The sequence below is a fragment of the Sylvia atricapilla genome, chromosome 3, assembly GCF_009819655.1.
Source record: "Sylvia atricapilla isolate bSylAtr1 chromosome 3, bSylAtr1.pri, whole genome shotgun sequence".
Taxonomy (NCBI): domain Eukaryota; kingdom Metazoa; phylum Chordata; class Aves; order Passeriformes; family Sylviidae; genus Sylvia; species Sylvia atricapilla.
The window spans coordinates 111,659,300-111,762,421 of NC_089142.1; the positions used below are offsets into that span (position 1 = coordinate 111,659,300).

The 103,122-nt window shown below is 51.4% G+C and overlaps 8 protein-coding genes across 12 annotated transcripts; 6 read left to right on the top strand and 2 right to left on the bottom strand.

Moving 5' to 3' along the window:
• Nucleotides 1-503: 503 nt before the first annotated feature.
• On the top strand, nucleotides 504-17,355 carry MERTK (MER proto-oncogene, tyrosine kinase). 3 transcript variants are annotated; one of them, XM_066316639.1, is made up of 19 exons: nucleotides 504-616; nucleotides 4,223-4,562; nucleotides 4,664-4,764; nucleotides 4,860-5,033; nucleotides 6,157-6,243; nucleotides 6,815-6,930; nucleotides 9,377-9,560; nucleotides 9,783-9,934; nucleotides 12,109-12,262; nucleotides 12,522-12,675; nucleotides 13,670-13,752; nucleotides 13,845-13,940; nucleotides 14,137-14,217; nucleotides 14,348-14,440; nucleotides 14,534-14,652; nucleotides 14,863-14,972; nucleotides 15,140-15,299; nucleotides 15,593-15,729; nucleotides 16,801-17,355. In XM_066316639.1, exons 1-19 carry the CDS (start codon nucleotides 547-549, stop codon nucleotides 17,297-17,299), a joined length of 2,910 nt encoding a protein of 969 aa, XP_066172736.1. In that variant the 5' UTR covers nucleotides 504-546; the 3' UTR covers nucleotides 17,300-17,355. The 3 variants fall into 3 exon arrangements, with proteins under 3 accessions (XP_066172736.1, XP_066172739.1, XP_066172737.1); XM_066316642.1 differs by having other exon boundaries at nucleotides 12,555-12,675; XM_066316640.1 differs by having other exon boundaries at nucleotides 12,112-12,262.
• A 1,069-nt stretch (nucleotides 17,356-18,424) lies between these two features.
• Nucleotides 18,425-23,819, top strand: FBLN7 (fibulin 7). 2 transcript variants are annotated; one of them, XM_066316644.1, is made up of 7 exons: nucleotides 18,425-18,543; nucleotides 19,745-20,174; nucleotides 20,503-20,628; nucleotides 20,712-20,849; nucleotides 21,303-21,440; nucleotides 22,440-22,578; nucleotides 22,694-23,819. In XM_066316644.1, exons 1-7 carry the CDS (start codon nucleotides 18,448-18,450, stop codon nucleotides 23,064-23,066), a joined length of 1,440 nt encoding a protein of 479 aa, XP_066172741.1. In that variant the 5' UTR covers nucleotides 18,425-18,447; the 3' UTR covers nucleotides 23,067-23,819. The 2 variants fall into 2 exon arrangements, with proteins under 2 accessions (XP_066172741.1, XP_066172740.1); XM_066316643.1 differs by lacking the exon at nucleotides 18,425-18,543 and having other exon boundaries at nucleotides 18,641-20,174.
• Nucleotides 23,820-26,594: 2,775 nt separating this feature from the next.
• Nucleotides 26,595-39,801, top strand: ZC3H6 (zinc finger CCCH-type containing 6). The gene is made up of 12 exons (XM_066316645.1): nucleotides 26,595-26,876; nucleotides 30,569-30,749; nucleotides 31,037-31,162; nucleotides 31,702-31,957; nucleotides 32,175-32,296; nucleotides 32,385-32,501; nucleotides 33,461-33,572; nucleotides 34,097-34,206; nucleotides 34,677-34,930; nucleotides 35,382-35,884; nucleotides 36,276-36,515; nucleotides 37,367-39,801. The coding sequence occupies exons 1-12, from the start codon at nucleotides 26,785-26,787 to the stop codon at nucleotides 38,866-38,868; spliced, it is 3,615 nt and encodes a 1,204-aa protein (XP_066172742.1). The 5' UTR covers nucleotides 26,595-26,784; the 3' UTR covers nucleotides 38,869-39,801.
• A 9,794-nt stretch (nucleotides 39,802-49,595) lies between these two features.
• On the top strand, nucleotides 49,596-57,866 carry NAPB (NSF attachment protein beta). 2 transcript variants are annotated; one of them, XM_066316647.1, is made up of 11 exons: nucleotides 49,596-49,801; nucleotides 51,661-51,740; nucleotides 52,019-52,135; nucleotides 52,876-52,922; nucleotides 53,000-53,077; nucleotides 53,766-53,821; nucleotides 54,026-54,110; nucleotides 54,679-54,783; nucleotides 55,028-55,096; nucleotides 55,308-55,358; nucleotides 56,230-57,866. In XM_066316647.1, the coding sequence occupies exons 1-11, from the start codon at nucleotides 49,704-49,706 to the stop codon at nucleotides 56,332-56,334; spliced, it is 891 nt and encodes a 296-aa protein (XP_066172744.1). In that variant the 5' UTR covers nucleotides 49,596-49,703; the 3' UTR covers nucleotides 56,335-57,866. The 2 variants fall into 2 exon arrangements, with proteins under 2 accessions (XP_066172744.1, XP_066172745.1); XM_066316648.1 differs by lacking the exon at nucleotides 52,876-52,922 and having other exon boundaries at nucleotides 49,771-49,801.
• A 476-nt stretch (nucleotides 57,867-58,342) lies between these two features.
• Nucleotides 58,343-65,526, bottom strand: LOC136359742 (GDNF-inducible zinc finger protein 1-like). Its single transcript, XM_066316646.1, has 6 exons — nucleotides 65,432-65,526; nucleotides 62,937-64,212; nucleotides 61,715-61,809; nucleotides 61,076-61,243; nucleotides 60,361-60,518; nucleotides 58,343-59,901 (listed from the first exon to the last, which is right to left on the bottom strand). The coding sequence occupies exons 2-6, from the start codon at nucleotides 64,199-64,201 to the stop codon at nucleotides 59,590-59,592; spliced, it is 1,998 nt and encodes a 665-aa protein (XP_066172743.1). The 5' UTR covers nucleotides 64,202-64,212; nucleotides 65,432-65,526; the 3' UTR covers nucleotides 58,343-59,589.
• A 159-nt stretch (nucleotides 65,527-65,685) lies between these two features.
• Nucleotides 65,686-73,459, bottom strand: LOC136359744 (GDNF-inducible zinc finger protein 1-like). The gene is made up of 7 exons (XM_066316649.1): nucleotides 73,250-73,459; nucleotides 70,856-71,755; nucleotides 69,424-70,275; nucleotides 68,461-68,555; nucleotides 67,767-67,934; nucleotides 67,050-67,207; nucleotides 65,686-66,240 (listed from the first exon to the last, which is right to left on the bottom strand). The coding sequence occupies exons 2-7, from the start codon at nucleotides 71,752-71,754 to the stop codon at nucleotides 66,001-66,003; spliced, it is 2,412 nt and encodes an 803-aa protein (XP_066172746.1). The 5' UTR covers nucleotide 71,755; nucleotides 73,250-73,459; the 3' UTR covers nucleotides 65,686-66,000.
• A 19,150-nt stretch (nucleotides 73,460-92,609) lies between these two features.
• Nucleotides 92,610-96,468, top strand: CD93 (CD93 molecule). Its single transcript, XM_066316651.1, has one exon. The coding sequence runs from the start codon at nucleotides 92,827-92,829 to the stop codon at nucleotides 94,609-94,611; it is 1,785 nt and encodes a 594-aa protein (XP_066172748.1). The 5' UTR covers nucleotides 92,610-92,826; the 3' UTR covers nucleotides 94,612-96,468.
• Nucleotides 96,469-99,236: 2,768 nt separating this feature from the next.
• Nucleotides 99,237-102,816, top strand: THBD (thrombomodulin). The gene has a single exon (XM_066316652.1). The coding sequence runs from the start codon at nucleotides 99,346-99,348 to the stop codon at nucleotides 100,996-100,998; it is 1,653 nt and encodes a 550-aa protein (XP_066172749.1). The 5' UTR covers nucleotides 99,237-99,345; the 3' UTR covers nucleotides 100,999-102,816.
• Nucleotides 102,817-103,122: the final 306 nt, after the last annotated feature.

Genomic DNA, 103,122 nt, shown 5'->3' on the forward strand with positions numbered 1-103,122 from the left:
TTGGACACTGCTAGGGATGGGGCAGAGGAAGTTGTAGCCAGGTGAGAGAGAGTCAGTCTCTGCTCCCAGGTAACAAGCGACAGGACAAGAGGAATCTGCCCCAAGCTGTGGCAAGAGAAGTTTAGGCTGGCCATTGGGAAAATTCCTTCGCAGACAGGACTGTCCAGCCCTGGCACAGCTGCCCAGGGCAATGGTGAATCCCCATCCCGGAGGGGTGTAAAAGCCCTTGAGGACAGGGCTCAGCGGCGGCCCCTCAGTACCGCGGGAGCGCTGTGGGCACGGTAGCGCTGTCGGCACGGTAGCGCCGGTGCTGCCCGCTCCCTCCCCCGCCGGGAGGCGGGCCGTGCCGTGCCGTGCCGTGCCGGGGCGGGGCGGCGGCGCTGGCGGCCCCCGAGCGCGGCGGAGCGGAGAGCGTCCCGCTGCCGGGGCCGCTGCCGCTGCTGTGCCTGGTGGCGGAGCGGTGCCGCTGTCGGCCGATCCCGGCGGCGGAGCGGTGCCGGTGCCGGCGGCGGAGCGAGGCGGCGGCGCTGGCGGTGCCGGCGGGCGATGGGCGGCAGGCGCTGGGCGCTGCTCTGGGCGCTGCTGGCGGCGCTGCGCCCGCCCCGCGGAGGGGCCGGTGAGTCCGCGGCGGGCACCGGGGGAGCCGGGGACCGCCCCGGGGCAGGGGCCGGCGGGGAGCGGGGAGCGGGGGTTGTTCGGGACGCGGGGAGCTGCTCCCGGGGCCGGGCTGTGGCGTGGGCACCGTGGGCACCGCGCCTCTGCTGAGCGCCCGGCGGGTCCCGAGGAAAAGCTGCGCAGGGATTTCCCGACAGGTTTCTAGCCAGAGCGGGTCTGGCTGTTCTGGTGCGCAGGGTTTAGCTGTCCCGGGACACACGGTCTGGCTGTTCTGGTGCGCAGGGTTTAGCTGTCCCGGGACACACGGTCTGGCTGTGCTGGGACACAGGGTTTGGCTGTGCTGGGACACACGGTCTGGCTGTGCTGGGACACAGGATCTGGCTGTCCAGGGACACGCCATTTGGCTGTCCTCGGATCCACCGTCGGCTGTCCCGGGACACACGGTCTCTCTGTCCTCGAACACATGGTCTGACTGTCCTGTGACACAGGACTTTGTTGTCCTGGGACACTGGGTATGGCCCGTCTGGGACATGATTTGGACGTCCTTAGGGGACACAATTTGGCTGTCCCAGGACAAAGCTCTGCCTCTGCAGCGTGGTCCTGCCCCCAGTATTTCACTGTCTGATGTGCCTCTGCTTGCCGGGGACACAACGACAGTCAGGGACCGCAAACTCTGGCAGATCATTCTCGGATTTATCTCAGTAGCCATGAGCCAGCTACGTAGTGGTGCTGGAAAAAAATCCTCGGGAATCACCGTGCTTTGTGGCGCTTTGCAGTGCAGGCAGTTTGGTGGCTTTTCAACTGCATTTGTAGAAAGAAATGAGGAGATAAAGTCTTTTTTTGACTTTCAAAAATCCTGTGATCAAGGCTGCCCGACCTCTGGGAGCTGCTGAGGGACCTCAGGGGCGCTGGGAAGGGGATGTCTCAGAGTCGCTGTGCCGATGGAATTTAGCAGGGAAGGCAGGAATGTGAGTGTTTGCTTTGGGCAGGGAGGAGTTAAAGTCCTGACTGTCACAGCAGGAGCCTGCAGTGGGGGGAACTCTCTGTGGATGTAACCAGGAATCTTGGGCTGGTTTGTACAAAAGGTGTTTGAATAAGGAAAATCTCCTGGATTCAGGTGTGACCCTGGGCAAAATTATTTTCTTACAATCATAGAATTGTTTGGCTTGGAAAACATCATTGAGCCCAATGTTAATCCGACACTTCCAGGTCTACTTTTCTTCCAGGAAACCCCATGGGCAGGGGCTCCTCATTTCTCCTGCTCAACAGTGCCTGAGCAGAAGCTGTTGTCAGCAGGTGAATTACTCCCAGCAGTGGGAATTGCAGGGCTAGGGATGCAGCCAGCATTTGGGCAGACCTGGATGCATCATGACTGCAGTAAAGACCTTGTTGTTTCAGTCGTGGGGTGTGCAGCTCCCTGCTTGTTGTTCTTCATCCCTAATGAAGTATCCCGCTTGATTTTCCTGCTAAAATTCCTCTCTCCAGGGAGAAAGGCTCACAGGACGTGTGCAGCAAGATCAGCCTCTGTTGGCCCTGGAGTTTTGCTGCAATTCCAGGTGTTTCAGGAGAGCAGCAGTGCCCCTTGCATGTGGTTTGATTTCCACACCAGTTTTTGCCTCAAACCTGGCCTGTGGTTAGGACAGGAGCTGCTCCAGCGCCCACACAGGCACACCAGGCTTGCAGCTCCCTGGCTTTAGCCTGGGATTTTAGAGCCAGCCTATCTGCTCTGGACTGAAGCAAGGGCTGTCCCGCCACACAGGGCGAGTCCCTTCCAAGGTGCCATGAAGATATCCCCGTCCCAAACTTCTGGGGTACCCAAAAGGCAGCGCTGGAGATGAGGAATTCCTGTACTCACATGAGTCAGAGAGGAAAGTATTTCATTCCCGAGCCAGAAAACACCTCTTCCCACTTAATTAGTGTGAAAACAAGGCTGAGGTCCTCCTTGCTCTTTGCCTTTAAGCTTGAAGCAGCCCAGGGAAGCAGAAACCATCCCAGGACACAGCACAGATCCATGTCCCCCTGGGCAGGGGTCCGTGCGGCGGGAGCTGCTCCAGCCAGAGCCAGAACCCTTCAAATGGAGCATGAAAACAGCAGTTAGAGCCTGGATTGTGCCAGGCAGGGAGCTGCTCCAGCCTGGGTGACCTCCGGGAGGAGCAGGGGAGGGAAGGGAATTTGGGGTCGCTGCTTGTTTGCATTTGGCAGATCCTTTGGGAGCTGTGGAGACATGGCTGTGCATCCATGGCTGTCCCTGCAGCTTTGCAGCAGTCACATGGGCTCTGTTTGTGTTGGGATAGGAGGCTTAGGGACACAGGTTGGAAAAGCTGCAGCTCTTTTTTTTTTTTTTCTGAAAGGGAAACCCATTGTGCTTCGGGAGAGGCAGGGAGAACTTCCCCCTTCCCTCTGGACTGAAAAACCTGCTGGCATTCTGTCCTCAGGCAGCATTTCTTGAGGGTTAAAAATAGGGAGAGATTTAGCAAAGGGATATATCCAGCCTCAAAACTGGGCTGTGTTTCTTGGCTCTGGGAAAAACACACTAGGCTCGTGCCCCATTACTCACAACAGTGATGACGTAGCTTTCAAAACTTGTTGTTTGATGTTTGAGGGCTAAAACCTGTCCAAAAACAAACTCAGCTGAACTCAGGTTAAAAAAACCCTGTTCTTTCTTTATCTTTTAAACTGTGCGTGGTTGTTTGGCCTTTCTTTCTTGGAGAAGGGAACGAATTTAGTTGAAATTCCTGTCTGGCACAATGCCTTTGCTTGCTGAAAGAGAGATTTACCACTCGGCTAGGGATTGTTGATGGCTGGGAAAGCCTCAGGAAGCTCAGAAATGGTCCAGGAAAACCAAGCTCCATGTAGTGGATCCCCTAGATCTGATCTTAAAATTACACATACTTTTGGAAGAGAATTGCTTTATGTGGAGCTCCTCTTCATCTCAGTGGGAAGTGCTGGGAGGGAGGGGGAAAATGCCATTTGGTGATTTGGAGGTTGGGGGTATGAAGTCCTCAAAGAGAGCTTTCCCTTGAGAAAAAATGTGGGAGAAGACCCTGGGAGAGCAACACCGAGCAGCAGCTGGCTCCTATACACGGTCCAAAGGCATTTCTTCATCTGTCTGCAGCTCTTTTCCTGGGAAAGGCAGTGGAGTGGAGGCACTTAGCAAAAGTCGTCTCAGAGCATGTCCCGCTCTCACTGTCCTGGGAAGGGACAGAGCCTAAAATCCGCAAAATTCCAGCCGGGAGCTATTCCTCTTCCCCCGCTGAAAATGCTTCAGATGAGGCCCTGCAAGGGGATTGCTGGAGTAAAGTCCCAAATTCCTGCTGCCCAGGGATTCTTTTATATTCCAGTCCCAGGGGTGTAATGCAGCAGGAATAGATCCTGCCTCTCTCCTGCCCAAAGAAACATGGCTGAGTGTTTTCTTTAGCTTGGGCTGCTCCTGTCTGTTTTAAAAAGGACTTCTCTGGAGGTGCTGCCTGTACAGAATCCTGGGACAACATTTTGGGAAATGGAAATGAGCTGCCTTAAATTATTCCTGGAAGCAGTGGGGTTGTTTTGCTGCAAGGTCTCCCAAACTTTCTGGTGGTGGTGACAAACCCTAGGTGTTTCCTTGCAGAGGATGCTGACAGAGAAGAAGGTGTGAGGCTGTACCTGTCAGCACATTCCCGGCATTCCCAGCGGAGCCTGCTCAGCCACTGGAGCACCAGGGAGGAGCCCCCAGACAGCTCTGTGGGACAGCTCAGATTCAACCCCACGGTGCGACACGTGGTCATCAGTGAGCACAAGGACGTCACCTTCAACTGCTCCATCAAAGTGCCTCAGGAGCTGCTCCGGCCCGATGCCCCGGGAATTTCCCTCTGGAAGGACGGGAGGGAGCTGCATGTGCTGGATCGCATCGCCAGCAGCCACTTTGAGATCCCTGATGAGGAGGAGGTGGCCATGACCTCCACCTTCAGGTGAGTGCTGCCGGCCTTTCAGAGCAGGTGGTAATGAGGGCTGGCTCCCAGGGAAGGTGGGAAGCCACCAGCCCTGAGGTGGTGTCCATTCTGCCTGGCAGCATCCTCAGCGCCCAGCGCTCAGATAACGGCTCCTACATCTGCAAGCTCAACATCTCAGGTGTGGAGGTGGTGTCCGATCCCATCCTGGTGCAGCTGGAAGGTGAGCTGGAGCAGCTGTGGAGTTGTGTCCTGGCTGAGTGACCAGGAGCTGGAAGCCAGAGATGGGGAATCCTTTGCTTCCCTGTGTCCGTGCAGGTCTCCCGTACTTCATCCGTCAGCCTGAGCAGCTGAATGTTACCAAGAACAGCCCCTTCAACCTGACATGCCAGGCTGTGGGACCTCCAGAGCCTGTGGAGATCTACTGGTTCCGGAATAACATCAAGGTCAACGAGAAACCCTACATCTCCCCGTCAGTCCTGACTGTGCCAGGTGAGCTGGGAGTATCCCTGCCATGGAGTGTCCCTGCCATGGGACACTGCTGGGAATGTGCCTTTTGCCATCCCAGAGCTGGTTCCCTGCCAGGAGGGGCTGTTCCCATGGCATGCATGGCCATGGGGCCCCTCTGGGGCAGGAAGCCCGATCCGACTCCCTCTGGCTGCTGCCAGAAATCCCTTCCTTGGAAGAGGCAGGATACTCAACCAACTCTTTCCTGAGCCAGCAGCAGATTTTTTTGTCCAGCCTCTGGCTGTGCCAGCAGGGACCTGGCTGCTCTCCTGGGCTGCTGGAATGTTGGTCCCCACGTTGTGTCTGGAAGAGTTTGGGATTGCCCCCCTGTGCTGTGTGTCCATGGTGTGACAGAGGGAGAAGGATCCTTGGTGTCCCATAAACCTCACTCTGATTTTGCTGCAGAGGCAAAAGATGGGGTATTTCTTGCTTTCCTTGTGATGAGGAGCCCGGTGGTTAATTAAGAGCTGGGCTATAATTGCCCGGTCTTGGCATCCAGCAGCAGGCGGCCTTTAAAAGGCACTGAAAGCCGGAAGAAGTGACTCATTCCTTTTGGATGTCCTCGCATTTGCTTGGGACCTGCCAGGTTGGGTCATTGGAGCAGAGTTTCTCCTGGCACTGCTGGGTGAGCCAACACTCCCCAAGTCCACCTTGGCATGGGACAGGGATCCCAAGCCCAGGGTCACCTCACCCAGGCCGGGAGAATCCACCCTTGGGTATTTCCAGTGGTCTTTCTCCGCCATCAGCTGGGGGATTTGAGCAACCCTTGACCAGCAGGAATCATCATCTGACCAGGCCGTAACAGGGCTCTTCTGCTTTCTGCCTTTCCCCTTTTGGAGGGAAAACAACCCCTTCCTCAGGGGCTTGTGCAAGGGCTCTGTAGGGACATCCTGTCCCTGCAGGTCTGGCAGGCATGGCACACGTGCCCCTGGTGTGGGAGTGGGTCAGCTGGACCCTGGGGTCACCCCCGGCCACTGGCAGCACAAGCGTCATGGAGGGAAGTGAAAACAGGCTGAGAAAGGAAACCCTGAGTGTTTGCTGGTGGGGAGCTGGTGGTATTGGGATGGTTTTGGGATATCCAGGGAACAGGGCTGTGTTTTCCCGGCAGGACTCGACAAGGCGGCGCTGTTCAGCTGCGAGGCCCACAACAGCAAAGGCCTGACTGTATCCAGCCTGGGCCTGGTCAACATCAAAGGTCAGCTCCCATTCCCTGTTAAAGCCCTGTGTCCAAGTCTCCACACATCCCTTGACAAGCTGAGGGAGATTCTGGCTTCGATCCTATAATTAAAATCCAGCAGGATCTGGTTGTAACATGGTCATCCCGGTTTGGTCATCCCAGCACTGGGATGAGGGAGGGAGCACCAAGATCTAAATTTGAAAGCAAAACTGTCAGCTTCAAAGTAGGATTCGGAAGGGCTGCATCATGCTTTTCCTTCCTTGATAACCAGGGCGGTGCTCCGTAGGAATTTTCCATAGGAAACAGTGGAAATTGCTGGCATTCCTAGTGGGAGCTGCTCTAGCAACATCAGGAAGGTGTTCCCCAAAAGAAGTCATGGCCTTTAAGCTGCCCAGAGTGGTGTCAAATATAAAACCGGCCAAAATAGTCCTGAAAGTGACATTTTTGTGCTTCCCTATCCAGTGGTCTGGCACATCCACAGAATTCAGATGTGGGGTCACACACCAAGCCCTGGGAGCTCCAGGGAAAAGCCACCACGCCAGGTTTGTGTTTAGGCTTCCAGCCGACTGCCCTTGGCTTCTCCCTGCAGGAATTCCATCGGCTCCCGTCAGCGTGCAGGTCCTCAACAGAACAGCCCATGGAATCAGGATATCCTGGGTGCCAGGCTTTGATGCCTTCTCTGCCTTGAACAGCTGCAGTGTCCAGGTAAGTATCCAGAATTCACATACCCCTGCAACTCCCCCACACGAACGCTCTGAGGCAGGTGGAAGTTTGTGGTGTTCAGCATGAGCTGCACAGATTTCAGGGAATCTTGGAATGGTTTGGGTTGGAAGGACCTTAAAGATCATCCAGTTCCAACTGCCTTCTATCACCTTCCACTATCCCAGGTTGCTCCAACCTGGCCTTGGGGACTTCCAGGGATGGAGCAGCCACAGCCTCTCTGGGCAGCTTGTGCCACGACCTCACAGGGAGCATTTTCTTCCCAATATCCCAACTATCCCTGCCCTCTGGCAGTGGGAAGTCATTCCCCCTTGTCCTGTCAGTCCATGCCCTTGTCCTAAGTCCCTCTCCAGACCTCTTGGAACCCCTTTCTATTGGGCAACACAGTCAGGTTGTCATGTGTTTTAAGGACCAGTCAAACCCTTCTCAATCAAGCAGTATTCTTAAAGTCAGGATTTGGAGGTGCAGGTTTCCCTCAGCTCCCCACTCATGGGAAGGAGCTGAGGGATTGCCTGTGTCCTGGACAACTCAGGGAATGCCACCTCCATGGGCAGAGCCTGCAGGCGTTTTCTACCTGCTGCATGTAGCTGGCTTTCCCAGTCCAATCCCATCTTGCTGTCTCATGGGTATGATTTTTATCCTGGAAAATCTCCAGTCCAGCTAGGATAACACATGGAGAGAGGTGACTTTTGAAGCCAGGTAAAAGTGAAAGGAATTTCAGGGAAGAAAGGTACTACGGCTAATATTAGCACTATGTCCTGCTGCTGCCTTCCAGCCGGAGCTTGGGACTCAGGGTGGAGAGCCAAGGAATTTCCTATGACTTAACATTCATGGTCTGTCCTTAGGAAATGGCCTTTGAAAGTGGAAAACAGGAGAGGGTTTCTGGCAAAAACACAGCTGTGACTCAGCCCTTTTGCTGCTGTCCCCTTGGATAATTCCCGGGCCCACCGAGCCAATGACTCATTCCTCAGGGCTGCAGCTGGCTCACCTGCCAATTTTAACTGTTGCAGTTTGCAGACATCCTGATTTCCTTCCAAAATCTATGGATTTCATGGATTATTCTCAGAAGACAATTGAGGATTGGGCTGGATGCTCAGGATGTCTGGGCCTGGAAGCATTGTGTGTGTTGCTCTGGTCACTGCTCGCCTCCCTCAGAGCATCTTGTGACAACTTGGTGTCACAGTTTAGGACATGAAAGAGACGACACTCACCAGTCAGGTTGTGAAGTGTGCAGCAAAAGAAGCGCAGTTTATTATGATTTGGGGTTTAAATAGGATCTGGGATTTGCTCAAGGATTGGGAGATGAGAGGAACACCTCTCTGACCCCGGTGGTCAATTCAGCAGTCCATCAGAGAGGTATGCGAAAACAATCTACTTTTGTTTATGTTACATTTGTGAGAGACTCCACTAGAAATATGTAAACAAGATGATCAGAAGGCTGAAGAATCAAAGCGACAGCTTGGGGATGCAGGTGGCATTCCCTGACTTTCTCAGCTCCATCCCATTATTTGTGAGGGAAACCTGCCTCTCCAAATCCTGACTTTGGGAATGGTGCTTGGCTGGCAAGTATGTGACCAGGACAAGTGTGTGGCTGCAGCAACCCCAGGCTTGCAGAGTTTTCCAAAGATTTACTTGAAGCATTTCTGGGAATTTCTCCACAAAAATCCTGAGGATGAAGGCTGTTCTTTTATAATTTTGGCTGCAAAACAGATGCTGAGACCATCCTGGGATACCATGGAGGGCTCTTTTTATTGAGCACAAGGATAGGTGTCCAGCTATCCCCAAATCATGGATGGAGGCTTTTCAGAGGAGTGCACAGCCCTGTACACGTTGGTCGGGTTGTCCTTGTTCTTGCTCTTCCCTCTTTCCTCCCACAGCCCCAGTCCAGGTAGTGCTTCCCACAAAATGAGAGGTTTCCTGGAAAGCTGCAGTGGCTCTGTGGGCAGCTCCATGTGGGCTCCACATCCATAAATTTGTCTTTCTGTGAAAAGTAGGACTTGTTTTTGAGATGTTGAATTCATTCATGCTGGTAAATGTGAAAGGACTGGGATTAGTCCCACGACATCCCACAGAGATAGATCCTGTTTTCCAATGATGTGCTGCACAAAAAAAGAGCTTTATTTTATTTATTTGGGACATGCTGCCTGGTTATCTTATTTGGGCCTCCTTTTGCTCCATGCCACAAGAAACAGCAAATCATTGCTCCCTCATTCCCAACATCCCTGGAATGTTCCCAAGTGCTGGAGGGCTCCACACATGCTGGAGCCCTTTCCCTGTGCCCTTTGATTGTCCTGCCATGAGTTTTCCCTGCAGGAACTTTTCTCTGCAGAGTTCAAATGGGAGGCAGGGCTCTGGATCCTGTTTTCCAACATCTCTCTCTGCAGGTTGTTGCTGACTAATGCCTGTTTGTGGACTGATTTTCCAATTAAAGGTCAAGGAAGTTGTTCCAGGAGGCAATGTCTCCCTTCAGCCCTTCCACACCTTGGTGCCTCCCCATGTGTATCACATCCAGCAGCTGGAGCCCATGGAAGAGTACAACATCCGTGTTTCCTGCCGGAATGAAGTTGGCTGGTCGGCATTCAGCCCCTGGATAACAGCCAGCACCACTGAGGGAGGTAGGAAATGGGGAGTGAGGAACTCAGAAGGGATTCCCTGCCTCAGTCCCTCTAGATGAGTGGCAGCTCTGGGAGTCTGGATTGCTCCTGGGGTGGGAAAGGAAACTTCCCTGTTTTCCATGGGCTTTCTGATGGACCTGCAGCTTGTTTTCCATCAGACTTCCGCATCTCTGCACTGATTCTCCCTGCTTCCCTCACCTCCTTTCCCACTGATTCCCACAGCTCCGACCACGCCGCCACTGAATGTCACGGTGTCCTTCAATGAATCCAGCTCCTCGCTGGAGATCCGCTGGGTGAGGCCACCCCTGGAGAGGATCCACGGGGAGCTCCAGGGCTACCACATCTGGTACAGGTGGCACAACTCTGAGGGCATGGTGAGTCACCCGGAAATGAGGAAGAATGTTTAAATCCTGGAAAAATTCCCAGCAGGGCTGTCCGGATGGGTTTTGGTGCTTCCATAGATTCTTTTGGAGCTCATTTCTTTGCTGTCTTGGGCTTTCATGTGTGCTTCAAACCACTCCTAGCCTTGCATTCCCTGGATTTTGAGCTGTTCCTTACTCAAATGGGATTTATCCTTGCCTTAACCTACAGCATAGAATTTCAGAGCTCGAGGAACTCTTTGGCCCAAAGGCCTCTCCGTGAGTGCATGAAAACACCTGGCACACCCTGCTTGCCTTTTCTAGGATTTGGGAAGTAGCTGCAGGAATTTGCTAGGGCAAGGTTGGCCTGGGCTCTGGGCAAAAGATCCCATCCAGAGCCTGTGAATAACAGCAGGAATAGATCCAACTGTGGTTTGGGTTCCTCTGTGCCAGGCTGGCAGAGTGACCCCAGCTGGAAACAGTGACTCATCTCCCTTTTTTTGTTGGATGCTGCACTTTCTGTTCTCCTTTTACTCCTCCGTATAGATCCAGCCTGAATGAAGCTAGGGAAACAAAATCATGGTCTTGTGACTCGCAGAAAAAGTGCTGACAGGAGCTGTCTCTCTCCAGCAAAAGGCCAAATCCAGGCCTTGCCCTTTAAGCCCTGGGAGATTTATTGTTGTTATTGTTGTTTGTTAATTTTTGTCCCTCTGTCCAGCTTATGGAGTGAAATTTTTTCCGGTTCTCAATTTTTCCATGAGTCTGAGGCACGAGACTGGAGTTCTGACTCCTCAAAAAGCTCCTTCTAAGGTTGGACTCGATAATCTCAGAGGTCTTTTCCAACCTAAATGATTCTGTGAGAACGATTCCGTGAACTAAAGTCCTCGAGTTGTGGCCCTGCACAGGCTAAATCTGGACTGCTCCAAAACAACCACCAGTTTTTGCAGGATAAAATCAGGAAGAAGCCAGATTTTGGTGTCACAGGGCCACCTGCAGGCCTCTCTGCAACCAGAAAATTCCCAAAAGTTGGTTGATTTTTCTCCTTAACCAGCAGTCCTTGTTGGAGCCAAGGCTGCCCGAGTTGGGACGGGAAGAAATTCCTCGACTACCACAAAACTCATAAAATCTCATTAAATTTGGCAGGTTAGCTCTGCTTTGCGCTCATGGTCTGGGTTTGTCCTCTGATGACACAACAGAGCCCTTTAGGACAGGGAAAGATCCCAATTTTAGGCTGATGGTAGAGAAAGGATCTCATGTGGATACAAGGAGGAGGAAGGCAGGAATGTGGGAGCAGAGGTGACAACAGGTCCCAGCTCCTGTTGCTGCCAGTAGGTACCAACACATTTCCAGGGTCTGGGTGTTTCACATCTGTTCCCGTGGCTGTTTTGGGACAGGGAACAGAAACTGGTTCCCTCTGAGAAGCTCTGATTCTCTTTCCTTGTCCACTGATCCCCCTCAGCTATTGTTTTTTTTTGTGGGAATGTTCAGGAAGGACCCAGGTGCTGCTGGGTACAGCAGCCTGCCAGATATTTTGGCTGCAGCTGGGCAGCTGTTTTGCAGTTGGAAATCGGCAGGGAGCAGCAGCAGCACTTTTGCAGCTGTAAACAACCAGAAAAGGATGGAATTTGCAAGGAAAGATTCCAGTGTTTTTACCAAGCTGTGCTGCCTCCTGCCATGGGACCAGCCAAGAAAACACATAAAACGTTGGAATATAATTAGCTGGACACAAAAACCACAGAAGGCAGAAAATATCTGCCCTCGGATCTACTTTCAGAGCACTTGGACAAGCCTACCAGGAGCAAACGGGTGCGTGGGTGCTGAGGCTTACAGGGCTCCAGTGGCCAAACTGGTCACAACAAAGGCTGAGGGTCACAATCCATGTCACCAGAGTGTTTCTCTTCCTTGTCAGATCCTTTCCTACCTCTTTTCTGGCTCTAGCTGCTGCTGTTGTGAAGCAGAGAGGGCCAGAAATGCTCAGATTAAATGGGAAGTGCTGCTCAGCTCCATTCCCAATTCCATCCGGCCCTTGCACACAGGGCCATTCTTCTCCCTAAATAGCTGGGTGCTGCACTTCCTCTGGGCTGGGAAAACAAAGCAGCTCCAGAGGTGGCCAAGGGGACAATTCTCAGTAAATCCTCAGGTTTCCCTGCCTTCCCCAGCCCAGGATTTTCTTCCTTTTCTCTCTCCAGCAGATCATCCATGATGAGGCCCGGCTGAACGGCAGCGTGGCTGTGCTGCCTGTGGTGGCCACCAATGCCACCTGCTCCATCCGTGTGGCCGCTGTCACCAAGGGGGGAGTGGGACCTTTCAGCATTCCTGTGGAGATCTTCATCCCTGCCAGTGGTAAGGAGGTGCAGGACTGGATGCTGGGAATAGTGCAGGGTGTGCTTTCCATGAGGCCATTTAGCATCACTCCATCCTCCTTTGGATCTTTTCCCTGTCAGCCAAGGATCCTGATTTGGAAGCAGGAAAGCCTCACTCCTCATTCCCTTTTTTCCCATGTAACCCTTTGGGCTCCGCTGAAAACCCCTGGGAATTCCTGCCCCAAGCCCCGGGTGCTGCAGACTCTTTCACCAGCTCCATTAACAGGATATTTTTGTAGGATTAATAACCTCAGCCCCCTCTTCGACTCCAGCCTCTGGGAATGCCGACTCCTTTGTCATAGCCCTGGGATTTATCTGCGGGATAGTTGCTGTTGGAGTCCTCCTCTGCTTGTCTGTGGTCATCCAGAAACGATGCGTGGAGACAAAATATGGGTAAGGGGATGGGAAACAGGGTGGCCCCCAAGGGGTGGGTGGCCAGCAGACCATGCTGGATTTGGGGACAAGGATTCTGTCCCCAGGACTGATGTTGTTATCACAAATGATGTTTTTTATGCCCATAGTGAGGGACTAAGTGGGTTTTTCCTTCCCTTCCTTAGCTCAGCAGTTCACCTTTTGCTTGCTATTCCTATTTTTAAAGGGAAGTGAACTTGTGCAGTTTGGTGGGGGAGGTGTTTTGGCATGGAAGTGAGAGAGCAGAGGATGTCACTGGTCACCAGAGGGTGACCTGGACCCAAGGGAACGGCTGGAGCTGTATCAGGGGAGGTTAGGCTGGATTTTGGGAAAAGTTCCTTCCCCCAGAGGGAACTGAACAGGTTTCCCAGGGAATGGTCAGGGTGGACTGGATGATCCTTGTGGGTTCCTTTCAACTCCATGATTCTGGTTCCATAATATCCCGTGTCCTGGAGAAACCCTCCTGCCGCATCCCACGCCTGGGTTGAATAGCCCAGCATTGTTTAGGAACACAGACAAAAGGGCTGTTTTCTGCTGCAATAACCCAGCACTCCTCACTTATCCTCGTGACTTCCCAAATAGTCTTTAACTGCCCTGTGCTCCCAGTTTGGAAACTGGTACCGAGTAAGAATCCCTTTCCTAAATGGTTATTGTCACTTTTTCCCTGCTTTCCCAGCTCTGGAGCATCTTTGCCCTGGTTGAAAGCTGGACTTTGCAGGGCTCCAGCAGCATTCCTGCTCCTTGAGTAGGAAATGAGTATCCTATATCCTCCCCAAAAGCTCCGTGACTCACTCCTTGATGGTTCGTGGAGCTGTTGTTTTGCTCAGACGTTGCAGGCAATGATGCTGATCCAGGAAAAAGGAAATGGAACTTGCATTTCCCCTTTTTCTACGGGCCTCCTGGGCTCCTGCCCCTGCCATGCTGATTCCTTCATCCAGCTGAAGCAGCCACAGCAGATGTGTTTGTGTTCCCTCAGGAATGCTTTCAGCAGGAATGAAATGCTGGCAGTGAACTACACAGCCAAGAAGTCCTACTGCCGGAGAGCCGTGGAACTGACCCGTAAGGATACGTTTTTATTCCTCTGGAAGGAGCTGGAGGGGAAAATGGCAGCAGGTAGGAGGTGCCTGAACTCCTGTCCCCCTCTCCTGCAGTGGGAAGCCTGGGTGTCAGCAGGGAGCTCCAGCAGAAGCTGCAGGATGTTGTCATGGACAGAAATGCCTTGAGCCTTGGAAAGGTCCTAGGAGAGGGTGAGTAAAACTGATCTCATTCCAATCTCCTGCCACCAGCAGGGGACCTTCCGTGAGCCCAGTTTGTCCTTCTTGCATCACTGATGAGGAACAAGCCTTTTGGCTCCATCTTGGAGCATTCCAGATCTTAGGGATCTGATGATATCCTGAAAGGTGGTGCTTTGTATAAAGGGATTCCTTCTTTCCTGTGGTGCAGGGGAGTTTGGATCCGTGATGGAGGGACTGCTCAGCCAGCCTGAAGGGCCCCCACAGAAGGTGGCTGTGAAGACCATGAAGTGTAAGTTGTCTCTCTCCCCCACATGACTTGATGTTTGTCCTACTGGATACCAACATTCCCAGCACGTCTCTCAGGAACGGCATCTTGCCGCTGTTCTGGGGTTTTAAAGCTCTTTCTCTCTGCTTCCCAGTGGATAACTTTTCCCAAAGGGAGATCGAAGAGTTCCTCAGCGAAGCAGCGTGCATGAAGGACTTTGACCATCCCAATGTCATCAAGCTCCTCGGTATGGGCTATCCCTTCCCACCCTCCAGCTGAGATTTGGGTGGACCTGGATCCATTTCCCCAAGGCACTGTGTGAGTTGTCCATGTTTCCCAGGGGTGTGCATCGAGCTGAGCTCCCTGCAGGTGCCCAAGCCTATGGTGATCCTGCCGTTCATGAAATATGGAGACTTGCACAGCTTCCTGCTCCGCTCCCGGCTGGAAATGGCTCCCCAGGTAGGAAGCACCAGGAGCAGAGCAGTGGAGTTGGATTGAGGTGGGAAGGGAATCCCTCTCTGCAGCTCCTGCAGGCTCGTGGGTCAATGAATGGCACGGTCTGAGGGATGAGAGTTCATCTGCTGCCGTGGGCTCATCCATTGGGATGGCAGCAATGGACAGAGAATCCTTTCAGATCAACACTGTGTAACCCCCACCTTCCCTCCCCAGTCTGTGCCCCTGCAGACCCTGGTGAAGTTCATGGTGGACATCGCCCTGGGCATGGAATACCTGAGCAGTCGGAACTTCCTCCACAGGGATTTGGCAGCTCGGAACTGCATGTGAGTGTTTTCCTCTGTTCCATCCCATGGGATGAACCTTGTGGATTTACGGCACAACTCTGCTTCTTTCGATAAAATTTCCCTTGGTTTTGAGACACAGAGCTCAGCCTGGGGTTTGCGGCTCAGGATGTGTCCCTGGGGCTGTCCTGATTCCTGTTTGCCCCCAGGCTGCGTGATGACATGACAGTGTGCGTGGCAGACTTCGGGCTCTCCAAGAAGATTTACAGCGGGGACTATTATCGGCAGGGCCGCATCGCCAAGATGCCAGTGAAGTGGATCGCCCTTGAGTCCCTGGCTGACCGTGTCTACACCACCAAGAGTGACGTGGTAGGTCCCTGTGCCTGGAGGGACAGTCCCCTGGGCTCAGCCATGCCGTGCTCCTGTTGGTGTCATTCCCTAGAATGGAACAGACAGAGGCTGTCGGAGCCCTCCTGCTGCTAGTGCAGTTGGTTCCTTGAGTGGGCTGCTCGTGTCCATCCTGGTCATTCCCAATTTTGGGAGCACCACAGCTCTGCCCATTGTCCCTCGGATGCCAGGCAGTGACCTTTCCCCATGATAAGGTTCATTCATTCCTCCTGGAAGCGTCCCTTCAGCCTTGGCCTTTCCCTTTGTGCCGGCAGTGGGCATTCGGCATCACCATGTGGGAGATTGCCACGCGCGGGATGACACCGTACCCAGGGGTGCAGAACCACGAGATCTACGAGTACCTCTTTCATGGGCAGCGCCTGAAGAAGCCCGAGGATTGCCTGGATGAGTTGTGAGTCCTGGGATACCAACTGGGAAAATGGATTTTCCTAGGAACAAACCCCTTAATGTTTGCACAACATGCCTAAGGAAAGCTGGATGCTGAAGCAGAGCATGTGTCAGCATCTGCTGAACTCCAGGCAAAAATCCCAACAAATATCCTGAAGAGAAGCACTGGGTTTGTAGGGGCTGGCAAGGTCACCAGGAACAGTCAGTGATGGGACTTCTTAGTATTTTATTTCTTTATTTTTGGATTTGTTTTGGTCAAAAAGGTCCTGGCTGGTGAGGCTCTTTGTACCACAAAACTCCCTCCAGGGCCCTTCCTTGCCTCAAATCTATAATGTGCCCCCTGGAAAGGGGAAATGCAGAATACACAAACTTCTGGATTTCTGAGCAGCTCAGGAAAGGCCTTTTTCCCAAGCTTCTTTCCTGAGTTTTTCTCCAGTGCCATTAGAGATTAAAATGTTTAAACCCCCATGGCTGAGAGCTTTGAGTCTCAACTGGATAAACAGTGTTAGACATTTCCTGAAAGGCTCCTCTCCACTGCCTGTTCCTGAAGTAAGCAGTGCAGGAACCACTAAGAATCCAGCCTGGTGGAAGGCAGAGAGGCTGGCAGGGACATGCTTCCAGGGGTCCCTGACATCCAGCCTGGAAGCAGGCACCTGCCAAGGGAAGGACTGGGCATCCCACACACAGAGCTGGGATATTCTCAGGGAACAGATCCCAGGGCTGCACTGGAAGAGACTTCTCACGCTTCTAAGAGCACCTTGGGCTGATAAATCCATGCCCTTGGGAAACAGCCTGAGCAGAGGGAGTTGGTTTCACTTTGATTTAATGGGAATTTTAAGGCTTGCCCAGCTTTGGAGGGAAACTGGGAATTAGCCCCATCCCTCCCCTAATCCAGAGAAGTGTGGCTGCTCCATCCCTGGAAGTGTTCAAAGACAGCTTGGAGCAACCTGGGATGGTGGAAGGTGCCCCTGCTGATGGCAGGGTAGGACTGGATGAACTTTAAGGTCCCTTCTAAACCAAACCATTCTGGGATGCTGGGATCCCCTGTTAATCACACTCCTCTCCTGATTTCCAGGTATGAAATAATGTCTGAGTGCTGGAGAGCTGACCCTGTCACCCGCCCCACGTTCTCCCAGCTCAAAGTCCAGCTGGAGAAGCTGCTGGAAAACCTTCTCAGTGCCAAGGCACAGGGGGATGTCATCTACATTAACACTGGCCTTCCCGAGCAGAGCCCGGACTCCACACAGGATTCAGGCTTCCCGCAAGCGGACTCAGATTTGGACGCAGGAGAGGCATCGGAGCCCAGCTCCCCTGGCGCAGAGGCAACACTGGTGGCTGTAGATGTGCATCCCAGCCAGCCGTGGGACGCCAGGTACGTCGTGGAGGAGCCGCCCGGTGACCCTGTGGAGGAGCAGCCCAGTGACCCCGTGGAGGAGCCCTATGTGCCACTGCTTCCCTGCCAGGGCTTGGAACTGGGGAGCCGATGGAGCCAGGCCAGCACTTTGCCGGCGTTGGAGCGGCTGTGTGCTGGGAGCCATGGGGAGGACTCAGAAGTGCCACTGGGAACGGTGTGAGTGGCGCCGTAGCAAGGACACAGAGGGAATATTTTAATAAACAGTTGTCTCTTTTATTATTTATCTCCTGCACAGTTTTCCTGCTGGAGGCTGGTTCTCCCCAGAAGCTCTTTCCTGGACTGAAGTCCCAGGGGTTTGGAATCAATAGCAGAATTATTTTGCTGTAATTATTCATCTTTTCCAGAAGGAGCAGCGCAGGGTGGGGTGGATGGTGCTGAGGGGGCAGCTGCCCTTGCAGGACCTGGTGTTTTCTACCTTTTCCATCACGTGTTGAAGTTTGTGGAATGGGCAGCCCCCTGGATGATGAGGGCTCCAGCTCTACAGCCTGCTGGGGGATTTCACACTGCAAGAGATCCCCCCGGAAAACAGCAATGGGAGCCCCAGTGGGAACAGCGGGTGCTCCCACATTCCCTTCTCCCTGATGGGTTTCCGTTCAGCCCATCTGCGTGCTGAAGAACCATCGCTCCTGCTGCAACAGCAAGGAAACAGGAGCCTGAGGGGGGTCCCGGGAGGGCTGGAGCCCCTCCAGTCATGGCCTGGCCCTTCCCTGCTGCCCTTTCTCCTTTTGGGGGGAATTCTGCTGCTCCCGTAGCTGGGGCTGGTCGGCAGCAACCGGAGCCGGACCCAGCACCTCTTGCCTCTCCTTGGGGGAATGGAGGGACCGGGCTGGGGAGGGGGTGCAGGAGCTGGAGAAGGCATTTTGGGACGGGAAAAGGGATGCAGTGACTGAGATAGGGTGCAGGAGCTCGAAAACGGGATACTGAGCTGGGGAGAGGGTGCAGGGCTGGGGAAGGGTTTCCCTGCCCAGCGCGGGTGGTCCCGGCCGAGCCAGAGCCGGGGGGCGCTGCTAGGGGCTCCTGCACGGTGCCCGCCCGTCCCGAGAGCGCCAGAAACAGCTTTGCGGAAGGGAAAAGCCACCCTCCCGCACCCCAGCCGCTGAGGATGGATGCTCGCAGCGCCCCGCCGGCGTCCCGGGGCATGGATGCGCACGGAGCCCAGCCGGTGTCCCGGGGGATGCGCGGGGCCGGGCCGGCGCCGGGGCGGGGAAGCGCCGCGTCCCCTGCACGGGGCAGCGTGGGGGCGGCGCGGGCGGGGCGGGGAGAGCGCGGGGCAGCCGGTCCCGGAGAGCGGCGGGGCCGCACCGCGCCATGGCGGGGCCGCGGGGGGCGCGGGGCCGCCTCCCGCCGCCGCTGCTGCTGCTGCTGCCGCTGCTGCTGCCGCTCCCGGCCGCGCCGGCCGCCCAGGTAAGCGGGGAGCGGGACCCCCGGGAGGGGCTTTGGGGGGGAGCGTGGGGCTCCTCTCCGCTTCCCGCTCGCTCCCCCTGCGCCCCGACAGCCCCGCAGCTCTGCCCGCGCTCCTGAGCCGGCAAACAGGTGGGCAAAGCCCCAGCCGGCGCCTAAACTGCGCTTGAGACGTGCTTAAAGCGCACCCGGCTTGATTTGGGCTCTTTTCGCCCTTCTTAGCCCACACCTGAAGCTGCCGCCGAGCGCACCGAGGGCAAAGAATCCTCGTTTGGAGCTTTTGAGGGGTATTTTCCAACTTTGCGATGGCTCAGCATCCCGCCGGTGCTCGCGCTGGCTCCCGGAGTTAAACCCAGCCCTAACAAAGAGCTGTTTATTAAAGCCATCGACGCGCCAGCATCTATTTGCTTTTGCCTCCCTTCCTCTGGGCTCGGGGTATCCCAGAGCTGCCGGCACAGCCCGGCTCATCTCCCCTGGCAGCCCGGGAACCCCGAAACTGCTCCTGGGGAAGCAGAGGGCACGGAGCGCATTGCTTGGGCTGCTGTGTTTGTCCTTCCTCAACCCTCAGCAGCTCTTTGGAAACGGGAATCATTCCACAGCGCGGTTATAGAAAGGAGGAAGACATCCCTTCGACCAGGTGGGACAGAGCCCACCAGCTCTGCTCACTTTCCCGGAATTCCATAGCCCCCAGCCCAGTCCCCGTGTGCTCTCTCCTCACTGCGCTACCCGGATTTCTGAGCTCTGGGAATGGCTTTGCTCCTTTTCCCCGGTTTCAAGTCAATTCCACAGGAATTCCATAATAACGGTGCCCGTCTCCGGCATGAGTCAGTCCCGTGGGAGCGATCAGTTTGCAGGCAGGAGTCCCACCAGCGTTCCTGGCCCCGGCAGAGCTCACAAGACAGCTGTTTTCCTCTTCTTTTGTCATGTGGAAGTGGGACAGAGCTGGAGCTCCAGCAGGATGAAACATGAGTTATAGCATCTCTCCCACAAAGCAATCCCAGCCCTGCATGGAGCGCAGGCCTAGGTGGAAAAAACTCCTATGTCTGGGTAAATGCGGGGGGGAAACACAAGTCAGGGCGCTCAGGGAACATTGGATGCTGTGGAGGTCCCGCACCAGCCTCCTCCCACGCCATCAGGCTGGCTCCTGGGAGGAGTGGCACACAGAGACAGGTCCTCATCCCTGTCCCCATCCCTGTTCCCACAGAGCTGCCTCAGCAGGCAGCAGCTCCTGGCTGCCATCCGGCAAATGCAGCAGCTGCTGAAGGGGCAGGAGACGCGGTTCTCCGAGGGGCTGCGTGCTGTGAGGAGCCGCCTCAGCGCCATTCATGCCTCTCTGGCCAAGGCCAGCCCGCAGCTGCCCGCCGGTGAGTCCTTGGGAGAGCATTCCAGGGAAATAGCAGGTAAAGAGTGGCTTGGAAGGATAGGGCCCCCTCCAAACTCATCCCCTTTCCATGGTCTCACAGCCTCCTGTCCCGCCCTCCAAGCTCCTGCGGATGGGAGGAAGTTTGGCACCAAATACTTGGTGGATCATGAGGTACACTTTGCCTGTGATCCAGGATTCCAGCTCCTGGGCTCCAGCACACGGATGTGCCAGGCCAATGGCAGCTGGACAGGGCAGGAGCCCCGCTGTGCAGGTACTGCTCATTCCCTGCCCTGGAATGTCCTTTGGAAAAGTGGATTTATTTAAACATGGGGGGAGGATTATTGGGGTGCTCAAAGTGAGGAGGGATCGCAGCTGCCCCCCAAAGTTCCAGGGATGCTGCAGCTCCCATGGCTTTGGGATTTATCAGTCTTAAGGGAAACTGGGAATTACAGCTGGAGCAGCTCAGGAGGAAAGATGAGGGGAAACAGTATCCTGGCTATGACGTGCTGTAGGGTACCAAAGCATCCTGGTGTGTGCGGCATTCCTGGGGCTCGCTTCCCAAAAGGAGATCACATGGAACGTGTCTGCTTTTTCTACAGAGATCAGTGAGTGCTCGAGCAGCCCCTGCCAGAACGGTGGGACGTGCCTGGAGGGTCTCAACCACTTCAAATGCCACTGCCCCCCGCAGTGGACCGGGACCGCCTGCCAGTACCAGGCTCAGACTGGTGGGTGACCCTTGCTGGGGGATAAATGGGAGTATTTCATCCCCCACCTCATCCCAGCTCCCCATCCCGCCGTTTTCCTGCAGCTCCTCCCGCCTGGAGCGTGATGGATGACCCAGCCTTCAGCCGGCAGCCCCGCTGTGCCCAGATCGCCCAGACCCAGCAGTGCAGCTGCGATCCCGGCTTCCACATGAGCGGCACGGCTTCCAACGGGATCTGCCAGGGTGAGCCGGGATACGGGAGGGATGCAGGGCTGGCTCGGTGCCTGATCCCCTCAGAAAGTCACATAGTTACATTGGAAGGGACCACCGTGGCTCATCCTCACCATCCCAGAGCACACAGCACGGGGTTGTGTCCAGGCGGCTCTGGAATATCTCCAGTGAGGGAGACTCCACACTCTCTCCTGAGGGATCGGCCGCTGCTGCAATTCCTTCAGGAGGCTGCAATCCCTTCATGGAAGCCATGGATGGCCGAGCTCAAACTGGGCCCGGTGTCGCCCTCTGCGGGACACCGCTGGCCACAGCCCTCAAGCAGCCTCTGCTGCTGATCCCATTCCCTGGAATCTGCTATCAGCCCGTTCCCAACACACCTCACTGCCCGCTCCTCCAGCCCGCGCTCGCTCCCTGGGTTTTCCCAGGAGGCTGGAGTGAGATCCCGCTGAATCTCCGTCTCCGCAGACCTCAACGAGTGCGAGGTGTACCAGCAGGAAGGGGGACCCCGGCTCTGTGCCCACGCCTGTGTCAACATTCCCGGCTCCTTCCGCTGCTCCTGCCCCGCCGGATATGTCCTGCTGGGCGACGGCAAGAGCTGCGAAGGTGAGGGGGCTGGAATGCACTTGGCCCCAAGTGCTTTGTCATTTTCCCCAGCTTTTTTCTTCATTTCCGAGAGAGAGGCTGGTATAGAGGGGAGGGGGATGATAGAGCGACGCTTTGTGGGATGGCAGCGGATGGAGGATGTTTGGATTGGCAGGAGCTCCAGCTGGATGCGGAGCTGGGTGGGGAAATGAATCCCAGGGTTATGCTGGGGAAGGGAAAACTCCACCAGAGTGCTTAAAAAGAATCCCTAAAATGAAAATAAAACGCTTTTCTAGAAGCATGGCTGGTCCTCTCCCTCTCTTCCTCTTGCTTTCCCTCTCCCCTCTCCTTTACCTCTCTGGATGATGGAGCGACACTTTGGGCCTACATCTCCTTGAAGATTACCCCGCTGTGGCTGTGGGGATGTTCCCAGAGCAGGGAATTCCGGGGAAGAACCAAAAGCAATGTTAAACCCACAGAATTCCAGGATCAGTTTAGAGGGTGGCAGCATCTCCCCTAGTCCCAAGGGAATTGGGGTGCAGGTGGAAGATAGTGGGTGGTAATGGTGGGAGGCCAAAACTGCTGAAAGCTTCCTGAAAAACAGGGAATTTTTGTGCCCGGAAGTGTTGATTGTTGCAGTTTAGGGTGAGAAAATCCCTAATTCCCCTTTCCTCGCTGATTTTCCTTGTGTTCCATGGCATCTCACTAATGCTCCCAGTAAATCCTTTGCATTCCAGCTCCTGCCAGGTGTCCCGGCGGGTGCTCAGTAAATAAAAAGGGACAGTGTTTCCAAACAATAGAGCAGAAAGTTTGGAAAAGCAGCTGCCTTCCTTCTGGGAGAGGGGTGCTCTTAACCCATGCTGGCACACTGGGGGCAGAGCTTGGGGAGAAGAGGTGGAATTCTGGGATGCTCTCATAGTTTGACCCATTTCAAGGTGGTTTTGCCTGTTTTCTGACAGAAAGGTGAACTCAGGCGGAGGCTTCCAGACCCTGACCCTGCTTCCCACCCCTGTTTTCCAGATATTGATGAGTGTTCCTTATCCCAGGATAACTGCACGAGTGGGAGCACCTGCATCAACACTGGGGGGGGATTCCAGTGCGTCACCCCTCAGTGTCCCCCGGCCGCCGGCAACGTCTCCTACATCAAAACCTCCCCCTTGTAAGTGTGGGGCACAAAATCCACGGCACGGCATCCCTATGGACAGGCTGCCAGTGAGGTGGGGGGCACGGATGCCGCATTCCCCAAAAATCTCCTGTTGCTTTTACTTTTGCAGCCAGTGCGAGCGCAACCCGTGCCCCATGGAGAGCCTCTCGTGCCACCAGGCCCCCAAAACCATCTCCTTCCACTACCTCTCGCTTCCCTCCAAGCTCCGGACTCCGGCGCCGCTGTTCCGCATGGCCACGGCGGCGGCTCCCGGCCGGCCGGGCCCCGACAGCCTCCGCTTTGGCATCGTGGGCGGGAACAACCGCGGGCACTTCGTGGTGCAGCGCTCGGACCGGCACACCGGGGAGCTGCTGCTGGTGCAGAGCCTGCAGGGGCCTCGCACCATCCACGTGGACGTGGACATGGCCGAGTACCTGGAGCGGGTGTTCCAGACCAAGCACCTGTCCAAAATCACCCTCTTTGTCTCGGCCTATGAGTTTTAGGGCTGGCTCCTGCTCCCCACTCAGCATCCCACAGCTCCCCAGTAAAGTCCAGGCTGGAGCTGCTTTGCAGCCAGCCTGCCTCCCCTCTGTCCCATGTGGATTTACACCTGCCTAGGGGGATTTACGCTACCAAATGAGGTGGAAAAGCAGTGAGAAGCCTCATCCTCATCCCAGCTAGAGAGAGATGATGTCCTACAACAGCAGATGGAAACCACAGCTCTGATTTCCTTTGAATTCCCATTTTTTCCTTTAGAAAGGTGTGAAGCCAAGTGTGAGGGAGGAGGAAGGCTCATGGCCTTTCCTCTTCTCCTCCCTTGTTGCACCCACTTCTGGTCCCTAACAACACACTTCCACTTCCCTTTGGATGCTAAGAATCCCCCTGGCAGTCTGTAGGAATTGAGGTTTGGTGCCTCAGTCCCCTGAGACTGATCAGGGCTGGAAAACTCCCTGAACATCCACCTGGGTGCCCTCCTTGGCCAGCGAGGAAAAGGAGGAATTCCAGGGCTATCCCTGCTCCTTAGACCTCCCAAATGGGGATCTCCCATTAATCCTCCTCACAGCAGAGCTTCAGCTGCACGTGGAGGTGGGAATATTCCCTACTCCATCAGTCAGAGCCTCCATCCTGGCATAGGAATGCTGGGAAGAACTGGGATTCAGCTTTTCCCAAGGGGATTCATCCTGCTGCTTGTGCATGTTCTGCATATTCCTTCGTCCCGCTGGATTTAGTACAATTAAAGGATGATGTAAAGGACATCACCGGAGTGAAGCATCTGATGGATGTATGGATGGGGGGAATGCTCATCCAGAGCAGTCCAAGGGGAACTGGTGTCTGGGAAGGCAAGAACCTGTTATCCATGTTTATATTTTCCTGCTTTGTTTTGTTTGGGAGGGGCTGGCTGATAGTAGGGGGTTCATTCCCACTGGAGCATCCTCATCCCTGACCATTCTCAGCCAGGAGCATCCTTTCCCCCAAGGAATCCTCACCCTGGGAATCCTCATCCTTAAGCATCCTTTCCCCTGGGAATCCTCACTCTCTTACATCCTGCTGAGCTGCACCCACTAAAACCATTCCCACTCCTTGTCCCAGGGAAAGAGACTTCCAAGATGGATCTGTCTCCTCTGAGGATCGAGCTCCTGGATTTTTGAAGGGTATGGGAGCTTGGGAAGGAGTTGGATCTCTCCAGCAGAACAAGAAGGGACATTCAGGGCTGCTGTCGGCAGAGGGAGGATGCTTGGATTGGCGAGAGAGCTCTGGCTGGACACGGAGTTGAGCAGGGAAATGTATCCCAGGGTTTTGCTGGGGGAGGGAAAAACTACAGAGTGCTTGAAAAATATCCCTAAAAATCAGGAGACAATGCTTTTCTAGAAGCATGGCTGCTCCTCTCCTTCTCTCCCTCTCCCATTCCCTGCCACCTCCCAGCCTCGATAGACATGCTCCTCCAACAGGCCATGACCTGGGATTTTGGATAACAAAATCTGGGAGCCGAAAAGCAGGAATCTGGAAGAGGACAAGTTCCTGACAGGGCAGAATAGTTTCCATCTGCTGCTTTCTCTGGATAACACAGCTGGAGACGGGCGCCTGGACTGCGCTCTGGAGGCTTTTCCTTGCGGCACGATCCCAAACTGACCACATTTTCCTAACTCCCGAGGCCAGGGTGAGCTGGTTTCTCCCTTCCAGCCCTGGAAAAGTTTAAGTTCGGCTCTTTGCCTTTCTCAACCTCTGGCTGCCATTCCAGTTGACTAAAGGAGATTTTTTTTCCCTTCCCAGAGTGGCTGCTCCAGCATCTTTCAGACTTCCCGAGGTTGGAATTTGCAGAGAGAGACTCTTCTGGTCTTGAAATACAACTTTCTTTAAAAATATTTGTGAGCTGAAAAAAAATAGCAGGAATGCTTCTGCTTCCTTTGGTGGGTGCAGCTAGCCCCAGATGTGCTGTCCCCAAATCACCATTTCTCACCCCAGAAATTTTAACCAAAAAATATAGGACTTTTCCTTCTAGTCCAGATTTAGAATCCTTTTTTTTCCTTGCCTGTGGCCTGGGGAGATGATGCTGAGTCCTGTGGGCATCAGCTCCAGGGCTCCACCTGTGCTGATGGGTCTAATTAGTGCTAAGCAGCCCTAATGATGCTCCCCAGCCACCATCCCTGGAGTGTATTCAGTCTCGGAGCTGTAGGAATGCTGTTTCCCAGCCTTTTCCTTAGGTTTACCTGATTTCCCTGGTTATCTGGACCCTTGGTTCGCCTCGCTCAGGTGTGTGAGGCCCAAGGGAGATAATTCTTCCCGTAAGGACCGGAGGCTCCTCCCGCTGGGAATCCCATGGGAACCCATGCCAGAGTTCCGCCTTGTTTTTATAAAGTTTATTCGGTTGCTAGCGCTGGAAAAAGCTGAGTCCCGTGTTCTGAAAGGCCCCGAGAAGCAGGGAGACAGCCTGGAAAAGGAAAAAAATAATAACTTTTTCCCGGAACGTTTGATCAAAGGTCATTGAGGTGACTCTGACAGACGCGTCTTCCCTTCGCCCACCACATTTTTATTAAATGACTGCCTTTGAATCACTTTATCCCGGTTTTTGTCACGCCTTGACCCCGACAGCGACTCCAGGGACCGCTTTTGTCCCGCCCTGGGGCCACACAGTCTTGCTTTAATTACGAGCGTCAGTAATTAATGACGCACGGGCCGCTTCCCCTCACACACACCCGCCGCAAGGAGGCGCTGCGCACAGGGCGCGAGGGGATGGGGGCGGCGGCCATGACGCAGCGGCGGAATGGGAAGCCTGCTGCCAGCGCCCGTCCCGGTTCTCGCCAGGCGGAAGCCGCCGCCCTTTTCCCCCTTTCCCTCCCTTTTCCCCCCTTTTTCCCCACCATTCCCGGGGGACGCCGCCATCACGTGACGGGCGCGGGGCACGTGACACCGTGCGCCGGGAGGCCCCGCCCCCTTCGCGCGCGCACGGCGGCGGCGGCGGCCGAGGGGAAGCGGGGGAGGGCGGGGCCCTCGCGTGACGTTGCGGCGAGATTGAAGGGCGTGGCGGAAAGCCAATGAACGCGCGCGATGCCGCGGCCGCGGCCAATGGCAGCGCGCGGAGGGCGGGTCCGGGACAGCGACGGAGGAGGAGCGCGGCGGGCGGCGGCGGCGGCGTGAGGGAACGCGGCGACGTCGCGGCCCCGGCGGGCGCGGAAGACGCTGTGGCGGCGGCGGCGCCGTGTGCGGGCCGCGGACGCTGAGCGAGCGTGTGCGTGCGGGCAAAGCGCCGGGGGCCGCTGCTGCCGCTGTTCTTATCCTCCTCCTCCCTCAGCCGCCGCCGCCATTTTGTGCGAGTGCCTCGCGCGGGCGCCATGTTTGTAAGGAAGAATTAGGGCCGCCATCTCCGGCCAGCAGCACCTCCCTCCCCCCGTGTGTGTGTCCTCCCGCTCTCCTGTGCCCCGGGGCTGCCGCTCGAGCCGCCGCCGCCGCCACCGCCTCCCCGCAGCGCCCGCGCGGGGCGGCCGGGCCCGGGCGCTGAGTGCCCGTTAGTGTCTCACTAAGTAACCGTGAGTGCAAACCTTCATCATCTCTCCTCACTGAGGGGCCCGGCCCTCCTCCTCCTCCTCACCGAGCCGCCCCCAGCGCGGCCGTGCGCGCCGCCGCCGCCGCCTCCTCCCGCCGCTCCGCACCGCGGGCAGCGGCGGGGCCCTGCCTTCCTCCACCTCCCTTCTCCTCCTCCTCACCACACCACAGCCAGGCACAATGGCCTTTGAAAGCTTGTTCTCCAAACCCCCAAACCCAGTTCTTGACCCAAACATGCCCGACTCTGACAGGCAACATGCAGGGGACGAAAGGTCGAGTAACATTCTTCTCTCTCTCCGCTTCTCATAATGGTGGTACTTAGTGGGGTGATGCTGGTAATGATGATGATGATGATGCTGATGATGATGATGCTCTGTTAATGTGCCTGAGGGGGTTAACGATGTTTGGGGGGGGCAGGTCACCTTCAGGCTGGAGCAGGGTGGTGGTGGGGAATGCAAGGAGGGGAGGGGGGGTGTCACTGCATTAAAAATGCATTTTTTTTTAGCAAGGTTTTAATTTTTCCTTTTGGAATGCATGCGTTTTTACATCTTCATTGATTTATTCTAGCTGGGAAGGGGGACTGTTTGCCATTCTTTCCATAAATTGCACTTTCCAGGGGGTGTCTGTTGAATGTCACCATTGTTCTCTGTCTCAGGCAGGAAAGGGTGCTCCGAGTTGGGCGGGTTTTTTATTTTTGGCTGTTTTTGTTGATACCACAATCTCTCACTAGAGCCATATTTAACGTCATTTTCTTGCCAGATTCCACCTTACACATTTAACTGGATCTTTTTTATGCAGATTAAGGGCTGACTGACGTTATCTTTGCCACCTCTCAATCCCCATGCGCAGAAAGCCAGAGTCCTGTTCCTGGTGAAAGGACCTCTGTTGCTCCCTCTCTCTTCCCTTCCCTCCTTTTCTCTCGTTCAGCTGCTGGAAATTCAAATCCTTTCTCTAGGCAGTGCTGGTCTTCCTAACTAGTTCTAAAAATACTGTGCCAGGGTGGTAGTTACCGGTCCTGGAGCCTACATCTACCCTGAGCATTTCTGACACAGCTGCAGGAGTTAAAAACACCGGGGGTTTGGGATTCCCAGAGCTTGGCCTTCCCCCACACAGCTCCACAACCCTTTTCGGTACTACAGAGGATCGGAAAACACTGGGAAAAAACCAAACAAACAGCCCAAAAAAAAAAAAAAAAAAAAAGGAAAACAAAAAAAAAAAAAAAAAGAAAAGCTTGTGGGTAAATGCAAAACTGTTTCCTCGCTGGAGAAAAGAGTCACGAGTTCTGTGTTACAAACTGGGAAGTCGTCCCAAAATGCTCCTGTTGTTTAGTGCAAGGGTCAGGGCAGAGCCCAGAGCTGCTGGTTCTTGTTTGCCCCTTTCTGCTTGTCCTTGGGAAATGTTTCTGGGATTTAGTGCAAGGGTCAGGGCCGACCCAGACCTGCTGGTGCTTGTTTTCCACTTCCTGGTTGTCCTTGGGAAGTGATCCCTAGAATGGGCCTGGAGTTTAGTTTAAGGGCAGTTCAAGGCAAAGCCCAGAGCTCCTGGTTCTTGTTTTCACCTTCCTGCTTGTCCTTTACAAGGGTGGAAGTTGTCATGCTCTGTTTCCCAAGCCAAGTGCACACCAGGAATCTGCTGGGATCTCTGGAGCTGGGGCAGAGCTGTGCCATGGAGTTCCTGCAGTCAGGCTGTGGCTTTTCACTGCTTCAGGGATTGAAAATATATGGAGTTCTCAAATCCTTGGGGACAAGTCCGAGCAACTCCGGGTAGTGCTGGGAGCAGAGGTTTTCCAGCTTGGAGTTCTCATCCTCTCACCAGCTATTCCCACCAGTACAACCAGTTGTGACACTGGTAATTGTGAAATAGAGCCAATAAGTGCCACCTAACCACCTAATTAATTTTAATTTACAAGTGTTGCTTTATAATGTTTCAATTTATGAGGTGAAGAGCAATAATACACAGCACCTGGGGATCATAACTTGTATTTTTTCTAAAACTTCAGCTCTGTAAAGTAAGTTCTTTCACTTCAAAAAAGGCCCAGCTCCCAGGTTTTTGTATTACATCAGGTGTGCATATGTAGGACCGGTAAAATCAGTTCACTGCAGGGAACACCTATACTGGGAACCTCACAATTCCCAATCAATTTGTGCAGCAGGAATTCTGTTAGTGATTTGATTTGAGCTGATCTGTTGAATGATAAAGAAATTATTTAGCAAAAAAAACCCAAAAAACAACAACAACAAAAAAACCCAAACAACAACAAAAATCTCTCTGGTCACACTTCAAATATTCCAAGTTGGAAGGTTGTTTTAATGCAGTTTTTTTTTTTCAAGACTGGAATGTTTGTAGTAATTATTGAATTAATTTTAGTTAATTCCTGTTGATGTCATTTTGGTGATGAAGGGTCTGAGCCTTCCAGCACAGGGGTCCTGGAAAGATTTTTCCTGCAAGGATTTTGCAAGGACCTCTTGGTTCTGTGTGGGTAAATCTGTGGCAGGGTAAGGAAGAAGTTTGAGGCAAGTTTGTTTACACATGAATCAATGCCAGATTTCCCAGAAAATGGCTAGGAATTAATTTACTTTCACTTTTTACTGCTCCCAGCCACACTCTGCTTTTATTTGATTTCTCCAGTGAAAATTCTCTGTATTTAGAGTTATTTTCCGTATTCCTAATTTCTTAAGCAGCACCTTAGTATCAAAATTTGGGGAGTTTTATCCCTCAGGGAATTTTAACCTGAAGTTAAATTATTTTTAAATGAAATGGGGAGTGAAAATGTGAAGAGTACAATAATGTTTGAGGATAAAGATTCCCAGAATATTTCAGAAAATGCATCCTCGGTTTGGATCTTGGACTTCAGGAGCTTCTGGAGTAAATCTTCTTTGGGCATAAGGAATTCTATTTTTAAGGATGACCTGAAATAAGGTCGAGGAAGGGGAGCTAAAATCCAGGTTTGAAGGTTAGAAAAGAAGTTAAAATACCAGAATTGGGTTTTTTTTAATTCTCCCTTCACAAAATTTGTGGAACTGCCCAGGGGTTTCATCAGGTTATTTTTCCCTGGAAGATCATTTGGCTTCTGTGCCTTTCTGATCCATTTGGGAGATGCTCTAGGAATCCACTCAGACAGTGGGAATGTTTTCTGGGATTGTTTTCACATATCCATCAAGCTCCCAAGTGTCTGGAGGTTGTGGAAGAGGGAGGGAACTTGTAAAAGGAAGGTTCTGTTCTCCCTTCCTGGTGCACAGGTTCAGATTGGAATTTAAATGAGAATAAAAGCAGCTAAACCAGAAAAGAATTCCTGCCTTGGCACGTCCTTGAGAAAGAACTTATTTTCCTAGAAATGGTGTTTTTCATCATTATCTTTTCAGTCTGTATTTATCTAGTTGTTGGGTTTTTCCTTCTTTTTCCTTTTTTCCCTCCCTTTTTTTACATTCTTGAAGCTCAGTCCTTGGAAAATGCTTGCATGTTGTGGAAAGAATTTAGGGATTAGAGGACTTTCGTAATCTTCCCTCTGCCATGTAATCCAAGGGATTGTATTACTGAGATTGGTTTACCTGGAAAGTTATTCCAGTCCTGAATGTATCCCAGAAGTGGAAATCCATGAGTGTAATTCCTAGAGGAACTGGGACATGGGAACAACTTTGTTCCCAAGAAGCACTTTCAGTAGGTATTTTATGGAAGAGGATATTTTAATTGATCCTTGAGGGAATGAGTTTAACTGATAATGTCAAAACATAATTGGATTTTTGGGATAGCTGCAGGTGTTTCAGGGATATTGCTGTTCCTGTTTCATTTCATTAATGTAATTCCGAGAAATTCCAGGTGATACCGCTGTTGTTTCTTCTCTCTGAGATATCCATTTATCCCAAAAATCACATCTTGGAGTTGCTTCTTAACTGTTTTTTTCCAGTGACAGGTGAGCTGGATAATGACATGGAATTTTATAGTCTTCCTGGTTTCCCTCTTCCAGGGAGGATGGAGAGCTGGAAGATGGGGAAATAGATGATGCAGCCTATGAGGATGTGAAGGAACATGGTTCAAAAGGGGACGATAAACAGAAAAACGAGAAAGGCCACCGGAAATCCCGGAAAAAACGCAAAAAAGAGAAGGAAAAGAAAAAATCCAAAAGGAGAAGACGAGACAAACATAAGGTTAGGGAAAAAACCAACATTTTGGAAATGTTGATTCGATTCATGGGTGTCCAGGGCAAGAATCCAAGAAATTGGCAAAGGAATGAAAATAGTTTTATTACCACTAAGACTTAAACTGGTCTTGAATGTTCAAAGTTAAGCCCAGGTCTTGGAAGCTGAACCAGAGGGATTTGAAAATTTTTAGGATAAGATGCACAATGTAAATTTATCGCTTTTGTGCTTATTGTATTTGTGGAAAGAAGATGATTCCCTCAAAATTCCCAGCTTTTTTTTTTTCTGTTTTCCAGCATAACTCCCCTTCCAGCGATGACAGTTCCGACTATAGCCACGACTCTGATATCGAGCGCACGGAAAGACCCCACAAAAAAAGCAGCAGCTCTTCATACAGGGATTATGATTCCTCCTTCAGTCAGGTAGAAAGTTTGAAACTCATTCCTCAGGTCTTTATTGAGGTGACGTTCCAAAAATACAAATATAAATGATGTGGGTTTGGAAGTTTGACTCCATCCCAGTGCCTGTCCTCCTGGATTTCTGGAAGCTCATCCAGTTCTCATCTCCCTGAGGAGATTCCCAGATGTAAAGCAGGATCTGTGGTAGAAAATAAGCCTGATACCAATTTTTCCTCCATCAGGCAACAGAAACTAAGGAGCCCTTATTATTAAGGAGTATTTTTATTGCCTGCACTGGATTTAGGCTGGATTCAAAGGAAAGAACTCTTGAAAAGTCACTTTGCAATATCTAAAGTTGATTCTGCTTTTCAAAAGCTTGGCTTTTTTCAGCCGGTGAATTAAAATTAATTTTTCCTGAATAACTGATTTTCCCTATATTATTGATGCTTTTTTGGGGCGAATCTGGTAATGATAAAACAGCCCCAGAAATGGATTTTTAGAGCACTTTGGAAGGGTGGGGTTTGGAAATGTGGAATTGCTTCCTAATTTCCCTTTCCTTACAGCATGGACATATGTCAGGGAATTACATGAGTTCCCAGAAAATGCAGCATAAAAAAATTGTCAAAAGTAAGGAATACGACAACTACGGTCATTACAGTGATGAAAACTTTGGCAATTACAATGAGGAGGAGAAGGATGAGGATTTTGCTGACCAGCTCAAACAGTACAGACAAGCTAAAGAGACTTCCAGTGGCGATTTGGGACCTCCATTCCCGAAGGAACCAGTGAAGAAACAGGGCATGAAAGGGATCCAGAAAGGTAACGGAAGTTTTGGTGGCATTTTGGGATGGAGACCTGGATGAGGGAAGCTGCCTGGGATGGTTTTCCTGGGATATTCTGGCTGGTCAGAAATAACATTTCCAACAGCAGAAAGGGAGGGATTTAATTTATTCCATTGATCTCTCTTTGATGCCATGAGAAAACAATTTTCCCTTAACTTCTGTGATTCTCTTAAGAGGTTATCCCTGTTTTCCAGGCATTTCCCAAAGAGGGAACAACTACAACGTTGGAAGAGGACGTGGAATGCAAAAGAAACTGAAGCGCAAAGATCGTGGGAGGGGCAGAGGTAGCAATAAAGGATCCGATGGCTTCCGTGAGGTACCTGCAGTTCCAGTCCTTATCCCCAATATCTGCATCACCAGTGCTCCAAAAAGGAGCTGGTAAAATGTGGACTTTCTTTTTCCAGGATGGCAAACCAGTGAAGAAGTGGGTTAATATGAGCCAGGAGTTCATCAACCAGCACACAGTGGAGCACAAGGGCAAACAGATCTGTAAATATTTCCTTGAAGGGAGGTGCATTAAGGTAAATCTAATTCCTTTTTAAAATAAATTTTTAGCAAACTTGGGTGTTGAAACTCAATATTTTGATTTCTGATGTGCTGAGGATTTCTAGGTGGAATTATTTTTGGAAGAACATCCCCTTCTGTTACACATTTTGAATTAAATTGTAATAAAAAATTATATTTTTATTAATATATTCAATTAAAACATCCTAAACTTACCCCGAGAATGATAATGTATTAATGATATCATATCTCACAAGTCTGAAATCTCTAAATAGACAACAGTTCCTGAATATATTAAATTATTTCATGTCGATTTGGGAGCTTTGAAGGAATTGCTTTGTGGTGCTAAACTTTAAAGAAGTGGGATTGTTAGAAAACATAACCACCGAATGCTTCTCACTTTTATTTGGTTCCTTGGGATTTAGCAGTGGAATTTTCTGTTTCTTACCCAAATGCTAGAAATAAAAGTGGAAATGGTTGGAAATGTTATGTTGCTTGCCGCCTTTAAAGTCATCTGAACCTTTGGCTCAGGTGACTATTTGCTGCCACCTTCAGTTTTAGAAAGGACTGAAAGAGCGCTTGGTGTCTTTTTCAAGAAAATAAATCCTAAAAGACACCCAAACCCCCATCCAGCAAAATAATCCTAAAGAATAACAAAATATATAAAAGCAATTCAGTAAGATACTGTTTCAGTGCCTTTTTAATGCAAATTCCCAGGTGGAGGCAGAGAACAGAGATTGTTTTCTGTCATTATTCCATCTATTCCTTTGAATTCCAATCCAGGAATTTTGTCTATGTTCAGACCCCCCTTATTTACAGTTTTTATTGCTTATAACGGAATTTAATGTTGCTAAAAGTGAAAAAATTTAATTCGGATGAGGAAGATGTTCTTTTTACTATGGAATTCATTTACTCAACATTTCAGTTGGATCATGGTTTTTCCTTGGTTATTTTTTTTTTTTCAATTTATTTATAGGGAGAGCAGTGTAAATTTGATCATGATGCAGAGATTGAAAAGAAAAAGGAAATCTGTAAGTTTTACATCCAGGGTTACTGCACCAAAGGAGAGAACTGCATTTATTTGCACAATATCCTTTAAAAGTACTTCTAAGTTCACTGAAATGTTAATTTCTATTATTTTATTTCTGTTTATTTTGATATAAATTATTTCTAAAGGTGACTGGTTTTTTAAGAGACTCTACCACCTACTGTGTAGATTAATTACAAGATTCCTTTTCTCAAATATTTCAGAGAAAAAAAAAGTATATATAAAGTTACTGATTTGTAACATTTTCAAAAATAAATTTCCGGGAATTTTCGATACATTTATCCACACTTTTAAACCTCTGATCTGTTCCTCTTTGTCATTATTTTGGTGTTTTCTTCTGGAATTGAGGCCTTTCTCTTTTTAATCACAATTGGGAAATTAAATCTGAAGGCCACAGAAATGTAATTTTTAGGAGAATTTTAAATGGAAGTAAGGGGTAAGTTGGTTATTAGCTTCCAAAATTCCTACCATAAAGATGAATTCCTGATGAAGAATTGAGAAATAGCTGGCAGCTGAATTTTACAACCTTCCCAAACTGTTAGGAATCCTTAATTCTTTCCTCACATGAATTCCCCTGCAAGTTCTACCACACAGGAGCAAAGTGTTATCAAGGAGATAAATGCAAATTCTCTCACGCACCCCTGACTGCAGAAACCAAGGAGCTGTTGGATAAGGTGAGCAATCCAGATACCTGGAATATTGGGAGTGCTGCACTCAGAGTGGGGGAGGAATGGAGGAGCCTTTTCCATGTGTGCTGGGAAATCCTGAGCTCTGGTTTATTGGGATACTCCCTCTCCAGTCATTGCCCACCAGGCCTTAAAAAAAAAGGGATGTGAATCCAACAGTAAAAGCATCAATAACTTTGGAAATAACTCCTTCACTCTGGTTTGAAGGAAGTGGCCCTGTGGGAAATTGGTAATTCCTGAAATAGAGAAGTATTTTCTTGGTGTCCTGGAAAACAACTTCCAAAAATGGGTTTTGAATTCCTTTGAGTCTGATGTCAATATCCAGCAGTACTGTAGCAGATAAGAGGAAAGTTGTTTATTTAAATATGGAAATAATATTTCAATAAAAAGGCACAAGACTAAATTGAACTGAAATACTGGAAAACTGACGGAATGCCTGCCATGTGGCTTTGTTCCAGGTTTTGAATAATGAGGAGGAACCCCAAAATGAAGATGAGAAGGAGCTGGAGGAGCTCCGGAAGCGGGGCATTGTTCCTCTTCCCAAACCACCGCCGGGGGTTGGACTCCTGCCAACTCCCCCGGAGCAATATCCCTTCTCTGAGTCTGACATGGAAAACTACCAAGATCCTTCAGGAGATTATAAGAAAATTCCATCTCTTTTTGAAATCGTCGTGAAGCCCACTGTGGATTTGGCACACAAAATTGGGAAGAAGTAGGTGTTGGAATTCTGGGAAGAACTCTCCTGGATATTCATCGTTTAATCTTTAGTCATTGTTCCTGTCAGGATTCTGGGCTAAGTTAAGAATCTGTCAGATACTTGATACCAGGATTATTTCATGTTTTCCATAGAGAGGAACTTAGGCCTGACCTTCCAGAAGTTGACTCTTGGTTTGGCATCTCCATCTTCAGGTGGAGCAGTTATTCCCTGCTCCATTCTTTTTGTAGTTGGCTTTTTCTTGGGCAAAACCGATGGAAATGTGCAAATATTGGAAAAAATGTGGGTTTGGTCAAGTTAAGGAATGGGTTATAGTTGGAAAATAATGCTCCTTTGGGAATTTTATCCTATGTCAGGGAAAATAAAAGTGGGAGGGGGGCAAAGAGAGCGCCAGCTGTTGGTGTTTGTAGGTCCAAAATTTGATTCTTTGATTTTCTCCTGCTTCCAGGCCACCGTCCTTCTACAACAGTGCATCACCCCCACGGCCGCCATTCCAGGGCAATGACCCACATTCCCAGCACATGTACAACCCAGGCTCAAGTCCAGGGCCAGGTCCTGGTATGTCCCAAGGACACAATGGGCCCCCAATGCACCCTGGTTCTCCTGGGCACCATCCCTGTGGAGGCCCCCAAGGGCCGGGAATGCCGCAGAGCCCCCCCATGCAGGGCGTTCCCCCGGGATACATGGGCCCACAGAACCAGACTGGAATGCCCATGCAGGGGCAGCAGGGTGGGCCACCCCTCACCCCACCAGGGATGGGAGGATCCTACAATTCCCCCGGAGTGCAGGGACACATGGTGAACATGCCAAGGGACAATCACTGTCCTCCGGGGCCGCAGTACCAGCAGATGCCCGGGGAGTATGAGCCCTTGCAGAACCCAGCTGACTTCTACGACAACTATTACTCCCACCAAGCTGTACACAACTTCCAGCCTGCCAATAATTCCGGAGGTAAGGACGTCTGCTGGATGAATTTTGGATAGAAACTTCCTGGAATGTCTTCTGTGTTCTGGCTTTCTCAGCTGGTGCTGTTCAGTTGTGTTGTTAAGTCATGTTATGCTTTAGGCTGAAATGGCATACTGGGAAGAAATCCTTCCCTGTGAGGGTGGGGAGGCCCTGGTAGAGTTTTCCCAGAGATGCTGTGGCTGGCCCATCCCTGGAAGTGTTCCAGGCCAGGTTGGGTGTGGCTTGGAACAGCCTGGGATAGGGAAAGGTGTCCCTGCCATGGCATGGAACTGGATGTCCTTTAAGCTCCTTTCCAACCCAGTCCATTCCATGGTTCCATGTTTATAGCTGTCAACATTTTTTTAGGATAACTGCTAACTGGAGTTTTGTCCTGCAGATGGAGCATGGCACGGAGAATTTATGGATCACCAGGCTCACCTCATGGCTTCAGAGTCGCATCCAGGCGGGAGTGAGTCAGACTGCATGGGTGGCCACATGGGCCACAACCAGGGCATCAACGTGCCCGATTTCCTGCCAGCCATGCAGAAGGCCCTGTATGTGAGGCTCAGTCAGAAGCACCATCGGGATGGAGACTCTGCCAGCAGCCAGGGCCAGAGGGCCATGAGCAAAGATGAAGGTGAGCAGGATTTGGTTGGAATTCTCATTGTACTTTAATGGCTGTGGTCAACAAATCGGTTGATGTTGACTCACGTCATGTCACTGTTCAAAGTTCACAGGGAATGTCCAAGCAGCAGCTCAGTATTTTCAGCTCTTCTTCCCAGCATGTTGTAGGATTTTGGTGTAGGTTCAGTCCATCCTAGCTCCAATGAATAATTTTTGGATCTACTCGTACTTTTTAAATATCCTTTTGTTGATAATTACTTTGGAAAATACCTTGTTGGACCAGAGGGGTTGTTTCTTGCTGCCAGGACTTGAAGTGCATCCTTGATCCTTTTTCTTCAGTTGCACCACTTGATCTAGAGCAGCATTTTTCCTTCTCTGATATCCTTTAAAATAAAAGAGTGTGATTTCTTCCCTTCCTGAATCTCAACCTCTCCTACAAACTTTGGCATTTGGATTAAGTAAGGCAGTAAATTCATAATTTACCTGGATTAAAGACCACTGCAAGGGGACATTTTACTTTTCCTTCTCCCATCAAGACTCAAATTTTAAATAAGTTTTTTTACTAGTATTGATAAGGATTGTTTAAAAGCAAGTTATTTTCCCAAATTTATATTGATGGATATATGGGTATGCTCCCAAGCTGTGTTGCATTCTTTCTCCACTATCTTCCAGGGTTTTTTTTTGTTATTTTGTTCAATAGGTTTTGGTCATTTGAGGTTGTGATTTTTATGACACAGAGTGTGATTTAATATCAGATCTTTTCAGTTTGACTTCACTGAGAAGTTTCCCATTAGGGAGTGTTGGATTCTCTAAGGATTTTTGGCTGGAATAATCTAAATCTTGTGGCATTTCTTTGATTTTTAGATGACAATGTCAACTGGTATTCCAGTAGTGAGGAGGAAGAGGGGAGCAGTGTTAAATCAATCCTCAAAACTTTAAAGAAACAAAGTGAAAACTTTAGGAATCGGCAACAACATTCCACGGAGCAGCACATGCTTGGGATACCTGCAGATCCAAGGCTGGCCAAAGATAAAGGTGTGGGACCTCAGGCTGCTGACCCGAGACTCCGGGCCTCTCCGAGGCCCAATCCCAGGAAGCCTTCAGAGTCGGCATCCCTGGATCCCCGGCTGGCCCGCGATCCGCGGATGCACAAGGTCAGCGAGGGTGGCCATCCCGGCTCCTCCCTGGCCGGGGCCAAGCTGGATTTGCACCACGCCCACACCGGAGTGAAGGTCAAGCAGAAAGGGCTGGATGATGACGAGGAGGACTCGGAGAGGGAGCTGAGAGAACGAGCTTTCCTCATTCCCCTGGAACCTCTGCCGGGTGTCACGTTACGGGATCCCCGCTCCCAGCTGCGGCAGTTCAGCCACATTAAGATGGATGTGACCCTGATGAAACCCAACTTTGCCAAGCACATTGTGTGGGCCCCTGAGGACTTGCTCCCAATCCCTCTGCCTAAACCTGACCCCGTCTCTTCCATCAATTTACCTCTCCCTCCACTCATTGCCGACCAGAGACTGAATAAACTGCGGAATTTGAAGAACGATCCGCACCCCAACACAATGCCAGCTGATCCCCGGCTCGCTGCCAAGGCCAAAAACAGCCTCACGGGCCGGGGTGGCTACTTGGATCCATCCACAGATTCCCATGCCAGTAGCTCCAGCAAACTGGGGGATCCTCGCTTGCAAAAGAACGTCGATCCCAGACTCCACAGACTGTCAAGTGCAGATGCTCACCACGGAGTCGGGAAGGATTCCCACCCTCCCAAGTTTGACCCTCGCCTCGCCAGAGCTGCTGCCAGCTCATCCCAGCCCTCGGAAGCTGCGACTCCGAAATCCGACCCCGATGCTCTGCCTCCGTACGCGCCCAAATTATCATCCAGTGGCGGTAGGCTGGGATCTCCCGGCTCCATCCTGAGTGGGATCAGTTTGTATGATCCCAGGGATCACGGCTCATCCTCGGACACAGCTACGGCCAGTTCGGGAGAGAATGGAGAGAACCAGAAAAAAAGTATTTTGAAAAATTCCAGTAAAAATGAGCCAAGTCTTGCAGAAGATGCGTCCCAGCAGAAGGCTGCCTCGAATGCAGAAAAACCCACGGAAGGATCAGCAGAAGCTGCTTCAGACAAGGCAAACAGCACCAGTAAATCTCAGGCTAAACACTCCAGTGCTGCTCCTGCCGTCCATAATCTCCCAATCCAGGCTTTGTCGGGGTTAATCCGGCCGCAGTACAGTGACCCCAGGCAGGTGAGGCAGCCTGGACAGGTAATGCAAGCCCCAGAGAGCGATCCCAATGGGGAGTCGGATGATAAATCCTTAAAAGATGTTTTCAAGACTTTCGATCCAACCGCTTCCCCGTTTTGTTAGCAGATGGCTTTGGAGTCTTTTTACTGTTGTGGGTATTGCAGTTCTCTGCTGTTTTGTACCTGGGTTACCTCTTTTGGCTTTATTTATTTTTAAATTATAATTCCCACCACTTTTCAGCTGCTAATCTCCGAACCACACACAGTTCTCCAGTACGCTCGAGTGTTTGCAAAGCTGTGGTATTTTCTAGAGAATCTTTTTTCTTTCCAGTTTCAGGGAGACTAATAATTGACCTGTAGGAAGGAAACCAATCCCCCCGATCGTGTTAGAGCTGAGAAAAGCACTTTCATTGTAAATAAGTCATGGAAAATTCCTTGAGCTGTATATGTGTGAGCTGCCTTTTTCCCAACCACCACTTAGATTTGATTGCCACATTTGTATAGATCCAAGCAATATTATGTACATGAATTCCCGGGAGAGATGCCGTTCCAGGACTGCCAAACCCCTCAACTGATGGAAAACCCCACGGAAATTAATTCAAAGGAAAGCGTCGCTCCTCCTTTTCCAATGAGTTGATGTAAGACATGGACAGTTTTTATTCCTGCAGTCAATATTAGTGTAAAAGAGACTATATCACATATTGAGGATGAAAAATGTCATATCTTTTAAAAGTATTTTATTCTATGCTGTACATAGAAGAAATTGTGAAGTACATAACTAGCAAAAGTAACTGTTCAAAGTGGAGAAAACTACATTGTCTAATACAAAAAAAAAAAAAAAAAAAAAAAAAAAAGGTTTTTATTTAATTTTTTTCCACGCCTACACAATTGGGATTTAGTGCTCCGAGTTCCATTGTGGTGTTCATGTATTTCAACGTATTTTTGTATTCAGCTGCTTAATTTGTATTGCTTTTTTTGTATGGCTGTAACTGCAGTACTTGTATTCATGGTGTCTCGACGACATTTTTAACAAAACAATTAAAAAGGGTACAGTTAATTCCTGCTGATGACTCCCTGTGCATACAGTGGTAGCTGGGATGAAGGGGACTAAAGCTGGGCTTTTTGGGATGGTTTGTGGAGTTTTAACTTACCCTTGGACCTGATCCCTAGGTCTCATGGAGAGAGTTGCCATTTTCCATCATGGAACATGCTGCGTATCTTGAATTCCTCAGATTTTGCATGAGAGTGCACAACTGTCCTGCAGACCTCTTGTCCTGCCTTTGGGGCTGCTTTTTCTCCAGAGGAAATGCTGTCATTCCTACCAGCTGCCTTTCCAGTAAAAATGTGCTGGCTGCTCAATCAATCATCTATTTCCCACCCCTTTGGAATGTTGCTCTGCTTTAAGTCTCTTCCTTGGTGGACCTTTTCCTCTTGTTTTTCCCTTGGCCAAGTGATGGCCATGGACCTTTTCCTCTTGTTTGTTGGCCAAGTGGTGTTTCCACTGGGACAGCAGAGTGTTTATCCCAAATTCTGAGGTTTTCCCTTGCATGGACGAGCCAAGCCAGAGGAGGCATCTCCAAAGGCAATCATGGTTTCAGTTTGCCTTCCTGATTTGCCAGAGCATGAATTCCACGAATTTTGATTTCTTTTGTGTTGGAAAAGTAGAGAATAGACATGGAACTGGGTTGTTATTTTGGAGTAATCCATTAATCCTTTATGAGTACTCCATTATTTCTTCATCTACTGACTGCTGTGGCTGATCAAGGTTTTCCTCAAAAAATCAAGCCAGCACGGAAATATAGTGTGGAAATAGGACACAGACACAAAGGCCTGCGAGTCCTTACAGCCTGTTATCTCCATGTGTAATTCCTTCCTTCCCTCCTTCCTTCTGTTTTGCTCCTCCATCCACCTCTGCTCCCTGCTTTATCCATTGCAGATAGCTTCCCAGCGTTTCCAGTGTGCCTGCTGCTGCTTTTCCTCTGAATATGGAGGAGATTCCTTGCTACCACACAAGTAATGGAATTCCTGGTCTGGGGAAGGTGGTTGGGCTGGAATGGGCTGCAGCCACCATCATGCCAGTTGTGATTTGCTGTGGTGTTGGATTGTGTATTCCACAGGGCAGGCTCCTGTCCATGTTTCGTGCAGAATTCCAGCATGGAGCAGTATTTCTAAATTGTGATCCTGAGGCTGGGAAGGATGGATGTGGAAAGCCAGGATACAGGAGCAGCAGTGTCACCAGTCTGGGATACTCTGGAAGCTGTGAAGTAGGTGATCTTGGAGATTGAATGTTCCCTCTGGGTAGGAGAGAATCCTGGGGCTGAGTGGGATTTTTGGAGGAAATCTGCAGGCTCAGGGGCAGCAGGTGAGACAAAATGATCCCCACTGCTGTGTTCCTGGATATGTGAAGGAGGAAAGGTTGAAAGCAGAAAACCTGAGCGTCTCTGGATCACAGAATCCTGGAGTCGTGTGGGTGGGAAGGGACCTTAAACTCATCCCATTCCACCCCCTGCCATGGGCGGGTGTTGCATCGTGTGGCAACAGTGTTGTTCATGGTGTCCCGGGAGGTTACAGCCGCCGGCAGGGAAACAGAAGAGACAAGTCTCTTTGTTAAGCACCAGAGTCCGTTTTATTTCACACCCCACCCCGAGCCGGGGAGGGAGGAGAAGGCGAAGAGAGAGAGGGCGAGGGGCGACAGCCAAGAGGGAGAAGCCCACTCCCGTCTCCCCTTGAGTAGAGGGTGTGGGTATGGGGCAAAGGGCAGGTGAGGGCATGGACCTGGAGCCGATGGAGACACACCGAGGGGGAAGGAACCACAACGCCAAGGTCATTGAGGGGGGCAGAACTGACTAAACCACTGTGCACGGAGCACACTGGGAGCGTCCCCTCAGGCAGGAGGGGTAGCCAGGCCCTGGTATTACATCGAGTAATGGCTGAAAACACTCCACAGGCAGGGACAACTCCAATACCTCCCACTGGATCAGAATTCTCCAAAGACCTGTCCATCCCATCCACCTGGGGGTAAAACACTCACCGGAAAATTCCTGGCCTCTCCATGGAGCCTGTTCTGAGATTTTCCTGCCACGATATGAAATGCTCCAGGATGAATCCTTCACACGGCAAATTATTCCTCCTTTGCTTCCAGCGCCATTGGGACAAGGAGCCCCTCTCTGGGCTTACAAGTCTCTGTGCATAACTGTATGTCCTTTCCTAGGACTGGGATGCTTTGGGATATTCCTACTCCAAGGGGGTTGCTCTTGCACCAGAGACATCAGGGTGGGCTCAGCCTTTGCCCCTCGAGTTTTCCGGAGCCCTAATTCATCCCGGTCAGAATTTAAAGCCTCCTTGGCTCTGTGCTGTGTCAGGTCTTTCCTCCACTGCTGGCAGAAAGCAGCAATTTCTTCTTCTTCAGGGTCTGTTGAGGGTTGTCCCAAACCCTGTTGGACAAATGAATTGTTTTAATATATCCCTGTGCATCCTAAATTACGGAAAAGTGTGGATGTGCCAGTGTGTGCTTTATCCACATTGCTATCTCTTAATGCTTCAAGATGCTTCAAAATGCTTCAAAAGCTTCTTACAGGGAGAGGAAAGGAGGGCAGTTTATTGATAAGCAAGGAATTTTCCAAAGGGAAATTTCCAGGTCATAAAGGACTTCAGGATCTAGACGGTCAAAATTAATTAATGAATTAATCCAGGCTGGCATCAGCAAAGTGAAAAATGTGCAAATAGAGGAAGTTTTAAATTTAATTAAGCACAGGAGGAACTTTGTCACCCTTGGGGATGATTGTTCGGCAAATGCGATTCTAAAAAAATCTCTGCTTCCTTCAAAAAGAGATGATGATCCCAGGAAAAGCAGTAGGATTATAGAGGACGATGGGATTCATGTGGAAATGCTGTCTCAGGAAGAGGGTGGTGGTGTCTGGACTTATTTTCCAGTTGTGTTCAGGAAAAATCTGCTCTCACAGACATTACAGTCAGATCAGGTGGCTGTTGATGGCAGCTGCATAGGAAACTCTTGGGAATTTGGCTTTTGGGAATAAAGAGGATAGCATGGACTAATTCCAAATAAAAGGTGATCTACGATCCAAAAATTAAGTGGGGAATGGAGCACGTAAAGGTGACTTGAAGGACGGTCAATGCCTGGGATGATGCAGGGTGGGCTTTGGACATGAGACAGAAAGGCACAGAATAGAAGTATTCCAGGAGGAATATTTGATCCAGCTGGAGTCCCATAGCAGCCAGATCCCAGCTCTCATGGGAAAGACCTGGATGAGAAGCTCCCACAGCATGGAATTGCTGCCATCAGCTTTCACTGTTAGGGAGAAACCCCTCCCTCTGAGGGTGAGGATGCCCTGGTACAGAGAAGCTGTGGCTGCCCCATCCCTGGAACTGCTCCAAGCCAGGCTGAATGGGGCTTGGAACAACCCTTCCCACCCAAATACATCCCAATTTCAGGATTGATTCCATGATGGACTCACTTTGACACAGGCCGCCTCGGCCGCCCTCAGGACATGCTGGACTGCTTGGATGAGGTTCTGCACGTTTCTCAGCAGCAGCTCAGAGGAGGCCTTGCTCTCCCCAGTCACTGCTTTCACCCTTCAAAGACATTCCACAGGATTTTATTAGGAGGACATTAGACATCCCGACAGTGTTGTTATTCCAAACCCAGCTTGTCCCCTGTGCCATCAGAGCAGGGAAACCCATGGAGGAAAGGGAGGCCTCCAAATTGTTCCTTAATTTTGGACAATACCCACCACCCCTAGGACCTCTGGGGACCACCACCCACATTCCTTGGAGAAGGGATCCCTCTTGGACGACCTTGCGAGAGGTGATCCCAGCTGCTGGCAGCTCACCTGGCCACAATGCTGAGCTGGCTGCTGATGGAATGGGTGTGCTCGGCAGCACGGAGCAGCTCTGTGGAGCATCTCTGGTCCAGGCAGTGCTTGGCGAGGATGTTCCCAAACTTAACAACCACCTGCCCATCGGAAACCATTTGCCTGGCACAGGCAACAAACTGCTCCTTGCTCTGGAATGGGATAAAAATCAATGAGACTGAGGAGAGAAGGAAAAAAAAAGCTTTTCCTTCAGGACAGGGAGGGTCCAGGACGACACATCAGATACATCTTGAGGAAAGGACAGGATGCCAAGCTCACATTTAACCAGGAGGAAGGAATTTGGAGTATTTTGCATAAATACAGCTGTTGCCACTCTCTCAAGAGCTGGGTGACACAGGGATCTGAGATGGAGCTGGCATGATCCTAAGGGAAAATGGGAGGGATGAAATGCTGCCTACCGCAATGGGGCCCTTCCTCCGCAGGAACTGAGTCATGTGGAACATCCTTGTGACCATGTCCTGGGTCACCTGGGACACCTTGCTGGGGCCACCCTGCAACTTGTCACAGTTTCCTCTCTCCTGCTTTGCAGGCGAGAGGCTGGAAGGGCCATCACGATGCTGTCTTGGAGCAGATTCCAAGCCTGGAATGTGTGGACGTACCGATGCTGAGTGGTCTCCTCTACCTGGGTGTTTCTGAAAGAGATTTTGGTGAGTAAAACTGGTGGGAGAGTTCCCCACCCCCTGCTGGTCCACTCCACCTTCCCACTAGCCCTTCTCCCTAAATCCAAAGCCCTTGGAGCCATCTCCAAATGGGATTAGGGTGTCCTGCCAGCTGACAGTTTGCAAATGATTCCCAGCACAACTAGAGCTCTAAAGCACTCGGCTGAGGGACCTGGGTCTGTGCCAAAGCCTTTCCCAGCTCCTGACAGCCATGGGAATGGAGCTGCTGATATTCCCAGAGGGAATGTATGGAGTTGAGGGAGAGTGCTGCAGCCCCCCTGCCTCCGAAATGGTGGATTGGGATGGATGTAGGAGAGCCTGGCCGATCGGATATCCAGGAATCCAGGGCTGCCAGCAACCTGAGCTGCCCGAGTGGACCAGGGTCAGCCTGCTGACCTCCAGAGGCCCTGCCAGCATTCCTCACATTCCTGCTCCATGCTGGGAGTGCCAGGAATGATGGGCAGCCCTGACCAACACCCTGCCAGGGAAAAGAGCTCCCGTACCAGCTCACCCACTTCCTGCATGGCTCCACTCACTCCTCTACTCCTGCATGGATGAATTCCTGCTGCCTCAGTGGGCTCTGGGGTCGGGGAGAGTCTGGCTGTGCTGTTGGGTGATCCTGAGAAGTGTTCCCACTGCAGGCATTCCGTGAGGCACCGCAGAATGCCTCCGTCGATTCCATGGATAACCTGGAGCCACGTGACAAGATAGTGTGCCTTGGCCGACCAGTACCACACCAGACTATCCAGGTGGGGATCCCCAGTGTCCTGGTGGCTCCTCAAGTGCTGCCGGGCACTTCCCACCACATCAGCCGTGAGGAGCAGGAGGTGGTCAGCCATGGACAGCAGGCCAGACTGCGATGTAAGCTGAGCACCAGCCTCTAGAGCATCCCAGAGGGTGTTCCTGACCCACTGGATATCAGCCATGAGTCGATTTGCCTTCTCCTCAAAATCTTCTTGGCTACTCTCCCTCTCCTCTTGGGTGAGGTTAGACAGAGCTGGTCCAGCCACATCTTGGATGAGCTGCAGCTGTTCCATGTTGACCCTTTCCATGTGGATCAACAATGCCTTGGCCCTGAGGGCCACGTCCCTCCGCAGGAGCTCGAAGCGGATGGTCAAGCTGGCAGTAGGCAGTGGGGAGAGCAGGAGGGTGTTGGACACATCCAGCAGTGCTTCCATGAGCACCTGGATCTCCTCCCGGAGCACCAGGATTTCTCTGGCACCATGGTCTCCAGGGCAGGATAAGTAGGAGAGCCGGGCAGCTTCCTGCAACCTGAGGGAATTCTCAGCCACAGCAGCCAGGAGGCTCCGTGGGCCAACCTTGCTCCTTACGGCTCTGCTCAGCTCCCTCAGGAACAGGACATCCCTGCCTACAAACTGATCCATGACATCCAGCAGGACACGCATGCCATTGGCCCACTGGACACCATGCAGCTCCAGGATGGCCTTTTCCATCCCGCAGGATTCCCTGAAGGATGCTGCCTTCTCCAGGAAGGCTTTGGTGTTCAGCTGAGCACAGGAAAACTTGGCTTGCAGCTGCAGAAAGCTCCCCTGAACATGGGAGGGATTGGGATTTTCTTTACTGCAGGCTGTGCTTGCAATATCTCCCGCCAACTGCACTGCTCCTGCTAAACCCAGCAGGGTCTCATCCAAAACCTGCTTCCCTCTTGGAGAGTCACCTGACAGGATAAATCCAAGCACTTGCTGGGCCAGACCATTCCAAGAGCCTGCCACATCTGCCAGGCACTCCTGAGTCTCCTGGATCCTTCCCGAGAGCCTGAGTGCCATTTGGAGAAGCCTGCCTGGAACAGGGAGCTGCCTGGGGGCCGTTTCTGTGGCCAGGCTGATGATCTGTGTTGTCAATGCTGTGATATCCCGGTGCTGCTCCAGCACCTGGAGCTGGGGAGGCTCAGCGATGGGCAGCACTTCCTGTGCTGCTTCCACACAGCCATTGGAGAGCTCCAGCAGGACAGAGCAAGCAGCACAGACAGTGTCCATGTCACCAGCTTGGGATGCTCCCAGGAGAGCTGTGATGACAGGGTGTGTATCTCCTTGCCATGGATCCAGGTGGAAGCTAGCTGGCAGTGAAGATGGATGACTTTGGATATCTCCTTGGAATGCTGCCTCATTCATAGTGGTTTGTATCTCAGTGTGGGACAGGCTGAGATCAAGCCCCTTTTCCACCTTGGTGTTCCGCACTTGCTCACGGAGCGGGCTGAGGATCTCCAGGTCATTGGACCCATCCAGCCCAGTTTGGACATGGAGAGCAGAGTCCATCAGGGAGCTCGCTGCCTGGGAAAAGGCATCCTGGCTTTGAAGACAGGAAAATCTTCCTGGAATGAGGGCCGTGACTGCTCTTAGCTCCAGGATAGATTTGGCCAATTGCTCCACCCACACCAGCAAACCATTCCTGAAGATGGGATCTGTGGCCCTGTCCACGTGCCGGGTGGTGGCTCCAACCACCCAGCGTGCCCAGCCTGTGAGGCAAGCAGCGTGCCAAGAGAATCCCTCAGGATCCTGGCATTCCAGTGCCGCTTCGCACCATTCCTTGTGCTTGGCCAGCTCCTGGATGGATAACTCAAGGAATTCTCTCATGCCGATGGTCTCCTCAAAGCAGCGCAGGAGGCTGTCGGTGGCTCTGGCCCAGGCACAGCACAGGGCCTGGAGCTGCTCTGTGATGTCCCCTCTTGTTTCTGTGAGCAGGGAAGGAAGGCTCGCCAGGAGGCTCTGCAGGTGCTCCATGCCCTCCCGGATTTCCCTGGCAGTTTGGGCCTTGGCACACCTGGCCAGGACCAGATCGGCTGCTTGGAGCATCCTCTGGGCCTGAGCGAAGGCGGCGGCAATGAGGGGCTGGAGCTTCTTCAAAATTTCTCCTGGTCCTGCTGGAAAACATCCTGAACGGGCAAGACTAAGGGCACCTTCAACCAGCTGCCTCAAGGGCTCCTTCTCCTCAAAGAATCCATCCAGAATTTGGCATAATGTGGCCCTGAGCACTGCCCAATCCAGGTTTTCCAGCTCCTCCTTCAAGCTGCGACATTCCCGCTCCAGTCCGTGTTCTCCCTGGCTCTGTCCTGGCTGTTCCTCCCTCTGGCTAATGTGGCTGCAGATGCTCCTCCTCAGCTGTTGCAAGACCCAGCAATGTTCCACCAGCTCCAGCTGCAGATCCCGCCTGGATGACTCTGCCAGCAGCATTCCATGGATAATGACTGCTTCCAAGTGTGAGCTGAACGCGCCCTCAGAGAGGCGCAGAGGGTCGGGGTGGGAGAGGAGAGCCTGGAGCCTGCTCAGCTGCTGGGAGAAGATCCCACTCCTGTCCTGTGGCTCCATGAGCAGGGAGAGGAGCTCTCTGATGGTCCTCTCCGTCAGCTGGAAAACAGAATCTTGGGAGAGGTCAGCTTGGCAATCCCTGGGATGTGTCAAGGTGCTGTGCTTGGCTGCGTGGATGAGTGGGACGCACTTGTGGAGCAGTTGCAGGGTCTGGGCCAAGCTCTTCCCTCCAGGACAATATCCAGGTTCCTGGAGACGCTTGGCCGTTAGGCGGCTCAGCAGGAGCACAGCCTCAGAAAAGGCCTGGAATGCAGCCAGCAGCTCTGGAGCATCCCGGGCATCCTGCAGCACGCTCAGGCATTCCAGAAGCCAGCTGGCAGCACCAGTGATCCTCCTTATCCCTGCAGCCTCTTCCAGCTGAAGGATCTAACCAGGAAAAAAGGCAGAAAAGCCGCTCAGGTCAGGAATTCCCATTCCCATTTCATCCCTGGAGTGGGGAGGAGGTGTGGTTTGCTCCATGGATCTGCTGGAGTTTCCCCCCGCTCGTGTCCCTTCCCAGTGTCTCCCTCACCTTTGCTGTCTCCATCAGGGTCCTCTTGGCAGCTGCTGCCAGGTGCTCTTGGTGCCAAGGGCTGTCTGGATGCTTCTGGAGCTGGAATGCTGCGAGCACCATGTCCTGCCCCGCTTGGAGCAGGGATTCACCCATGGGATACGTCTCCATGCTCCCTTCCTTGCCAGAATCCTCAGACAGCCTGGAATGGAAAGACTGGGCTCAGCACTCCTTGTCAATTCCCCACTCCCAGTCCCAACTGTCCAGGAGGATGCACACTTCCCGCCACCTTTTCTATCTCCTCCCAGCCCCCAAATCCACACAGGAGACTCCCGTCCACCTCACCTCCTTGCCGCAGCAGCGAGTTCTTCCATAGCTTTGGCTAATTTTCCCGCCTTTTCCCCCAAATTGGGAAAGGCTGGACAAATCCCATCTCCCTGTTCTAGGGCGAGGAGGAGGTGGCAGAGCTCCACAGCCATGGGGCAGAGAATTCCCTGGATAGCTTTGTTTTCTGTTGGGAGCCCGAGCTCAGAGAGAGAAAAAGGCTTCATGTTGTCCTGCCTGGAAAAGGGAAAAACCCCTAGGGTTAATTGGGATCCAGCGTGGAACAGTTCCCGGTTTTCCCAGCGAGCTTGGATGGGGATTGCTTGAAAAGCGCTCCCGGCTTTAATTTCGCCCAGCCCTGAAAGCAGGTCACTCACCTGGAATTCCTGGGACACCGGAGCCGGGATTTCCTCTCCCGGAGGATCATCACAGCGTGTTCCCGGCACTGCAGAGCCGGCATTCCCTCACAGGGAGGGATCTGGGACAGCGGAGCCGAGGGGAACGCGAAGTCTTTCTTCCCCAGCTCCTGCGGCTCCCGGGACGCCGTGCGGGACGTTCCCATGGGAGCGGCGCCGGGATGCGCCAGCGTCGCCATGGAGATACCGGGCGCGGGGCGGGGCCGTGACGCCGCGCGCCGGCCGCGGGGGACGCCGGGAGTTGTAGTTCAGCGTCGTGGGATTCCCTCCGGCCGGCCGAGCAGGGGAGGGATCAGGCAGGAATATCCCGGTTTTCCCCGTACAGAGCTCACTCCTTCCAGGAGCGTTTTTGAACAACTCAAATGTGCGCTCAGGTCACGGGGGCAGGACACAGGTGACCCTTCTCCTGATTACCCTTAGTGTGGAATATTCCCAAGAACGTGTAGTCTACCTCCCGGGAACCTGAACTTCAGCTGTCCTGCATTACAGGTGAGGTAATTCCCTGGAAACTCGCAGAGTGACACAAATGACCTTCACGATAAGGATTGACGTAAGACAGATCCCACCGCCAGCACTAAGCTGGCATCCCGCTCCCATTCCCTCGGCATCAAGCACAGCCCTCTTTAGAGCTCGCTCCTGAAGGCATCTCCCTTCGGGAATAACCAGAGCGCCGCGGCTGCGCGGGTCCCGCCCGCCGGGAGGAGCCGCTCATCGCCGATCCCGCCGGATCCCGGATCCCGCCGGATCCCGGATCCCGCATCCCGCGCGCGCCCCGCCCCGCGCACGCGCCCGCCGCGCTCCCGGTGCCGCGGCGGAGGAGGAGGAGGAAGGAGAGCAGGAAAAGCGGGAGCGATGGACAGCGCCGGCAAGGAGCGGGAGGCCGTGCAGCTCATGGCGGAGGCGGAGAAGCGGGTCAAGGGCTCGCACTCCTTTCTGCGGGGGCTCTTCGGGTGAGCGGCTCCCGCATCCCCCTTCCCGTGTCCTGCTCCCCCCCTTCCAGTCTCCTGCATCCCTTCCCCGGCTCCTGGATCCCCCTCTCCAGCTCTTGCCTCGCTTCCAGCCCCTTCACACCCCCATTCCCAGATCCCGCTCCCTTTCAGCTCCTGAATCACCCCCCGAGTCCTGGCCCCCCTCCCTTCTCTTACCCCTCTTCCATCCCCGTCTCCTACATCCGCCCCCTTCCCTATTTCCTGCCCCCCTTCCCCATCTTCTCCATCCTCCCCTTCCCTACCTCTTCCCCCTTTTTCACAACTCCTGCCCCGCAGTGGGGGTGAGGGTCTTCTCTATCCCGGCACGGCGTTGGAGGATGGCGGCGGCACACGGAGGCCTCCCATCCCCTCTCCAAACCCCGATCCCCCTGGAGCAGCCCCTCCTGCCCATCCATGGCCACGGGGATGTCACTAGCGCGCTCGGCCTCTGCGGCTCCTGTCCCCTCCCCGCGCCCGGCCCCGCGCTCATCCCGGCCTTATCCCGGGGGGAATCATCTCCCTCCCGGCATCCCCGTGATTCGCCCTGGCAGGGATGAGCTCTCCTGAAATCCCAGGGAACACCCGGCACCCCGGGGCTGCGGCTGGCATTATCCCAGAAAATGGCAGAGCGTCCTTTTGGCTGGGCCTGGCTGCTCCAGCCTCGCCGTTCCCGGGGGTGTGTCTGGAAACAGGATGGTGTGGCCACCTCAGTCCTGCTTTTCCTTAGTTTTTTACGGAAAGAACATTCCCGGAGCGATGCTCAGTGAAGGCCGGGAGGTTTTTATCCATCAGCCCAGAAAAAAACTGGCGGCGGCCGCCCTAAAATCCACAAGTTTTAAATAGAAATTCCTCTCTGGCCTCTGGCAGATTAATCAGTTAGGGCCTGCTCCAGGGGCATAATCCGGGTGGCAAATTCCTGAAAATCCTTGGAGAGAATGGGCAGAGATTTTGAGAAAGGAATTTTTAATTTTCAGGGCTAAAAACAGATGGAGGGGGAAAAAAAAAGAGGATAGAAAGGTTAGGGGGGGTGATTCGGCTCTTGGCACCTTCCCTGAAAAACGGGATGTCCAGGCCTCTCAGTGCCGGCCAAATGACTTCTTCCCACCTGGGCTCTTCCTGGAATTGCTCCATCACCTTGCACAAGAGCTGTTTTTCCTTTAATTTCTAATTTTTTGGGATTAAAAGGCTGGGAACTGCCCGCTTCCAGAGGCCTCTCTAGGTGTAGCATTCCTCGGTGCTGTCTCCATTGGCTTTGGCTCATGCCAGAGGCGCCTTCCAAGGGCAAGGAGGGATCCAAAAATCCTGCCTGCGCTTCCAAACCAACTGTGCTCGGCTGCCAGAGGGAGAGAGTGAGATGAGAAAAGCACCAGAATCCCCAGGGGATGGAAAAGAAAATGGAATAGTCTCTGTTGTGAGGTCGATTTAAGAGCAGTATGAATGTGGCACTTGGGGAATGGATTTTGGGGGAATGTTGAATTTGTATGCTTGAGGGATTTCCCAGCCTTAAGGATTCTGAGATTTCTTTTTTTGCTGTTGGAGCAGAGCTTGATCCCACCTGGCTCCTGTCAGGGAGTTATGAAGACCAAGGAGGTCCCTCCAGAGCCTCTTTTTTCCCAAGGTTTCCATGAAGAATCTGGATTTCCTTACCAAAAATCTGACCTTCGGCATCTCAGAATTCTGGGAGAGCCCCCAAATCCAGCATTCCCCTTTCAGTGTTCTCACATAGGGGGTAGGATCAGCCTCACAGAGCTTGGGGAGGCCAACATTCCCAATCCCAATTTTGGCTCTGGAGCCGTGTTCCCTCCTGGCCCAGCCTCAGGAGCATTCCCGTTGCATTCCAGGGGCAACACCCGGGTGGAGGAGGCGTGTGAGATGTACACCAGGGCTGCCAACATGTTCAAGATCGCCAAAAACTGGAGTGGTGAGTCCGAATTCTGTGATTTGGGGGGGTGTGGGTGATCCCAGAGTGCCCAAATGTTTTCCTGTGAATGAATCCATGGGGAATCATCTCTGTGTCCATGCAATTCCTATTTAAATACTGGGAGAGTGGACAAAGCCGAAGGATCTTGGAGGAATTTTAAAATGCCAGCTGGTGATCCTGCTTGGGATGCCCTTATCCCTGAATCTCCCCAGGTCCCTGAAGCAATGCATTCCCGCTCATTCCCAGGATTCATGGGATCGGTATTCCTTCTTTTCCAGCGGCAGGAAATGCCTTTTGCCAGGCGGCCAAGCTGCACATGCAGCTCCAGAGCAAGCACGACTCAGCCACCAGCTTTGTGGATGCTGGGAATGCCTACAAAAAAGCAGATCCACAAGGTAAGGCAGCGGAAACCAGCAGCGGAATCTGGGATTGTTCCCAGCCAAATGCTCAGTGGTGGCAGAGGTGCATTCCTGCTTTTCCAGAAGGAGCTTTGGGATGATGCAGGAGGTCAGCACTATCCTGGCATCTCCTCTTGGTGTTTGGTGGGATTTGGGATGCTGCAGGGTGTTGGGACTTTTGGCGCCTTCCATCCTGGTTTGGCTTTGGCTTTAGGGAATGGCTTCCTGAGGAATGGCTTCAGGCAGTCACTGGGCTGGATCCCAGTGGGATCCCTGCTGTGTCCCCGAGGCTTTCCCCAGTCCTGGCTTTTGGTAGGGTGAGAATAAAGGATCTGGGATTCTTTCAACCTGGTTGTGATTTTTGGGAAAGTCTCTGATCCATTTTTCCCTAGATAGGTCTGGAACCAAATCCCCAGCCTTCCACCAGCACCATCTCAGGAGACACGGGAACAAACTCAGGGTGGATAACACCCTTTTGGAGTGGTGAAACTCCCAAGTGCCTGGAAAACAACAGTGTTTTAGAGTTAATCCCTTGAAGTTTGCTCTGTTGGGGGATGCAGATGGCAAACTCGGGTTTAGGTCACCCTGGTGTTTGTTCCCTTTGGGAATTGCTAGGAGTGCTGGGGCTGAGGTCATTCCAGAGCCCAGTCTGTGGGTAGATATTCCCTGGAGCAGCTGCTGGGTGGGATTTGGGAATGGGATGTGGCTGACGCTATTGTCTCTCACACACGCTGCAGAGGCCATCAACTGCTTAAACGCAGCCATCGATATCTACACGGACATGGTAAGGCCCCGCTCCCGGGAATGCCGCGCGGCTTCCTGGGAATGCCACAGCTCATCCTGCTTCTCTCCTGTCTCCAGGGCCGTTTCACCATCGCTGCCAAGCACCACATCACCATTGCTGAGATCTATGAGGCCGAGCTGGTGGACATCGAGAAGGTGAGGGGACATCGGTTACATCACTGGTGACATAATCAGTGATGTCATTGGAGGCCCTGGCACAGCTTTCCCAGAAAGCCTGTGATTGCCACACCCCTGGAAGTGTCCAAGGCCAAGCTGGAGCAGCCTGGGATAGTGGAAGGTGTTCCCCCAGTTGAAGTGGATCATCTTTGAGGTCCCTTCCAACCCAAACCGTCCTGGGATTTCCATGCCCTGAGTTCAAGACTTCTCATCTCCCATTCCAGCACCAGAATTCCTAGTGTAGGTGCAATCCAGCCCTGAGTTGGAGTTTTCCCAGACTGGAGGCTTTCATGGAGCAATCCCAAGCCTCTGGTGTACCCCTGTGCCAGCAGCACTGGCTGAATGCTGTGGTGAGAATCCACCTTGGTGTTTCCCATTGGGAAAGGGCTTAGGAAACGTCATGGAACCGTTTCCCGTCACTTTTAGTTCCCACATCAACACTCATTCCCTCATTCCCACTTCCAAGCTCCCTGAGCAGGAATCCCGCTGTGGATCTCCTGCTGGACTTTTGCAGGATAAAACTGGATGGGATTTGGGGGTTATTTTCCAGGCAAGGATTTCCTTCCTTGGCTCCACTCTGTTGGATCCCATCTCTTTCCCTGAATGTTGATGCTGTTGCCTGGGGTGCTTTATCCCAGGATGACTGATCCCACATTTCTGTCCCCAGGCCATCGCACACTACGAGCAGGCTGCGGATTATTACAAGGGAGAGGAATCCAACAGGCAAGTCCTTGGGATCAGGGGGAAAGGCAGGAACAGGGATCCAGCCCAGACACTCCCAGAACTAACTTCTAATTTGGGCTACTCCAAGAGAATTCCTCTAAATCCTAGCTGTTGGTTACCACTTTTCTCTCTGGGAAGGGGTGCTGGGGTGCAGGCTGGTGAATTCCCAGGATTCAGGGCCTGATTTTGAGGATGTGGTTGCAGCTCAGCCAACAAGTGTCTGCTGAAGGTGGCGGCCTACGCGGCGCAGCTGGAGCAGTACCAGAAAGCCATCGAAATCTACGAGCAGGTCAGGAGCCAAATCCCGTGAGAATAGCACCTCTTCCCAAGGGGAAAGGGCTCGGGGGTTGGCAGAACTGCCAGAATCAGGGAATTGTTCAGTTTGGAAAAGCTCTCTGATGTCAGAGTCCCACTGTTCCCCCTGTATGGCCAAGCGTCCCCAAGTGCCACATCCATGGTTTTCATTGTTTCCAGGAAAAGGTTGGGAGAAATTCATAAAAATTCCCCTTTGAATGTATTTACAACTCCTTTTGGCAGAAAATTCCCTCCTGGATTTATGAACTCTGCCTTTTGTTGGATATTTACCTGCAATACCAGCATTGCTGCTTGATGCTTCCAGTGGGTTAATCCAGGAGCAGCTTTTTCCCAAACGGATTTGTTTTTCCATTTCCTCACCAACCAGGGATCAGTCTGGTGGGACCTGACTTCCCGTGGGATGAGTTTAAAACCTCCCAACAGGTTTTTTGTATTTTCCCGTGCTTTTTATTCCCAGCCCTGTGGCTCAGGGTGGAATTTGAATTGGTTTAATCCAGGCATTCCTTTCCTGCACCTTTTTTCCACGGTTTTTGTTTGTCCAGGTGGGAACAAACACGATGGATAACCCTTTGCTCAAGTACAGTGCCAAGGAATATTTCTTCAAAGCTGCCCTGTGCCACTTCATCGTGGATGAGCTGAATGCCAAGGTCAGTTATCCCAGAATTCCCAGTCCCTCTCTACCAGCCTCTGCCAGCTGGGAGAAGCTTGGTGGGCTCACAGCTAGTATCCCAAAATCCCTGATCTCTCATCAGTTGTAGCTGGAATTCTTGATATGCCACTGTCACGTTGGATTCCTGGTGGATGCATTCCCAAGTTTGAGGATGGGAAGTTTAAATCCTGGGAAAAAAAAAAAAAAAAAGAATGATATGTGAAGGGATTTCTCTCTTCCAGCTTGCACTGGAGAAATATGAAGAAATGTTCCCAGCTTTCACAGATTCCCGGGAATGCAAGCTATTGAAAGTGAGTAACCAGGGAGGTTTCCTACTTTTCCAGGGGTTTTCTCCTTTATCTCAGCATTTGAGAGGACATCAGCTTCGCTTCTCCCTGGGTTTGGCCCAGACCCCTGTTTGTGGTGGGTGCCTTCCATGGGTCTCTGTTCCTTGGGATGAGATGCCAGAGAGGGAATATGCAGGAACAGAGCATTCCCTGATTTTTCCTGGTGTTTTCCCAGAAACTGCTGGAAGCTCACGAGGAGCAGAACAGCGAGGCCTACACCGAGGCAGTGAGTACTGATGGGTTCACTTGGGAATGCTGCTTCTTCCTGCTCTTCTTTGGGGTGCCCGTGCCCTGTTCAGTATTTGGGAGTCTGCAGAGAGGGGCCGGGGGCAGAGCTGCTCCAGCACGGTCCCAGCTTCCTCCTTTAACAATCCTGGGGTTTCAGATCCTGCCTGGGTTTGCTCCGGCTCCTTTGGTGTTTGACAGGAGCTTAAAGTGCTTGGGGTGGGTTTGGAGATACTCTTCTCTGGACTGTAGCCCTGTGCCTTTTCCCTTTTTTCCCTTTTTCTCTTCTGCTCTCCTTTATTTCCCCCACTTTTTTTTCCCCCCTCCTCCTTTTCACCCCCTTCTCTTTTTCCCTCTCCCCCTTTTCTTTCTCCTCCTCCTTTCTACCCCCCTTCCCCCCTTTTTTCCTTTCCCTTTTTCCCCTTTTCTTTTTCCTTTTCCTTTGGTTTTCCTTTCTCTTGTTTTTCCCCACATTGCCCTTGTGTTTTTTTCCCCTTTTGTCCTTGGTTTTCCCCCCCCTTGTTCCCTCCTCCTTTTCCCTTGGTTCTTCCCCTTTCCTCTCTTCCTCTTCTTCCCCTTTTCCCTCTCTTAACCCTTTTCCACCCTTCCTTTTTTTCCCCTTCCCCTTGTTTTGCTTTTGCCCTTGCTTCCCCTTTGCCTTTGTTTCCCCTTTTTTCCCCTTGTTTCCCCCCCCCCCGCTTTTTTCTTTATTGTCTTTCTTTGCATTTTCCCCCTCCCTTTTCTCTCCTCTTTCCCTCCCCCTTATTCCCAGGAGGAGCCCATGTCTGCCACTCCTCTCTCCCATCCCCGCCGCATTCCTGCCTCCTTCCCTTTCCTGCCCGCTCCCTGATCTACATTTTTGCTGGTGCCAGGTGAAGGAATTCGACTCCATCTCTCGGCTGGATCAGTGGCTCACCACGATGCTGCTGCGCATCAAGAAAACTATCCAGGGCGAGGGCGATGGCGACCTCAAGTGATGCCCACGGGCCCTTCCTGCCTCCGGCCGAGGACTTTTCGGGAATTCCCGACCCAATCCCGCGCTTTCTTTCATCGCTTCCCACTCCCATGGCTCACTGTGTTTCTTTAGCCCCTGCTCTGTGGTGACGCTCCAGGCGGATGTGAGGCAGGAGAAGCCTTTGGAGCAGAATTCCTTCTCCTCCTCGGGTTTGGTCCCGCTCATCCCAGTGCCTGCACTTGCAGCTCCCAGTTTTCCCGCTATTCTGTTGATTCCAGCATGTAAATATTCCATCCAGGCCAGCACAGTACCAGTAAGCGCTTCCAGCCCGTTGTGTTCCCATTTTTCCGTTTGCAAGTGTTGGATACACTTGGATTTGTGGGTCTGGAAGTGGTGCTAGCCAGAGGCTTTGGGAATTGGGAATATCTCGCACACCCTCACCACGCCAAAGGCATTCCAGGAGTGCCAGGATCAGTGTTAGCCCTAGGTCCTGGTTGGTTTCCATCTTTCTTGGATTGATTTTCCACTTCAGTTTGTGGTGCATCCCATCCCTCCACTTCCCAAATAATTCCACCTGAGGAAGGATCTATTTTTGTACCTTGCCCTCCGCATGTGCTGGACACAATCCCTAAATTCCAGCCCCTTGGCTGCACATGGGTGTTGATCCCACAGGAGCCTTGTTGGAATTTGTGTGGCAGGGGTGCACAGTTTGCTTGGGAGAAGTTGAAAAATTCCTGAAGGAATTGATGGATGTCTGGTTAAGGACAGAGGATTGAGCTGCCTGGTTTTTCAGGGATGTGTCAGTGGTGTCGGGAGCTTGTGCAATTTGTCACTCTTTGGGAAGAGTGAACTCATTAATTAAGGGCTGCTCTGGAGGCTCCAGGCAACCCCAGCCTCTCTTTTCTCTGGAAAAAGTCAGGTTGGAATGTTAGATTTTGGATAGAGCTTGGCTCGTTGGGCTCTAAAATTCTGGAAACCAAAAATCCCGATCCATGCAAATTCTCCTTGGTTTGGTGTTTTCCCGCCCCTCCTGATCTCTTTATTTCCCACAGGTCCTTGTGTTCATCCCAAACATACCAAACAGATGGAAAAGCCCAGGCCTGGGAGGTGGGGGGTGGGAACTTCCAGCTCCAGGCTTGGAAACACACAGATTTCATCCATCCCCACCCTTAGGAATGGCTTTGTCTGGCGTCCAGCACTGTGGGAGCCGGGATGAGGGGAAGCACAGCTTGGGAGGCTTCACTTTTCCTGGCGTTTTTTTTTTTTTGGTTCTGTTGCCGTTCCCTGTGTTGGTGTTGTAGGACAGGAGGAGCAGGAGGGCTGTTACTCCATCCCTACACCTGGTAGTTGTGTGTGAGTAGCTCCAGCATGTCCTCCACTGTATCCATGGTGAATTGTGACAGTCCCCAGGTGACAATTCCGCCACTCCCGCTGTATTCCTGCCCCACTTCCATCACTCTCTACTTGGAAAACTTATTTAAGGAAATGGCCTTAGCAAGAATATCATGTTTGGTGTGACTCTGTACATGAATAAAGTGAAAATCATGGATGGAAGGAGGGAGAAATGGTTCTTCTGGAAAACTCAAAAAGGCTGGTGGGATGATGGAGTCTGGGAGGGGGTGTAATTCCTTCAATTCCTGTTAGGAATCATGGAATGGTTTGGGTGGGAAGGGATTTTAAAGCAAATCCTGTTCCAGGGACACCTTTCACTATCCCAGCTTGCTCCACACCCCTTGAACACTTCCAGGGATGGGGCAGCCACAGCTTCTCTGGGAAAACCCTTCCATGGCCTCCCCACCCTCACAGGGAAGAATTCCTTCCCAACATCCCACCTGAATTCTCCCTCTGTCACTGGGAAGCCATTCCCTCCCTCTTGTCCTGTCACTATAACTCCTGATGAAGAATCCCTGCCACTTTTCCTTATAGGCCCCTTCTGAGGTTTCCAAGGAACCTTCTCGTCTCCAGGTGAACTTTCCAAGCCTGTCAGTATCCCAAAGTGTCCCACTGGATACGACTGAGTCACTGGGAGGTCTCCATATTCCATGGTTTAATAGGAATAGCTCAAACAAGTAACTCACTTCCGTATGTTCCCAGAGCACAAAACATTCCCCAGCCTCAGATCCAACTCAGCCTTTAAATATACCTATAACCCCTTTCCTTCCATTGGGAATAACTGAGCTCCAGCAGGAATAAGTATCTCAAATATAGCCTCTTGGAAATGTCCTCTGGTACAAAAATTCCCTTTTTTTCTAGCTTAGAATTCCATAGGAACGTGTCTGCCATCCCTTTACCCCAAGAAATAGCTCTGTGCTACAGAGTGGGGGGGTGGGGGGGAGGTGTCTTTTATTGCTGGATCTCTCCAGGCTGGATTGTGCTTACCTTTCCCAAAATTCTGCTCACAGCTTCAGCTGAGGAACTGCTGGGGGAATGCTACAGGAACAAGCAAAGAAATGGGAGAAGGAATGGGAAAAGTTGTGGGTTTTTACAGTGGGAAGCCCATCCTGAGGCTTGAAGCATTACACCATAGCAATGAGTTGCTGTTCCAAAAAAACAGGGGTCAGGGCAGCTGGACAACGCTCCAAGGCTCCTTCCCTGCTCAGGGGAAACCCCCGAAATCCTATTCCACTTAAATGGAGCAGGAAAAGCCTCTGAACTGAGCCTCTTCCAGCACAGCTCCTTTTCCCAGACTTTCCCCCAAGTGCCCAGTTCCATGAGAACTGGAGCAACTGGAAGGTGAGAACTGACAGGATCCAAGTGCCAGACTGCTCTGGTTTCCATGGAATTGTAAAACCAACAAAGTAGCATTTGAGTGCCACCTTTTTGCCCCTTTTTGCTGCTCAGGGACTCCAAACTCCTGGAATGCAACTCCAAAGCTGCTCCCACTCTTTGGGATCTTTGGCAAAAGCAGAGAGAAGCCAGCATTTCCTGAAAAGCAAATTTAGCCAGACTTTTCCTGGATGAAATTCCACTAGGGAAAACACAGCGAATGTCATGGAGAAACATCGGTTCTCCTGATTGTCCACGTGGCATTGAATTCACTGGAAAACAAACCTACACCACCAAGGCACCTGATCCACCCCCTGAATTCCCAGGGAATCAACTCCCATGAATTCTCTGGTGTGGTGCCATCCTGCCCGACCATCAGAAGATGGAGCTGAGAAAGGAATTTCCAGAGGAAAGCTGGAAATCCACTCTTTCCCAGCTTCCCACCACCAGCCTCCCTCAGGCCAAGGACTGTACAAGTGGTGCAGCCTAAGGAGCAGGATGCAATCCCAAATTATTCTATGTTCACCAGGGCATGGAGCTGGGGCTGCCCAGAGTCTGTCTGCGTGTGGAGCACGGTAAGTTCTCCCAGCAGGGATTCCTGTGCTCCAGAGGCCTTACAGTCCATGCTGGAATTCCCGCTTCCCGGCCCTGCTGCCAGGCTCTGGTAGGGGCTGTTCTCTGGGAAGGACAGCAGCTTTTCCGGGATTTTGGGGGACACCTCGTATTCCTCGTCAGGAAGCTCTGTTTTGTGCCCCTCATCATTCTTCGTGGCTCCTTCCACGATGACGAGGAAGGACTTCCAGGGGGTGTTTTTATCATGGATCTGCAAAGTAATAACCAGAAGAGAGAAGGTTGTATATGGGATGACAAAAAGTTTGGATCAAGCTTGTATTTGATGTTGGTAGAAAAGGTTTTTGGTTTGGAGTCATGGAATGGTTTGGGTTGGAAGGGACCATAAAGATCCAGTCCGACCCCCTGTCATGGACAGGGGCACCTTCCCCTATCTAAGGTTGCTCCAAGCCCCATCCACCCTGGTTTTGAACAGTTCCAGGAATGCAGCACCCACAAGTTTTCTGGAAAAACTGTGCCAGGGCCTTCCCAACCTCCAAGGGAAGAATTCCTTCCCAACACCCCACGTAACCCCAACTTCCATCAGTTTGAACTGCAAGTCTGCTGCAGTCTTGACCCATCGATCCAGAGAATGCGGCTCCGAGGAGCTGAGCTGCCAAGCCCCCGGAGCGTGGGAATGTGCTCCCGGTGTGCCAAGGCGGCAGGACTGTACCGAGGTGTGCCGGCGCAGCGTGGATTTGTCGGTGAAGGTCCTGCCGCAGGCGTTGCACATGAAGGGCTTCTCGCCGGTGTGGATGCGGTGGTGCCGCTGCAGCGCGTTCAGCTGCGTGAACTGCTTCCCACACTGGTCACAGCAGTACGGCCGCTCCCCTGGGAATGCAGCATGGGAAAGGCTGAGAACGCGGGCAGGGCAGACCTGCTGTGCCTCAGGAGTGCCCAGCAAGCCCTGGCTGGCAGGGAATGGTCAAGGAAAACATCCCGGTGGTGAAAGTGTTGTCACACTGCGACCCATCTGGAGGAAGCAGGTTCCTCCCAGCCCCATAAAGCTGTGCTGCCACTGCATTTTTCCATGGATTTTCCATGGATTTTCCATTAGAGACTCAAGTCCTGCTCAGAATCCAAGTATTCCTCCCCCTTATTCACTCTTCTCTGAGCAAGAACCCCTGAGCTGCTCCTAACCCTGGATCACGATGAACACACCACGGATTCTCTGCTTGGAAACAGATTCCATTTTTCTCCTTCCCCGGATCAATGATCCCGGCAGGTTATTAAGGTATCTCCACAGCCTGCTTTTACTCAAGACTAGTGGGAGAAGGGGAGAACATGACACATCAAGCAGTGCACGTGGGGAAAAACCTGGCTGAGAATTTGTTGCTGGAAGATCGCAGTGGTGAGGGATGTGTATCCAAGAAATGGGCACATCCTACCTGTGTGGACTTTGATGTGCTGGTACAGGGAATTCCGCTGAGCAAAGGTCCGGTAGCAAACCTCACACTTGAAGGGCTTGGATCCTGTGTGGATCCGGTTGTGGTGTTTCAAGTATTCCTTGGATGCAAAGCTCTTCCCACATGTTTCACACATGAAAGGCCTTTCCCCTAAAGAAGGGGGAAAAGGAGGATGAAACCAGCAGAGCTTTGGGAATGCTCTTAAATATCCCACAGAAATTCTGGAGCATGTCTTCACCGTGGGGACCTTTAAAGGTCACCCAGTTCCAAACCATCCCATGGCAGGAACACCTTCCCCTATCTCCGGCTGCCCCAAGCCACTCCCAACCTGGCCTGGAACAATTCCTGCGATCGGGAATCCACAGCTTCTTTGGCAAGAACTGTTCCAGGGCCTCACCACTCTCACGGGGAGGAATTTCTTCCCAAAATCCAGTTTAAATCAACCGCCCCTCAGCTTAAAATCATGGGATATCCTTGGGAGCCTTTCTCAGGCAAATCTCACCTAAGAGACGGCAATATCTCGTTTTATCCATAAAAATACAGATAAAAGGCAGCATTTTCTGAAGGCAACAGTTTCCCTGGAATGTCTGGGATTGGACTGTCCCAGTTTTCCAGCCTCACCTGTATGGCAGCGCCTGTGGTAGATGAGCATGTGGTTCTGGGTGAAGCGAGCCCCACACTCATCACACACAAAGGGCTTCTCCCCCGTGTGGATCCTGCAAGGAAAAAGGAAAGTTTAAACTCCAGGATGATCCTTACTGCTGGATCAATGCCCACATCCAAAACAGTTACAGTAAAACCGAATTTTTCAAGGTGAAACACAGCCAAATTTAGAAAAAACTCTCCAGGTTGTGCTGCCCAATCCTTTGGAATGTGAGGGAAAGCTTCTCAGGGGGTTGGCATGGCTGCTTTTCCTGGAGAGGCACATCCAGGTGGCAAAATATATCCCCAAGGATAAGAAATTCCCACCACCAGCTGCCACCAAACCCAGCGTTGAGTTTCCAGGGTCCAAAATTACTGAAAGAGCTCTGGAAACTAAAAAAAGAGTCAGGTTGAACCCCCAAGAGAGGATTTTTTTTTTTTCCCCATAAAAATGTCTCTGGCCCAAGACAGTTAAAATAACTGATAAAATCAGGTTGAACCTCTCAGAGAAGATTTTTACTCTGATAAAATTGTCTCTTATGAGACATGGTAAAACGACTGATAAAATCAGGTTCAAGCTCCTCAGAGTTGATTTCTGCCCTGATAAAAACACCTTCAGAAAAATAAAACTGATAAAATCAGGCTCAAGACCTCAGAGAGGATTTTTTGCCCTGATCAAAATGTCTGCCCTGAGACACATGAAGTAACTGATAAAATCAGGTTAAAGTCCCTCAGAAGTGATTTTTTCATTATCAAAATGCCTTGAGTAGATAAAATACTAACAAAACCAGGTTAAAACCCCTCAGAGATGATTTTTCCTGCTGATAAAAATGCTCTGGGACAGATAAAACCAAACAGGTGCCAGATCAGCTCCGTGTGGGTGACATCAGTGATGCGGCCACCTCCTCCTGTTCCCAGATCCATTGTTTTTCCTGCTTCGCCCCCAAATCCAGTGTTTTCCCATTGAAAACCCTGCCAAATCCTTCCCAAATACTTCCACGCTTGTCTTTGTATTGAGTCTAAGGATTTGCTGGAGGAATACCACCCGGATTTCTCTGCACCACAGGCCTGGCCCACGTGAGATATGAGGAGTAAACAGGAATTTGGAGGACCCTAGGGCTGAACCCCCACATGAAGAGAAAACGGGGATTTAGCAGGCCCCGAGGGCTGCACCCCGACTCCAGGGGAAAGCTGCTCCTACCTCATGTGGGTTTTCAGCGCCGAAGGCTGGGAGAACTTGGCCTCGCACTCGGGGCAGCCGTAGGGCTTGTGTCCCGTGTGCGTCCTCTCATGGAGCCGCAGGGCCGTCCTGGAGCTGAGCCCCTTGCCGCACTGGTGGCACTGGTGGCGCTCCCCTCCGCCCTCATGCACCTGCAGGACGTGCCTCTTGACGTCCTTCTTCCTCTTGAAGCGCTTGGCGCAGAGCTCGCAGGGGAAGCGGCGCTCGCTGCTGTGCACGTGCCGCTGGTGGCTGCGCAGGTTGCAGCGGTTGGCGAAGGTCTGCGCGCACGTCTCGCAGCGGAACTCCAGCGCCGAGGCGATCCCGTGGCTCTGCTGGATGTGCTTCAGGAAGCTCTTCTCGTACAGGAACTCCTTCTGGCACGTGCCGCACTTGAAGGCGCTGCCACGCTTCTTTTTGTCCTCCTCGCCTTTGGGGAGGCTTTCCGGGGAGGTTCCCTCAGGTTTGCCGGAGTTCTCCACCTGCTCCTGCTCTGTCTCCTCGCCCTCGGGCTGTTTTTCCTCCTCGGCGTTCCACTGCTGCTCCCGCAGCCTCCGGGTGTATTTTTTCTTTGGGATCTCCACAAACACCTTCCTGCCAGCAAGCCGCCCGCTTGCCCTGCGGATCTTGGCGTAAGGAGCCTTCAGCACTTCCTTCTTTTTGTCCATCTTCTCCTTGGATTTGGCAGCCGGCCCCTCAGGAGATGCTCCACGGCCGGGTGCGGCTATGGAAGAATCCAGAGGCTCCCGCTCATCTTCTGCCATGGGCACAGCGCTCGGGCGGGCAGTGTTTTCCTCCTCGGAATTCTGCGATTCTGAGAAGTTCTGCAGCTCCAGCAGCACGGATTCCAGCATCTGCTTCTTCAGCTGGAAGCAGGTCTCGGAGAGATCCAGGCACTTGAGCTTCTCAGCAATCTCCAGCATGCGCTGCACCCTGTCCTCCTCCACCTCCACGCGCGCCGTGTACACGAACTCCAGGAAGGAGGCGAAATCCGCCACCTGCACTTCGTTGAGGAACACGTTGCTCCGGGGGCCATCCACAGGTTTCTCGTTGAGGAAAACCTCCTTGAAGAACTTGCTGGTGGCAGCCAGCACAGCCTTGTGTGCCGGGAACTCGGCACGCACGCCCTGGTACTCCACGCTGACCGTGACGTCGCACAGGTGGCCCAGCAGCCGCAGCTGCTGCATCTCATTCAGCAGGTTGATGGGGGAGGACTTGGATTCCAGCAGAACAGGATTGCTTTCCATCTTTCTTCTCCCTGCTAAATGAGATGCTGTGTCAGCCAGCGGAATTCCACAGGCTTACGGCAGCCCGGGTTCGAGTTCCATGGAATCACTGGGGTTGGAAACAGCTCTGAGATCATTTAATCCAATGTTGGACCAATCTCCAACTCCTCAACAAAACCAAGGAGTGAGTGAATCTGAGCTCAAATCCCAACCCTAATTTTCCATGAAACCCTTTGGGCTGTCAGAAGCTGGGACAGGGATGGAGCAAACAGAGCTGGATCCACGTTAAGGCACCCAGAATTAAGGAATGATTCTTGGCCCCACCAGTCAATAAAAAGAATGCAGGATTAAGGAGAAGATAACTGCAATCCTAAAAGACTGCCTGAAAACACCTTCCACAAAAATTTCCAAGCTCTTCTGTGATGGATAATGGTATTCACACACCGAAAACCCAAAAATGATGGGAATTCCTCAAAATGGACTCACAGCCTGCACATTTTGAAGGCCCATTTCTAACCTTTCATCGGGCCCTATTTCCTGGGAATGTCTGAAGCTGCTCCAAAGTTTGTAGAAGAGCAAAAGTTTTGGGGTGTTCTCCCAAATGTCCGAACCCAGAACAAACCATATATTTCTACAGATTTAAAGGTGCTTTGAGGAATCTGTTGAGTCTAATCCTGTTCCTACTGGAATCTGAGGAATTTCTTTCCAGGTCCTGCAAATTGAGTGATGTCTCACCCAGTGCTTTATAAACAATTGGTGATACCAAAACGCCACTTTTTTACCCCAATAAAATGATTTTTAACTACTTCTTGTGTTATTTCACAGCTACCCTTTTAATTCCCATTTGAGCACTGTCCATTTCCCAGGAATATCGCCCCTTCCAGAGGCAAAACTGGCTGGAAAGAGGCAAAAATCTCCAGCCCAAAGGGGAATGGGGAGAGGATTCCCAGGCGGCTGCTGCTGAAGTCATGGAGACCCCCACCGTGCCCACTTCTAATCCCATTTGCAAAGGACCCTGGATCACATGGAAATGCTGGGGTGGAGGAAAAGACGGGGAGAAAAAAAGGGAGAGGAAAGGTGAGAACCAAGGAGGTGAAGAGGGGAGGGGGGGAAGAAAAGGGAGGGGAAGAGGGGAGGGGGGGAAGAGGAGAGAAAAAAGGTGCAAAAAGAGGAGAGGGGGGGAACAAGGGGGAAAAATGGGAGCAGAAGAAGGGGGACAGGGCCAGCCCGCCATGGCTCCCGCACTCACACGGTTCTCGGCCCGTTCCCAGCCCGTTCCCTGTGTGTTCCCAGCCCGTTCCCGGCCGCCGCTCCCGCTCAGCCCCAGGCGCGGCCGGAAGCGCTGACGCGCCACGACCCCGGCAGGAGCGGCGGCGCGCCGGAAGTGACGTCACAGACACACCAGGCGTTGCTAGGCAACGCGGCGTAGCCCGCCACCGGCGTTCGCATTCCCAAATCCCGGCGTTTTCCCCAGAGAAATCCGGGCGAATGAAGGAAGGCCGGGCTGGACAGCACTGACAGCTTTATTAATGGAGGAATTAGTGGTTTACAGCTGCGGCACCGAGCTGCGTTTGTATGATCACACATGCTGCTCTGCGCATTCACAATGGGATGCTCCCACAGCTTTGGGAAAAATAAACCTCTGGACTGATGCGAACATTTCAGTGGAATAAATACCCTCGTGAGGAATTACCTCTTTAGCACCTGTAATGCAGCTCCCGAGGCAGCTGCAGTGACCCCTGGGAATGATTCCCTTGAATCCAAAGGATAACTCCCACCTTTCTGCATCAAACTACCCATTTTTGGAGCTAAAACTGACTTTATATGTACAAAAGAGAGGCCTCAGTGTCCTCGGTGTCCCCAACCCCAGGTGTCATGTGTGCTGCTGTTTTAGCACTTTCTGGTTTATAAAGTTTCCCGTGGTCAACTGACCAAATTTCCGGCATGGGATCTCCTCCCAGATGCACTTCGGCTAAAGTCTCTATTTTGGACCAATTGTGGTCTTTCTTGTGTGTGAGGTCAATCAAGAAGCTTCTCCAGTGAGCATTCCGGTCATGGATCTGGGGAAAAAAAGGGAGTAGAAGACAGGAAAATAATTAGATTTGATTTTTAACTGCCAAATATTTAACTTTGTCCAGAGCTAAATCCAACAATTTTGGGATAACTCCACGATCCTGCGTTCCAAGTCTCAACTCAAACACAAACAAGGCTCTTTTGCCAACTCTATGCTGAATTTCTGGCTCTGCTGCCATGGAATGCTTCCAAAATCAGTTGGAATTTCAGCACACAGGCAAAATATTGACTTGGAGTTGGAAGGGAACCTCCTGTTCTGTCTCTGCTGTCACTTCCAGGACCTGGAGGTCACTGGGAAGAGCCGAGCTCAGCATTTTCCACTGGAATGCTGGGAATGTGTGAATTCCTATTCATGTGCAGCATGAGGTTGGATAAACCATCATGTTAAACACGGCTGGAATGAGGGTTAAAGCATCAGAGACTCTGCAGTTAATCCATTAAAAAAAATCAGAAAATCCTGAGTCCTTCCTCAAAAGTTTTCATGGAATCTTTTAGGAAAAGATCTTGGAGATGACGACCCTCAGGGTGTGCTGTATCCAGTCACTTCCAGGGATGGTGACATCTCCTAGGACTGGGAGATGACTGGATTGGGCAGCAAGCAGTGGGAGCTGCTGTGCCCTTGGAGGAAAATCCCACAAACTTCAGGAAGAGATTTTAAGATGGCAGCTCACCACCCTGACCTGAAACTCATCCCTAGCACAGCCCCTCCTGAGGGCTGGAAATTCCCGCTGCCAGGGTGACACTGGTGCCCTGCAGGCGGCATTGAGGACCGGGAAGATCCTGTGGGATGCCCTACCGCCACGTGTCGGCGCAGGGTGGACATGTCAGTGAAGGTCCTCTCGCAGGCGCGGCATTTGTAGGGCTTCTCTCCAGTGTGGATGCGCTGGTGCCGCCGCAGAGCTCCCTGCTGCGTGAAGGCCTTCCCACACTGCTCACAGAAATAGGGACGGGTCTCTGGGAATAACAATCCCAGCAAACACAGAGTTAGGAGCACTTAGGAGAGAGCAGCAGGCACTTCAGCCCCTTCCCTGGAAGTGTCCAAGGCTAGATAGGGCTCAGAGCAATCTGGGAGAGTGGAAGGTGTCCATGGCAGGGAGTGGAATGAGGTGATCCCTAAGGTCCCTTCCAATCCCAACCATTCCATGATAAATATTTCCTGATACCTGCCAAGGCTACAGCTGTCCTCTACTCCAAATTCCTGCAGCTGCACATTCCAGGCCTCAGTTTTTTAGGATACCACACAATACTCGGATGAGCCAGGGTCAGGACGAGCCCTGCTACCCAAGAGAATTCCCATTCCTGGAGGTGTCCAAGGAATGCCTGGACGTCGTACTCAGTACTCTGGACAGGTGACAAGGTGGGGACTGGGCACAGCTTGGACTTGATGACCTTGGAGCTCTTTTCCAATCTCAGTGATTCCAGAATCCCCGGATTCAGCAATGGGATGAAATGTCCCCATCCACACTGGGAAGTACCACAAAGCCACCATTCCTTTTCCCAGCCTTGGAATTACCTGCATGGACGTTGCTGTGCTGGGCCAGGGAGGCTCTGAGTCCAAAGGTTTTCCCACAAACCTCACACCTGTAGGGTTTGGCTCCCAGGTGACAACGCTTGTGGCACTTCAGGTACTCGTTGGTGGCAAAGTGCTTCCCACACACATCGCACCGGAAGAGCCGCTCTCCTGAGGGAAGAGAAACTGGACATTGGGAATTCTCCCGGAGGAATTTTGTCCTTCAGAGTTGGTCTGCAAATGACAGAACCCAGGTTGGAAAAGACCTCCAAGATCCTCGAGTCCAGCCTGTGCCCAACCCCCCACATCCAGCTGTCCTCTGAGCACATCCAGGAATGGGGATTCCATGAAGGAATTCTTCCTGATATCCAACCTCAACCTCCTCACCACGAGGACATTCCTATCACTTGCTTCCTTGGGGGCAGAGACGAAATTCCCCCTGGCTCCTGTCAGGGAATTGTGGAAAGCAACGAAGTCCCTCCAGAGCCTCCTTTTCTCCAGGCTAAAAGTCCTCCTATACTTAATGAATTCCTTCCTGGTCCTTGGATACTCTTCCATGAGTCACAAAAAAAAAAAAAAAAAAAAAAAAAAAAAAAAAAAAAAAAAAAAAAAAAAAAAAAAGGAGGGTATTTATTTCCTATCTCAGCAATAAAACAGGAAAGGGATGGGAAAACCACCTGGAATATTTAATTCCCACCTGTGTGTGTCCTTTTGTGGCTGGTGAGTTTTCCTTTGTCAGCAAAGGAAGCACCACAGTCCTCACAAATGTAGGGCTTCTCCCCGGTGTGGGATCTAATGGAGACAAAACACCTATAATTAGCAATTAATCAGGTCTTGAACCTTAAAATATTGGACTTGAACCAATGTTTGGGTTTTAACTGTAGTGAGAAAATGAAATTCTGCTCCCTCAGAAAATGGAATGTTTCCAGGTACAGGTGCTACAGTCCAGGAGTAGAACTCCCATTTAAAATTTAGCATTTAAAACTCACATTTAAAATTTACCTTTTCCTCACTTTCAGGCCCTACAAAATCCACTTTTTCTCTTAGACAGCTAAGATCATGGGAAAGGAAAAAGCAGGGAAAATGACAGAAAATGACAGAGAATAAGAAAAATCTGACCCTAATGTATGGTCTTAACTTATTCCAACCCAAACAGGACAATGTCCAAAGTCATTCCTGATTTTGATCCTTTAGGACAAAGGATTATCATCAGTCTTGCTCTGGAGAAAGATGAGAAATTCCATGGGATGATTCACCCTCTCCTGGAAGAGGACACATCCACACAGACGCCATCAGGAAGCAAGTCATTTCGTCAAGCTCCAACTGAACGGCACGGACTGGGAGTTGCACATTGAGATGAAATCTCATGGCAATTCCTTGCTCCAGGAGCAAGCACAGCTCAAGATCCATTTATGCAGGATCCCTGACTCACTCTTCATCACTGAGGGCCACCATGGGATTTTAGAGCCTGTCCCAAATGACAGACATTCCTTGCAAGTTTGGACAGGATATCCATGTCGAAATCCCAACCGTGGGAAATGCAACATGGAGCCAAAGGCTTTGCGTAAGATAATTAATCACGGATCCCACTGAACCCAGTTTCCTGGTGTTCCTGCTCTAAGGGGCGAGGGGCAAGGAATGGGTATGGCTGGAATCTGACCTGGTGTGGATCTTGAGCTGGGAGGGCTGAGCAAACCTGGAATGACACACGCTGCACTCATAGGGCTTCTCGCCGGTATGCGTCCGCATATGGAACACCAGCGCCGTGTGGGAGCTCAGGATCTTGCCACACACGGAGCACAGTGGCCGCTTGGCCCTGCCCTCGTGCTTCTGCACAGAGTGAGTCCTCACATCCCGCTTCCTCTTGAAGGTGGCCTGGCAGAGGCTGCAGGAGAACCTCCTCTCCTCGCTGTGCACGCAGGTGCGGTGCTCCTTCCAGCTGGTGTAGCTGGCGAAGGCCTTGCTGCACACCTCGCAGCGGTACGCCTTGCCAGGCAGGCTCTGGTGCACATCCCGGCAGTGATCCACGTATTTCTTCCGGGAAACAAACTGCTCCTGACACTTGTCGCAGTGGATCACGTAGATGGACTTCTTGTTGGCCACACTTCTACTGGCCTTCTTTTGTTTAAACCCTGGTCCAGGTTCTTTGCTATCCTTTTCTTTTGAGGCTTCATCCTCCTCCTCAGAACATTCTTCGTTGTCCCTACTTCCTTCAACTTCCGAGTATCCCATGTCATAGTCTCCCTGCTCCTCGCCCTTCACACTCATTCCACCTTCATCTTCATTCCCTCCTTCAGCTTCCTGGGATTCCTCTTGCTCCTTGCTCCTTTCTGCTTCAGCAATGGATGAATTTCTAGGATCTTCCTCACACCCTGAGGTTTCTGGTGTCCTATCCCAAGTCTCTCCATTGGGATCTTTGTCATAGCCTGTGGGGTTTGGGCCATGTGTAGGTGGAACCACCATCCAATAGACAGGCAGGAGTTTCCTCTCTTCCCCAGACTCATGGATTTTCCTGTTAAAAATGGAGCACAACTTCAGTAAGCTTAATTGAAATTCATTAATTGTTTCAATTCAGGCCTTGGGGTAAGAGTCCTTTCCTTTGAATTGTTCCTTGCACCATTTAAGAAATTCCCAGCATGTTTAGAAAACCTGCAAATAGGGAGAGTTTGGGAAGAGTTGGGCTAGATAATTAAAGACAATTAAAATGCCTCAGTTCATTAAGATCTGTATTTTTCACCTGATCTGGAAGGCAGGATGGACTTTTCTTCCCAGGCCATGAAATTATGGATTTGAACCAAAGGAAATAAGATTAAATGCCCAGACAGAGACACAAAATTCCTATTTAAAACCCCAAATCTGAGGATGCCAATGAAATCTGGTTGCACAAGTCCCTCTTAATCCAATGCGACATTCCCTAAATTCCCCGTCTGGGAGACCTCAATCCAATCATCTGCACTGCGTGGCCAAGAGAAAAATCCCGATTTCAATATGCTTTGAGTCAGACCCAAGAAATTCTGGAATTAAGGCAGGGAGGACTCCAGGAATGATTTACCCTGGAATGCTGAGGAAATGCGTTTCCAGGAGTGCCGTACCTGAGGTGGGAGGTGTAGGCAGCCCTGTGGGCGAAGCTGGCAGGGCAGCTCTGGCACTGGTAGGGCCTGTCTCCAGTGTGTGTCTGGATGTGCCCAGCCAGGCCACACTTGGAGCTGATGGCCTTGTAACAGTAGGGAGACACCTGGGATTCCCGCTTCCACTCCTGCCCCCTGTGGAGGGAATGGCCATCCTTGTTTTCCAGGCTGGTAATATTCACACCCAGTCTGGTCAGGGAATGTGTCTTGTTGCACTTGGGCAGCTTTGCTGGTCTGGATTTTGGGGCTGGAGAAGCCGTGGCCTCCTGCTCCAGGCATCCAATGAGCTCATGGCCTGGCAGCAGCTCCTTATGTTTCTGCCTGTCCCAAAGTTTCCTCTGCATGGGAATTGACACGATCTGGGAAGAGCTCCTGGGGTTCTCCTCTTGCTGGATGCGAGGCCACTGTGATCCTCTTTTTTCACCCCTCTGCCCTTTCAGGCAGCGGCTCAAATCCAAGCCCTTCCTGCCCTCTGCCTTCACTTCTTCACAGATGTCAAGCAAATCCTTGCATTCCAGCCTTTCTGCTATTTCCTTCATCCGCTGGAGTTTTCCCACCTCAATCTCCACCTCTGCTGTGTACACAAACTCCAGGAAGGAGGTGAACTCCTCGGTGTAGATGTCTTGCAGAGTCACTGTGCATTTCTGGGTGTCCAGCATCTCCTGGTGCAGGAAGAGCCCCTTGAAGTAGTTGCTGGAAGCCGCCAGGACAGCTTTGTGAGCCAGGAATTCCTCCTGAATTCCCAGGTGTTGGGTGAGGACCTTCACGTCGCAGAGATGCCCGAGTTGGTACAGGGAATGCAGTGCCCTCAGGAGGTTGGAAGCAGCAACCTTGGACTTCATCAGGATTTTCTTCTTCTCCATCCTGCCGGAAGAAACAGAAAAACGCTGGAATGATTTTTCCTGTCTTTCCACTAAAGTATGGCAGGGAAAGCCCAGTAGAATTCCATGCCCTAATTCCTTGTTCACCCTGCACAGGTAGAATTGTAAAATCACTGAGTTTGGAAGAGACCTCCAAGCTTTGATGGATCACCACCATCTGAACTAAACCATCTCCCACCAGGAGCAGGAAGTTGAGGGAATGTGGGCACAAGAGCATTGCCTATATTTTACTGGAAAAAGATTGCTCACATCCAGATTCCTACTGGGAAATTCCCACAGCCAGCAGGGATCTCTGCAACATTCCCAACCCAACACCTGCCAACTATTCCCACGTGGAGACACAACCCCAGCCCACTGGAAGCAATGCAGATCCAGAGATTCAGCACCAAAATCCACAGGAGCTTCCACCCCATCTGCTGCCTTCGTGTTTTCCAGCAGGAAATCCTAGTTTGTGTGCAGTGCTTAGAGAAATCAATGACAGCAGCACGTGATAATTTCCTGCTGCTCCTTTACAAGATTCCAATCTGTGATAAAATCCCAACCTGCGCTCCCACGGGAGCTCCTCTAACATCAGGATCTGAAACAGAGCCAGATGGGAGAGATAAGTTCCAAGATCATCTCCGAGTTCAGCTGCTTCTGGATTGAACCACCCCAATATCTGAAGCATCTTTCCACAAATCCATCAATTCCCACCATCTTTTCCTTCACAAAAAACCCGAGATTTGTATTTTGTATTCCCATTTGGAAGCTGATCTTTAGTTTTCCAAAGTGCTGCCAAATCCTTAAGTCTCCAAAACACTCACTCCAAGGACTTAAACAAAAACCCCATTTCCTCCCCATTTATTTGGTTTGTTTTTAACTTCTTTCTAGCTTTTTCCGTGGCAATTTGGGAATAAATACTTTAAAAATGTGCACATGTGTCCGAGATTTGCAGGAAGCATAATTAATCCAAGAGATTATTTGCAAAGACGCCTTAATTGCATCAGAACTGATGCAAAACTCAAACCATATTTCAATTCAATTGTGGAGTTCCTGATAAGGAATTGGAACCAGTGCAAATGGATTCCAATTGGTACAACCGGAATTGGTATAATTCCTTTAAAAAATAAAGCCCAACAGTGGCCTGAATCTCCGAGAAAATAATTGCATTTGTATGTTTTTAATCTCCACTTACCTGCTGGAAAAAAAATCTATTTTATCCACCTGAAAATCTCCATTTATGCTCTCCAGCGCATCCCTATTCATCGTCCAGAATCAATCTCCATTTACCCACCCAATCTCCATTTATGCTCCAGGAAAATCCCCATTTATGCTCCAGGAAAAATCTTGATTTGTGCTCCAGAAAAATTTCTGTTTATGCTCCAGATAATGCCCATTCTCCCTCCAGCAAACTGCTGGCCAAATTCCTAAAGTGGTGGTTTTTTTTTTTTTTTTTTTTTAAGCACAAAGCACTTGGATTTCTCCCTAACCACGTTACCTTCAGGACACCCCTGGAAAGGCTCCTCCCCCGAGGAATTCAAGGGTGGCAGAGCACCAACGCTCCCCATCCTCTGGGAATGTCGCCGCGCCGTGTTGCTCCTTGTGCCACCGGCACAGCCGGCATCATCTGGCTTTTGCCTGCAGCCACAAGATTCGTATCTCCGCGCAGGTATCTGGGAAGCGCTGCAAGGAAAGCAGAGATAGGGCAATGTTTATCCCAGCCCTCGGCATAAGCGGGAGACTTGAGGGGTGCTCCGCCTGTGCGCTCCCGGAGGCTGCAGCAGCCGGGAATCGCCTCCCGCCAGGGAGAAGCAGCCGAGATCGCTCCCGGGGCTGATTCCCGCCGCTCCCGGGGATGATTCCCGGCGCTGATTCCCGCCGCTCCCGGGGGTGATTCTCGGGGATGATTCCCGCCGCTCCCGGGGATGATTCCCGCCGCTCCCGGGGATCATTCCCGGCGCTCCCGGGGATGATTCCCGCCGCTCCCAGGGATGATGATTCCCGCCGCTCCCAGGGATGATGATTCCCGCCGCTCCAGGGGATGATTCCCGCCGCTCCCGGGGGTGATTCCCGCCGCTCCCGGGGATGATTCCCGCCGCTCCCGCGGGTGATTCCCGCCGCTCCCGGGCTCTATCCCGAGGGGCGCTCCCGGCCCCGGGCCGCCCTTACCCTGCCGCCGGCTCCCGCCCGAAAGCACCATGGAGGCCGCGGCCTCAGCGCCTCAGCGCCGCCGCCATTTTGAGTGCGGGCAGGGCCTTCCCACACGGAGCGGGGAATAAAACCCCAACCTTTAAATCCCCAATCCCCGCCTTTAATCGACTCCGATCCCAGGGGGAAAAAAACCCCAAAAAACTCACAACACTCCCAAAACCACTTGTTTTGGAAATGCCGCCCGGTTTGCTGTGGCAGCTCCTCAGCCTCTCCCGGTGTGGTTACTGGGATATCTACTGTGGATGCTGAGAGATCAGTGCCAGAGTTAAGAGAGGTGTTTATATAAACCAGGATGAAGCTCTGAACTTTAGTGGGGTAAATCTGGGATTGGGAGAAGCCCGGGGACTCCCTGTTGCTTCCCACTTGGGATCCTATATTCCTGTCTTTTATCACATAAAAGATTTTAAAAGTGGTTGGCCAAGCACTGCCAGTCTTTTTTCCAAGATAAATTCCTCCTCTGAAGCATTTTCCCCCCCACTTTAGTGCAGGTTTTAAAGTCTTCACATTCTAGCAGCTTGGAAAAATCTTGGATGACTATAATTCCATGAGGAAATGTAAAATTAATTCCTTCATAAAAAAATAAATCAGGAAAGGCAGACATCTGTGTTACCCACGTTTTCAATCCTGATTATTTTGTTTGTAGCCAGGGAATGTTTCTATCGTCCAGCTACAGCTCTCGGAATGGGAAGAACGAGCAGCAATATGAGTGATCCATGTTGAAAATGTCAGGATAATATTCCTGTACCTTCACACGAGGGAATGGTGTTTGCTTTTCCTTTATCAGAAAACTGGCATGCTCAGCAGCTCTCACCCAGAGGAGCTGGGAAGCTCCTGGCCAATTTAATCTGTATTCCACAAGGATGGAGGGAATTTCTGGATACAGTGCTGGGGTGTGTGTCCATCCCAGGCAGGATTTTCCTGAGGCTGGATTTCAGTCTGCTCTTTGCCACCAGTTTTGTTTCTCAGGAGGTTCACTTGATTCTCCTGATGTTCCGGGTGCTTGCATGCACTTCAGGGGCTCCCTAGAACCCAAAGAATTCTCCATGTCTCTCCTGTGGGGAGAGAGAAGGAAGAGCATCGTGGCTGCTCTTTCCCAATCCTTAATTTCAGAATTTCAACAGGAGGGATGAAACTTGTGGGAGGCAGCTGTGGGAGATGTCAATCCTGAGCGTCCCATGGTGGGTGAAGCATTCCAGGTGCTGGGATGGCGAAATAAAACAACCTGTTAAGCCAAAAAATCCAGGAAAGAATTTGAGCCTGGGAACTCAGATTTTATCTGAGCACTTCCCTTGGTTGGGAGTGGAGAAATACCTTGGGCTTTGATCATGGTGACTAAAACAAGAAAAAGAGGAAACATTGGGAGTCAGCTTTTCCAGTCAGGTTCTGCTCCTGATCCATCTGGCGTTTGTGGCTTGAGGTTAGCCAGGACATCTCCAGCAAAGCAAAGGTTGGAAATGTCCTCAAATCCCAGGTTCCTCCCCACTGGTGTGCAGTGGGAAGCGGCACTGGGGCTATGGCAATTTTGGCTCTTCCCAGCAAAGCTGGGGGACATTTTGGAGCCCCCCAAGGAAACATCCTTGTGTGTTTTCCCTGAATGGATATCCCTTCCTTAGGGCTCCACCAGAGGATGCTGCAGACTTCAGAAAGAGCAGCCTGGACTGTGGCCCTGCTCATCCCTTTAATCCAGAGGAATCTGACCATGGACATCAACCATGGCACTGCAGAGAGAGCTTCCAAAAGCCTTTTCTCAGGAGCCAAGCAAACCTCTGGATCATCCCCGAAACAAGGACAAGGCTTTCAGCACGGGCTAAAAATGCAAATTCCAGAGAAAATCCTAATGGAAAGCACAGGGCAGCCCTTGCTCTGTGTGTCAGCACTGAGCACTGCTTAGCCTCTTGTCCTGTTCTTCATAAGAAACTTTGGCATGGGATCATGCTACAAATTAAACATCCCACGGATTCTCTCCCTCATGTTTAGTCTCAAGGAGCAGGAGTTCTGTATATCCTGGCAGAATGCTTCCTAGATCCTGGTGTCACTTGAAAAACACAGGAATTGATGGAAGTCTGTGTGTGTTTCGTCTGAAAAAGGAGATTTTAGAATCCTAAAAGCCAGCAAAGTTTAATTCCCACAAAGGTTCTGGTGGGAAAAAACCTGGACACCAGAGCAAACCAGGAGGGAATAGGAGGAGATCTTTAAGATCATTGAGTCCAACCATCGAATTCCAAGATCACAAAATGGTTTGTGTTGGAAGCGACCTTAAAGATGATCCAGTCCCACCCTTCATTTGACACCTTCCACTATCCTAGGGTTCTCCAGCCTGGCCTTGGACACTTCCAGGGAGAGAGCAACCACAGCTTCTCTGGGAAACCTGTGCCAGGGCCTCCCCACCCTCACAGAGAAGAATTCCTTCCCAATATCCCATATATCCCTGCTCTCTGGCAGTGGGAAACCACTGCCTCTTGTCCCATCATTGCAGGCCCATGGAAATAATCTCTCTCCATGTTTTTTCTAGCTCCTTCAGGTCCTGGAATGCTGCATTTGGGTCACCCCAAAGCTTCTCTTCTCCAGGCTGAACACTTGGAGCTTGGAAAACCAATGGCTTTTATGGGTCAAGGCAATAAATAAATTAAATAAAAAATAAATAAAAGGCCTTTTCACCCCTCTGTGTTCCCTGGGGTTAGGGAGCAAACATTTCAGATGCCAACTCTGTGTTCCTGATGTGGGGGCACATCCAGGAGTCACTGGAAGGGCTCCCACCAAGGTCGAGACTCCAGTTTTGGGAAGGTTTCTCTGGAATGAGCTCGGAGCCAGCTCAGCACCACCCCAGGCATGAAGGTGCCCAGGATTTTGGCTCTGGGCTGTGAATTCTGGATTTTCTCTCTCATTTTTCCTGTGAGCTCATTCCTGTGTGGCGGTGTTGGTGATAGGATGTATTCCCACAACTTCAGGGGAAGAGGGAGTGGGGCTGCTTTGAGGTTAATTCCTTGCTATCCTGACCCCACACTCCTGACAAGTGATGTGCTAAGGCAATGGAAATCCAAGTTCTGGGAGTGTATCTATCTTGTTTTCCTTTTGGCACAAAATAAATCCTCGGCACAGCTCGTTTGCTTGTTTATCACACATCTTTAAGCTCTAGAAACTTTGCAAACTTCTTTTCCTTCCTCTCCCAAATATTTTAACCCCTGCTAAACCCCATGCATCAAACCCAGAAGTTGCCTCTGGAAGCAAAGGATTTCCATCACCTTCCATGAATATTGAAGGTCTGCTCCGTGTGTTTTTTACTCCTTAACACTCCCAGTCAAGCCCAAATTGAAATGGCTTTAAATGATTTTTAAAATAGCTGAGTTCTGGTTGAGTTTGAAATAGTTGAGTCTGGGGGTTATGGAATATCCCAAAGATCCCATTTCTCCATCCGGGATCTGGAAGACAGGTGGATAATGTTTAGTCTCTGGCTAAAGAACAGGATGTTAATACTTTTCCTGCTTGGAAAGGAGCTGCCTCCTGTTTAGTTACAGTTCAATATAAAACAAAAATTCCATTAGCAAAAGGAGGTGGGGGAAAAATCCTTATTTCCCCCCTCTTCTCCACAGGGTCCCTTCCAACTCAATATTCTCTGATAAAGCCGTATGGAATTCAGAGGATCACAGGGAATAAATTCAGATCAGCACCTTGCTCCCAGCCAGAAGAAATCTAGCAAAACAACCCCCAAAGTTGTTCCTAATGGCAAAAAAAGAGGGAATTCTTGTCAGATTTATGCTTCCAATGTTCCAAAACTCTGATTAAAAGAGGTGCTGATTTCACGGAGGTGATTTCAGACAAATTCCAGCTGATCCCAGCTGTTCACCAGGGAAAATTACAAGGAAAATAAATCTAAATACATCAGATTAAGTGATACTTTACCAACAGCTGGCTGTGTTTTTCCACTGTTCCCCAGAAGGCAGCATTCCCTCCCAAGATCCCAAATTTCTCGTCCTACAGAAGCCTCTTGACTTTTAGCCACTGGAATTATCCCAGTTTTTTTTAATGTAAATATCTGTCTTCCCAGCAATAATATTTTCCCCTCAGTGATTATTTTTCCTTAGTGCTGAGCGCTCACCGTGGTTTGCAAATCCAAATTATTTGGGGAGAACCTATGAATTTCAGATTATATCTGAGTCCCGAACCCAAGTGTTTTCTGGGAGAGCATTCCTGCCTCCAGGTGCTCCTGCAGGGATGAGAAAATGCCATTTTTAGTCCCAGTTTGGGTGTGGAATCTTGGCACAGGAATGACTAAACATGGAAGGAACAGCTGCCTGGAGAAACAAACACCTGGCAAAATATTTTGGGGAATTTCAGGGTGAGTCATCCCGGGCCATGCTGGGGAAGCTCGGCCCCAGCTGCAGCTCAGGAGGTTGCCTTTAGTCTCACAGAATCCCAAGGAATGACTGAGGTTGGAAAAGACCTCTGGAATCATCGAGTTCAACCTGTCACTCAGCCCTGGAGTACCACATCCAGGTATTCCTTGGATACCTCCAGGGGTGGGAATTCCAAACCTTTCTGTGCTATTACAACCCTTAACTCATTCCATGAAGTAATTCCCATCTCCTTCATGTCTTATTCCTTGACACCTCCAGGAATGGGCGTCCAAACCTCCCTGGGAAATTCCAGTGCTAACCCCTCATTCCATGAAGAAATTCTCATCTCTTTCATCTCTCATTCCAGGACACTTCCAGGAATGAGCCTTCAACCTTCCTGGGTAATTCCAAAGCCTGAAAACCCATTCCATTAAGAAATTCCCATTTTCCTTCATCCCATTCTAGGCCTGCTCCAGGGATGGGAACTCCAAACTTCCCTGAGCAATTCCAATGCTAGCACCCCATTCCATGAAGAAATTCCCATCTGCCTTCATCTTATTCCGTCTTTCCTCCTTTTGGCTCTCCTGCTTGAAAAAGGTCTATGCCAAGATCCATCCCCATCCCCACAAAGCCGATGGAACATCGGGAGTTCATCCTAAGCCAAATGTCCAAGCTCATTAAAATCCCAATTAATTCCCTTTGATCCATCACCATTAGTTCCCAGCACGGTCGTTAGGCACGGAAAAGGAGCAGGGAGGGAGGCTCTGTGCTGGAAGTTCCCAAATTGGTTATTTTTGGACTCTTCCCAGAGTTTTGCTTTTCCCTCAAGCCCTCCTTGCCCTTGCTCCCTTTGGAAGGGAAATAATTCATTAATTCCACCATAAAAAGGAAAGGAAACAAAGGGAAACATTGTTGGGAATCCTGGAAAGTGGGAATGGGCGGAGCTGCGCCTTTCTCCAGCTGTGTCCACATCCCACCTCAGCTCCATTGGGATTAATCATGCTCCCAGATATTAATGATGGACAAACCTGGAGCCATCAGAAATTAAAATCTCCCTGGAGTTCCAGGAAAAGCTTAAAACTGCAGAATGAGGCTTAGATGCCCATATGGAGCTCAGGGTCATGCCAGCCTTCAGGACAGGATAAAAGAGCAGATTAGGCATTTCTGAGGGAGGAGGAGGAGCAGGAGAAGGATTTGCTGAGTTTTCCCACAGCTAATTTCCCAGCTTTGTGCTTATCCCTAATAACGATCCCAATAATTATCTCAATCAATTTCAGGAATGGCTTTTGGAACCGTGTCCACCTTCAAATATACAAAGATCCGTCTCCAGAAGTGTTCCCAGACCAGCCACTCACCTTTAGAAGGAATATTTTCCCAACTGGGGTTAAAAATTCATATTCCTAGGGAACAGTGGGGCCGGGAATGGCCAGATAACCTTTGGAAAAGCAGTGGGAATGATTTTGGGTTGGGCCACGAGCTCTTTATTAAAACATCTGCTTTTACTCCAGGATATTCAATGACAGCCAGCAATTCCATGGCTGAAGGAATGCCAAGGTGGATAAAGGCAAAGTATCCCTTTGGATGGAGCTGGAGTTCCAAATCCCAGAATGTCTCACTCTGATTTTCCCCATCTTAATACATTATCCCTTATAAACCATGACTGCAGAGAAATAGGAAAATGTTGCTGCAAGCACAGAGAAGGCTCCAAGCGAGGAGCAATTTTCTGGGATAGCCACAGGCAAGGCAACATCCAGCACCTAAAGGGATGGATCCAACCTCTGGGACCTTCTCCTCAGGTAAAACATATTCCATAGGGAATTATAACAAGCAAAACCCTGGGAGCTGGACATATTGTGCCACCTAATTCCATCTACAGTTCCTTTATTTTTCCATATGGGAATCACACCAGCAGATACTGGGTACCCACCAACATTCCAAAGGCTGGTGATTTCATGGATCTGTTTTTATGGCTCAGAGGGATCCACGGAGTCAGGAGGTTTTCCAGCAGCTGGAGAGTTGGCTCCAGGTTATCCCAAAAATCTGTTGGGAGCACCAGGATGGCTGCAGTGGGGTTGCTAAGCCCAGGCTTGCACTGGAACCTGGAAGAACATCCCAAAATAGGATGCATCTGTGTTTTAAACCCTACCTACTCCCAGGTGTGTGAGGACATGGAACCCCATCCTTACAAAATATAAAAACAGGAAAACAGATCAGAGCCTGAAAGTGTCAGGGAAAAATGCAGGAGAGACAAGGGAAGGAAGCCAAAAGGAAGGGAAAAAGGATCCCAAATTCCTTAAACATCACTTTTAGGTCCATGGATCTGCGTCCAAGGATCCAAGCTCATCCAGGAGATGCTGTGGATGCAATTTCCAACTTCCTAAGGAAACAGGCTGTGAAAAAGTTCAGGAGTGGATCCATGTGACTCCACAAACACTTTTCTCTCCAGAGCAAGAATTTGGGAATGCAGGACAGCACCTGAAGCTGGGATAGGAACAGGGAGCCGTTTATAGGCCCAGAATTCCCAACTGTAATGCCAACATCCGAGCTTTCCTGCCTTTTTCCGGAGCTGGGACAAGGTCACTGTGGGCTGAGCCACAAGGATCATTGTGGGAATTTTGTCCCTCTGGAAAACGGTAGTGGATAGGAAGGAAGTAGAAGCTCAGAATTCCAGAATTCCAAGAACAAGATGCAGGAGCTGCCCTCAGCATGGAGCGGCTGGGAATAGATCACATGAGGATGCCTTGGCACCACTCCCTTCTTCTCAACGTTCCCAATAAAGGTGGAAAAGCCGCTTTGGTTATTTTGCTGGGAAGAGAATGCCAAGAGGATCCCCACACTTTGCTTCTTCCACAGGGGCTGCTCATTCCAAGCCCGGCAGCTCCACATCATCCAGGATAACTCCTCTTTATCTTTCAGGGTGAGTCTTTATCTTTGCAAAACTGAAGTTCATCCCAGCTGGATAGCAGTGCTGGGGAGCTCCCATGTTGACACATTCCATCCTGGGGGTTCCTGTCTGGGACACTCATGGGTTCATCACCTCACCCCTGAGTAATCCCAAACTTGCATCCAGATGGGAATGACGGCACTTCATGCATGCTCTGACAGAGCAAGAGGATCCCTCCTGGGGATCTGTGTTCCCTGGGTTTTTTCCAATCCCTTTAAGCACTTCCCAGTAAAATGTTGGCAGGAGCTGGAGCTTGGTCTGACGGAAAGAGGCTGCTCCCTCTAATCCCCTTTTCTCAGGAAACTGCTCCAGCCATCCCACTGCATTCCAGGCAGGGAATGACCTCCAGATCCCACCTGTCCCACAGCAGAGTCTGGAACAGTTTCTCTATGGAAAAACAGGATGAGAATGTGGAGCTCATGGTGAGGAGCCCTGTTTTTGCTGGGATCCTGATTGGAGCAAATAGGAAAATCGGGAATGACCCCATCGCACTGTGCTGATGGAATTCAAGAGCTCCTTACCATGGCAACAGAGCCGGGACTACAACCTGGGATTTTTCCAGCAGCTCTGGGTACATTCCAGGCTGTTCCCACAGGGGGTTTGGGCTCCCCAGTTTGGCACTGAGACTTCCAGAGGAGGAGGGAATGAAGCAGGAAGGACAATCCCTAAAATCCCACAAAAATGGGAAGAACAGGCAGCTGCTATCCCGGGGAAAGAGCTGGAACACCTGGAGAGCAATTTCAGGGGGGGAAATGGATCCCACCAAAAGAAACCACTCACTTCTCATCCCTGGAGCCATAGCTGTTTGATCCCGGATGGAATCACCCTGGGATAGGGTGGATTCTCCACCTTTAGGGAATGGCTTTTGAAATCCAGGTGTACGTGTTTCAACACCAGTATTCCCATTCAGAGCCAGAAGTGCCAGGGAAATTTATAGCCTGAATTCCACAGGAGATAGTCTGTAATGCTATGGATTTGGAAATAAAGATTGGGAAATCAGGCAGGGAAAAGCTCCAAGGAGAGGTGATGCCAGCATTGCACATTCCTAAAATCATCGGCTAACCCAAAGGATGCCACTTTTCCATCTCCTCCTGTTAAAAATCCTGGAGATGGAAGCCTGGTTCCAATTCTGCCAAGGTGTCATTCAAAGGGAACAATCCTGGTTAACTGCTGGGAATTTCCAGAATATCCAGAATAACACAGTGGAAAGAGGAGCCATGGATGCTGCTGCAATACCAGCAATAAACCAATCAATCCCATTTATTTGGGATTGAATCCATCCCATCTTTTTTCGCTCTGTTTCTTTGCTGGATGGCAATGACATTCCTGTTATTTTCCATGTTGCCACACTTCCAGTTCACGCTTCCCACTTCCCTAGGGGTCATTTTGGCTCTATCCAGCTCCACTTGCCCTGTTGGGGTATCCCAATAACTGTCTGATAAGGCTTTTTCAGCTTTTCCAGGGAATTTTGAGAAAACCACACCAAACCTGGGGTGTTTTACTGGGAAATGAATCAGCTCCCATAGGAGGAATTAATGGGAAACTTGGCCTTAGCACAGCACATCCCTTGGGAAAGATGAATTGGACCCCCAGACCTCTTGGAGCCAAAGGGATCCAGCTTGGATTTCAGCTGGAGCCCTCAGACCATCCCAGGAGGATTTGGGAATGGGCTCAGCCTTTAGGAACAGGCTCCTGTTTTTTTGCCATGGATTTTTCCTTCCATCCTGTGTCTCATTCCCAAAATGAGACACAAGCCAGGGAGGAGGGAATGTTTGCCCAGTGAGGTCAGTGGAAAGCTGCCTCCAGCTGGGATCAGGCCTGCAGGTGGCCGGGACGGACAAGAATCCAAGGATTTTATCCCTTAGGAAACATCAGCCCCTCTCAGAGCATCCCTGGTTCCTCCCCACCTTTCTCCTGCCGCTCCTTTTGGGATAACAATGGCAGGATCCAGATGCTTATCTGCAGGGCTCTTCCCATTTCCATGCTGGCCTTCACCAAATTCCATAGGGAGCTCCGGAAGCAGACACAGATAACCCGGAGAGCTGAGTCGGCTCCCGGGAAAGGTAATACCCTTGGAATGACAGCAGAGCAGGGAGCATCTGGAACATGATCCCTAATTCCTTTCCAACATGGGAATGTGGCCATAATTAACCAGTGAAATCCCATTCCAGGAGCTGGAGAATGGATCCCAATCCATGTTTTTTGTGGCTGTTTCCATTTCCCCAGTGCTGCATCAAAACCCCAGAATTCCCTTTGCTCCTTCCATTCCCTTACCATAGGCAAATCCAGTGCTGGATGCCCATAGCCATGGCATTGAAGAGGATCCTATGGAAACACAAATAAATAATGCTGGAAAATAGGGAAAATTCCTTTTAAACCTCTACGGAAGCATTTTCTTCCCTGTTTTGGGGGTGAAAAAACCCAAAGCCTTGGAGCTGGCTTTGGAATCAAGGGAAGATTTTCCTCCAGCTGTGATTCCCTGCCCCAGCAGCCCAGGGAATTTTCACTTTGCATTCCCTTTTTTACCTTGCTGAGGCAGGGAAATACCAATTGAGGCAATCCCAGCTCCAGCATATACCTTGGCACCAGTACCCGGCTCCTGCGGATCTGTGATAAGAGGGAAAACACAGCCTTGGAGCACGTTCTCTAGACAGAAAACTCTGCCCAGCCTTCCTGGCCCTTATCTTTATTGCCCACATTCCCAACAATCCCAAGTTTTATTTATGGAGCTCTCATCCCCAAGGTCATGAGAAGCTCTGGAGCATCCATGGGCTGGATCCAAGGTGAGGATTAACAGCAGCGCAGTTCCAGCAAAAATCATGGGATTGATCCTCCCTGCTCCGAAAGCAGCTGGGAGCAGGAAAGCAGAGCTTGGAGCCTCTGGAAAAGTGCTGATGTTTTCCTGCCTTGCCGGGTCCCTCCCAGCAGGAAATTGGGCATTGTATTGGGAGCGCCAAGTTTTCCGGACAAATCCCGCCGGGATTCGTATCCCGCTCCACTATGGGCTGGGAGCTCTCACCTTGGCCATGGAGCAACGCCCTGGCTTCCCAAAGAAAACCCTGAGATAGGGTTTAAAGCTGAGTTAAGGGATTTGACCCCTAAACTCTGTTAATCCAGCCTCTGTTATAATGGAGCGAATCCAAAGGGAGCTGCAGGTCCTGCCCCAGCAGTTGGTGACCTCTGGCCAGAATCCAGTCTGGGATTCTGGGAAGATTCGGGGACACTTCCCTGGACCACTGAACCCCGTCCCAACACCAGAGGGACTGAGAGCACATTTGGGATTGAATCCCAGCCATTTCCCAGCTTCTCAGCTCTCTCCCAGCTTGGTGACTCCAAATATCCTGGGGTCAGGGGCAGGGATTGATTCCCACATAAATCACCAGCACGGAGCAAAGGCCATCCCATCCCAGGAAAACCTGAGATCCCGACAATGCTGGAAAAAGGGTGGGATTTACTTCTTCTCTGAGCCCAAGCAAGGAATAAAAACCTTGTTTGACTTTTCCCAGGAACTGTAGAGCTTGTTTTGTTTTCACCCTTTCCCCAACTTCCCAATGCCCTAACACTTGATTTGTCCTGGCTCCCCTTTTGGGATCCCATTTTTCCAAGACCTCCATCAGTTTTCCAGTGGAGTCAATAGGAGATTATTCCTCAATCCCATAAAAAGTAGGGAAGCACCTCCAGATCCCCCCAGCAGCCCCCGGATGAGGAGCCAGCAGCTCCTGCCTTCCTCCCATTGAATTCCCAAGTAGCCCCATTTCCTTGGATAAATAGGAGGGGGAAGAGGGAAAAGAGTTAAACCAGAAAAAAGCAAAGGGAAAAAAATTAAGAGCAACACGGAAAAGGAAAAGCAGCTTGGAATTGCTCTGGAAATCCCACCAGGCTTTGCTCAGGACTGGGACTCATTTCCATGAAAAAAAGGGATTTTGTGTTTTTCCCAATCCAAACCAGGGAACTGATGCACCAACATCTGGGAACAGCAGAGGGCTTTTCTTTCCTCCTGTTTTCCATGGATTTTCAATCCATCTGTTCACACAAATTGTGGGAACCAAGATCAAACCTGCCTGGGCTTGAAGAGGATGAAATGGGAATTCTTTGTGAATTCTGTTATTCCAGCAGCTCCCAGCAGGAGGTGGGACGCTTCTGATCCTGCCACAGGGATTCTCCCATGGGAATTCCAAGCTCATGCATCCTGGTGGGTGCTGAGGTTCAGCCTTGGAGATGAAACAGGGATCCCAGCTTGGAATTTAGGGAAGCACCTTATAGCGATTGGGTTCAAACCACTCAAATTCTTTGTTCCTGGATTCTCCCAAGGATCTGGAAGGGAAGGAACCAGTCTGGGATACCTGTCCCGGGAGCCACATAAGTCCCATCCCAGTTTTTCCTCCAAAATTCCAACTTTGGAATGTGCCAACAGCATTTTTTAGATTTAGTTGCCTTGGTGTTCGAAGGGCAGGGATGGGGCAGTTTTCCAAGGATTTCTCCACATCCAAAGGGGCTGGAATCTCGGGATCTTCAAGGCAAAACCCAAAGTATCAGCAGTTTCAGAGGAGTATTTCCTTCTTTTGGCCCAAGTAGGAACAGGAATTTTATTCCCACTTCAATCCGGTTAAACTGAACACACAGGAAGATGGAAAAGAAGGATCCTGGGATTTTTAGGGATTTGGGAAGTGGATCAGAGTGGGACTTGGCACTGCAGGACAGGGGATCCCCAAGAATTCCTGGCACTGGGGTCTGCATCATCCCACATCCCAAGTGGGCAAACAGCAGCATCCAAGACTTGAATCCCATGGAATGCAAGCTAAAAACAGGGAATGGTATTCCAATCCATGTGCTGAGCTTGGAATGCAACTTTTGGAGTGAAAACAGAGCTTTCCCAGATCCAGGATGTCAGAAATGAAGCCTGGCCGAGTTTTTCCTACTTTAAGTGGGACTTCCAGCTGAACGTTGGGCCTTGTGAAACAAATCCATCAAAAAGTGGGAATGGGCTCCCTCTTCTCTTTTGCTCCTCTTGGCATTGTGTTTATACTTGGATATGGGATGAGGTTTCTATGGAATAATGTTCCCTAAGGGTAATTCCCTGTTGATGCTGGGTTCAGCTGGATTTGAATGGGAATAAAGTTCTGGCAGCACTTCCCAGCTGGCTCCCCGCACATCCTGAGCTCCCTGGGAAAACCTGGAGCAGCTCTGTGCAAAAAGATGGATACATGACCAAATCCCACTTCCCTGCCTGTGGAATTGCTCTCAATCCAAAGCATCTGATTCCTTGTGGAAGCACATCCCAGCAGTAATGAAATCCAAAAAATTCCTTCCCAATTTGCAGAGGAATGGGAAAAAAAGGGGGAAAAAATATAGAACTGAGAATCCCATGCTATTCCTGGTTGGAAAAGATACCCAGAGTCAGCATCCAGTGGGCAAACAAAGCAAGCTGGGATAATCTTTCAATTTAGCAATAAAAATTCCAGTGGGAATATCCCATTTTTCTCAGCTCCCAGCCACACACTCCATCAGCAGAAAGGAAACCAGATGATTTTCCCCTCAGTATTCCCCTCCTATCCCTGGAATCACAGAGTCTGTTCCTCCTCCTCCTCCTCTCCAAGGAGGAAGATTTGCAAGATGGAACTGAAAAACCTGGAAAAGAGCCCAGTATGGGAAGCAGGAATGATGACGCTGCCGGCGGGAGCAATCTGGGGGGCATTGCTGGGATCAGCTCCCGCCGGGAATGACTTCAATGTTTTCACGTGCTTCGAGCCACTTTCCTGCCAATTTTTTTTTTTTTTTTTAAAGGAATATTTGAACTTTCAGCTCCTCTTCCTTCTGAATTTTGAGATCTCCCCTTGGATGGGGAGAGGGGCTGGAGTGGCTACATCCCGACGTGAGGGGCTCTGGATTTCCCAGTGGATGCCAATATTTATAATTCTCCTTTTTTAAATGGAATTAGTTCTGCAACGTGATCCAGCAAAGGGATCCCATGTTCCAAACGGGATCACCTCTGGGGAGGAGATTCTGGGAAGATCAGGAGAACAATAATCCCTGGCTGGATTGAGTTGGGAGTGACTTTAAAATCCATCTCGTTCCAACCCCCTTGGAAAACAAGGAATTCATTATCTTACTTCCACTGCAGGTTGGATTTCCCCCTTTGTGGAGCCACATCCCTGATTTTTTGGGATGTCTTCATTTCTCTCTCTCTCTCTCTGCCATGATCCTGGAAAAGCTGGGTGGAGGAGGAGCCGCTCATCCCTTTGGAGAATCCCACCCTGCTTTTCCTTCCAGTTGTTGCCGCCCTGCCCGGGCAACACCCGGCACTTCCCGAGCTTTGGGAGTATTTCCAGCCCTGCCTTTCCCTTCACATTCCAGAGCCACCTCCTTCCCAAGGTTCTGCACATCAGCAGGAAAAGCGATTCGGCGCAGCTGGGCTGGGGCAGCGTTAAAAAAACGGGAGGAAAATGGGAAAACAGGGAACAATCCAGCTGGGGGTGTTGTAAACTCTGGAATTGTGCCAGGGCTGAGTCATTCCCGACCCTCCCAGCCCCTCCGGCCGGGAATGACATTTGGGAATGGCAGCAAATCCCGATTGGCCCAGCGCAAGGTGGAGCTGGAGCAGCCGGAGAGAGCCCAGATTCCCTCCCTGGTTTTTGCTGCTTGCGGGAATTTGGGAAGGACTTGGAAGTCTGGATTGTGCCACAAATGTGGGAGTTCCAACAGGAGAGGGAGGGAAAACAGGCAGGGAATTCTGTGGGATGAGCAAATCAATATTTGATAACAGAGCCCAGTGCTTCCCTGCCTCTGCTCCAGAGGGGGGAAAAAAAAAAAATGGATCTACGGACACACCTTCCTTGATCCATGTGTGGGATGTTCTAAACATCCCAAAGAAAAATGGGATTCCCTAAGTCCTCCATCCCGGATCCCAGCACCTTTTCCAGACCTGCCTGTCCCCATTCCTAGAATCACAAGGCTGGGTATTAAACTGCTTCCTTTGGGATTCTCCCTCTGGATCCCCTTATTCTGATTTTAGGTGGAAATTGGGAATTCTGTTCCCCACAGCTCCTGTAGGCAAGGAAAACCTATTTTCCATGGGAAAAAAAAGTGTGAGCCACAGGAGGAAATAAAGAAGGGATCAACTCCTCCTTCCTTGCTTCTTTCCTGTGGTAATTCCATGTTTAATCAGGCAGCATCTGCCTCTGGATACACTTTTTTTTTTTAAATTGTTATTATTATTATTATTATTATTATTATTATTATTATTATTATTAGTCCACCAGAAACCCGATCCTGACACCAAACAGGATAAGCTAAAGGTGGGAATGCCCAGCAGAAAATCCTAATTTATGCAAAAAAAGCTCCTAAATATTCTAAAGATGTCCCCTCTTGCCTCCAGCTTCCCACAAGGAACAGGCACACAAATCTCAGCAAAAGCCACACAGGAATTCCCTATCCTTTGGGAAATCTCCATTTACTTTGTATTTTGGGGTGAAAATTTTCCCAGTTTTTCTTTCTTTAGGCAATCCCTACTTGGGGAGGTGAGTTGGAATTCCCTCAGGAACAGAAGGAGCTGCCAAATTCTCTGATGGCTCATTCCTGGATGACCAGGAAATTTGGGAATAAGAGGGAATTTTGCAGAGCTGCAGCATTTCCCCCACTGCAGCTGCTCCGAGCTCCAAACCCCAGCGCAGCCCCTCCAGATGGGTTGGATTGTCTGGAGAAATCCTGGAGTTTGTTTGTGTGTGCACTCTCCAGGTATGCTGGTGGCATTCCAACACTAATATCCCCAACCTCTTGTTGGAATGAAAGGCAGGGAATCTGGGTTGGGATTTAATGCCCGTCCTCTCCTTCACCTTTCCCCCTGCTGTTCCAGAACTCTCTCAGAAATAATCCCTTGGAGAATATCCCAGTGGGAGGAGGGATCCATCCCCATGGAAGCCTCTGATTTAATTCCTGTTTTTCCTAAATCGGCTTCATCTGGAGGAGAGGTTGTTGCTGCCCCACATTCCCACCCTGGATCACCCAGCACAATCCAGTCAGCAATTCCAAGGCTCCAAACACATGGAAAAATTGAAGAATAATAAAAAATCTCTTAGGTAACAAAGGAAGAGGGAAACATCCCTTGGAGTGAGGATTTTATCCAGGATGATTGTCCTGTTCACACTGGGATCTGAGGAGCTTTCCCTTCTTGGATGGAAGGCTTCCAGAGCCATGATTCCAAATTTTCCAGCTGCTATCCAGACTGCAGCTGTGCCTCAGTCCTTTCCTCACTTCCATGAGAAAAGTGTTTGGGAAGAGCTTCCCTCTTCTATCACAAAGCAACTTGGAAGCATGGATCTTCCGGGGACCAGTGGGATTTCTCCTCCGTGAAATCCCTGTGACCATTTCCAAATGGAAATGGAATTCCTGGCTCTAAACCCAAAGTAGGCTGGAAAAACAGGACAAAACTCAGGGATCATGTCCTCACTTGACATCCAGCAAAATCCTTGGAGCTGCTCAAAACACCTGGAGCAGCTCCCTCCCACCTGGCAGAGACCCCATGGAGCTCCTGGAATTTTGCCTTGGATTTTATCTGAAGAGATGCAGAATTCCCGGATTTGCTCCAGTGTTGTTTTGAACATTCCCCCTCCTCCAGCTTTAGCCTGGAAGTTGCTCCAATGTCGGAAAAATGTGGACAAGAAAAGTGGATAAAGGGAGGGAAGGATGGAAAATGCCAGCCTGGAATCTGGACTCCAAGGAACAAATTCCCTGCCTCCATGAAAAGGAGAGAGATGCCTGGAAGGAATGGGATATTTGGGATGGGAACTGCTCTTTCCTAATTTCCATCTAGGTGGGTGTTCAGCCACTCCATGAAAAATATCATGGAATGGTTTCAGTTGAAAGGGATCTTAATGCCTCATCTCATTCCATGGGCAGGGACAACTCCCACTATCCCAGGGTGCTCCAAGTTGGCCTTGGGCACTTCCAGGCAGCCACAGCTTCTCTGGGAATCTGTGCCAGGGCCTCCCCACCCTCCCAGGGAAGGATTTATTACCATGACTCCATCTAAGCCTGCTCCCTGGCAGTGGGAAGCCTTCTCCTGTCACTCCATCCCTTGGGAATAATGTCTCCCTGTTTTCCTCCTTGGCTCCTTCAGCTCCTGGAATGCCACAATTGGATCATCCTGAAGCTTGTCTTTGCCATGCTGAGCAATCCCAGTTCTCCCAGTTCTTCCTCCTAGCAGAGCTGCTCTATCCCTCTGATTATCCTGGTGCCTCCTCTGGATTTGTTCCAACAGCTCCACGTCCTTCCTGTGCTGGGAGCCAGACCTGGATGCAGAATTCCAGGGGGGATCTCCCTGGAGCAGCAGAGAGGGGATGTGAAAATGTAAACAAAGCAATTCCTTTTCCTGGCACTTGGAATTCTGTTCCCATTAATTCCTGCTCCTCTACGTTGCCCAAATTCCCAAAATTTCACGTAACAGGAGCTCCCCCATTCCAAGAGCCTTCCCAGAACTTCCCAACCTCGGCTCCGGGTCCTTGAGATGTCTCCAGAGGGAGCCGAGTTCCTCCAATTCTTTTCCCGCACAGATGTCCCCCTCTCCAGCTCCATTGTCCCTCATCCCAGTCCTGGGATTTGCCGCTGCTAACATGACACATTCCATGTCCTTTTCCTTCTTTAACCTCAGAGCAACATTTTTTTAACCAATTCCTTAATTTTCAGCAATTCCCGATTTTTTTTATTGGCTTTAATGAATCGTATTGGATATTCCCTTCAGCAGAAATTCCTCTCTCCAGGAGATCCCTGGGATTGAATTCCTATGGAAAACGGGGGCTTATGGATGTGTTCAGCTAAGAGGGGTTGGGGAAGGAAATCCTTTTAAAGTTCGGAGCCAGGACTTCGATTTTCAATGGGAACATCCAAGAAAATTTAAGGAGTGTGGAACATTCAATTAAAATCAATGCAGCAATAAAAATTCCCCAAAATATACCTACATAAGCTTGGAACATGGAGATCTTCCTAAAAGTGATGGGAGGCAGCTTTCCTATACATGAAACTTGGAAACAGGGATAGCCCAATATTTTTGTTTGTTTTTCATAAAATAAAGCCACTGGAAAAGGCTTTTAGCTTTATTTTTGCAAGTATTCCATGAAAATTCCATTAATATTTTGAACAAAAAGTTCTTTCCTGGGACAGGATTCCTGATTGAACATCCTGCACATCCTAATAAAGAACATTCTCACCAATTCCTTGATTATCCTAGAGTGACTTTTAATATTTAAATTATATTTAAATATTTGGGGATATTCCCCAGTTTGGGACTATCCAGAGGCGCTGTAGTTAAAAAATCCCAGATTTTGTCCAGGAAAACTTGGTTGGATAAAAAAAAAAACCCAGGTTGGGCTGTGGAAAGAAATTCTTGGTTGGAAAATTGTGAGATCAACTGGGCAAACATTTTTGTCCTACAATGCTCCAGTTTCGGAGCATTGGCTGTGGATCCCTGAACCTTCATTCCGATGGGAGATTCCAGAAGATATCCCAGCAGTCAAGGCTTTCCCAGGAATGCTGTGCAATAATCCATAGTTTTTATTGGGATTTTTTTTGGCAGCTTTTTTTTATTTAGGAGGGAAGTGAAGGAACAGATTCCTGGTTTTCATTTCTCTGTTTGATCACGGCCATTCCCTCAAGAATTCCAAACCCACCTAACCCAAGAAATCCTGGAATGGGCAGTGGATCCATGGCTGTGCCAAGCAGGAAAAGATTCCCAGGGTTAAATCCTGAACCTGCTGCTGCCAGAGGGAAGCTCTAGGAGAAATCCTGGGAATGTAGGGAGGGAAATGGAATCAGCCCTGTTGTTACCATGGAGCATCCCAGCATCAAGGTCTAGAACAACTCGTTTCAGTGGAATTGTCCCTGCCCTGCTCATGGATGAGTTTTTCCAGCCCAGACCATGGAATTCCAAACCTGGAATTCCATGAGGAATCCTCATCCACGGAATGCCGCGACAGCGCTGCTCAGGATGGCACCAGAGCCCAGTCGAGCTTGGCTCCATCCTGATATTCCCAGGACCTTCCCACGATCTAGCTCCTATTTCAGGGCTCTTCCATCTATTTAAAGAAGAGGAAAAATGTGCTGAAATCTTCGCGCATGCGCGGGAGAGGCTGCGCCGAATATTCCTTCTTTTTTAGAGGCTGATATCCACAGATCCCACGACTTTTTAGCCGGGATGTTTTCCTTCCCGTTTTAGCAACACGTGCCTGAAAAAAACTCCCGGCTCCTATTAGGGCTTGGAAAGCTCAGCTGCTGCCGGAGGGAATAAATCAAATTCTTGGAGCGAAAAAAAAAAAAAAAAAAGTAAAAAAGGCAGGAACACCACCACAAAAAAAAAAAAAAAAAAAAAAAAAAAAAAAGCAGGAACGCGTCGTGTTTTTTTCCCCGAAACTTTAGGATGGGAGCGAGGAGCCGGCGGGAAAGGGAAGCCAGGGAGCCCAACGAGGCTCCACGCTACAGGAAGCCGCGGCCTCCGGTGATAAATAGGAAAGCCGGGAGCACAGGATGTGTTTCGGGAGAGCTCGGCGGGACACCGGGATGTGACTCCGCTGGTAATTTGTCCATTTGTCCTACGGGATGGCCACGCTCCGGCCGCTCCTGCTGCTGCTGCTGCTGGCCCGGGGATGCGGAGGGGAGGATGCGGAGGTGCTGTGCGCCGACAGCGCCTGCTACACCCTGCACCGGACTGAGAGCAGCTGGAAAAGCGCCCAGGAGCGCTGCTGGAAAAACGGCGGCAACCTGGCGGCGGTGGGCAGCGCCAGCGAGGCCGCACGGCTGCGGGAGCTGCTGGCCACCGCCCGCTGGACCGAGCCGGCCTGGCTGGGGCTGGCCCTGCCCAAGGGCCAGTGCGTGCAGCCGCAGGAGCCGCTGCGAGGCTTCTCCTGGGTGGCCGGAGGGGAGCCGGGCAACTTCTCGGACTGGACATCCGAGCCGGCCGTCACCTGCCTGAGCGCCCGCTGCGTCGCCCTGAGGCCACCCGGCCCGCACGGCCCCGGCGGCTGGCTGGACCGGACCTGCCGCAGCCCGCTGCCGGCTTTCCTCTGCAAGTTCAGCTTCCAGGGAATGTGCGGGCTCCTGCCGCTGGCCGGCCGCGGCACGGTCGCCTACCAAACCCCGTTCGGGGTGCGCAGCGCCCACCTGGCCGCCGCTCCCCTCGGGACGCTGGCCGAGGTGGAGTGCGACAGCGGCCGGCACTCGCCGCTCGCCGTCTGCAAAGTGCCGCTGGCCGGGGGCGGCTTCGCCTGGCACCCGCCGGGTCCCCTGTGCCCGGTCACCTGCGGCCACCGCAACGGCGGCTGCCAGCAGCGCTGCCTGGACGGGCCCGGCCAGTCCCCGCGCTGCGCCTGCCACCCCGGCTACGTGCTGGCCGCCGACATGGCTTCCTGCCTTCCCGAGGATTCCTGCCATCCCAATCCCTGCCAGGGGTCCTGCCGGACGCTGCCCGGGGGCTTCGAGTGCGGCTGCGAGCCTGGGTACGCCCTGGCAGCCGACGGCCGCGGATGCTCGGATGTGGACGAGTGCGAGTCGGGGCCGTGCCAGCACCAGTGCCGCAACATTCCCGGCGGCTTCCAGTGCCACTGCCGGCCCGGCTACCGCCCCGCGGGGCCCGCTGGCCGCCGCTGCGAGGACGTGGACGAGTGTGCCCATCCCCACTCGTGCCCGCAGCTCTGCATCAACATTCCCGGCTCCTTTCGCTGCGCCTGCCGGCCCGGCTTCCAGCGGCAGCCGGGAGGAGATTCCTGCCTGGATGTGGACGAATGCCTGCGGGATCCGTGTCCCGGCGCCTGCCGCAACTTCCTCGGTGGCTACGAGTGCCTGTGCCCACCGGGCTTCCTCTGGGACGGGGATGGGCATGGCTGCAGCCCCAGAGAGGCGATCCCGAACGCTATCCCAGAAAGCTCCAGCAGCATCCCACAGATCTCCAGCAGCATCCCACAGAGCTCCGGCATCACCCCACAGAGCTCCGGCATCACCCCACAGAGCTCCGGCATCATCCCACAAAGCTCCAGCAGCATCCCACAAAGCTCCAGCAGCATCCCACAGCTCCAGAGCGTCCCCCAGACCTCCGGCATCCCACGCACCACGCGCATCCCATGGACCACGAGCATCCCGCGCACTCTGGGGATGCCCACCGCGGGACTGGGAGCCGGCTCGGACGAGCACAGCGCCGACGGCCCGCGGCTGTTGCTCTATTACATCGTGGGCAGCCTGGTGGCCATCCTGCTCCTGCTGGCGTTCGCCCTGGCGCTCGTGGCTTGCAGGAAAAGGGCGGCCAAGAAGGAGAAGCCGCCGGCCAAAACCGCGGCCGATAATTATTGCTGGGTGCCCGAGCAGCCCGAGGGCCGCGGGGAGCGCAGGTAGGACGGGGTTAGAAATCCCAATAAAAGGCTGTGGGGGGATGCTTTGTGCCCAAAGTGAGCTCCTCTGGCTGTTCCGGTGGGATTTGCAGTCCTGCTGCTCCAAGGGTTAACGGGAGGGGGGAGGGAGTGGGGTGGAATTTGTCTCCTCAGCTCTGCTCCAAAAGGCAAATTCGGAATGATTAGATCGTGTCCCTAAAGGGAAACTGCTCACTTGCAATTCTCGTGCAGCCACTTGTGCACTGCTTCCCCTGCTCATGGTTGCATTCCAGCCTTGGATTTGCCTCGTTCTCATGGAAAAGGGTTTGACATTGGGATGGAAAAGGGTTAGAAGTTGGGATGTGCCTTAGCAGGCTCCCAGGCACAACCAGGGTGGGGTTTAAGGGTTATTTTGGGGGTTTTATGAAAAATCAGTCTCCTGAAACCAGGGAAAACTGTTGAGCATGGAGCCAAGGAATGGCATAAAGGTAGGAAAAGCTGTGTTTGGAATAACCACCTCCTCATTTCCAGAGTATCCTGCTTAAATCTGCTTCTAAATAGAGAAAACAATGCTCTCCTTCCCATCAGCCACATGGGATGCTGGGCTTTTCCTGTTGGATAGTTTTTTCTGGGGGAAGGATCCTTCCCGACTCCAAGCTGAGCGTGTTTTCCCTCTTTCCCTTTGTAAGGAACACGGTGGAATTGGAATATCTGCTGATTATTCTGTGTAAAACTCATAACTCCCCAAAAACTCTCTGGGCCAAGTTGCTCCCCAGGTACTTCCCAAAATTCCTTGAGACTCTCCTAGCCTTTTCAGTGGAAGTTCTCCCCAAAATCCTGAGGGGCACATCCATCAGCACCTCCTCCATGGTTTATCCATGTTCTGGAGGGCTGGAAAAGATCAGCCATAGGATTTGAAGGTTCCAGCAGCTTCCTGAAGTTTCTGTTGGAATTATTTTGTCTCTGGAGCTAAATTGCTCCAGGAATGGGAATGGAACACAAAGGAGCTTGCAGTGGGCAGGAAGCTGCATCCTGTCATTCCATGTGCTGAGGAAAACCCTTTCCTGCTTTTTTCTAGTCTTGGGGCTCCATTGTGAGCTGCAAACAGGAAAATAGAGCTGATAGGAATGTTTTCCATGTGCTGCCTGTGTTGGGAGAAAGGGGGGCAATGCAGCAGCAGGATTCTTGGAAATTCTGCCGAACATTCCCAAATCCCAAGCCAGAAGAGCACTGGGAATAGCTGGATCAATGAATTAATTGATTATCCCATGCAATTATGCTGGCTTGGGATCTGTGGAAAGTGATAGCCTGTGGGTGTTTTGTTTTGTTTTGTTTTGTGGGATATAAGGCTATAAAAAACGAATAGGAAAGATGAGGGTGGAATCAGAGCTGGGAAAAACCTGATGTTTATTCCCAAAAAGATCACAATCCCAATTTCTCTTACAACCTCCGTGCATTCCAGTGGGGAGTGATGGTGGATCTAGGGGAAGATCTAGGAATTTGTGCCAGGGTTTAGATTGGATTTTCCCTAATGGAGTATTTCCTGCTGTAGCATCCTCCCACCTGGTGCAATTCCACCTGGATCCAACCTCATGTCTCTCATTTCTCCTATCACATTTTGTGGCCTCCCTAGGCAGTTATCCAGGGACTGGTGAATCCCACAAATCAGAGCAGGACAATTTGGTGCCCTGTCTTTCACAGGAGACGGGATGTTCATCTTGCTCCTTGGAAATTTTTTTGTCGTGGATGAGTGTTTTGTTTTCCCAGAATGAAACTCTTGGATTTACAGGATAAAGTTATCCCAACAGCTCTCTCTGGATGAAATACCAAGGAACAAAATGTGTTTGTAGTGGGTTTTAATAAAGACATTCCTAAAAATCAATGGTCTGGTGCTCCTAATCCTTGTGTTTTTAGTGGGTTTTAATAAAGACATTCCTAAAAATCAATGGTCTGGTGCTCCTAATCCTTATGTTTCTCATGGCAGGTGGGTCATTATCCCAAATTCTTTCCTGGAGTTTATCCCATCATCTCAGCCTTTCCCAGGATTTGTGGTCCTGGGCAGGGGCCATTCCCTTCATTCCCATCATGGGGTGGCATTGGGATGGGCTGTGTTGAATCCCAAAAGCCACAGGGAAGGCCTTAAATCCACCAAAAAAGGTCCCAAACCCTTTAAAAAGGTCCCAAAGCCACAAGCAAAGCCCTAAATCCATGAACAGTGTCCAAAACCCATGAGCAAGGCCCTAAACCCAGGAGGAAGGGCCCACATCCCTGAGCAAAATCCTAATCCCATGACCAAATTATTAAAACCATGAGGAAAGCCCACAGGGAAGGACCTCAACCCACGGGCAAGGTTCTAAGCCATGACCAAGTTCCTAAAACCATGAGCAAGGCCCCAGTCCCGTGACCATATTCTCAATCCTACAGCCAAGGTCCTGATTCCATGGCCAAGGTCCAAATCCCACAACCAAGGTTCCAGTTCCATGACCAAGGCCCTAATCCCATGACCAAGGTCCCAAATCCATGAGCAATCCTATTGATTTCAGCACCACTCTGCAGAAGGGCTTTTTTTGGGATCAAATAATAGGATCAACCCCTTAAATCATATTATCCCATGATATATCATATTATTTTACATTCCGTTGCTTTCCATTCCCTCATGGACAACTGCCAGCATTCCAACAGAGCAACCTCATCCCAAAACCCTGCAAAGAAGCCAAAAATTCCCCCGTGTTGACACAAACTCCCGGATCCAGGGGTCAGGCCAAGTATTCCAAGTGCCCACTCCGAGCAGGGTGACAGGGACAGTCGGGATGAGTCAGAGCCAGAGGGAAAGCATGATTAATGGGATTGGGGAAGAGGAAAAGCAGCCTATCAGCAGGAAGGGCAGTGCTGGCACCCTGACTCAGCCTAAAGAGCCGTGGGATAAAAGGGAATTATGAGACCGTGATTAATCCCGTTCCTCCCACCCCATCCCGATTATTTTTTAGGGACAAACATTGTAAGTGGGGCAAGGCCAGCAGAGCAGGATTATTGTTTGGGAAGGCTCTGTTTTTTCCTGGAAAAAACCTTGATAAGGAATTTTTTATCTGGGTTTGCAGCTACTGAAAAAAGAAAATAACAGCCAGAGCAGAAATTTGTTGGAGTTTTTTTTTTTTTTTTTTTTCCTTCTCCACCACATTCAGTTTTCCTTCTTTTCCTATGGTTTGCTGGGATGATTTCTCCCTTTGCTTGGTGGTTTTCTCTGGGGAGAAAAAAAAAAAAAAAAAAAAAAAAAAGCAGAAGTAAAAAGAGATGTGAAAGAAGAATTGGAAATAATAAAATGAAAATTGTGGGAACAACAGGTGTTCCTAAAGCCAGGAAAGATCAGAGTTTTCCAGCTCTCCAGGAGATTTCTGGGTATGATCCTGCTTGGATAAATTCTTTGTTCCAAACTCCCCCATGGCTTTCTCCTTGAGGTTCATCCCTGCTGCTGGAATTAAATCCCATAGGCATTTCTTTTCCATTTTTGTGGCAGATCTGAAATGTCCAATGGGATAAAATAAGAGTTAATTTACTATTATCATTATTATTATTCCCAACTTCCCTTTTCCCCACAGCCTCACGGCATTTATGAGAAGCACCCAGGGTTGTGAGAGGACAAAACAAACCCCAAAGGTTTAAGAAAGGACAAACAAAGTTCAATAAAGTTCAATCAAGTTTAATAAAGTTTAATAAAGAAGCTTCCTTGCCATGATCCGAGGAAACTGGGATTTGCTGCTCGTCATAAAGTCTAATTGCAGTGCCCGAGGCTGTTGGATTTCCATGAAAAAACAGTCTCACATCCTCTTTTTGTGGAGTGGAGAAGCTCGGGATATTTACATTGCATTTTTAGGTTGCTCCTGGCTCTGTTCTGGCATCACAGAGGGTTCCCCCAAGGATAAACTGATGGAATGGGATACCCATTTGGAGGTGTCAAAGGGGAATAAGGGAGAGGGGGAAAAGGATCGTCATAATAAGAATGCTTACTACTATTGCTACTACTACTACTACCAAATAGTAGAACTATATAAATTATATACAACTATAGGTAGGAATATATAATCATGTGTTAGTTATTTATTAAAGAAGTTTTCCCAAATCAAGCCTAAACCGTTTCCCTTCATCCCGTTCATTATTCCCTGGGAGCAGATCCTGATCCCACCTGGCTTCACTCTCCCGTCAGGGATTTTGGACAGGGAAAACGTCCCCCGTGGAGGCTCCTTTTCCCCAGGCTGAGCCCCTTTCCCAGCTCCCTCCTGGTGCTCCAGCCCCTTCCCGGCTGCATTCCCATCTCTTCAACCTCTCCTCTTTCCATGCTGGATCCGGAGCTGGACGCAGGATTTGAGCTGTGAGCTCCGCAGTGCCAGCAGAGTGGCAGCAACTGCGTGACATGGCAAAGGGACGAAGATCCCAGAGGGGTGACGATTCCCGCCGGCGCTGCTCTCACCCACCCCGAGAGAAAATCCCGCTGCTGCTTCCCCCGTTTTGCCAAGCCTCACCCTGTTTTCCCGGCGCGCCCCCATCCCTCCCGCGGGACGCGCCGGCCGCCGCCGCCCCCCGCGCTCCCGGACGGGCCCCGCCGGGGCGGAGCCGCCGAGAGGATGCGGGAGGGGACCGGGGCCGCGGGGCGGGGGCAGCTCCCGGCCGAGATTCACCGCCGAAGTCACTCCCGGCCTCGCGGGCGCTTCCTTCCCCCGCCGGGGCCGCTCTATAAAAGGGGGCGGCCCGGGAGGAGCGGCCCATGCTCAGCTCGGGGAGCCGCCGGCCGCCCCGTCCGCGGGCCATGCGGCCGCTGCTGTTGCTGCTCGGGACGGTGGCGCTGGTACAGCCGCGGGACCCGTCCCCCGCGGGCGCGCAGTGCCTGGAGCACGAGTGTTTCGCCGTGTTCTGGGCGTCCCGGCCCTTCTCCGGCGCCAGCGAGGGCTGCGAGCGGGGCGGGGGGCACCTCATGACCGTGCGCTCCACCGTGGCCGAGGAGGCGATCGCGCTGCTGCTGCAGAACCGCGAGGGGCGGCTCTGGCTCGGGCTCTCGCTGCCGCCCTCCTTCCCCTGCACCGACCCCAGCCGGCGGCTCCGCGGCTTCCGCTGGGTCACCGGCGACCGCAGCACCGATTACACCAACTGGGCGCCGTCGGGGCAGCGCTGCGGCGAGCGCTGCGTGACCGTGTCCCGGGAGCTGCGCTGGGAGGAGCGGCGCTGCGAGGAGGCGGCCGACGGCTTCCTCTGCCAGTACAGCTACGGCAGCAGCTGTCCCCGCCTGGCCGCCCCTCGCGGCGTCCCCGTCACCTACGCCACCCCCTTCGGCGCCCACGGAGCGGAGTTCCTGGCGCTGCCTCCTCGCAGCGTGGCGTTCATCCCTGACCTCGGGCTGACCCTGCGCTGCGAGGATGGGGACGGCCCGGGGCCGCGCTGGGGCCGCGACACCCCGGGAGCGTGGCCCTGCGAGCTGGCGGGCGGTGGCTGCGCGGGGACTTGCGGGGAGAAGAGCGGGCGGCCGTCCTGCTCTTGCCCCGAGGGCTCCGTGCTGGGCCCGGACGGGCGCGGCTGCCGCTCGCCCTGCGAGGGGGCACAGTGCCAGCATCACTGCGTGGTCTCCGACAGCTCCTTCGTGTGCATGTGCGCCGTCGGGTACCAGCTGGCGGCCGACGGCATCAGCTGCGAGGACGTCGACGACTGCGCCAGCGAGCCCGGCCCGTGCGAGCAGAAGTGCGTGAATACCAAGGGTGGCTTCCAGTGCGACTGTCACAGCGGCTACAGAATGGTGGACGGGCACTGCCAGCGCCTGCCGCCCTGCTGGGAGACGCCGTGCCAACAGCGCTGCGAGGAGCTGCCCGACGGCTACCGCTGCGGCTGCTACCCCGGCTACGCCGTGGACCCGCGGGATGCCACCCGCTGCCACCTGTACTGCAACGCCACCGAGTGCCCGGCCGTGTGCGACGCCGCCGGGGCCTGCGACTGTCCCCTTGGCTTCCTGCTGGACGGCGACGAGCTGTGCGTGGACATAGATGAGTGCGACAGCGGTCACTGCGAGTTCAACTGCACCAACACCCCCGGCGGCTTCCAGTGCCACTGTCCCCAGGGTTTCCACCTCCACGGCGTCGACTGCCTCCCCATCCGGGACGGGGATGGCGAAGAAGAGTTCTCGGGGGATTTCGAGCCCTTCCCGCCCACGCCCGTCCCCAGCCGGCCCCCGCCGAAAGCGGAGAAGCTGCACCCCGGGGTGCTGGTGGGCATCGCTGGCGGTGCCCTCCTGAGCTGCCTGGCCCTGCTGGCTCTGGGATTCCACCTGGCCAGGAAGCACTGCCGCTCCCACGGCTCCATGGATTACAAGTACAGCGGCCCCCAGGAGAAGGAGCTGGGACTCCAGCCCGTTCCCTCGGCACAGAAGCCGTAGGGACGGCGGGCAGGACGGACATTTGGAAGCCGAACTGGGTGACATTTATCCCCTACCTCCCGCTCCCCGGCTGGAATATTTGAATGATCATTCGGGAAAAGCTGTGATCGCCCCGCTCCCAGAAATACTCGCTGCTTTCCCAGCCGGGTCTTGGAATGCTGGGGCCGGGGAGCGGGGACAGCAGAACACTCAGAGGCTGCTCCGCTCCCGCTGCGTTCCTGCTTCCTTAGCGTTCGGCTTTCCTTTCCCCGACCCGGCGGTCGGGAAAACTGCAAGGAAAAACCCAGGAGGGACGGCTCCGTGTGGAAGTGACTCTAAATCCATGAGATGAGAGCACGGGGTAACCAAGGCGGGGACTTCGGAAGGACACCTCGACCCCAATCCCCCTCCCCTGGGCTGGACGCTTTTCCCGAGCTGGGAGGCTCTTGCTTTACTTTCGGATGGGGTTGGTTTGTTTTAAGCTGAGGGAAGGAGGAGCAAAGATGTTTGTGGGAGGCACTTGTCACCTTAGGCCACTGGTGACAACAGGGACCCGGCTCGGTGTCACTAAGGTGGGACTCAGACTCTTGATTCCCATTCCCTCTCGTTATTTTTTGCGGGATGTGGAGGTTTAACAGGGACACGAAGGCTGCTGGGGTGGGTTTTGTAAGAAAGGTTTTCGGTGCTGCAGAGCCACATCCAACTCCTTCCATGACTTTCCGGTGGTGTTGTCTTAAATTGTTGGATTTGGAGTGTTTTTATCACCCCTCCCGGCCACAGGGGTTTCCCCTGTTTCCTCTAATCCCAAGGCAAAATGTTCCCACGGGGCGGGATCCAGCATGTCGCTCATTCCCAGCCACGGACTAGGGGGGAATTCTGGAGAAGGGTCTGGTTTTCCAGCTCCATCCTTCCCTGGGGAACCAGAGGAGGTCCTGCTCTGACTGCCTTTGGAGTGAGAACATCGGACCGGGGCACTGGCAGCTCTGTGCCAATGACATATTGTCCCGGAGCAGCGGAAGTCTCGCAATCCTGGGATCAGAGCCGGGCGGTTCTGTTGCCTTACATTCCCCCTTCCCACTCTATGAACTTTGCAGCATGCAGCATCCTCCCGGAATGCAAACCCTCCGCTGCAAATTCCCAAGAAAATCAAAACAGTGGCATGGTAGGAATTGTAGTTTTCCTAAAAGGTCATTATCCCGAAGGCTGGATAACTGAGGGTCGTGTCCATGGATTCCTTGGAATGGATTAAAGTGAAACTGTATGGAGTGAGGGCTGTAAATCTGCGGATGTGCCAGGTTTATTTTAGGACAGTTTGCCTGCAGTGGGAAGGAGGGAGCTGTTGTGATTATCCATAATTATCCATGATTATCCAGAAAAGAGATATCAAAATATAAAGGTGTCACTTGGGAAAATGTCCAAGGAAAAGGAAGGGAAAGAAAGGATAAGGTTTGAGAGTGGAAAGGCCTTGCTAAAATGCATCATCCCGTCTGCAGGATCTGCTGCCCATGGATCTTTCCTCATTATCCTGCTCAAAACTCAGCTTGTTCCTGGCTGGATCCGAGGCATTGGCACCACACCCCCAAAATCTTCTCCTCCCCCCTTATCTCGAATTCACACTGCGGAGTTTTATCTTATCACAAATTCCTTCCTAACGGTATAAGAGTCCTGAATTTTGGACACTCCCTGGTTTATCCTCTCTCTCCCCGCCCCTCCCGTCCCCACCCCCCAGGGCCTGTTTGTAAATCCTTATTTATTTATTGGAATTTTACCCTGTATGATGGAATTGTCTCGTGGAGATCCTGTGTGGACACCAATAAAGATTTGCCGCTCTGATTTAGAGGAACTGCTCAGGGAATGTTCTTTCTCCCCTTCCCAAAAATTCCTCCAGAAACCTAGGGAAACCCTGGAGCATTCAGGGCAGCGCTGGGATGAAAACGTTCCCAGCTAGTTACTTCTCCAGTGGGATTAAAGTAGAAGGAATGAGCCATAAATAATGGGCAACACTGATACCATTCCAAGGACAGGGCTAAACCCCAAACAAGCTGGAAGTGGCTTATTCCACCTCCATGTGCTGTTCCTCACCCCGGGCTTCCAAGCTCATGAAAGTTTGGTACTCCTGCTTTTTTTTTTTTTTTTTTTTTTTTT

Excerpts from the sequence above, each read along its gene's own strand:
- MERTK (XM_066316639.1), top strand. The coding sequence starts at position 547 with ATGGGCGGCAGGCGCTGGGCGCTGCTCTGGGCGCTGCTGGCGGCGCTG. Across the intron at positions 4,765-4,859 it reads CATCCTGGTGCAGCTGGAAG|GTCTCCCGTACTTCATCCGT; the intron begins GTGAGCTGGAGC and ends GTGTCCGTGCAG. Across the intron at positions 15,730-16,800 it reads GAGGATTGCCTGGATGAGTT|GTATGAAATAATGTCTGAGT; the intron begins GTGAGTCCTGGG and ends CCTGATTTCCAG.
- FBLN7 (XM_066316643.1), top strand. The coding sequence starts at position 19,592 with ATGCGGGGGGGAAACACAAGTCAGGGCGCTCAGGGAACATTGGATGCT. Across the intron at positions 20,629-20,711 it reads CCAGTACCAGGCTCAGACTG|CTCCTCCCGCCTGGAGCGTG; the intron begins GTGGGTGACCCT and ends GTTTTCCTGCAG. Across the intron at positions 20,850-21,302 it reads TTCCAACGGGATCTGCCAGG|ACCTCAACGAGTGCGAGGTG; the intron begins GTGAGCCGGGAT and ends CCGTCTCCGCAG.
- ZC3H6 (XM_066316645.1), top strand. The coding sequence starts at position 26,785 with ATGGCCTTTGAAAGCTTGTTCTCCAAACCCCCAAACCCAGTTCTTGAC. Across the intron at positions 31,163-31,701 it reads ATGATTCCTCCTTCAGTCAG|CATGGACATATGTCAGGGAA; the intron begins GTAGAAAGTTTG and ends CTTTCCTTACAG. Across the intron at positions 34,207-34,676 it reads CCAAGGAGCTGTTGGATAAG|GTTTTGAATAATGAGGAGGA; the intron begins GTGAGCAATCCA and ends GCTTTGTTCCAG.
- NAPB (XM_066316647.1), top strand. The coding sequence starts at position 49,704 with ATGGACAGCGCCGGCAAGGAGCGGGAGGCCGTGCAGCTCATGGCGGAG. Across the intron at positions 51,741-52,018 it reads GATCGCCAAAAACTGGAGTG|CGGCAGGAAATGCCTTTTGC; the intron begins GTGAGTCCGAAT and ends CTTCTTTTCCAG. Across the intron at positions 55,359-56,229 it reads GCGAGGCCTACACCGAGGCA|GTGAAGGAATTCGACTCCAT; the intron begins GTGAGTACTGAT and ends TGCTGGTGCCAG.
- LOC136359742 (XM_066316646.1), bottom strand. The coding sequence starts at position 64,201 with ATGGAAAGCAATCCTGTTCTGCTGGAATCCAAGTCCTCCCCCATCAAC. Across the intron at positions 61,810-62,936 it reads GCGCTGAAAACCCACATGAG|GATCCACACGGGGGAGAAGC; the intron begins GTAGGAGCAGCT and ends TTTTCCTTGCAG. Across the intron at positions 61,244-61,714 it reads CCACAGGCGCTGCCATACAG|GGGAAAGGCCTTTCATGTGT; the intron begins GTGAGGCTGGAA and ends CCCCTTCTTTAG.
- LOC136359744 (XM_066316649.1), bottom strand. The coding sequence starts at position 71,754 with ATGGAGAAGAAGAAAATCCTGATGAAGTCCAAGGTTGCTGCTTCCAAC. Across the intron at positions 68,556-69,423 it reads CAGCTCAAGATCCACACCAG|ATCCCACACCGGGGAGAAGC; the intron begins GTCAGATTCCAG and ends TGTCTCCATTAG. Across the intron at positions 67,935-68,460 it reads CCACAAAAGGACACACACAG|GAGAGCGGCTCTTCCGGTGC; the intron begins GTGGGAATTAAA and ends CTCTTCCCTCAG.
- CD93 (XM_066316651.1), top strand. The coding sequence starts at position 92,827 with ATGGCCACGCTCCGGCCGCTCCTGCTGCTGCTGCTGCTGGCCCGGGGA.
- THBD (XM_066316652.1), top strand. The coding sequence starts at position 99,346 with ATGCTCAGCTCGGGGAGCCGCCGGCCGCCCCGTCCGCGGGCCATGCGG.